The following is a 133,766-nucleotide window of genomic DNA, read 5'->3' as shown; positions in this document are numbered from 1 at the left end:
TTAAAACTGTTTTAGTATTAAAATTAATATATTATTAATGACCTCCAGAGCGTCTGGAGTGTGTCAAGAGCATCTGTTCTCCATGTCTCATGGCTTCAAACGCCACCAGGCGTTCATTGTCAGTATTGTCTTCTGAGGCGCAAGTACATTTATTAAATAAAGAAAAGATTGACGCAGTTTCTTCTACCGCAGCAAATTCTGTTTTTACTGTTGATATTTGGCACCCGTTTAATCAGGAAGTGACAATTTTGTTCTCTTTGACTCGTTGAATGGAAACGCTGCTTTATTCGCAAATCTTTTATGCGTAATTTCAGTTTTGCACATAAATTTAATTAATACATCTGGATAGAAACATATATTGCCTACATTTCAGTCACACAAAGAACAAAGTCATGTATGAGAATGGCTTGTCCTTTTTTAATAAATAATTAGCTTAAATTCACTGACCTTCGACAGGGGCATGTGCTGTAACTATATAGGATTATAATTCTTAATAAAAACTATTGTTCTGCTTACTTTCTAAATGTCATATCAACCTCTATCACTTGATCAATAAGAGAGGCAGACACACAAGTGCATTTTGAAATCTATTAAAACTAATCAACGTGTACAAAAGTGGGAACGTATGTAAAAAAATTTAGAAACGTCACATAAAATTACTTTGATATTTAAATACTTTAGATGTAAAATTACGCATTAACATAGCTGTTTTCCCACACTTACTCTGTTTTACTGATGCAGTGGTGTTGCTATTTAAAATATATGCTCATATTTCCTATACCTTTGCATGAAGTTCAAGTACATCAAGTTCTGCTGGAGAAAGAAATGGTGATCTCTCTTTTTAAGTTGTTGCCATAGTCACTCGTAATATCTGCGCTCTGTTGATAATGCCTTTTTATAGTTGCGGAGTGTGCACTTAACTCTGAGTTGGTCAACTCAAAGTTGATTGACCTAACTCAGATCTCTCGGTAAATCAACTCAAGTTTAAACTCCGAGTTGGTTGAACCTCCTTACTGAAACAGACCCCAGTTCAGTTCAGTTCAGTTTAGGGGCCTGTTTCAGTAAGGAGGTTCAACCAACTCGGAGTTTAAACTTGAACATGGCAATCACGATTACACTGGACAAACCAAATGTGTCTAAGTGCTACTTCAGTCCAAAGGAGGCTTGATAGAAAATGATATCAAATAAATACATGTACACAACATTATAATTTTTTACATAAAAATGCTAAGGCAAAAGCAAAGAAGCTTTTTTTAAGTTGATAAAAAAATGCATGTGTACAACTCTGCTTGATTCGACACATTTAAAACATGTGACCAAAAATTACTAATTAGAATTTGCTTCTTGATGAGGCAAGTAAAAAAAAATTCTGCTTGTCCATTAAGAAAATCCTTAGCGTTTAGCCCTATATAAGTCTGAAATGTCATTCTTGATCGTCTTATAAAGTCTTAAATTTGACTATATAAGTGACAAAATAACACAATATTCAGGCAGCTTAAAATATTTCCTTAAAAATGCCACCTAGAAAACCTTTCTCTGTTTACAAGTGGGAAAAATGACTTAGTAAAACAACAAGTAGTAGATTCCTCAGGTGTCAAAAATCACTTCTCTTTTTCGTCATCGTGTGTGTGCGTGTGTGTGTGTGCGTGGGCTTGTGCGTGTGCGTGTGTGTGTGTGTGTGTGTGTGTGTGTGTGTGTGTGTGTGTGTACCTTTGACGTGCCGCATGAACACCTGTGCAGTTTTTACCTGAGCCACAAAGACATGCAGGTGAAAGATCACTCACTTCAACACCTGCTCAGAACAACACATGTGTTGTAACTGTTACTCACACACACACACACAAACAGATATATGACTACAGTCTCTTTCTCTCTTCTCTTGCTCGCTCTGTCTAGGGTTTTAAATGTACCCAAAAAGACATATATACAATATCAATGGCAATTTTATGTTTACAGCTATGATAAAATAAAGACTTGTTTTGATACACTATCAAACATAAAAACTTGTGATTGATAGCATGATGTTTGGTGGGATAGAAAGGCTATGTGTTCTGCTATTTAAAAGTAAAACTGTTTTCACGATTTCTTTTTAAATAAGGTGCAATTTCTGGTTGAAACTGAATGTCATATTCTTTTAATATTCGTAATATACAGTAGGCAGTGTTGCATTACAAGTAAAGCAAGTTACGTGATATTACTTTTCTAAGTAATGAGTAGGCCCACACAGAATCTGCGCACGGAGAATTCCACAGATTTTTAGCCCATCGTTGAATCTGTTTATTTACTTGTGTAAATGTGTGTACATTTATATTTATTCAGTTTTTAAATTTATTTCAGTAATATTTTTGACTAATATGAAAATGTTCATATGAATTATTTACAATACAGTGTGTACAGTAACATTTTCTGTTTTTAGTAGACATATTATATGAGAGACTTGCTTTGTTTACCAAATAAGTAGATCTAATTAGATTTGCATTGTAAATGTTAAATACAAGTTAAAAAGGTATTATTTTTTATTTTATTTATTAAGGTTTTCAAGAGTTTACACTTAGCTGATGATTCATCAAAAGCTTGTTTGGCATGCTGTCCCGGGAGAGAGCCCCGAGCTCAAGGGATCCTCGAGCCCGGGGCTTCCTCCCGTTTGCAGAGCGAGAGGGGAGCCTGAGCTCGGTGGATCTCAGAACTCCCCGTCTGCAGTAGCTAAGGGAACACGTGAGGAAAAAAGGGGGCTAGACAAATGCTTGATTGTTATGCATGATGTATATATTTGGATGGTGGGCGGAAACCGGAGAACCCGGGGGAAACCCACACGGACACGGGGAGAATATACAAACTCCTTAATTAACTCCTAATTTAATTACTTTAAAAAAAAAAAGTAGTAATATTTGAGTTACTTTTTTGAAAATGTAACACAAGCTACTTTTTAGGTGAAATAATTAGCTTTTAAAAAATTATTTCACAATGAAACACGCATTCAATGACTTTGTTTTTATGGACATCAGTAATCAAATTATTTCCCTTAATCTGAATCAGACAATAATATGATTAAGGTGTTTACATGAGTTGCTTTTTGAATGTTCCTTTCAGTGCATCACCGCGCTATCCACATTTCCTGCTGGAATAGTGTTGTTTTAATGGAATTTGATGCCGTACGTCATATGGGAAAAAAAATTTCGCGATGCAGGTGTCTGTGGTCTTTTACTGACTCCATAGGTGCAGAGAATAGTGTCAAACAGCCGTGTGTGTATGGACAATCCCAGTCGCATGTGTGTTTACATGTCTGTACTGCACTTAATTAATGCGACTAAAATCAGCATAATTCACATGTCTTAATTCAATTTCTGTTTAGTTCGATTAGAGATCCTTTATATATAATATATAATCCTTAGTCGGATTAAGGTAATAAAAAAATCTTTGTTTACATGGTAGACTCTTAATCGGAGTATTGTCTTAATTGTGTTAAAATCTGATTATTGGTCTCCATGTAAACATACTCATTGAGAGAATGTGTTCATTATTTTGAATGCATCGAAGAAAATAAAAAAAGGGGATTGTCTCAATGGACAGTGATTTTACTTAAGACAAATAGTACAAAAGTAGCAAACACACTGCTTTAAACTTTCAATAATCTGTATATACGACATGTAGAGCTCTGGGGTCAGGAAGTTCCAACACAATCACACGGCAATTCGTAACTTTTTGATTTAGTGGCTAATTCATATGAATTCGCACGATCTAATTCGTACAATTTAGTATGATTTGCTCATCCCCCAATGACAGTTGGGTTTAGGGGTGGGCTTAGGTGCCACGCCTCCTCTGAATTAGCCACTAAACTGACAAAACGTAATATACTTACCTTTTCTCGTGAGATCAGGCTGGAAGTTCTCAGATAACATCCTAAAAAAAAATTTTGTTTTGTTTTAAAGGTAAATGAAGGTTATAGAGTATGTTGTAAATTGCAGAACACCTCTATATTTTAAAATATTTTTAAGTTCTGAAAGAGATCAAGCCTCAGCCAGGTAATAAAAAGTAACACAAAAATAACTCAAAAGTAACGTAACACATTGCTTATCACAAAAAGTAACTAAGTAGCACAACTACTTACTGTTTTGGGCAGTAAAGTAATTTTTCCCAACACTGAATATAAGATTTATGAAAAATCCCTAAATCTTGCTCTTGTTCTTATTAATTTTTGTAATTAATTTCTCTCTCTCTGGGATGATTTTGAAGGGCACCTATGATGAAAATCATCTTTTGAAAGCTGTTTAGACAGAACTGTGTGTAGGTATAGTGCAGCCTGATCTCACGAGAAAACATAAGTATTTTACGTTTTGTCAGTTTAGTGGCTAATTCGTATGAATTTGTACGGGTTCAGTCGTTCGAAAATGTGCGATTTTAAAAAGGAGGCGTGGCACCCAACCCCGCCCCTAAACCCAACTGTCATTGGGTGATGAGCAAATCATACTAAATTGTACAAATTAGATCGTACGAATTCATACGAATTAGCCACTAAATCAAAAAGTTACGAATTGCCGTGAGATTGCATTATATAGTGTGTCTACATGCATATCGGGTGCTATTCACCTTATTCTCTGAGTATGAGCGGGCGCAGCCATTTGAATCTTTTTGACTCGAGGCTTCCGGTCTCATTGACTTCCATTCATTTTTTAGACGTTAAAAACAGCTTGTTATACTGCTTGATGTTGCAAACTGATAATTTCTCATTATAGTATTCAATTTTGTCTGTATAGTCATGCAAACACTTGTTTGTAGAGCAAGTAGTTTGACTGTTTTCTGCTGTTTGTTATTCCTAGTCATTTCTCTCATAGGTGACTGAATTGGAAGTTCTAAAACAATGGCAAAAACGAGAGCACTTCTGCATTGAAGAATAAGGTCAATAGACCATTTTAATGTGGTCATGTCATTGAGCCATGAACATTTCCTGCTTGTTAATAAACAATTTCAAAGCTCCAACAAGAGGCAATTCAATCATAACTTAATGTTAAAACAGTTGTAAAACAAGGCTCTTTTTGGATTCTCGGAAGCTATAGAAATTAAACATGTAAAACAGGAAATACGTTGGGAACATTGTTTTTGTTTACATCCAACAAAATGGTCTATAAAGACAATAATTCTCTTTTTTAGAAATTTCCTGATGTTAAAATAGGAGTTGATTGACAGCTGATTGACAGCTGCGTATTAACATGCGTATAATCATATCAACAAGACAGGACGTGCGCAAAGTAACTGGGATTAAAAGATCTGTTCAACTCTCTGTGATCATCAGTCATCATCAAATGTGATGAAGAATGAGTTTTACAAGTTTAAAACTTTTTTGACACAGTGCATGTATGTGCATGTGACTCATCATTGCAGAAAGGCTTTAACTGCACAACAAATACGTCAAATAGCCATCAGGAAAGTTCTTAGTGTAGTATTTCTCACAAACGTTATGTGAGATCTGCTTCCTTGATATCTGTCACTGTGCTGTTTATCTGATGCAGCCGAGGTGGAGATTGAGGCACACTCTGACAGGCACATGGGAACGGTTGGTGGAGAGAACCAGCATTAAAGGTACAGGCAACAAAACCAGCTACATATTGTTCAGATCAGAAAATTCCAATATTCTGAAAGGTATAATAAATAATCTGATGGGTGTTTGAGCTGAAACTTTACAGACACAAAAGACTTATCTTAAATATTGAAAAAGGGGTAAAATAGTTACCTTTTAAAATCTCATCAGTGTAAAAATTCTGGTGAAAATGTAAACATAATAACTGTTTACATCTTTAGTGGAGTCGCGAGTGGTGTTTGAATCTTGGTATTTTAAACATGTTAATAATGTTCTTTATTTTGAATGGAAATGGGGTACTGGACGGGCTTTGGTGGATGTGTGTGATTCAGGGAATTTGGTGTTTAACTGGTAAGCATTGAAAAAAAATATTATTAGAGATTTTGGATGTGTTTTTAAATATGTAATGTTTATTATTTTTAGGATATGTGTTTAAGAGTGTTTATATTAATAATTAAAATGTTGTGAAAAGTCAAGTCTCTCTCTGTCTCCCTCGCTCTCTCTTTCTCTCTTACTCTTTCTTTCTCTCTCTGTCTTGCTCTCTCTCTCGCTCTCTGAGGTGAAAATAAATGAAAAGTAGATCTGTCGATCTGGCCACATCAACTTCACCACATCCTTAGCTGTAGCGGTGTTTCTGCTTGGGGGAAAACCCCTGTGTGTGTGTGTGTGTTGTGTATGTGCGTGTGCGTGTGCATGTGCATGTGCGTATGTGTGTGTGTGCTCACAGGCAGACTGACTCTCAGTTAGGAGAACCCCTGGCTCATCATCACAGAGATTTGAAGATCACACAGCACACAGAGCTGATATGCCTGCGCACACAAATAGAAGTATCATCCCACCCTCCAAAAGGGTAAAAGACACACAGTTCAGACACTCCTACCCTACATTATGATGTCAGTTATGTAAGCTGTAAAGTTCTGCTGTGGACGTTTACACAGGACAGTGTTTCTGAGGGTATTTCTCTATCTGTCACCGTCTTCTCTGACTGATATTCATCATGATTTAGTTTTGTTTTTTATTTAGTGTGTTCATGATTTACGTTTGTATTTGGTTATCATGATAATGGAGGTTAAATGAATGCAGATTGTGTAATTAATTTTGATATTTAACATTCACACAAGTTTTAGAATCACATGCTTTACTTAAAAAAGGGTGTTTTTTATTAATATTATAATTGTACTAATGATAGTGTTGTCGGCTAGATTATATACAGTTTTATGATTCGAATCAGTATCATTAAAAAGTTAGTTTATTTATTTATTTATTTATTTATTTATTTATTTATTTATTTATTTATTTATTTATTTATTTATGGTTGAAACTTAAAGCCATATTTTATATATTCATAATATAAGCAGTGTTGGGGTTTACGCATTACAACTAACATGAGGTACCTAATAATATTACTTTTCTCAGTAACAAGCAAAGTAATGCATTACTTTAAAAATTAAGTAATAATATTTGAGTGACTTTATTGAAAATGTAACGCAATCTACTTTTTAGTTGAATTAATTAGCTTTAAATAAAAATTAAATTGCTGAATTAAAATTAAAGTATTCACAATGAATCACACAGTGAATGAGAGAATGTGTTCATTATTTTGAACGCATCGAAGAAAAGGTAAAGGGGATCGCACACTCACACAAATATTAGCCCCCCTGAATTATTAGCCCCCTGTTTATTTTTTCAACACATTTCTAAACATAATAGTTTTAATAACTCATTTCTAATAACTGATTTATTTTCTCGTTGCCATGATGACAGTAAATAATATTTTACTACATATTTTTCAGGACACTTCTATACAGCTCAAAGTGACATTTAAAGGCTTAACTGGGTTAATATAGCTTAAAGGAGCTAATAATTTTGACCTTAAAATGTTTTTTTTTAATAAAACTGCTTTTATTCTATCTGAAATAAAACAAATAAGACTTTCTCCAGAGGAAAAAAAAATAATTATCAGACATACTGTGAAAATTTCCTTGCTTAAACATCGTTTGGGAAATATAAATTAAAAAAATCAAACGGGGGCTAATAATTCTGACTTCAACTGTATTTATAGATTTAGACAGTTTTATCATTTGAATCAGTATCATTAAAAAGTTTATTTATTTAATTATTTATTTATTTATTTATTTGTTTATTTGTTTATTTATAATAAGTTAAAGTTTTTAGGGGAATATATAACTTGTGTTCACAGATGCCATCACACTCACCATATGATCCTTCAAAAAATTATCTGTAAGATCTTTCAGAGATCTAAATCACCTAAAATACAGAATTGTTGCTTTTTGAAACATTATTATTATTATTATTATTATTATTATTATTATTATTATTATTATTATTATTATTATTATTATTATTATCAAAGATGAAACCAGTTGTGCTGTTAAAAATCTCAGAGTGAACAATGACACATTGTTCAGGGTAATTGAATAAAAATATACCTTTAAAATAATGCTAATATTTGTTTCCTATTAGATGAAACTGACTTAAAACACTTTTGTATAACTGGATAAAAATGATTTGGAAATATAGTTAACTTAAAATAATTTAACAATGTAAACATTAGTTCCTGCCTTAAATTTTTAGGTAATATCAGCTTAAATTAACATCAAATCGAAACAATTAAATCACTCTAAACTTATTTTATTAAGTTTGAGTAACATAAAAACATACGTTAAAAATGTTTTTATCATTACTCAATATAATTTTTATGGTAAATAACTTGTAAAATATGGTACATTGACTTACTGGTCATATTTAATGTTAGTAGCATTTATTTGAAATAATTTTTTAAAAACATTATAAATGTCTTCATGGTCAGTTTTGATCAATTCAATGCATCCTTATTGAACAAAATAAAATAATTTCTCTGACATTCACTCAAAAACATTGTGTTTGCTGTTTGTTTAAATTTACTAATTTAAAATGAGCTGATAACACTTAATCATTTTATGTTCAATCCACTTAAATTTGTAAAACATAAAATAAAAAACTAGTAATTTAACTTAATTCCTTCATGTTGCCCCAACACAAATCGCTCGTGTGAAATATTTTTAACAGTGTTGTACCCAAGGAAAATGGCAACTTTATGAACTGACATAATTCACAAAACAAATCATTTTTTTAAATTAACCATTATAATATTCAAACATAAAACATCTCACCTGTGCAACCACAAAATGAAAAATGTTTGCTTATTTTCTCAGTTTGGATTGTGAAATCACCAGTTTGAATCCTCTTTCAAATGTCAACATGTGTGAACGCACCTTCCGTCTGCGCATGTGCAGATCTTACTCCACCTGCTGACCAAAGTCCGGTACTGCATGGCTCCAACCTTAAGTCAAACTTACTTGATAAACTTCAGTAAAGTTTACTAAAGTTCTTTAGTTTATCTACTGGATCCACATTAAAGTTCACTTCACAGTAAAATCCTGTAAAGTCTACAAATTTGCCAAAATTATTAAAGTTTACAAGCATTTTTCAAATAGAATGAGTGATTGCTTTTTACGGTGTATTTCTATCAATTTTATTTGCTGTTTTAATCTTAAATATTATTTTGAACAATTTAAAAACTATTAAAGTTTTAAAGAGTAAAAAAAAAGTATCTGACAGTGCTCTCCATGTGCCCTATTCCTCTAAAGCATGACCAAGAGCCCTCATATGGGTGTTATCCTGCAATTGCATGTGTGCCCCAAAGCCACCTCTCTCCTTACACTTAAAAAGTATCATTTCCTTTCTTAAACACTTACACAGTCAAATCACTCTCACAGACAGCCAGATTGACAGGCGGCCAGCTCATCGACTGTCATCAAAGCCTTATGAATCATATAAGAAAGGAAGCGAACAGCATCAAACAGAAAGAAATAAGAGATGGGGGAAAAACACAAAGCACTTGCTAGTCTGTCTAATTGTGGTGTTTCAGACCACACGTGACTCTGTCTGTCTTAAAAATGACCTAAGAAAACTTCCACCTGCATTGGCTCAGCAAATACATCCCGCAATCCTGCAGCTTCGAGAGCTTTTATGAATCCTTTCAGAAGACACTTAGCAAAAGAAAAGGCCACTTTGTGGAGAGCCCAGGGTGTCACTTGAGAAGGCTGCCGAAGGCTGAGAAAAGAAAGGGGAAATCACTTTTTTTGGTGTCATTGTGTTTTTTATGTTAGCATTGTGCAGCCTTTTTAACAGCAGGGTGTCAGGGAAAGCAGAGAGCTGAGAGAAATCCAACGATCTTGAAGCATGAAATGAACATTTTTAGCAAATTATTTGATCGTGACCAGTGTTGGGTTAGTTACTTTAAAAAAGTAATGGTAACACTTTACAATGAGGTTAATTAGTTAATGCATTCACTAACATGAACTAATCATGAACAACACTTGTACAGCATTTATTAATCATAATTGAACATTTACTAATGCATTATTAATATCCAAGTCCATGCTTGTTAACATTAGTTAATGCACCGTGAGTTAACATGAACTATAACAACTGTATTTTCACTAACTAATGATTTTAACTAATTATAAATGACTTTGGTCACACTTTACAATAAGGTTCATTAGTTAATGTTAATTAATGCATTTACTAACATGAACAAATACTGTAGTAAATGTATTGTTCATTGTTTGTTCATGTTAGTAAATGCATTAATTAACATTAACTAATGAACCTTATTGTAAAGTGTGACCAAAGTCATTTATAATTAGTTAATTACATCATTAAAACTCTATTTAAATTATAAATACTCTCAAAAAATATATATATATTGCTGCTTATGCAAACGAATATATTTGAAATGAGCTGAATCAACATAATTCTTGAGTTTTTGGTGGGACAACTTAATTGTTTTATGTTAAATCCACTTAATTAAGTCAACTTAACAACGTGAAAGTATTGTGTCTGAAAAGTAATTTAATTACGCAATAAGTAGTTTAAGTACTTGACTCATTACTAAAGTTCTTTTAAATATTAAAGCATCTACCAATTAAATAGTATTATTTTTTTTTTAATTTGATGGCCTTTTAGATTTATTAAAAATAAAACACTTAAGAAAAGTTAAGTATATGTATCAAAACCCACAAATTGTTTCAAAGTGATTATGACACCATATTTTATACATAATATATATTGATATCTATATATAGCATGTGTATTCATCTGAGTAATCTAACCTTCTTTAGTATGATATACACTACCTGACAAAAGTCTTGTTGTTGATCCCAGTTGTAAGAGCAACAAATAATAACTTGACTTCTAGTTGTTCATTTGGAAAAGTGGCAGAAGGTAGGTTTTTCTGATGAATCATCTGTTGAACTGCATCCCAATCATCACAAAAACCCATTGGAACCAGCATGGACCCAAGATTCTTAAAGAAATCAGTCAAGTTTGGTGAAGGAAAAAATCATGATGAGTTACATTCAGTATAAGGGTGTGCAAGAGATCATGATGGCAGAGTGGATGGCAACATCAACACCCTGAGGTATCAAGACATTTGTGCTGAACATTACATTATAAACCACAGGAGAGGGCAAATTCTTTAGCAGGACAGCGCTCCTTGTCATACTTCAGCCTCCATATCAAAGTTCCTGAAAGCAAAAAAGGTCAAGGTGCTACAGGATTGGCCAGCCCAGTCACCAGACATGAACATTATTTAGCATGTCTGGGGTAAGATGAAGGAGGAGGCATTGAAGATGAATCCAAATAATGTTGATGAACTCTGAGAATCCTGCAAGAACACTTTCTTTAACAATTCCAGATGACTTTATTAAGAAGTTATTTGAGTCATTACAGAGATGTATGGACGCAGTCCTCCAAGCTCATGGGTGTCAGACACTATTTCTGTTAAGTGACAAGACTTTTGTCTAAGCAAAGTCAGACCTTACTGGCCTAATTAAATAATTAAAAATATATATATATTTTTTTTTGGCAAAATAACCGTAATCTAGAGGCCTTTGCCTTTCTTATAAGCCACTTCTGATACCAAATGATCAACTAGAAGTCAAGTTATTATTTGTTGTTCATAAAACTTGGATAAGCGACAAGACTTTTGTCAGGTAGTGTAATGTATATATTTGCAAATACTCTGCTCTTCTGTATTGATTTATACAGAACTGTTGAATTTATTTGATAAATTATAAATTTTATACATTTATTAATACATTTATTTATTAGGTTTATTTTAAATAATTACCTAAAAATGAAAACTAATCCTTTATTTTTACTTTATCATCACAAAAGTGATTTAATAACAGTAACTAGTTACACTCAACACTGGTCGTGACTTACATCTCTACCGTTTCAGGCTTTTAAGCGATTAAAAACTCATTTGATTTCATTTCGCTGCAGTCAGATCAATGAGAATCAGACCTTTTTTTTTCCTCCAAATAGAAATTCAATAACCATTCACCTCTGACAGGTGACCTTATGTTCCTATTGAAAGGACAGACACAACAAAATGCAATCATTTCAACTGTTTAATTCCCCAGTGAATTCTGTAACATTCTCAGGCTCTTAAGGATCTGGTTTAATGACATAAGAGATAAACAAAAAACGGAGGGGGGGGGGAGTTGGGGGGAACCACATACAAGTGGAAAATGTAACTCATAAGAAAATACTTTCTTCAGTAGTTCTATCTCTAGAAGTCACGTCTCTATAGTGGTAGAAAATAAAGCTCTCATGATCTCCTGGTACATCTTGCATATATTCTTGTAAAAATATACTTTCAAAATAAATAAATATATAAAATAAATATCTTTAAAAAACATAAATTAAAGGACCTAAAGAGAAATTGAGTTTGGAGGAGTTTATGTCTCCCGCCTGTCCATGCCAGTGTTTTGGAAAAGTATCTCAAAAGCATTTCGCAGAATTCCTTCAGAAGCCTTCTAGAATTTTCAGTAGTGGTAAGAGATGTCTGTCATTCTCCCTCTTGTTTTATTTTAATCCAACCTCCCTTGATGAATGGGTCCAGAATATTGTTCTGTTTTTCAGGAACTATCCAGAGTCCAGATATGTCTGCTTCCTTCCACTCCAATCAAGGGCTTTCCATCTCCTGCAATTGCTCCAGCATTGAACCTCAAATAAGGATCACTTTTCCCCCTCGCCTGCTCTTCTTTCTCCAAAGAGAGGTCTGTCCAAGGGGGATGAAGAGCATGCAGGTGCTTTTTGGGGTGGTTTTGAGTTTGATGTTCATTGGTTTCAGCTGTGACCGAGAACATCCTTGTAAAGCTCAGGAACTCGCTCTGGATCCACAGGCCGTGGCAAGAAATGTGTGAATCGTTGGTGTCTCCGAGAGCGTGCCCCATCTCTGGACGTCCCGTCTTTGTTGAGGGCTACATAATAATGAGATCCACGCTCACCATGCCGATATAGGTTAGAAGAGTAAGTGTTGTACCAATTCTCCTCAAACTGCTCCCTGAACACACACTCCGCTGACAGCTTTTCCTAAGAGAGGGAGAGAAGGGGAGGCAAGGGTTAATCGCACTGCATAACAGAAGGATAAACTGTGTCCAAAGGCTATTTGAAATTGCACCATAAATCACATTCTCAATTTTAGCACGGGCAGGCTATGAATGAAATGAATTGTTGCATTACTCAAAATAAAATGTGGCTGGTGCAGTGCTGGAACCAAATGCGTTTGTGCTATACTTACAGATCCGTACAGTTCGCCCTTGCTGTTCATTCCCAGATACAATCCGCTATCCACACCACGGATGCTCACCATCCCCACAGCGAGGCTAATGAATTCCAATATACCTGTGAGAAAAGCACAGCTGTTAGTTTCCAGTTGAGACAGCAGGAAAAGCACCTGCAACAGTGGCATCAAACTGGCCTATACTTAATTCATGACGTCTTTCACACTTAATCACTGTGTTTTGCTATATTATAATGCTATTCGAACACAGTATGACAGTTTATGAACATAATAATAATAGTCAGTGGCGATAATAATATCACACTTTACATTACAGTGCAGTTAGAGACTGACCAAGTCAGCGATTTCATTATTAAAGCATTCATAATGCATGTTGTTTGCTTTGAATATTGATAAATAGCAGATTAATATTAAATAACTGTACGTGCACAGTCTAAAGAATACACAGTGTTCTTTCATTAGTGTGATATACAACAAGCATGCACTGTTGGGTTGTAATGATAAAACAACGCCAGATAATACTTACCAAATCTGCTGTGGTCCTTCCTCGTGCCTTGCACCGAACCGTCCGGTAATATCTCGAGGTGGTAGCCGGTCCTGCAGTAGAGCTGCCGCCGACGGAGGATCCCTTTGAGATGCGTCAGGTCCGGTGAAGTGCTGCGTGACAGGCGCTCGGCGGAGACGAGGTGCTCGTTCATCAGCGCACCGGAGTCCCCGGGGGGCGTGAGGACGAAATGAGACCCGTGCGCAAAGCTCTCCAAGCCGTGAGAGAAGCTGCCCACCAGCTCGCCGACTGCACCCATCACCGACACTCGAAGAAAAGTTGCCGCGAGGAGAACCCCTGTGGTTTCTCTTTCCCTGGTGTTTTGCGCAGTCACTGCTTGCGGCTTTGACAGTCAATGCGTGTTTACATCCGATTCTCTCTCTCTCTCTCGCTCGCTTCAGGTTCAGCACATGCTCTCTCGACCTTCCAGGCTACTCCCCTTTGCTCCGGTCCCCCGTGTATCCAATACTCTCTGTTACGCACTCCAGCACACTCAAGCTTATGCGGCTTCTCTCCTCTTGTGCTCTCTGGATGTGACTGGCTCTGCTCTGAGACACCAGCCTAAATATGGCCCTTATGTAAATGGCCCTCTTGACATATGCTAATGGAGCCTTTTATAGATGACTGTTTGAAACATAACTCCTTGATCGTTGGATCCCCTTCTTCTGTCTTCTTTGATGATCGGTTTCATCTGCATCCACGCGCATAACCCATTGATGGATTATGATAAAAGTGCAGATAAAAACATTGTAGAGAGCGGTCTGCTAATCTTTGCAACGAGCAAAAGAAAAGTGCTGTTGGATGGAGAAGAGGATGCGCACTGTGTACCGATCCGTTCCGATCCCCGGGGTTTACGCGCACTGACGCGCTCTGGCGAATCTCTAGTGTGAAGCAGGTGGAAGCCAAGGAGAAAAAAGGAAAAGAAAGGGGGCGGTGCTCGAGCGACAGAGAGAGAGAAAGAGAGGGAGAGCGAGAATAAGAGAGAGACTTCAAGGTGTGTGTGTGTGTGTGTGTGTGTGTGTGTGTGTGTGTGTGTGTGTGTGTGTGTGCGTGTGTGTGTGCGTGTGCGTGTGCGTGCGTGTGTGTGCGTGTGCGTGTGTGTGTTTATTATCAGTGCCAAAAAGTGTTCTTGATTTGCGACTTGCTTTATACCATCATACTTGGGTTTAAACTTTCGCTCGACTGCCTTAGCCAGGTGTAAATTTATATGACCTATAAAGTGTGCATGTAACTGGCTTTAAAAGAATAAAGAAGGGAAAGTCAAAACAACCTGCACATCTGCGCACTGCACTGTCAAATCTGACTGATGTCAAGGTGCCTTTGAACAGTTCCAGCATAACATGAGTTGAGATGAAGTATCAAAGATATCAGAGATCAAAGATTCATTACTGCACAAAAGCAGGGTCATTAACACAAAGCAAACGAACTGTTTGATGGCAAATCGTTGATACCATGAGTGATTGATATAGAAATTTTCCAGCCCAACAGATGAGAACATGCCTCAAAGTAAATATTACATGAAAGATACTTCGGTATGGAGATGATGTTGCCTTATTAATTTAAAATAGCATGCGTGCGCAATCGAATCCAATTAAATATACAATATTCTCGACAGAACCATCATTTTTATTGCATGATATTTATTTTGGTACAATACATATTATTATTATTATTATTATTATTATTATTATGATTATTATTATTATTATTATTATTATTATCATGATTAATATTATATGTGCAGTATATTCTGGAAACATTTAGGTGCCATACCCTTTTTCTGGTAAGTCTCTCAGGAGGACAGATCACTTCCACAGTAGGTGATTTATCAACGGCTCTCTCATGGGACACGTTCTCCCACGTTGTTCCCCTTAGCTCATTAGTATTTATGATCTCCAAAAATACCTTAAACCAAAATCAATGTGGTCAGCTAGAGCAGGATCGAATCCATAGGCGCAGCGGATCGATCACTTACAATAGAGATGTCAGTTATGTGCCCGATTCCGCGGTGACATTGACAGTTTGCTGCATGAGTGAACCTAAAACAAGTCCTTTTGACGTTTTTGTATAAAACAACTTCATATTGATCAAACTTTGAAGTTGCACTGCAGATGAGCAAAGCAGATGTGCCTTCAGTGACAGTGCAAGTGGCAAAAATGATTTGCGTAATTATACAATAGGGATTGAACTGTATGTGTGAATAGATCTTAAAAAGGTCTTAGAAGGTTGAAAAGAATAGATTTTTAGCTGTTTACTTGGATCAGACAGTGTAGGTTATTTAATGGATTCAATCTCTTACAAAGACTAGCCAGTGTTTTATTATGGTAAACGTATAGTAACCATCAATTTGTGGCAGATAACCCACAGGTTTACTTCAAATATCCTGAATAATTTGTGATCACCATGGTTTAATAATTTTAACCACTTAGTTTGTTTGTTTGCTTGCTTGCTTGTTTTTTTTGTGAAGAAAAAATAAAACGTGGTAGATATTCTAAGGGTCGAATATATTTACAGATTTTGACAATCTACCGCCCTTTAAATCTGTGAACCTATAGCAAATAAAGTTAAACTTGCTTATACTTGATTTGTCGATGCTGGTTAGTCTCATTTAGACTTGGTTTGCGAACCCTCACCAATTTGTAACAATTATAACTTAATTTTATATTATATATAATTATATGTATGAAAACACCATATCCTTTTGATTCGACTTCTTTTTGGTGGGTTCATCTTTGACCCGCCCAATCATATCCCATAATTACGAGCACACATGTGCGCTGGCAAGCGTTTTCATTTATCCGAAGTGCGTAAACGTGCGCATTTTTCACATGTACGTTTACGAGCAGCGCACAGATGCCTGCAGGACCTGCTGCTGCTGCTCCGTTCAGGGTGATCCCGGAGAGGGAGCAGCAACATCTCGCGATGAATGCATGAGAATTCGAGAATCTTGTGCAAATTCTGTCATACCAACAATAATGGCCGCTGTGCGCAGAGTCATATTTAAGAGTTTGTCGCTCTCTTTAGCTGCACGGAACGCGCTTTTTCGCTCTCCGGTGAAGGATAACCGATGCACACGCACAGGACTAGCAGTTGCAGTGGGCGTCGCGGCCGGAGGAGCGGTGTTGTATTATTATTATTCAGAAAAGTGCGGATTCGGAGGGAGGAAAGCCCCAATAAACCGAACAGTCTGTCGGGCTCTGCTGCCTTCACTGCCCGCTGTAGCCGCAAAGGAGAAGGTATGACTGTACTCAGTGTTCCTAGTGCCACGTAATTCTGCTTCCTATTTGAGGTTGTATTTTCCTGGCAGTGGTTTATTTGTGTCCACTGCAAGAAGGACAATTTTGAGAACTGCTTTCATGCTGTAGAGTTCTGTGAGTAGTTAAACTGTCCCATTGCACCTAGACTATGACAATGCGCATTTGTGTGATGCTGCAGGAAGAAGGCGCTTTCCTCGGTCATGGTGCTGAAATGACTGAGCTGTTTCAGATCACATGATCAAAGCGTTACGGTTGGTTAAAAAAAGTTGTGCACTTATCTGTACTGTATCAAAGAGACCTGTCAAACAGAAACCTGTACGCTGTCATATAGTAGCATAGAATTCTTTGGCACGTGCGTATAAACATATTTTTGGGATTTTTTTGTCTGTTTGGCAGACGGTCAGGTTTGGTTTCCATGGGCGGCCAGATGTTTTGGTCTGACTGTTCCACTTAGTAACTACATGTTTTCTCGATTGGGGTGGAAAGTCAAACTCTTTCATCCCGTGTCTGCGTTAATGCGTGCGTGTGTAGTTAAAAAAAAAGTTTAGTATTGCGGAGACATAAGAGTGTTTTCATACTTTCAAATATGTAATGTACTTTAACGGTGTTTTTGATTTTATTAAAATGTTCAGCTTTGATATATAAAATGTAAAATTTTATACCAGAAATTGCATTGATAAAGTATAACATTACACTACAGATGCATATTTTGAATTATTAAAAGTTTTTAACAATGACAACCATAATGAAATAAATAAATATATATATATATATATATATATATATATATATATATATATATATATACATATATATATATATATATATATATATATATATATATATATATATATCATTCATTCATTTTCTTTTCGGCTTAATCCCTTTATTAATCCGGTGTCGCCACAGTGGAATGAACCGCCAACTTATCCAGCACGTTTTTACGCAGTGGATGCCCTTCCAGCTGCAACCCATTTCTGGGAAACATCCACACACACTCATACACTACGGACAATTTAGCCTACCCAATTCACCTGTACTGCATGTCTTTGGACTGTGGGGAAAACTAGAGCACCCGGAGGAAACCCACACGAACGCAGGGAGAACATGCAAACTCCACACAGAAACGCCAACTGAACTGAAGCTCGAAACAACGACCTTCTTGCTGTGAGGCGACAGCACTACTTACTGTGCCACTGCGTCGCCATATATATATATATATATATATATATATATATATATATATATATATATATATATAATTTATTTATTTACTATGATGACATTGTTTTTATTATTTAAAGATGCTACTGGTGTAAAATTCGTATAATTATCATTTTATTTTGTAATGATATCATATTTGTAGCATGTGTGTGTGTGTGTGTGTGTGTGCGTGTGTGCGTGTGTGCGTGCGTGTGTGTGTGTGTGTGTGTGTGTGTGTGTGTGTGCCTGCGTGCGTGTGTGTGTGTGTGTGTGAATTACATTAAATAAATTTAATACATTTAACTTAATTGCTATAATAAAAAGCATTAAATTAGATATACATGTAGTTATAAGCATTTTGTCGTAACATAAAATAACAATAAGATATTTCATATTTCTTAAATCTAATAAAACCATATAAAAATGAGCATTATAGCATTTGATGTATACATGCTCAATGTTTTAAAGACAAAATACTGTATTGATCCAGATAATAATACCTCTTTTTGTCTCCTGCGCAGCTTTAATCATGCATTAAGATCAATTACTGACTTTTCTTTCTAACATATAATTAGCATACTAGCAATTAAGGCCATAATACAATCTAAACATTTGTTTTAGTGTTTGTATACATTTAAGTACATTTGATAAATTTAAGTATATTTTTATTAAATTATCAATCCAATCAAAGACACACAAAAAAACCTTCAGCAAGTAAAATAACTTTAGCAATAAAAATAAGCAATAACCTTTTATGTTCTTTTTATGTATCTGTTTACCTGAACAAAGTCAACCTCAAAATAAAATAATAATTAGGCATTTAAAGGTATAGTTCACCCAAAAATGAAAATATACTCACTATTTACTCACCCTCAACTGGTTCCAAACCTTTATGAGTTTTTCTTTTCTTGAACGCCAAAGTAGATATTCTGAAGAAAGCTAAAAACCTGTAACCATTGACTTCCATAGTAGGAAAATCCAATATTATGGAAGTCAATGGTTACAGGTTTCCAAAATACATTTAGTCATTTAGCAGACTAAATGTATTTTGGAAACCTGTAACCATTGACTTCCATAATATTGGATTTTCCTACTATGGAAGTCAATGGTTACAGGTTTTTAGACATTATTTATTAAATTATTAAATATTTATTTATTTTTATTATTTTATTTTTTATATTTTTATTATTATTATTATTTAATATTTATTATTATTTACAAAATTATTATATATTTTCAAAATGTCTTCTTTTGTGTTTAACAAAAGTGTTTAACTCATAAAGGTTTGAAACCAGTTAAGGGTGAGTAAATGATGACAGAATAAAAATTTTTGGTGAACTATCCCTATGCTACCCTCATTGTAGTTTAAGATTTAAGAATTTATAGAGATCCAAGGAAACCACTGGTAACATGTTAACCAATTGCGTTGTCATGGTCATTGGTTCTTGCAGGCTCCAGTGTTTGATTTTGATGAAACTGACGTGTACATGTCGTCCCATGAGCATCGTTTCCGTCTCTTCAGCTCAGTGGAGTATGAGGGACAGCTGTACATGACTCCTCAAAACTTTATCGAGTCTGTCACCATGAGTGAGCCTCGCAGTAAGTAATTACATACTATTTTACTAACTTATTATTTTCTTATGTGTACATGAACTCAGTCAAGAGGTCTCAGCTGATCCAGCTAATTATGGTGTTCAAGACTAATACTATTAAGCACGTGTGAGTTGGAAGTGGTTAAACCTAAAATCTGCAGAGCTGTGGCCCTCCAGGAATTGAGTTTGAGACCATTGGTCTAGAGCAGAGATGCCCAAACTCGGTCCAGGAGGGCCTGTGTAGTGCAAAGTTTAGTTCCAACTCCAATTAGACACACCTGAACAAGCTAACCAAGCTCTTTGTCTTATGTATACTAGAAACTTCCAGGCAGGTGTGTTGAAGGAAGTTGGAGCTAAACTATGCAGGACAACGGCCATTCACGACCGAGTTTGGGCACCCTTGGTCTAGAGAGATTAGGGTTAAGGTTTCAATGTAAACTGTCCTGATTATTCAAACAGCAGCATGCAAAATTAACTCAAGCATTTAATTTTATGAACGTACTTGATGGCATTCAGATCTCCTAATAGCCTAATATGGTCTTCTCAGACATTTAACTAGTACATCTGTGATTATGTGTGTCTTTGTGTTTGCATAGTGGACACTTTAATCCAAACAAACAACCTACACATAATAATAAGAGAGATATCTTCTTCTAGTTTTGCTCAATTATTCAGATAAAAATGATATAAAAAACAAGCATATTGTTGGAAAACATGGATTAACATATAACTGCATTTGAAAAAGTGTTGAAATGTGTGGAGATCTAAGGGTTAAATAGGACACTAGTGCGAGTTAAATGGTTTGTTGTTGGGTCGCGGTCTAAATTAATTGCTGATATGCTAATTAATAAATGGTAGAAACAAAACACGTTAATGGGTCAGATCAAAGCCTGTCAAGAGACCCACAGATATGCTTAATTCCCTTTTAGCTGGATTCAGTATCTGCTGGGTTTTGTCTTTGAAGTGCATGCCTTGGTGGAATAAACACAATAAATGTCATAATGTTCCAGTGGACACAACAGCCATTAGTCTTATAAAAGGAACATGACATGCATTAATGTTACGCCTGCTAGCTTTATTGTTTGTGTTTGCTCCTGTGTCATGACAAAGACTGAGCAGCAATAGATGTTACTTTACTGTGCAATGTAGGTCGAAGACAACAATGGTAATGTATTTACACTCACCGGCCACTTTATTAGGTACACCTGTCCAACTGCTCGTAACGCAAGTTTCTAATCAGCCAATCACAGTGCAGCAACTCAGTGCATTTAGGCATGCAGACATGGTGATCTGCTGCTGTTCAAACCGAGCATCAGAATGGGGAAGAAAGGTGATTTAAGTGACTTTGATTGTGGCATGGTTGTTGGTGCCAGACGGGCTTGTCTAAGTATTTTAGAAACTGCTGATCAACTGGGATTTTCACGCACAACCATCTCTATGGTTTACAAAGAATGGTGTGAAAAAGAGAAAATATCCAGTGAGTGGCAGTTTTGGGGGCGCAAATGCCTTGTTGATGCCAGAGGTCAGAGGAGAATGGCCAGACTAGTTCGAGTTGATAGTAAGGCAACAGTAACTCAAATAACCACTTGTTACAACCGAGGTATGCAGAAGAGCATCTCTGAATGCACAATATGTTGAACCTTGAGGTGGATGGGCTACAGCAGCAGAAAACCACACCAGGGGTCACTTCTGTCAGCTGAGAACAGGAAACTGAGGCTACAATTCACACAGGCTCACCAAAATTGAATAATAAAATATTGAAAAAACGTTGCCTGGTCTGATGAGTCTCTATTGCTGCTGCGACATTCAGATGGTAGGGTCATAATTTGGCATCAACAACATGAATCCATCATTGCTTGTATCAATGGTTCAGGCTGCTGGTGGTGGTGGTGTAATGGTGTGGGGGTATTTTCTTAGCACACTTTTGGCCCATTAGGACCAATTGAGCATCATGTCAACGCCACAGCCTACCTGAGTATTGTTGCTGACCATGTCCATCTCTTTATGACCACAGTGTTGCCATCTTCTGATGGCTACTTCCAGCAGGATAACGCACCATGTCATAAAGCGCAAATCATCTCAGACTGGTTTCTTGAACATGACAATAAGTTCAATGTACTCAAATGGCCTTAACAGTCGCCAGAACTCAATCCAATAGAGCACATTTGGGATGTGGTGGAACAGGAGATTCACATCATGGATGTAACAAATCTTCAGCAAGTGTGTTATGCTATCATGTCAATATGGACCAAAATCTCTGAGGATTTTCCAGTACCTTGTTGAATCTATACCACGAAGGATTAAGGCAATTCTGAATGCAAAAGGTGGTCCAACCCGGTACTAGTAAGGTGTACCTAATAAAGTGGTCGATGAGGCCAGCAGCAAACATAGTGACTATTACACATTTCTGCCATGATTTACAGTATCAGTAGTTGATTTAGAAAATGTAAACATTTAGAATCATTTGATGACTAATTCTAATTAAAAGTTACTTTTAACACTTCACATTTTAATCACATTTTATTATCACAGAAGACATTTGAAACATTACAGCTGACATAATTTACTTGCATTGAGTGTTTTCTATGTATAAAAATATCTCTCTGTTTTATTTAATTTGAAACAGACACCAAAAATGGGACATCTGGTTATTGACCCATGTTTTATTTCTTAAAATTAGCTGTTTTGTTTGAATGTTTAATGAGAACATATGTTCTTAACACATATGTACAGCATGGTAGTTATGTCAGGTAATGCTGCATGGCACATAAGGCAAAGCCTGCGGGACAAACTGACCTTGAGCCTCTCAGCAGAGCTCCATAGTGCTGGTTGCCATGAGAGAAAACAGGGCTGTTTATACCAGCTCTCAGAGGGCTGTCATGATTATGAGACAAGCTTGATGGTTAATTATCTAAGAAATAATTCTGGCAATTGATTATTGCAGTTTATTATGACAATTAATTGTCTATTAAAGAGATTTGTTGCTTAATTGTCAGATCTTTTGTTTTTTGTCATGTTTATGGTTTCTTAATTCACTAAGAAATGATCATAAATAACTGAATCTTATGTCAATTGTAATTTTGTAGCTTTAAACATTAATTTCATACTGTGAATGACAGTTCTGACCAAAGGAAAGGCCTCAGACTAACATTTGAGAGCACAGGTGCCATTAAGGTCTACAGATGGTTCACCCACACCTGATTTGGCAGCGCTGAATATTAATAATTGATGTAATATTAAAAACATTAAAGTTTCTCTCTTATGCATGTTTGACAGTTTGAGTTGAGAAAGACAGGGATTTGGGATCTAGATTTAACTTTATTTTTAATATAAAAACTCTGCCATTTGTAAACAAAAAAAAAGTCTCCATTTTTTTTTTTTTACAAATTATCCAACTTATTACTTATTATTGACTACTTGCAGGAAAACTAGACACAAAAAATTTATCTGGTGTGTGTTTCCGAAAACCATCGTTAGCCAATTAAGGTTGCAAGTTGCATCGTTACAAACATAGTTTGTTGATTTGGTGTTTCCCAAACCCATCGTTCCAACGAACATCCGCAAACTGCGTCTCAAACTTGTACACTTGCAACTAAACCTCTAGAGCTGTAGTTAAAAGCATAGTTCCTGGTTGTGGTCTATTCCCAGCTATCCCCCTATGCCCTATTCATTTTGAACGTTCCACATTTTAACTTGAAATGTTGAAAAAAATTTTCAAATGAAAGTCATATCTCTTATGTGTAATTTGATTTCAAAGTATTTTTTCAGTTCAGTTTTAGCGATCATCATATTGACAATTGTGCTCCCTTTGTAATGCACTTTGAAAACATTGATACCATTTTGAACGCAGCTGTTGCTCATGACAAAAGCTATAGCTCACCTAAAAAAATTTATAAATAAATAAACAATATCCTACTTAATAATAATAATAATAATAATAATAATAATAATTATTATTATTATTATTATTATTATTATTATTATTATTATTATTATTATTATTATTATTATCATTATTATTATTATTATTATTAATTAATAATAATAATAATTATTATTATTATTATTATTATTATTATTATTATTATTATTATTATTATTATTATTATTATTATTATTATAAATACTACTAATAATAATAATAATATTTTTTTATGAAGTAAGATTTTTTTTCATTTCTTAATATCCTACTGTAAATTACAACCATTAACATTTTATATATGAAATTAGAATACATGTTAGCTTTTTGTAAGTGGTTTTATCTTTTAGAATAGAATATGGAATATTCATAATATTTGTATGTTTTTCAGTTAATCTGGAGAGTGAATGTTTTTACCAAATCTAGCCTAATATTGGATTAAAAAAATAAATAAATAAATGCGCGCGTGTAAAACAATATAATTTGCACAAAAATAGTTTTGTTTTTTTTTTCGCTAAAGAAGTTGTTACTCTGCCTTGTTTAAAGCATCATTATGGGCGTTTTACGTTATAACTGATATGGTTCAAACGATGGATCTGCTACAGAGAAACTGGTTTTGGGAAAACACTGGTCACTTCATCGTTCATTTCCCAAACGATGCATCATACTATGATAGTTCAGCCAGTTATGTCGTTGTTTGGGAAACGCACCCCTGAGCTGTAATAATTTATTAACTTTTAATAAAACTTAAAGCTGACAAAAGCAAAAACGACTAAATGTTTGTGTGGTTTACAGGTTTATCATGTCCCTCTAGGTCCCTGTTTCCTGTGAGGGTTGGGTTTAGAGGTGGGGGTGGGGTAGGGCCATATAATAAGCTGTTTTAACAGTAGAAAACACATTAGACCTACAGTTGAAGTCAAAATTATTAGCCCCCCTCTGAATTTATTTATTTTCATTTTTTAAAAATATTTTCGCAGTATGTCTGATAATATTTTTTCTTCTAGAGAAAGTCTTATTTGTTTTATTTTGGCTAGAATAAAAGCAGTTTTTAATTTTTTATCGACTGTCTACAGAACACACCATCGTTATACAATAACTTGCCTAATTACCCTATCCTGCTTAGTTAACCTAATTAACTTAGTTAAGCCTTTAAATGTCACTATAAGCTATATAGAAGTGTCTTGAAAAATATCAAATATTATTTACTGTCATCATGGCAAAGATAAAATAAATCAATTATTAGAAATGAGTTATTAAAACTATTATGTTTAGGAATGTGTTGAAAAAATCTTGTCTCTGTATGCAGAAATAGGGAGAAAAATAAACAGGGGGGCTAATAATTCAGGAGGGCTAATAATTCTGACTTTAACTGTATGTGTGTGTGTGTGTGTATGAAAGTTGCTAAAAGTGTTTGCTAAATGAATACAAATGTCAAAACATGCAGTGATCGGTCAGCACTGAGTTTTCTTTTGAACCAAGATGATAATTGGCTCATCCAGTGCATCATTTCATTCTGCTTTTGGTACTTGACTGCTTTTTGAAATTGAAATTGAAATAGTTCCGCCTGGGTCATTCGGGTGAACAGAATCTTGTCACATTTTGTTCATAATTTCCCAGAATTCAACAATTAATCAAAGTTGTTCATATGCTGCTTTGTGTTGTTGTTTGTCTTGTGTTCTTTTTTTTTTTTTTTTGCATATTTGGTGGTTTCATTGTTATTGAATGGATAAATGCAGCATGCAGTCTGTTTACATAAAGGTTTTAAAGTTGTGTATCCTCATCATACACAATCATACACTGTCATATCAGTCACCACTGAATACACCTGTTCACATATCAGCTGTATGCAAATATAATCAAGCCAAACACATTGCAGCAACTAAATGCATTCAGGCATGCAGGCATGCAGACATGTTCTCGTGAGTTGATCTCGTGAAGTTCAAGGAAACCATGCCATGATTGTTTGTGTCAGACAGACTGTAAAGAGTATTTTAGAAACTGCCAATCTACTGTGATTTTTACAGAAAAATAGAAACTTGCCAGATTTAAGCTGATAGAAAGGCAGCAAATTCATTTTGTTTTTCAGAAGAAAACAATCTGAAAACACAAACCTCTAACCTTGAAGCAGATGAGCTACAGCAACAGAAAAAACCATACTGCTAACATTCCTGTCAGATACATTGAGGCTACAATTTACAGACTCACCAAAATTGAACAATGGTTGACAAAAGATGAGTCTCAATTTCTGCTGCAACATTCATAGAGCAATCAGACACCACTTATAAATCACAAGTGTGTAAATATTCTTGGAACCACATTAAGACAGGGTTAAGCACAGTGTGAAAAAGCCTTTTTAAAGCCATCTTATTGTTTTGTCTAATTGTTAAATGCTGCGGGTCGAGACCCTCATCCTGATCTTATCTCACCGGCCACCCTGTTTCTGTTTCTTTTTGTTTCTCTCTGTCTCTGGGTGTCCCTGATTTTCTTAGTCAAGAAGCCGTGGAGGTCCCTCACCAAACAGGTCTGTTGTAAATTTTGCTAACGCATGCTGGGTAGATATGGTAGCTCAGTTCAATTATTTATTATATAGCAAAATATTTAGGTTTGCATTTAATTATATCATGTATACATGTACAGTCCTGAGAGTGAATCATTTCTGTCATGTTTTATAGGAGTTGGAGAAGATCTTGTCTGATACTCCACCAGTGTGGAAAGGAACATCTAAGCTGTTCAGGAACCTTCGGGAACGAGGTGAGTTTAATAATACAGCTCGATATTAGAACTGAAATGCTTTTTTGGGGTCAAGCGAAACCAGCGTATGAGTGTATGTGTGCGTTTTAAAAAAAAGTGAAGGTAAAACAACAGTGACCATGCTATAATATATACTAATGTCCAAATGCTTCATTCATTCATTCACTATAAAACCCAAAAGTTAAAGTAACTCAAACCATTTGAGATAACCGATTGCGGTTCATTCCGCTGTGTTGACCCCAGATTAATAAAGGGACTAAGCTAAAAATAAAATAAATGAATGAATATTTATTGTCGCTTTGATATTATAAAGTTGTATCTGCGTTCTAAATGATTTTAAGATACTGAGCTTCAAAGGTTTTGCATTCCATATAGCAAACAATATGTGTGTACCAGTTCTCTTTCATACATTAACATGACAGAGACCCTAAATGTACTCTAAATGTAAATGATCAAAATTATCTTAAATATGCAAGTTGAGGTAAAACAAACAGGGCAAATGCAGATAAAACCTTCTAGTTCTAAAGTCATTTTCAGCATTAAATTATAAGGTTCTATCTAACAGATCATTAATTGAAGCATTACTTTTCAAGAAATACTGTCAGTCTGCTTATTAATTTTATAATAATAAAAAATTGGTGTTGTAACAATATGTTGATGTTTGAGAAAGTAAAAATTTTTGCTTTCTATAATATTTATTTCAAGAGTTCACACTTAGCTGATAATCAATAAAGCGTATTTGGCATGCTGTCCCGGTAAAGAGCCCTGAGCTCGTAATATCCTCGAGCCCGGAGCTCCCTCCCGTTAGAAGGGCGAGAGCGGAGTTCGAGCTCAGGTAGGTCTCGAGGACTCCCCTGCTTGTTGCCGCATGAGAAGTGTAAACTAGTGTTGTTTTCGGTGATAATTTGGTTTAGACGATTGGCTATTGTTTATGTTTTTGGACAGTGGGAGGAAACCAGGGGACCCGGAGGAAACCCACGCGAACATGGGGAGAACATGTAAACTCCGCAAAGAAACACCAACCAGCCCGATAGGAGGTTGGACCAGCGGTGTTCTTGCTGTGAGGCAACAGTGCTAGCCACTGGGCCACCGTGTCGCCCTATCGGAAAAAGGGGGAGGAAGTAGGGGTGGAAGGGGGGGAAGCTTCAAGACGAAGATAACTGGAGTGAAAAACTCTGGTTATTTATAATGCTTCCGTAATCATTTAATGGGTCAGATTACGGAGCTAATGAGGAGCCAGCCGTGTTGATCATAAGCACGTGATCCTCTCGAAATTAGTTTATAAATAAACCACACTTAATGTTTTAGGATGAATATTTTTTTCTTGTTCAAATTAAGCCTACAAGGCTGTGCTTAATATTTTATGTAATATTGTATATAATATTGTATTAAATTGTATATAATATTGTAAATAACATTGTATTTTAAGTATATTGGCTCACACAAAGAACCTTATAGAGTCAAACTAGTGTTTAACTTTATAGATAAAACAAAATGTGAACAACTTACATAAAAAACATCCCATAATGTAAATAAGTTGTCATTTAATAAGAATATGTGAATAACTCCATTTTGATGTCAGATAGAACCTTATAATTCTAAGGTGACGATATATATGAAAAAGAAATAATTTCATGATGAAAAAGAAATAATTTCATGATATAAAAATGCTTATTGTTTATCAATATCAATGTTGATATACTAATAGCTGATATCAAGTAATATTAGTACTATTCTTAGAGTGCTGCTTAACATGCTAGCTCAACAGTGCTGCTTAACAAATGCTTCTTATATATTTCTGGTAACAGTAATATATTTTTGTATATTTAATAAGATTTTTGTTTTTCTGACTTTACAATAATCGCAAAATAATAAAAATCATTTATTAGAAAAAAAAATAAATGTATTGTAGTACCATGCAAGTTCTAATTGTCAATTTCATTCGATCTGGATTGCTGAATAAAATTGGTGGCTTGTTCAAAAATATCTTCACGATCACAAACCATTTTGCATAATTATATTACATGAAATGAGCAAATGGATTCTTAATGGGCAAAATAATTCAGTACACATTCAGTATTATTGTATCACCATTAGCTATCAAAGTACAGTATTTATTTATTTGCAAGGACATGAGAAGATTGTTTCTCAGTTTTGTGGCTGCTATCAGGGATCATATGAGTTTTCCTTCAGTGATTCTACATTCTCCTTGCTGTTCCTGTCTCTTGTTCTCTCTTTTCCTGCTCTTTCTCTCAGTGGGTACCAGTCAAGCACCAGTTAAGCCTGGGCCTGAGGCTTTCACTTCCTGTGAGCACTTCTAAAAATAGCTCAGTTCACTCTCTACGTCTCCCTCTCTCTTACTGTTTCCATTCCCCCTCTCTCCTTCTCTCACTGGGACCAGTGCATCGTTCATTCCCCAGGCAAGATACATGCTTGCTGACCAAAAACCAAGATTAAAGGGGACGTGTCATTAAAATCAGACTTTTTCCATGTTTAATTGCAATAATCGGGTCCCTAATGCATTTAGCAGCCTGGAAAATGTGAAAAAGGACACAAGCCACTAACTTTATTTGGAACAATGAAAAATGCTGTACGTGTAACTCATGAAAACACATTTGTTATGCATTGTATAGTCAGCTGACTGACTTTTTAGAATTCATTTTAGTTTAAATGAAGGTGCTATTATTTGTAAAGGCCATCACATCAAAAAAGTGGAGTATTACAGTCTTTACTCCTAATGAATTTATCTATGAACCCTTTTCACAAGACTGTTGTGACACATTTAACGGTCATCATAATATTAGTTCCTTCATAGTTTTTAATATTTAGATTTTTTTTTAAATGTATGTGACACTACCGGTCAAAAGTATGGTGTCCATTTTTTTTTTAATTATTCGCCACAGCGGAATGAACCGCCAACTTATCCAGCATCTGTTTTATGCAGCGGATGCCCTTCCTGCTGCAACCCATCACTGGGAAACACATACACACCCATTCACACACACATACACTACAGACAGTTTAGTTACCCAATTCACCTGTACCACATGTCTTTGGACTGTGGGGGAAACCGGAGCACCAGAAGGAAACCCACGCAAACGCAGGGAGAACATGCAAACTCCACACAGAAACGCCACCTGACCCAGCCGAGGCTCGAACCACCACTGCGTCGCCCCTTTTTATAATTCCACCTTTGAATGTTAGAATGTTTTAAATGAATAGGGCATAGGGGGATAAGTGGGAATAGAACACAGCCAGGAACTATGTTTCTAACTACAGCTCCAGATGTGTCGTTTCAAGTGCTCAAGGTTGCGATGCAGTTTTTGAATGTTCGTTTGAGCGATGGGTTTGGGAAATGGCAAATCAACGAACTATGTTTGTAACGATGGAACTTGCGACGTTAGTTGGCTAACGATGGTTTTGGGAAAAGCACCCCAGGTTGAGGTAATTAGGCAAGTTATTGTATAATGATGGTTTGTTCTGTAGACTATTCTGTAGAAAAAAAAATTAGCTAAAGGGGATAATAATTATGACCTTAAAATGTTTTTTAAAAAAATTTATTCTAAATAAAACAAATAAGACTTTCTCCAAAAGAAAAACTATTATCAGACATACTGTGAAAATTTCCTTGCTCTGTTAAACATCATTTGGGAAACATAAAAAATAAATAAATAAATAAAAAAAAATAATATATATATATATATATATATATATATATATATATATATATATATATATATTATTTTTTTAAATTATTTATTATAATTATATATATATATATATATATATATATATATATATATATATATATATATATATATATATATATATATATATATATATATACACAAAGGGCTGATTATTCTAACTTCAACTGTATGAGACATTTTCAAATTTAAAAGTAAAATATATTTATTTTTCTAATATTAATTGATTTATAGACTTTATTTATAGATAACTTTAAAAATACAAAAATGAGCCAAAGTGCTGTACAGAAAATATACAACAAAACAAGCATAATAGTATAAAACACATAAAATACAAAATAAAATATAGGTAAACTACCTAAAAAGGCATACAAATGAAAAATAACCAGTTATTACGATCAGGTGTCAAATGCCAATAAAAAAATTGTTTTAAGAGCTGATTTAAATGAGAACACGGAAGAGGCCCGTCTAATGGGCAGCGGCAAATCATTCCAAAATCTAGCACCCACCACAGCAAAAGCACAATCCCCTCTAAGCTTACATTTTGTTTTTGGCACAATCAGGAGAAGCTGATCAACTGACCTGAGAGAACGAGTGGGCGGCAAGACCATTTAGAGATTTAAAAACAAATAAAAGAATGTTAAACTGTATTCTAAAATTCAATAGCAACCAATAAAGTGAAGTTAAATGTGGTCATATTGCGAGTACCAGTTAACAGGCGTGCTGCAGCATTTTGCACCATTGCAAACGGGCAATAGCTGACCTGCTACTCCCCACATACAGTGCATTACAGTAATCTAACTGAGTGGTCACAAAAGCATGGATTACTATTTTAAACTGTTGTATTGGTATGATTTGCTTTAGTTTGCTAGTTGTTTTCATTGAAAAAAGCTAGTTTTAACTACTGCTCTAATCTGATTGTCAGATTTAAAATCTGACAAATGTCACCCCTAATTTTGTGACTGTAGGCTTAATATGCTGAGCTAATGAACCCAAATTGTTCCAACAGTACTTTCAAAAACCATTACTTCTGTTTTGTTTTCATTAAAACTTAAAAAAATGAAAAGCCATCCAAGCCTTCATTTCACTTAGACAATCAAGGAGCGAGTTGACAGAGTCACTTTTCCTAAAAGCCACACTGACTGTCATTTGCATAACAATGGAATAACAAAACATACGCCCTGATTATTGAGCCAAGGGGGAGCAGATAAGAAGAGGACCTAAAATTGAGCCCTGCGGAACCCCAATATAGTATTAGTTATAATCTTATAGTGAGAATATTAAGTCAATATTCATTCATTCATTTTCCTTCAGCTTAGTCTCTTTATTCATCAGGGGTCGCCACAGTGGAATGAACCACCAACTTATCCAGCATATGTTTTACATAGCGGATACGCTTCCAGCTGCAACCCACTACTGGGAAGCATCCATACACGCTCACATTCACACACACTCATACTCTAAGTCCAATTTAGTTTATTCAATTCATCTATAACGCATGTCTTTGGACTGTAGGGGAAACCAGAGCACCTGAAAGAAACCCATGTTAACATGGGTAGAACATGCACACTCCACACAGAAATGCCAACTGACCCATCCAGGACTCGAACCAGTGACGTTCTTGCTCTAAGGCGACTGTGCTAACCACTAAGCCACCGTGTCGACCCATTAAGTCAATATTATTCAGATTATTTTGCTTGTTTTAAGTAAAAACTCATCATTTTGACTTATTATTTTTGAAAACATAATAATAGTTTAGAAAATGTATCTTAATTTATGTTGGGGTTTTTTGGATATTTGGACTAGAAACAGCATACAAACTAAAATAGACAAACAAAAAAGACAGAAAAAACATTTTTGCAGTGTACCTACTAAATTTTTATAGTCAGTTTATAGTCAACATAGCATATATAGCAGAATATTTTTATTATAATGCTGGGTTCAAGATTACTGAATGGATGATTTTTCCTTACTGAATGGAAAGTCTTCCATGGATGTGAATTTTCCACATTTTTACATCTTATGAAAAAGATCATCATATGTCCCCTCTAAATCCAGAGGTGCAGAGTGCAGGATGGTATTAATACATAAATATACTCCTGAAATAACAGCAAGAGCGAGCAGTTTTTCAGCAGCACAGCCACAATTAAAGTATTTGCTCGTAGCGAACGTAACAGCACTTGCTCACACCAGCAGCTAATTCCCAGTGGTGATAATTATAGACACACACACAAACACACACACCACCCTACACTCCAGCAGGACTCTAAAAATAAACCCTCTGAGTTCTGTTCTTCCTCGTAGTGATTGCGGTTTTTGAAATCATCACCTTAAACTGGCAGAGGTCCATTAGTCTTGTTGGTTTCACTGATGTGGAGCTGTGCAGCCAGAAGAGGCCTGTGTGCGTGCGTGCGTGCGTGCGTGCGTGCGTGTGTGTGTGTGTGTGAGGAGCTTTGCTTTGACACGCTGTCTGATCTCAAGCATGCAGATGTTAATTGAGGAAGCTATGCTAACAAGATCCGTGAATGTGCTCTGGTCTCAAAGGAGCTGTTTCTAAGTGGAAGCAAACACATTGGACGTCACAGCCAAGGACTTGAAGGAGGCATGGGAAGTTCAAAAGTCACCGCATGCACTGCAAAAGCTCCTTATCTTGTCAGGAGTTACGATCTTATTTATAGCCAAAAAAAATCTTCCAACAAATACTATGCAAGATCTGATTGTGTACAATTATTATTATTGTTTTAAGATTAAAAAAGCCTAATTTTAGGTATTTTATCTGCAAACTTAATACTTTAAGACCAGCCTTATATTTTAAAGACTTTATTTGAGCTGTAGTAACTTGTTTTAAAGGGCACTTATGATGAAAATACTATTTTGTAAGCTGTTTGGACAAGTTTGCACAAACTTTATAGCAAAATTGTGTGTGACTCATCATTGCAGAAAGGCTTGAATTAAATCCACAACATATATCAAATGGCCGTTGGAAAAGTTCTTATTGTAGTAAGGGAGATCTACTTCATTCTTGTCTGGCTGTCACTGTGCTGTTTATCTACATGAAGGCTACACACACAAGAGCAATACAAACAGATCTCTGACGGTGGAAAGAACCAGCTCATTTGCATTAAAGGCACATGCAGGCAACAAAAACAGCTACAATGTCCTTAAAGCTCAAAATTCCCAGATTTAAAAAGCTGTAATAAATAATCTGATGGGTATTTTGAGCTGAAACTTTACAGACTTATTCTGAAGACCCAAAAGACTTCGATTAAATCTTAAAAAGGGGAGAAAATTGGTTTTTCTATAAAAATAAAAAAGCTCACACTTATACTTTTTTCTTTGGTGGTAAAATACATTCTGTTATGTTTTGTTGCAATAAGCTTCAGTCTTTTGAGAAGCATAATTAAATATTTTTGTGATTTAGAAAGTTTAAGAGAAATGTTAAGAAATTGTAAGGGTTTTTTTTTAATGGAAGTTGAATCAACAAGCATAAACGTTGTTACAACTGGAAAAATACAAGTTATAACTACTGCTAACCAAACTAAACTTAATTTTTGCTTTATTCAGTATCAACACAATAGCAACCACTCTGTGTACTCAAACAACCAAACAGAAGACCCAAGCAACTGCATAAAAACAGCATAGCAATCATAAGTACACATGCAACTGTTTAAAACAAAGTAAATCTGTCTGTCTGTCTCTCTATGTAGATCTATATTTGTCTGTCTATCTGTTTCTCAACATCTATAGCTTTATGTCTGTTTCTCTATCTATATAGCTGTCTGTTCTATCTATCTATCTATCTATCTATCTATCTATCTATCTATCTATCTATCTATCTATCTATCTATCTATCTATCTATCTATCTATCTATCTATCTATCTATTTATCTATTTATCTATCTATCCATCTATCCATCCATCCATCCATCCATCCATCCATCCATCCACCTGTCTGTCTATCTGTCTGTAGCTTTTACAAAAACACATTGCAAACCATGTTATTTATGCATGTAGAAACATCTACAGTTTATTATTAAGAATTAATAAATTAATGAGTGTCGTAATTGTCTTTATTTTGCATTTTAAATGTCAAAAACACTGCACGATTTAATTTAAATGGACTTTTATTACTAAACAACTAAATAAATACACACATTAAATACATACCTATTAAAACTGCAGTCTTGCACTGCTATTGTAGCAAATAAACAGGTTTATTCACTTAGACATTGTGACAATATTTCACCAATGTTTTGCTCTTCATGTCAAAATTTATTCGCCTGATTAATCTGTATATTAAAAAAATGACTTCAGAACCAGTACAGATAATGGTTCAATTTAGTTGGTTTGATAACATTTTATTTTTTTACCAGTTTCATAACATTTGGTTGCTATACCAACAACTGCATACGGATTGTATTTATACATACCATTTAGAGTTCATTTGTAGTGTTTAAATTCTACAAATATTTTCCATAACTGTTGATATGCAACCAGATTGGAAACTATAGACCTTTCTTCTCATGCCAAGGTTTATACATTGTACTCTGAGAACGATCGGTATGCAAACCCTTATAAGCATGAACTCCCGATTTGGCATTAAAGTCAGTTTATTCTTAGTATTGGGACTGTATTGAACAGGAATGAATGGAATGCACCAATTTATTTAAGGGGCCCTGCTCAAAACTAAAATTTACTACATATGCAAGCACAATATAAACATTAACAAGATGTCCCCTGCTTAAAAGCTGTGTTTTATCAGTTTAAAGCAACGTTTAGACATCAATTAATGTCTTTAAATTTGTTTTAGATCCCCATGTGATAACCTTTCACCTTATCTCTTCAACTCAAGCCACAGAATTCACAAGAGATTTAAAGGAATAGTTCACCTATCATTTGTCATTACAAACCTTGTATTTTTTTCTCAAGATGTTGCATAGATATAGTTCTCCCCAAAATCAAAATTGTCATCATTTACAACTTTCATTCTTTTTCAAAACAAATCTGTTTTAAATCTGTTTAAAACGTTTGTTCACCCAAAGCTTTTACACAGCAAAGAATTAATAAAGAGATATGATAAATCATAAATTCATATAAATTAAGCCATTAAAAAAACTTCTACTGATACATTTTAACTGTGTTATTTTATCCTATATATGTATATCCTATATATACACACAAACACACACACACACACACACACATATATATATATATATATATATATTTATATATATATATATATATATATATATATATATATATATATATATATATATATATATATATATATATATATTTACAGAGTTAGAATTAAGTCAAAATTATTAGCCTCCCTTTGATTTTTTTTTCTTCTTTTTTTAAATATTTCCCAAATGATGTTGAACAGAGCTAGGAAATTTTCACAGTATGTCTGATCATATTTTTTCTTCTGGAGAATACAATAACTTGCGTAATTACCCTAACCTGCCTAGTTAACCTAATTAACATAGTTAAGCCTATAAATGTCACTTTAAGCTGTATAGAAGTGTCTTGAAAAATATCTAGTAAATATTATTTACTGTCATTATGGCAAAGATAAAATAAATCAGCTATTAGAAATGAGTTATTAAAAATATTATGTTTAGAAATGTGTTGAAAGAATCTTCTCTCCATTAAAAAGAAATTGGGGAAAATAGATGATAGATGAGATCACTATATGATAGTGTTCATGTGTTCTCCGAATCAGCTTTCAAAAAAAATGTATGGCTGAGTTTTTATTACACAATGTTTATTCTGATGATTTTAAATCTAACAATCCTTGTAATTTAGAAAAAAAAAAACTAAAACTAATACTGAAACTAATAAAAACTAAACTAAAAACCATTTTAAAATATAGAAACTAATAAAAACTAGTAAATCTGCCTCTAAAAACGAATTAAAACTAACTGAATCTGAAAACAAAAAGTCAAAACGAAGTAGAAACTAAAACTAATGAAAAATCCAAAACTATTATAATGGTCCCAAGTATTCAGACCTTTTGCTCAGTTTTAGTAGAATCACCCTTCTGATCTAATACAGACATGAGTCTTTTTGGGAAAGATGCAACAAGTTTTTCACACCTGGATTTAGGGATACTCTGCTATTCCTCCTTGCAGATCTTCTCCGGTTCGGTCAGGTTGTAGGTAAACATTGGTGGACAGTCATTCATAGGTCACTGCAGAGATGCTTAATTGGGTTTAAGTCAGGGCTCTGGCTCGGCCATTCAAGAACAGTCACAGAGTCGTTGTGAAGCAATGCTTTGTTATTTTAGTGCTTAGTCATTGTCTTGTTGGAAGGTAAACTTTCGGCCCAATCTAAGGTCCTGAGCACTCTGGAGAAGGTTTTCGTCCAGGATATCCCTGTACGTCCAGGATATCGGAGGTCTACAGACAACTCCTTTATCTTCATGCTTGGTTTGTGCTTTGACATGCACTGTCAACCCTGGGACCTTATATAGACAGGTGTATGCCTTTTCAAATTATGAATCGAATGAATTTACCACAAGTGAACTCCAATTAAGCTGCTGAAACATCTCAAGAATGATCAGTGGATACAGAATGTACTTTGTACTTTGAATGTACTACAGAGTGTAGCTCAATTTAGAGCTTTGTGACAAAGGCTGTGAATACTTATGTGCATGTGATTTTTCAGGTTTTTTTATTTTTTATAAATTTGCAACCATTTCAAAAATATATTTTTTTCACACTGTCATTATGGTGTATTGTGTGTAGAATTTTGAGGAAATAAATGAATTTAATCAACTTTGGAATAAGGCTGTAACATAAAAAAAGTGGAAAAAGTGATGCGTTATGAATACTTTCCGGATGCATTTTTTATGATCACATATTAAAGGGTAATTTTCTGAGTACATACTTTAAAATGTAAAAAGAAACATTCCTTTTGAGGTAAATATAAACTTATACAGATATGGTACTATATCGCGATATATACTAGGATATGACTTGTATCGCGATGTGAGATTTTAGTCGTATCGCCCTATAGCATATTCCTTGAATTCATTGAATTTTTCAAACTTTTCCACTTTCACCGTCTCTTCTGAGTTTTGCTCAGTGGACTCTGAAAGCCTCGGCATTGCTTGAGTGAGTGTGTGAGACTGCGGGTGTTGGGTTGAATTTTCAGTGTCAGGTTCTCCTCCCGAAGGCACACAGGCAGTGTCCCGTAACACTCAGTCCACTCACCCTGAACTATCTGTATGCCTGCTACTGTCTCCATGTCCCCCTTCACACAGAAGCTGTGGAGAGGAACACTTTCAATGGAGGAAAACGTATCTCCTCTCTCTGCGGCCCTCCCTCAGTGCCTTTACATAACACAACTTCCATCTTTCCATCAGCCCGCCTGGCTTTGTCTCCTTTTGGCTTCTCACTCCTTATTCCACTTTGCCACTTTTCTCACGCGTCTAACAAAAGCAGGGACAGTTCGCTGTCTAAATGGGGCACATCTCCCAGTCCTGACGGATGCCTCCAGAACAGCCTTATCCAAACAGAAGCCTTTGAACACTGCTTCTTTTCTCCACAGCGGTCACTCATAGTGTCAAAGTCTTCAGCTTCGGTGTGTGGGCCAAGCGAGGGGCAAATGTTGCCTAAAAGTAGATAGACACTTTAGCCGAGAGGCACCTTTTTAGATGTTATCATCATGAAAGGGGGGATTACTTTTTTCTGGAGCAGGAGACGAAGGGAAAAGGACTCCATCTATCTCTTGAGGCCCCTGGCTTTGAAAATCAGTAAACATTTTAATCCAAGCTTCAGACGAGCCGCCTCCTGAGTTTTGGGTTTAGACAAAGAGCCAAAAAAAAACATAAGAGATTATAAAGAAGGGAAGACGAGGCCATTTGTAGGTTGTTAGTGTGTTACTGTACATTAGCAGAATGGATGTGACCCTTTGATTTCCTTTTTCAGGCATCATCGCTTACACCGAGTATCTCTTTCTGCTCTGCATTCTGACAAGTGAGTATGACCTCTATCTCTCCATCTTTTACTCTCTCTCTCTCTCTGTCTCAAGTTATTCTTATCCTGTGCTTTATTTTTCAGCGCCCCTCTCTTTTGAAATCATGCATCCTATTGTAAACATGAATCAAAGATCGTTCTGATGCGTAGATGATTTTTTTTCATCTCTGTTGTGTGGGTCAGACTCCGAGAAGGCCCACCCAGAATTTCAGGCCTCCGCAGAAACGTTTCACCAATGCTTTATGAACCGCACATTTGAAAAAGTTTTAGACTTTTTTTGTCAAAGAAAGGTTTTGCTGGACAGAGGTTGCTATTTTCAATGCACTGTAGATGGAGTTCACAGTTACGTTTCATTTAAATATTAATTTTAATGTTTACCACAAAGTTAACTGGATGAAATCAAACTATATGGGTCAAATAAAAAGAGGGTTTGAACCATCAAAATATTAAAACTGTTTTATTGCTTTAGTATTAATTTTGAGCAATCATGCATTGTCGTGATTTGCAAAAAAACGTGTAATTCTGTGTACGTTTTTATATCAAACATCTTACTAGACATGTTTAGAACAAGAATTATTTGATGACATTTTAAAAGACTATATTTAAGGATCACAGTGTAGCCCCAAAATACTAATTAATTGTCATTTTAAACTACACTACCTGACAAAAGCCTTCAGAGTTTTAGGAACAGCAAATAATAACTTGACTTCTAGTGGATTATTTGGTATCAGAAGTGGCTTATATGAAAGGCAAAGGCCTCAGGATTACACTTATTTTACCAAAATAAAATATCATCATGCCTTGATTTTGAAATATTTAATTAGGCCAGTAAGGTCTGACTTTGCTTAGACAAAAGTCTTGTCACTTAACAGCAATAATGTACAGTACAGGATATAAAGTCATAATTAATATTGTGTTTGACTCCCATGAGCTTGGACGACTGCATCCATACATCTCTGCAATGACTCAAATAACTTATTCATAAAGTCATCTGAAATGGCAAAGAAAGAGTTCTTACAGGTCTCCCAGAGTTCATCAAGATTCTTTGGATTCATCTTCTATGCCTCCTCCTTTATCTTACCTCAGACATGCTCAATAATGTTTATGTCTGGTGACTGGGCTGGCCAATCTTGGAGAACCTTGACCTTCTTTGCATTCAAACTTTGATGCAGAGGCTGAAGTATTGGGAGCATTTGCCCTCTCTTGTTGTTTGTAATGTAATGGGCAGCACAAACCTCTTGATAACTCAGGCTGTTGATGTTGCCATCCACTCTGCAGATCTCTCGCATGCCCTCATACTGAATATAATCCCAAACCATGATTTTTCTTTTACCAAACTTGACTGATTTCTTTTAGAATCTTGGGGTCATGCGGGTTGCAATAGGTCTTTGCAGTATTTGTGATGATTGGGATGCAGTTCATCAGAAAAATCTAGAAGTTATTATTTGTTGTTCTTACAACTGGGATCGATGACGCAACTTTTGTCAGGTATTGTACTTAGTTTTCCCATTAGTAAGCACTATACACATTTTTTATTATGTAAAATTGATTTAACCATTTATTATTTTGCATGTATTTTAATAAGTGCAGATAATTTTCACATAAATATATCTGTTATGCTGAATTAAGAAAATAATTGTACACATCTTTTTTATTTGAAACTTTACCTTAAACTGAAATTTGACATTAAGCTTGTCTTTTTTTAATGCATGAAATAGTAAACAGATTTTTAAATATATACATTTGCACTATATGATTACAGTCCAGCAAGAAATTATTCATACGTCTGGAAAATTCAGATTTAAATTTACTTTTATTCAATCAGCAAGTTTTTTTTTTGTTTGTTTTTTCACCAGAACTGACACAGGCTTCTCCCAAAAGATAATAAGATGATGTATTTCTCAGCTTTTATTTGGTTTCTTGAACATGACAATGAGTTCATTGTACTCAAGTGGCCTCCACAGTCACTAGATCTCAATCCAACATAACACCTTTGGGATGTGGTGGACCGGGAGATTCGCATCATGGATGTGCAGCCAACAAATCTGCAGCAACTGCTATCATGTCAATATGGACCAAAAACTTTAAGTCAGAATTTGCTAGGGGTATAAATAATTTTGTTCTTAACTGTATATACAGTATTCTTAAAAAAAATATCCTTGCCTGATTTTGAGTCGTGATGTGCTGAAAAATTACTTAGCCACAGCTCTAAATAAAAGAACAAAATTAAAACCATGTATTTGCATCACCTCACAGCAAATCCTATAAATTTTGTATTATTCAGAACAAAAAAAAACATAAAAATGTTTGAAATATCATGTTCAAGCCCTCACGTGTTTCTCAGATTTTGCACTAATAAATAAACACTTTGCACACCTATAGTTTGCTTGACCTCAGTTGTGTTTGATTAGGCACAAACATTTTCATATGATTAAAAAATACATTTCAAAACTTCCTAATCTAATGCCTTATAGCTGCAAAGCACACAGTAAAAACAGAAATGCTCTCTCTTCTGCTGTTACTTGGGCAACACAACAATGTGGAGACATGAGGCTCTTAAAAACACCTGAAGAGAGTGATGAAAGGAAAAGCGCTGAAAGCAAAAGTGGATTGCAAGTTCTTGGGGCGAGAACAGCTTCTTACATATCTGGGCTTCGCATCTGATCTCTGATTTAGCCACCTAGTGGTTGAATGTTGCAAAATGCTAGTCATTAATGAGCAAACGCATTTAAATGTTCTGCTGCTTTATTACATGCATGATCATTTAACATACTTTTCACATCTGTTCTTCAGAGCCTCATGCTGGTTTTAAGATTGCCTTTAACATGTTTGACGCTGATGGTAACCAGATGGTGGATAAACGAGAATTCATGGTGGTGAGTGGAAAAAGTGTAGATTTTAAGTCATTTAATTATTTAGCTGATTGATGTTATTTATTTCCTTCAATCGTCCTTTGTCTTTTTGTAGTTGCAAGAAATCTTCAGAAAGAAAAATGAGAAGAAAGGAAGGAAAGGAGATGCTGAGAAGTCTGCTCAACTTGTAAGTCAATATCAGATTCTGTTTTTATATATTGTAATCTGTTTATCCATTCTAGTTCTCCCAAACACTACATTTAAATGCACTGTTAACAATTTTCTGTAGAATATACAGTAACTTACTGGCAGCAGATAGCCGTTAAATATGTTAAATCAATTAGAGCAAAAATAGCATATTTACATTTACAGCACCATTTATTTGGCTATAAAATATACAGTACTTTTCACAATGCAACTTTAAAATACAGTAACATACCGCATAACTGTCCTACGGTAAAATATAGTTTACATAAATGCTGTGTAATTTCATTACAGTATATGTAGTTTAAACAAGTTCACATGTTTAATTTGGAGTGATAATGAAATGAGAATATCAACAGAAATTCAACATGTTACATTAAAGTCTATTTGTTAACATTAGGAAATGCGTTAACACTGTTAAAAAAAAATCCTCTAGAATCTACTGGCAGCAGTTCACCCTAGGGCGTAGAATTGGCATGGATGGAGGGGACCTGTCCCCACTAGGCATGGGCCAGTATAAGTTTCTGACTGTATGATAACCTTGGATAAAAATACCATTTTATTGTGATTACTGCTCTAAAATAAGTTCTTTTTGAATGTCTGGGAAAAAAAATTATAAAAAATGTCCCCTATTGAACACAATTTATTTCATTTTCAGGGAACATTTATAATATTTTGTAAAAGTAAACAACGTCTGTTTTGTTATGCCTCTGTATAAAGAGAATAGATTTTGGGCAATTAAAATGATCAAAACTCTTTGTGTTTTGCACCATGGCAACCGGAGTCAGATCAAACATGACATGTGGCAGAATATTTACACTGTTATTTTAAATGCTGCAAATGCACAATGCGTCACTGATAGATGACATATTAATCAAACCTTGATGTGGAAAATGCTTATTACCTTTCCTGGATTCTGTATGTTGGAGATTTTGATTTTAAAAAGTAAAATCTATTTTCCTTAATAGTTTTCTGAAAAGCGAACCTTAATATGTAGCTATACTTGTCATGTAACTGTGTTTCAAGTTAGGGTTTGTTTCCACAAGTTAGGGTTATTTCTATATCCTTATTGAATTTATATTATTAATATAACAATAATATAATATAATATAATATAATATAATATAATATAATATAATATAATATAATATAATATAATATAATATAACAAACAGTTGAAGTCAGAATTATTAACCCCTTTAAGCTATACAATTTTTTGATAGTCTACAGAACAAACCATTGATATACAATAACTTGCCTGTTAAGAATTTATATAATATAATATAATATAATATAATATAATATAATATAATATAATATAATATAATATAATATAATATAATATAATATAATATAATATAATATAATTATTTGTAAAATGAACATTTCTAATTTGTGAAATCCTCATGAGAGATATTTTTATTTATTTATCTTATCAGGGAATATGTACATTGTGTAAAAAAAAAAACCTAATACATCATTATAAAATTATTTCATAAGATGTAAATGGAAGAGTGAAATCCATTCACATTCTTTGAAAGCACTTACAGTATAGTGATGCAGTAACATGTAATTAGTGGTATTTGCGTCAGTATTTGCTTTGCTCTTGCTTGGGGTGAAGTTAGTAATATGAGTAAACCCCTGACCATAAGTATTAAACTTGAGCACATAAAGTGTCCTGTGTACTGACACCTCAAATCACACAGGTTGTGTTGTATCTAGGGACACACTGATATTAGAATAAAAAAAAGACTATAATTATTGCAAAGCTATGGTCAGTAACTGACTATTTATTTTTTTTGTTTGTAAGAAAACACTAAAAAGGGCTATATTTATGTTCCAGTACAGTATGAAAAGTAAAATTTGCTAAAACTTTGCCATAACACATGATTTTTGCAGGTCTTAAAGTGATAGGGATTTTTTTTTTTACGTTTCAAGGTTAAAAGCTGTTGGAAGAAATATCAAGATCATTATGGGGAAAAATAAATCAATAAAAACAGGAATCACAAAATATGTAAAATATGTAACAAAATATATTACAGTGTGTTCTTATGTTACAATGAACAAAACATTAAAATGTTACATTCAGCTTACAATTTTAAGTATATTTAAACAATTTGTCAGTTTTTGACCATAACATAACACTCACCTGCCACGTTATTAGGTACACATTACTAGTACCGGCAGCAATTCGCCAGTAGCTTACTGTAAATTAATTACAGCAAAAATACTGTATCTACATTTACAGCACCATTTTTCTGGCTCTATATGCATTTACAGTATTGTACACTCACTGGCCACTTTATTAGGTACACCTTACAGCACCGGGTTGGACCTCTTTTGACTTCAGAACTGCCTTAATACTTCGTGGCATATGTTCAACAAGGTGCTTCAAATATTTCTCAGATTTTGGCATATTGACATGACAGCATCATGCAGTTGCTGCAGATTTGTTAGCTGCACATCCATGATGTGAATCTCCCGTTCCACCATATCCCAAAAGTGCCCTGTTGGAATGAGATCTGGTGACTGTGGAGGTCATTTGAGTACAATGAAATCATTGTCATGTTTAAGAAACCAGTCTGAGATGATTTGCACTTTACGACATGGGGTGTTATCCTGCTGAAAGTAGCCATCAGAAGATAGGTACACTGTGGTCATAAAGGGATGGACATGGTCAGCAACAATACTCAGGTAGGCTGTGGCAATGACACAATGCTCAATTGGTATAAATGGGCCCAAAGTGTGCCAAGAAAATATCCCCCACACCATTACACCACCACCAGCAGACTGAGCCATTGATACAAGGCAGGATGGCTCCATGCTTTCATGTTGTTGGTGCCAAATTCTGACCCTACCATCCGAATGTGGCAGCAGATGTGCTCAAAGTCACTAAGGGTGCTTTCACACTTGGTTCAATTGCCTGAAACATAACCAAGCTTGATTGTCCCCTCTTGCCACCTTCCCAGTTGGTTTTTGTTCACATTGTCCTAATGAACCCCGGTCATAGAGCTGCAGTTTTGTGTACGGCTGTTGCTAGGGGACGGACACGAAAGCAAAGCAGCAAAATGGAAAGATGTCCGCACATCACTGCTTTTACTGATTTTTTTGGTTGGACATACAGAAAGCGACTCACGTCCATCTGCCACAAAAATATTATAAACATTTAGAACATGTCTGAAGAAGCTGTTTTTGAGGAGACAAGCAGACTTTATCACTGTGCTTGCCATGGCTCAGTCCTGCTTGTCACCAAGGTACAGTATGTGATACACAGACACACACACACACACACACACGGATAAATGTTATGAAAATCATAGTTTGTTGTTGGCAGTTCACTTCCGTTAATTGGTACGATTGAATTCTAACCAGAAGTGAACCGGACCAGAGTTCGCGTGAACCATACCTCTTTCAGATGGACACGGGTACGGTTCATGGGTGCGCACCCGAGTTCAGAAGACACGTTCACACTAGCTAAACGTACAATACTCTGACTTCAAACGAACCCTGGCGCGAACCAAAAGTGCTAATGTGAAAGCACCCTTAAATCACCTTTCTTCTTCATTCTGATGCTCGGTTTGAACTGCAGCAGTTCATCTTGACCCTGTCTACATGCCTGAATGCATGTGTTTGGCTCATTAGAAATTTGCGTTAACAAGCAGTTGGACAGGTGTACCTAATAAAGTGGCCGGTAAGTGTATATTTAGCATACACTAAAACTAATAATTAAGTGGTTTTGAAAATACCACATACAATATTTTAGCTCAACAAAATCTCTGAATAGTGAGTACTTGAGGTGGGCTTAACAAAATTAGGCATTAGAAATCCCACAGTTTATATTATGTAAAACGTTCTTATGCTATACTTTAAGATTTAAACATCTCTATGTGTATATATAACTAACGAATTGTAATGTTCCCATCTCCTTAAGGTTTTTGGCGTATGTTTAAATAAAATATTTGAGAATAACAAAATTAAAATAAATAACTGTTAATATTTTTACATTTCACAGCTTTTGCTATTCCTTACTTTCAGATTAAAATGATCAAAAACTCTCAGATGACAGAATAATTATATAATATTCCCATATGGATCAAAACTTGGAGTGGGATCTTTTAAATTGATCCGAAACCCACCCCTCAGCAACCCTCCAGCACTCAAATCACCTCAGCATCCACATAAAAAGCACTGTTCACATTATAGATACACATGGGACATTCATAACCCCATATGTATCCTAAAAACACTTGAGAATAATTATGCATCCACCGTAAACTTCCTCTGTATACTGTATTTGTTTTGCCTATCCTGAATGCATAATCCATCTGATCTCATTCACATGTCCAGTTATTCCAGGGCGTCTCCGAGAGGGAGCTGTTTTTAACTGTCCCCTCTTGGAAAGCTGTGAAAGTGTGCCTCTGGCTTAAAGCACTTTGTAACTCGCATGTTTAACCTGTGGTTCTCCATGTTCTTCCTTCCTCTCCTCTTCCGCATGCTGTGACCTCTCCTCTGGTCTCTGTGTAGAGTATGCAGCTCTATGGATATCAGGTTGCCCCGGTAAACAGCGTATGTATCACCCCTCGGCCCTCTGACCTGTGAACTGTAACCTCTGTGTGAGTCTTGAAATGGGTGGCAGGAATGATGGGAGAATGAGAGAGACCTGCGGATGACTGACTGAATAAAAATGCGGAGTGGACCTCAGAGGTCAGAGAGCATGTGGGTGTTTGACACGACCGCTCGGATTCGATTCTCATTGATTTCGCTCTCTGCGTCAGTTGCAAACTTCATCAGCGGCCTATAAAGAACAGGCCTGGGCAAAGCCGCTGGTGGGAAATGTGTTTTCTATTGAGCCGGCTCTCCAGTCTTTCACATTCACTTACGGTTAAATCACTCTGTATCACTCGCTGAGAGATGTAGGATGGAAAGATCACAAGTGAGATGTGGAGATCTGCTAGAGAGACATTCGATTGAATCTAAAAAGCATAGATTTTAGATAGATTTTAGTGTAAAGGCAACTGTTTTTATTTGAATTGTACAATACTGGTTCTAATGGTTGATGTCAGTACACTGTAAAAAATGATATGATCAATTAGTCCTGACAGCATATGTTTTTAGGTCATTGTAACTTATTAAACTACACTGTAAAAAATAAATCCGTAAAATTTATGGTAAAAAAACGGCAGCTGTAGTTGCCAGTATTTTACTGTTAAAAATACAGTATAAAACGTAAAAGTAGAGGTAAAAGTTACAGTAAACTACTGTATTTCATTAACTTATAGATGTAATATGTCTGTATTTTGAATTACCAACATCTACACGTCTTTTGTTACACAGTTAGACACGTTAGCACAGCCATATGCAGGTGGTGATGAGAAAGTTACATAATGAACCAATGCTCATCACAAACAACTTTTCCCACAAGCAGAAAAGCGTATCAGTGTACAGAAGGTGCTCAGTGTCATTCACACTGCTACTAAACACCTGTATGGTAACACACATAAAATTAAAGTCATGAAATAAAACATAAACCTCTAATGTACATAACTGATGGGGAAACAACTAAAAAGATCCATAGTAATGTCAACAAAAGACATAAAAAGTGATGTGCCATACAGGGAGTTCTGGGAAAGTCAGTTTATGGTTATTCACTGTATATATTAAGGAAACATACTGTTAATCAGGTTACGTATTTTTACTGTACCATTTTTACAGTTTTTTTTTATCGTTTAAATCACGACCATTTTTTACAGTGTAAGTTAATCATGTTCTAACTTAATTTTATAAGTTACGCAAGCTGTTTTAAGTCAGTTTAGCATAATTTAAGTTCAATGGACTCATACGGTTAATTTGATTCTGCTTAAAAATGTAAGGCAACCAGGATTGTTTTACAGTGTAGGATTCGTTTTAAAGGAATTAACATTTTTATTCTACGACAATGCATCGAATTATTCATGTGACAGTAAAGACTATATTACTGCAATACACTCAATTCACCTTTATTTGTATAGCGCTTTTACAATGTATATTGTGTCAAAGCAGCTTCACGTAAAAGGTCATAGTAAATTAGTTCAGTTTTTAGTGTTTAATTTCAGTTCAGTTTAGCTACAAACACTGAAGAGCAAATCCAACGATGCGCAGCTCTACAGATCCCGAACCATGCAAGCCAGTGACATTGTAACACTTTAGAATAAAAGTACATTAGTTAATGTTAGTTCATGTGTTTACTAACAAGCATCTATTAAAGCATTTATTAATCATAGTTAATCATTAACTGTAATGCATTTTTAAAATCCAAAGTTGTGCTTGTTAACATTAGTTAATGCCCGGTGAGTTAACATGAACTAACACTATTTAACTTTTATAACATTAACTAATGTTAACCAACATGAATAAATACTGTAATAAATGTCTTCCTAGTAGTTTGTTTATGTTAGTAAATACATTAACATGAACTAATGTACCATCATTTTAAAGTGTTGCCCAAAAGATTTCTAATTTAAATAAATTCTTTTTTTTTTACTTTCTAGCTATCTGTTGTTTAAAACGTATTGCAGTTTCTGCACAAATATTAAGCGGCAGCACCGCTTTAAACATTTTCTTTTTATTATTATTATTATTTCGGAAGGATCATGTGACACTGAAAACTGTAATTATTTGTTGAGTCTTCAGAAATTGTTTTAAGTATTTCCTCACAAATCTTACAATTTTTGTGTGTGTTCTTAGATATTAACATATTTTCTGATCGCAAGGTTCTCAAAGTATATGCCATTTTTTATTTCTCCAGTAAAAGCAAAATAGAAATCTGACAATAATAGTTCTGAATACCAATTGCAAATTGGACATTTGTGATTGCAGTTTTAAAAAATGTATATGTAAATATATATATATATATATATTAGTATATTGTTATCTAAATAATTTAAGTACACTAGCAATTATAGCACACACACAAAATTGATTTTTAAACTGATTTACTATTTTTGATATCCCTGATTGTACCCAATATATAAGCCTCAACACCTGGTATTAAAGGGATAGTTAAGAATTAAATGAATATTCTTTCTTCTTTCTTCTGTTGAACATTAAAGAAGATATGGCTGAAAACCTGTAATCATTGGCTCCAGAATATTTGTTTTCCCTCCTAGGGAAGTCAGTGGTTACAGAATTTCATATTTTTTAAAGTATCTATTTTTGTGTTAAAGAGAACAAAGAAACTCATTTAGGTTTCTAACCACTTGAGGGAGAGTAAATAGTGAGTAGATTTGTATTAATGAGTGAACTATTCCTTTAAAATGTGTCCGTCAGTCTAGTCACAGGTGGACAACACTAAATACAAAACATTTTCAGTTTGTTCACTGTGATCAGAAAGATGCTTTTGAATGCATGTTAGTAACAGGTAGGAAACTCCAATGAGCCTTATAGCCGGCCACTTGTGATAAGGTCACTAAAATCTGAAAAGTTTTTCCACCAAAGTCCTCCTGAGCTGGTGTTTTACTTTCTTTTTTTTTACTTTCTGTGATGTTTGGATAAAAAAATATTATGATTGTCCATGAATCGCATACAAAGTGAAAAAGTGAAAGACTGGGGTCAGGATTGTTCATTAAAGTGGTTTATACTATTCTGGAAAACATTTCTATAGTAGACAATTGTAGATTTCTTTTTTTCTTTGTCAGTCTCTCAGCCCCTCTGTCAATTAGTAAGATGTGGTCGTGAAATGCAGTTAATTTAAATTATTTGACTGTATAAATCATGATTACAGCATATTTATCTCAAGACAAAAAGTGCTATTTTATCCCAAAATAACCTTTGTTATGCCAGTATTTGTCGTTGCTATTAGCTTAAAAGTATCTAAAAAGAACATGTAGAAGTAGAAAGCATCCGTAAACAAACCTGCAACTATAACTTTGATTCTCTGCCTGCTCGTTTTTAATCTCCCAGATTTTTCATGAATTATTGCTAACTCATATATCATATAACAACATACTATTAGCATTTGGCTAACATCAACAAGTCCCCCTCAGTCTTCATATTAATCTTTCATACAGACTATTTAAGTTTATATATTTGCAATACGTCTTTCGTAGGACTGAGAGACCACCCGACACATGCTCTTATTAACCATGTCTGTTGAAGCTAACATGATAACAGCTTCCCATCTCATGCTAACCCCTCTGCAGGTGCTAAAAAAAGAGAGTCAAGAGTTTGTGCCCAGGAGCTACTGGGACATGCTGAGACGTGGCGCGAGCCAAGCCCTGTTTTCTGACCTGGCAGAGGTACAGCCATAGTCCTCTGTCCTCCTGTCTCATGCTGTGTTTTATTCCTCCCTAGTCATGCTTAACACAATGCTCTCATGTGGAAAACAATTTAAAAAGTACACCGTAACTTTCATTTCTCTGTCCTGTTTTAACATCCCGAACCTGTATTTCACAAACCCCATATCATTTCTCATTTTCATTTAATGAATAACTTTTTATTTATTAATTTTTTTTCATGTTTATGAGCTGATGGACTTTTAGTCAATTTGTTTTGATGCTTCACTTACAAAACAATCATATCAATATCAATGTATTTTTATTGTTTTACAGTAAATAAGCATAAAATATCTTTAAATAACAAGAAACATTTGCTGTTATAAATTGGACAAATATTGGCAATAGTTTGATCTTGTTTTCATCAGAAGAGAGAAATTAGAAATGAAATTCTCATAAAGTGATATTAAAATAGTTTCCACGTTAATACTTTTTAAAATATAAATAGAAGAAAAACACACTGGTGTTAAATCTCAGTGTTTATTTTACATTTATATTATAGTTTTAAAATGACTTTTTTATATGATATACCACACATTTCAATACAATTTCAGATTTTATAATTCACTTTACATTATTTTTATTTAATTTTGTTACGATAACCCAAAAAATCAGTCTACACTTTAAAAAGCGATTAGTTGACTTTTTTTTAAGTGAGTAAAATTAGCAGAATTATTTCAATTATGTCAGCTTAACAGTTCCAAGTAACAGGTTTACTTACTTTATTTTTAAATAAAGTCAACTTGTTGCATTTAAGGCAAGGGGTTTACTCACTTTAAGTAACTTATCACTTTTTAATGCCTTATAAGACTCCACATTTTCACATGTATGTAGTAGTATAGTAAATAAATTATTATTCTTTTTGTATTGTTATATTATATCAGTTTTAATACAATTTGTAAAATTTTTATTACAATTTTGTTATGATAACCCTAATCTCAGTCTACGTTTCAAAGAATGTTTCAAAAGACCACTCTTTCACATGCATATATTAGTATTTAAATATGGTAATATTGTTTTATTATCATGATGTTAATATTGGATAGCTACATGTAAAGTACAGATAATGTGTCTTTAAAATTTCAAAGAACAATATAATCTTTAGCAAAATATTTCAGACCCTATTGGAAAATAACTATGTATATATATATGTGCAATATTCACACATTTTTCTTCGTGTTTACTTGGAATATTTGTATGGACGTTGATATATTTTGGAGTTTAATTTTTATTGGTATATATATATTAAAAAAAAAAAAAAAAAAAAAAAAAAAAATATATATATATATATATATATATATATATATATATATATATATATATATATATATATATATATATTTATTTATTTATTTATTTATTTATTTATTATTTTATTATTTTATGTTTTATTTTATTTTATTTTATTTTTTTATTATTATTTTTTATCATTTAATGTGCCTAAAACTAATGCAAATTTCAGAATTAGGGATCAGCTATTTATTTATTTATTTATTTATTTATTTATTTATTCATTTATTCATTCATTCGATTATTTTATTTTTTGCTGATTTTTTGATTAGACATTATGAAATTTTGAGTTATCACTGTGTCTGTGCAGCTGTTAATATTTGTGACTACTTTGCATGCTCAAACTTCATGTTGATTTGACTAATAACAGCACACTATTATAAGTCCTCACAGCGGCAAGACACATTAAAGGCCTTTTAGGTCCACCGATTCAGAAACCGTCTGCTCATCCTGCCGGCGCGTTTGTGTTCTAATAGCTAATAGAGGGCGTCTGTAGGAAGCAGTGGTTTAATGAATGTGGAGAGCTGTGTGCAGATGCCCTGTATTTACTCAGTCTGTTATTCACAATGAAAGGGTAATTTCAGCTCGGCTTCCTCAGATGACACAGCAGTTAGACAGGTCTGTTTGTCTGAGTTGACATCCAGACATTGTGTACTTGCGGGCGAAAGGGTGCATGTTCGCATGTGTGGAAGTGCGATTGGGGTTACTCATCTTCCAAGTCAACAGCAGTAATCACTGTTTTTACCGCTGTTTTTAGATCAAAGAGTAAAGCCCTCAGGCGGTGTCTAAGTCACACTGTGGGCCTGGCTGAGGTGTTACATGTAATGATGACCTCATATTAATGGTTTCCTGTAACCACAGTGTTGTGATGTCACACTTCCAGCAGATTGATGATGAAATTGGCAAATGGAGGGGTGAGGGGTACGCTGAAAAAAATGATCCATTGGATTTACTATTTTTTTAAGGTAAGTGGTTGCAAACAGTTTATATGGACTGTATTTAAGCAAACTAATTAAATTTAGTGATGTTTAAATTCAGCCCATGTCAATTGTTTGCAACCACTTAACTTAAAAAATGTTGTAAATCCAACAGATAATTTTTTCCAGTGTATATATGCCTAAGAAATAGGATAATTTATCTATCTTTTGAGGGAATTTTCTGCTTAGTTGCTAAATATCAGTAGCTACGTTTCCATCCACCTTTTTTTATGCACATTTTGCATATGAGCATAAAAAACGATTGATGGAAACACCAAGATGCGCATCAATTTTGAAAATTCCCATAAAAAACCTATGCGCACAACTGAGTGATGATGAAAATGTGTGCGAATGGATAAAACAGCGGCTGTTTTACATTGTAAAACATCTAAAATGTTGATTTGGTCATTCTAGAATGCCGTTTATGTAATACTGTTATTAATATTATTAACCATTTAAGCCCACCACATACTAAAGTTGCCGAAGTTCATAGTTGCCATTTTATTTTCATAAGTAATTTTCTACAAAGTCTCCATGTTTAATTTTTCAATGACATGCAAATAAACAACCAAATAAAAGATTTCAAGAAAGAAAAAAAGGAATTGATTTACTCTTTATCAGGCCTTCAACTTCTTACCCCTGATTTTAGGATTGAAAATGGATGCAAACCAAATAAAGACAATTTTCATGATACATTTTTTTTTTCACAAATGTATATCAACATATTCATGAAGGTCTCTAAATTTATCCAAATAAAACAAATCTTTTAAGAGATAGCTTTTTGCATACTTTGTCAAACGTTCAAGCGGCAAGTAAAGTTGCCGGTGGGCAAATATCTGTACATAAATCATGGGGAATTAGGGAATAATGTGTTTATAAGTTAATAAATCAAGGTTATTGGTTTTGTTTAATGATCTTTGCTTAATAATACCCTATCTAAACAAAACTTAACCATTGAACTGATATATTTACTTTAAAGTATCCTTTTTTGATACACAATTTGAAACACAGCAAAATCCTAATTAACTTAGTAAAAAATTAGTAAAATTAACATCTCCCACTGGTCCCACTCTTACAAAGAGTTAAAATAACACTGGAGCAGAATTAAAGTGCTGAGTGAACAGAGAATAATGAACTCCTGCTGTTAAAAAGCAGGATCACTGAGGATAAACATAAAGCTAAAACCAAATTCCGTCACAACCTTAGGCCCTGCTGTCACACAAACATGGGTATTGTCTAAATTGCAGTTTTTTTTCTGCACAAAAACGCAATATCGGGACACTGAAACCCAAATTTTGAAAATCTCTTGTCATGGTGAAAATTTTCAAAAGCAGCAGGGTCTGTGTTTTTTTAGGAAATTGAGGGAAAAAAACGTGGTAACACTTTATAACAACTACACACTATAAACCATTTATTAAGCATTAGCAAATAGTGAATTCATTATTTGTTAAGGATTAACTCTACATTAGTAAACGTTAGTAAGCAGTTTATAACTGCAGCTACAAATGCTGTAATCTTGACTTATAACCACATTTTATAATGTGCTTAATAATTACTTTCATAATTTGTTAATAATTTTTTTCATTACTAAATGAAGTATTGCATTATTTACAAAACAGTTATTTAAGCACAGTTGGTGTTTTTAAGATCATTCAGAATGAGTTAGTAAATGATTAATAAACTATTCAAATAAGCATTTATAAATCTTTTTATTCAGGCGTATACTAATAGTTAATGTTAATGTATGTTAATAAATGCTTTATTAACTCAATTTCATCCAGTTTTGTGACATTATCTAAAGTGAGGACTATTTATGCTTTATAAATCCCTTATAAATGACAATTAAAGGTTCAGTTATATTCCAAACAGGAAAAACTAACATAAACGACATTATTCATTCCTGTTCATTTGAAGATACACGAATGAAACTGTATCAAATAAAAAATAAATCTTTGCAACCTTATCTAAAATTAAATTACTGCACAGTTTAAACATCGCATCATATTATATTGTTAAATTAATATATTGTTGTTGTTTTATATCATTTTATGTCGTATTTTGACACTTCTACTATTCAGAAACGATTAAACTTTACAGTAATTTTATTTTTTAGATAAGACTGCAAAGATGTGTTGTTCATTTGATATTGAGCCTTTAATTGTAATTTATAAGGGATTTATAAAGCATGAATAGTCCTCACTTTAGATTAGGTCACAAAACTGCATGAAGTTGAGTTAATAAAGCATTTATTAACATGCAAATTAACTATTAGTATATGACTGAATAATAAGATATATAAACGTGGATTTCAATAGTTTATTAATCATTTACTATAACTCATTCTAAATGATCTTAAAAACCTCCGACTACTCTTAAATACAAATGGTTTGTAAATAATGCAATACTTAATTTAGTAATGAAAAATAAATCATTAACAAATAATGAAAGAACAATTATTAAGCACATTATAAATATGTTTGTAAGTCAAGAATACGGCATTTGTAGCTGCAGTTATAAACTGCTTACCAATGTTTATTAATGTAGAGTTAATGCTTAACAAATAATGAATTCACTAGATGCTAATGCTTAATAAATGATTCATAGCGTGTAGTTATTATAAAGTGTTACTAAAAACGTTTTTGTTTACAAAAATACCTGTGTATGTGTGGACATGGCATTATGAACTCAATTGAAAACTCAAATCTCTCAAAATCTCAGCTCATCAGGATCTTTAAACACCCACAAACAGAATCAGCAGCTTTATTTATTACTTGACTGTCTGACTATTTCTGTCAGATGGCTACAAAAGTCTGTAGTGAGATTTACTGAAAATACTTGTTTTGTTAGATGTAACCATTGTATTTATTTTTGTCTAATTAGACCAGTGTTTACGTTATTATTTTTTTTCCTTGACTGCTGTAACTCTCAACCCTTGGGATTTTGCTATGTAGGGAATAAGACATTAAACCTGTTAAATTATGTTTATATATAAAAATATTTGTATTAATTAATAATTATAAGAAATTATTGCAATATTTGTAATATTACAACATATTTGCCCACCGGCAACTAGTTGCTGCATATTCAAATACATTTTTCTGGGGAAAAAAAAACTGGAGAAAATAAATGCAAAACATGTTCATATAGGACACTATTAACAAGGCTACATGCATGAAACCATTTTTAAAAATTTGGTGACAAATGGGTTAATGACCTCCAGAATCAAGAGTGTCCGTGCTCCGTGTTTCACGCCTTCAAACGCCACCGCAATTTCACTGTGTGTCAGAATTCCCTTCTGAGGCACAAGTCATTTATTAAATGAAGAAAAGAATTATGTAGCTTCTCTTTCCGCAGCAAATTCCACAGTATTACTGTTGATATTTGGCGCCAGTTAATCTGAAAGTGACGATTTTGTTCAATTTGACTTGTTGGATGGAAACGCTGCTTTACTCGCACATCTTTAATGCGATATTCCAGTTTTGCGCATTAAGTTAATTCGCAATTTTGGATGGAAACATAGCTAATGAGGCAACAGAGATAAGAAATTAGATATTTGAATTTGAATAATGCAGATCTCAGAAAAATAATCAGAAGTTGTCACAGATTCTACCAGAGCTAACGTCTGTGGATATATGAATATTTAAAGGGGCCATAGCTTACTTATTTGTTTATTGTATACTGTTTTCTGATCTTATAAAGGTTTTTACATTTAAAAAAAAACTGAATTTAGAAATAATAAGCTGTTTCAGTTCTGTTTTGAACCCCCTCATTGGAACACACCATTTGAAAATGCATGCTATATTGTAGATTTATAAGTACAGCAACCTGTTCTTCACTCAGAAAATACTGTATGATTTTTAAATGTTTACTCTTTAAGATTAAGTACTAAATTTAAAAGGATCGCTGCGTCCCCACCAATGTAAACTTCTGCACGTATGTTTGATAGCCTAGAGAAGAGATGACCAAACTAGGGCCCTTGGTAACCTTTGATTTGGCCCGCCACCACATCTGAGAAAAGAGGAAGAATGATGGGGATGGTTTAGAGAGTCATTTCAAATGTAATGTAACCTTTTACTTATTTGTTTTATTGTTAAGCTGCAAAAAGCTAACTGAAATTAAATATTTCAATTTAAGTTGTGTAAATTAATCAGCTTTAGTTTCAAATGTACATACAGAGACTTGACGGGTAGAGGGCTTTGGTGAGCAAATCAAGACAGATTCTGCTTGACTTCAGCTTTGAACTCCACTGTGTTATTATTGTGATTACGTTTTTATCGCAAAAAGTTAGAATTAAAAAATGTTATACTGCATTAGTTAATATGATTTAAAGTAATGTTTTTTTTTTATTTATTTTTCAACATTATGAAATAAATTAGGAAATGACCCATGGAAACTTTAATATAAAATAGTTGAGTATATTTATCTTTGGCCCGCAGCTATCAATGATATTTGGTTTTTTGGCCCTTTATACGAAAAAGTTTGGTCATCCCTGACCTAGAGTCTTCATAGATGAACAGTGTTGCAGTTTAAGATTTAAAAAAAATTTAAAGTACAAATCAAATGATCTGCATTATGTAATAAAACAACAGTCACACTTTTGTGGAGTGACATTACTGTTATATCCAATATAGCTGCACAGTTTCACCATTTAGTTTTAATCTTTCTGAAAAATCAGAGTAGAATTGCAACTTGTTTGCTAAAATTAATCCACAGTTAAATAACGTTAACAAAGAACCGTGTTTTTTTTTTTATTCTTACTGACATGGTTTGGAGCTTCATTAAAGATAAAGTTCATCCATTTTTTTTTTTTTTTTTTTTTTTGATTTTGTGATCAAAAGTAAGGCAATGTAACATGTATGTTTTTCTACAACCTGGCAACTGCTTCTTCTTGTCACAATTGTGACATTTTTTCTACAATTCCTACTATTTTTTAAGCATTGTCACTATTATATGTATATTTTTCTTCTTTTTCCTCCCTGGAAACAGGTGTCTATATACTTGGGAGTAACATATTCATCATGAGTTTACCAGGCACCTCAACAAATTCTATAACCAAAGTTGTACAGTACTATCTTATTTTTAAATGCTCATTTTAACACTGTGCTATGAAATATATTAGTGAAACAGAATCATTTTTTCTCTCTTTATAACTTTCCTCTGTATCTTCATGGATAGGATTTTAAGCTAGAGGTACAGCAGTGGCATGGACTTGCATTCTGGCTCGCATTCTGCACAAAAGCCTGTGACCAAGGGAAAAAGAGCTGTTTCGAGTTTATGGCTGGTTTTACCCAAAGTTTAAGCATGATAGGTTTCTCTTGGAGATGAGGGTGAAGCATGGATAATGAAAAAGCAACCTAACCTGTCCTTGCAACTTTTAATTAAATTCTTCCATTTTTTAGGATCTTATGCCACTGGTAAAATATGTTTTTTCCCAACTGGGAACTGAACAAGGTGAAAGCTTGAGCTTGACTGAATGAAAAGGAATTTTGACATTTGCAATTAAGCTAGACTTAATCTTGAACATTAGTGTTATGGAGTTTAAACACACAGAAGAATTTGTCCAGAGAAGGAAAGGTGGAATCTGCTCACATGTGCATTTCTTTCTCAAATCTCCTACAGATTCGCTATGCAAAGTTTGCCATAGAAAATGCATGGAATGTGGATGCTTTGTCTATGTCCTTTTTTCTCTTTAGTTTGACCCTGTTTACAACTGGTATTAAAGTGCCCCATTACACTACTTTGAAGGATTCCAAATTTGTTTAGATCAATGGGTTTACATTAGTCCAAGGTCAAAAAATACTTTTATAATTTTCTTGCATTGCAGAATCATCTTTTGGGTGTCTGAAATAGTTTGTTCAAGAATTCTGCCTCTTTTAACCCACATACCCTGAGTCTACTCTGTGTAACAGAGCCATTCAGGAGGAGCTGTGTGACTAAACTTTACCTCACTGGCTTCAAGAGGTGCACTAGCTTCTGACCCAGGCTGTAGTTTCAAGCAATTGTGTTAGCATGCCAGCATCTCATGTTGGAAACATAGGTTTGAATCCCGCTTTGAACTGGTGCCATGACCCGGATGGAAGTGAGGCTTAAGATAGTACGCAAAAAAGACCAAATTATACTTCACACATCCATGTTGTTGTGGAAGTCTGTGCACCACTATGATGGATTTTCCATAAGCAGATGTGTGGGGATATGTGTGTGATGTGTAGCGTAATTTCTCTGTGCGTGTGGATGGTCTTACATCGCAAATGTTAAATAAGGGCCAGCTATTACTAACTGTTTGAGTAAACCTCATGCAATTGACCACAAGAGGTGCTCTATCAACAGGCCTTTACCTGCCTCTTATGCAGTAAACACTGATACTTATCTCACCTAAAGAGGGCCTTGAGAACTTGAAGGGTTACTTCAGTGTCTTCAGTAATGTTAAGAGTAGTGGGTTTATCTAGTAGGAATGGCTATAAACCCAAGAGGCTCACATACGGCGACAGCCTTTATGGTTCTTGTTAGCGCATCCACCTACCCTGTTAATTTGAATCCCTCTCAGAGAAGGGTAAGTAGATCTGTAAGGGCCACACTGTCGTCATGACTCAGATGTAAACAAGTAGGAACTCATTCCCTTGGCCTCAAGAGGTGTGCTAGCAGCAGTGGTCTTTACTGTCCTTGTTAGCACCTGCCTCCCATGCTTTAAACATTGATCTGAAGCCCACCTAAAAGGGCCTTGAGAATTTGAAGGGTTACTTCAATGTGTCAACTAAAATTTGAGTGATGTTTCAGGGACTAGGTCCAGCTAGTAGGAATTGTGTGAGTAAACATATTCCCTTTCCCTCAAAAGGCTCACAAGTGGTTTACGGTCTTTACCGTCCTTGTTAGCGCACAGGCCTCCCATGTTAATTTGGACTCCTCTCAGAGAAGGGTAAGTAGATCTGGATGGGTCACACTGGTGGTATGAACCAGATGGAACTAGCTATAAGGAACTCATTCTTCTTGGCCTCAGGAGCTGTGCTAGCAACAGTGGTCTTTACTGTCCTTGTTAGCACCTGCCTTCAATGCCTTAATCATTGATTCACATCCCACCTAAAAAGGGCCTTTAGAATTTGAAGGGTTACTTCAATGTCTCATCTAAAATTGGAGAGATGTTTCAAGGACTAGGTCCAGCTAGTTGGAAATGTGTGAGTAAACATATTCCCTTGACCCTAAGAGGCTCACTAGTAGCGACAGTCTTTACCATCCTTGTTAGCTCACAGGCCTCCAATGTTAATTTGAATCCCTCTCAGAGAAGGGTAAGTAGATCTGGATGGGTCACACTGGTGTTATGAACCAGATGGAACTAGCTATAAGGAACTCATTCCCCTTGGCCTCAAGAGGTGTGCTAGTGGTCTTTACTGTCCTTGTTAGCATGCCTTCTTCCTATGACAGACGCACTGGTTCGAAGTCAAACTCAAGGGCTTACATTGATGTAATGAACCTAATAGACGCGAGGTGTAAGAGAGTGAGGGCATTTGAAAGTTTGTTGTGACTGTATCACTTACAGCACAAGTCCAAATCAGCCATTACCATATACAGAAATATATGAGTTTCAACTCCCCAGGTTCTTCAACATTTATATGAACAGAGATGCAAACTGTGTATAAAAACTACCACAGTGTATGAGGTTGGGTCAAAATAGACATTCAATCCATCCAAAAGCTTATGGCATTTATATATAATATGTGAAAAACAGTATCTGAGCTGAGTAGTATGTTAGAGTTCATAGAAATCAAGAAGTACACCAATAGCCTACTACTTCTGGTCAGATTCTGAAGTGTGCATCCAATGGACACTTTACTATCCGATGAATCCATGCCAGGAAATCATGAAATGGGAGTGAGGCGCCACAACTGACACATGTAGGCCATGTGATAATGACAAATAGTGTATGCTGTACATCCAAATTCCATTCATACTATGTATTTTTCTAGCGGTCATGCAGTAAATTCAAATTCAGTTGTAGTAGCTAGTTGAGTAGTTTGGAAACAGCAATTGTTGTTAGCAGCTAGTTAAGACCATAAGCAGGCAATTTGTTGCAAATCTCCAAAAATTAAGACTGGAATTACTTATTACCCACTTCAGACCATTGAGAATTGTTTTTTTCTCTAGGAAACAGTAGCATCATTTATCTTTAAAAATTTGGAGAACTTTTCATTCACAAACATCTGCATTAAACACTACATGAAAGGTAATACCTAAAAAAGCATAATAGGGCACTTTAATGTCTGATCACTACAAATAAGTGGGTTGCGAAAAGTTTATATTAGACTACATTTGGTGGTAATTAAAGGGACCAGTTGTAAACAGGAACTTTATCTGTACACAACTGGCATGCTTGTGTGCATTTCTGTGTATCATTTCTCTTGTGTTTCTGTTTCAGTCTAACACAATTTTTATGCCATTCTATCTACTGATGGTATAAAGATCTGCACGTCTACTCTGAACATGTTCTCTGTGGGCTTCATTGGAGTCGAGATAAATGGATGCACACTTTCAGGCGCTGGATGGCTGGTACTCCGAATGGCTCGGCAAGACTGCTTTTTCATTCCAAAGATATCTGGATTTTTGTCATAGTTTGTTCTCTCTTGTTTTGCTCTCTTTACCACCACTCCTCACCGATGGCAGCGTGCCGATGAGAACATGATGATTGACACCACTCTGCTTGTGCACTTCTTTGGCAAGAAGGGGAAGGCGGAGCTAACGTTTGACGACTTCTACAGGTATGACTGATTGAGCACTGAAAACATGGCACTTATTCATCTCTGCTTGACATGGATGGATACACAAGATGTAATGTCTTTCGAGAAGTTAGTTAACTGCTTGTTCTAACAGGATGTGACAAGATAAAATGTCAAATGTGCAGAGGGTTTGGATGTTTTTTGTTTAATTCTTTAATCCTAACCAGGGCTACATGTATTTGTTTAAAAATAAAGTAAAATGGTAATATTGAGTAATAGTGTTAATATTTAGAATAGCTATTTTTATTGAAATATTTTTTTATTTAATTTATTCCTGTGATGACAAACCTATTTTTAGCCTCGTTACTTTTATGTTTCAGAAGTCATTCTAATGAGCTAATTTGTACAGTAAATATTTATAATATTGAAACATTTGCTTAATATATGTACAGTTTGGGAAATAAGTATTGAACATGTCACTATTTTTCTCAGAAAGCATATTTCTATTTCTAAAGATGTTGACTTGAAATTTTCATCAGATGAAAACAACAACCAAAGAAAGACATATATAAAAAGAAACCAATATTAATTAGTTTACAAATTAAGTAATATGTTATCAAATGAAACAACACAGAAAAAAAAGTATTGAACACCTGAAGAAAGGAAAGTGTAAAAAGGCAGAGAAAGGCCAGGCAGCAGCTAAAATCTCTCAGTTTTTCAGCAATCCTCCGCCCTTAGACATTGTAAATTAATATTGATAATGATGAAGATGAAACCAGAGTGGACATTTCAGCAAGACAACGATCCAAAACACAGCCAAGAAAACTCTCAAATGTTTTCAGAGAAAGAAAACCAAGCTGTAGAATGGCCTAGCCAATCACCTGACTTGAATCCAATAGAAAATACAAAATAAAGATCAGTTTAGATAGACAAAACCCACAGAACCATTAAGATTTTACACTCTGTTGAAGTCTGTGAAAAAAATAACACCTGAGCAATTCAACTGACTTGATTCTCTATATAAGAAGCATCTTTAAGCTGCCATCTGTATATAGTTTTAAATGCAACATATTTATACCAGATTATCTGATTTAAAAAAAAGTATGTTTTAAAGAAATTTTGTAATGCCACTGTCACCTTGGTTCAGTTTAATTCATTCTTGCTAATGTAAAGTGCTAATTTCTATCTAACAATCCCACAGACCACAAAAGATTGAAACATAGTGTACATTTATATTGTGAAACAATGTGTGTTTTGCTGACCACTTCTGCTGACCACATATACGTATGCTTTGTGTGTCGCAATATTAATTTCAAAAACACTGTTCTCTACAAGAATAATACATCCTAGCAACCAAATAAAGAAAACCCTGGCCCAAAGTGACAAGTTTTGTATGAATTATCCACTTTTTTTGGCAGTTTACCATGCAAATATGTATACTCTGACTCTTATTGCTGTCATTGATCTTTCAGATTCATGGATAATCTGCAAACTGAGATGTTGGAGATTGAGTTCCTGACCTATTCCAAAGGCATGACTACCATCAGCGAGGAGGACTTTGCACGAATCTTACTGCGCTATACTAATGTAGAGGACATCCGCAGCTATCTGGAGAACGTGCGTCAGTGCATACCTGACGAAAAGGTAACGAGTACTGTCACATAGCTGCTAATACATCTATAGTCAGTGATAGATGAAAGATGATTGTTACTGAATTCTAGGCATTGCTTATACCTGGTATTAAGATGCGTTTTGGTCGATCAGATAAAATAGAAATATTTCTGTTTACAGTTGCTATTTCAGTTCATCCTTTCTGTACACTTTTTTGATCTGTTTCTGATCTAATATTCAAACATTGTAAAGTTTGCGCAATAAACATACCGTACAATATAACCAAAGCCAACATTTTGGTGAGCAACTTTACAGTTAAAAATCCTATTACTAAAAGAGCAGGGAAATCAATTGAATATACTTTATTATCCATGTAGGCCTCAGTAAAAATATATTTAACATACATATGTGTTATTGTCTTCATTTCAGTTTGGTCAAAGCATAATTTAGAGCAAAGTAATTAGATTGCATGTCTTTACAAATAAAAGTATTATTTTTATGCAAGGGATCAGCCAAAAGCAGATCATGCAATACTTGTTTTGGTGACTGAAATTGTGCTGTATGTTGCGTTGCATAAAATAAAATGATTAACAGAATATTATTAATACAATATATGTCAAATAAAACGGGTGGCGTAGTGGCTCAGTGGTCAAGATCAGCAAGAAGGTTGCTGTTTTAAGTCCCAGCTAGGCCAGGAGGCATTTCTGTGGGAAGTTTGCATGTTCTCCCCATGTTTGTGTGGGTTTCCATAATGTACTATAAGTGAATTAAATGAACTAAATTGGCCGTAGTGTATGAGTGTGTGTGATAATGAGAGAGTTTATGGGTGTTTCTTAGTACTGGGTTGTGGTTGGAAGGGCAACCATACTAAAACATATGCCAGAATAGTTGGCGGTTCATTCTGCTGTGGCAACCCCTAGTGAATGAGGGACTAAGCTGAAGGAAAATGAATGAATATCAAATAAAACACCCACAAACCTGTTCTTTGAGAATGCTAGCTATAGCCTATTTAAAAATCAAATTCTTAGTCAAACACTCGTTTATTTGTGTGAAACAGAAAAATTAACTGTGATATTATTGATTTTATATGTAGAGATTTTGTTAGGTAGTCTAGTAATTGTTTATTTTGGTATTTATAATACCATTGAATCATTTTTAGAGCATGTGAACATGAAAGTGGCCATTTGAACACTCTTGACCACATGAGTGTCAGCACTGCAAAGCAATGTGTTTACAGCTACCTCTAAAAGGGTTGTAAAGTGGACAATCTCAAAATCTTTTAGGCATCATGTGCACCTGTATTTGTGTTGTTAACTCCATTTGTAATCAGATAAACAAAAACGCATACCACAACATAACCCTAACCCTAACCAGGTACATCTTAATACCAGGTCCTAAAAGGAAGGCGTAGGACAACCACTACAACCAGCTACCTCTTTATCTGATCCAAATCTCAATACCCATTATATGCTAAGTTAATAAAAATGGCAAGTTAACTTTTGTTCTGTGCATGTCTAAAAGTCTGTTATCCAACCCCAAAATAGCAAAGTGACATCACTTAAATGTTGATGCCCTCTATAGTGAGTGTGTGACACTTGCATGTAAACTGCAGTTTAATTGCATAGTCTCCCTATTCTCACCTCTCCACAACTAATACCACTAAGCCCTTTTATCCTCCAGCCACAGCCATCTTTCCTGAAGTTACCATGTTTACTTAAGAAGCAAGTGTCAAATTCACACTTTCTAGTGAAGGGAAACTTTACAAGGCCCAGTTGTTTGAATAATATTCCCATAAATGTTACATTGTTATGTATCTCTTTGTTGTGTGGTGCCATTTTTTGGTTTGTTTAGCTGGTCTACTGTGGCTTGACTCTTATTCTTGACTGTCATTGATGTAAATCTGATCCATTTGCTCAGAAACTATCAATCTAGTATATTTACACTTATTGCTGGAGTTATTATGCATTTCTTACAGTAATATTCAACATATTTGTATGCTGTCTAAAGTAAACTGTCTTACTAGTTTTAAACGAAATGGCCAGTAAATATATTTGGTCACACTTTTCAATAAGGTTTCATTAGTTATTGTATTAACTAACATGAACTAATTATGAACAATACTTGTACAGCATTTATTAATTATAGTTCAATGTTTATTAATGCATTATTAGCATTCAAATGCATGCTTGTTAACATTAGTTATCGCACCATGAGTTAACTAGAATTCATGATAAACAACTGTATTTTCATGAACTAGTGTTAACTAACATGAACAAATACTGTAATAAATTTATTCTTCATTGTAAATGCATTAACTAACATTAACTAGTACAACCTTATTGTAAAGTGTTAGCATAAATTTATAAGGGAATGTTTTGGTTAAAAATGTATGAATTCAAACAGTTCTAGACATATGAAGCAGGTTGACCAATGAGTCATTCAGAAATGGTTCAAAACTGAATTAGCTTTTCAATCACCTTTGAATGTGTTTGTATCAGTTTAAATGTATTTATTATTCCTGTTTGGAGTAACAGAATTCTATATTGGAAGATTTTTTAAGTCACCTGTCTGAAGTATAAGGATAAAGATATCTGAAAAAGCATAAAATGTATACATCGTGTTTTATTGTTTATATGTTTGAAATGCATTCTGATTGCTGTTCAAATGCATTGATATTATACTAAAAGAAATAATAATGGAGGTAAGTAAACTTTAATATGCTGAAGTTTCAGGGGAAGATCCAGCTTTATTGCATTGCATTGTACAGAAACGTCCTTTATTCTCTCTGTTATCCCTGTTTATCTCACACTGAAAGAAGCCAGAGGTTTGTCCCTGCCACGGTGATCCGTCATCCCGCAGACCTTGATCAGATCATGTTTGGCCTTTCTTTTTGTGTTTCAGTTGTTTTTCTTCTATTTGATCTTGTGGCACGTTCAAGAAAGTAAATTCCCATTTACTTTCAACCAGCTAAAATGGTCTATATATGAGAGCTTACTTTAAAAAATATACAGTAGCCACAAACAAAATTATTTGGTCATTTCATCCACAAAATATTATTGCTATTAAAATGTCTGTCTGTCTGTCTGTCTGTCTTTCATTATTTTTTCAAAGAGTATAGAGTTTTTTGTTCTTTCTTTTGTGCTTTTTTCTCTGTATGGCTGATTGCCTGTCTGTCTTTTTGTCTGTCTGTTTATCTGTCTGTCTGTCCGTCGGTCTGTCTTTCTATATGTCTTATTGTCTGTTCGTCTGATGGTCGGTCTGTCTCTCTATCTATCTTTCTGTCTGTTTGTCTTTCGATCTTTCTTTCTAATTGTCTGTCCATCTGATGGTCGATCTGTCTGTCTGTCTATCTGTCTGTCTACATGTCTAACTGTCTGTCTGTCTGATGGTCGGTCGATCGGTCGGTCGGTCTGTCTGTCTGTCTGTCTGTCTGTCTGTCTGTCGGTCGGTCGGTCGGTCTGTCTTTCTATCTGTCTGTCTATCTTTCTGTCTGTCTGTCTTTCAATCTTTCTTTCTAATTGTCTGTCCATCTGATGGTCGATCTGTCTGTCTGTCTGTCTGTCTGTCTGTCTGTCTGTCTGTCTGTCTGTCTGTCTTTCTGCCTGGCTGTCTGTCTGTCTGTCTGTCTTTCTATATGTCTATTTGTCTGTCTGTCTGATGGTCGATTGGTCTGTCTGTCTGTATGTCTGTCTGTCTTTCTGTTTGTCTAATTGTCTGTCTGTCTGATGGTCGGTCTGTCTGTCGGTTGTCTGTCTCTGTCTGTCTTTCTGCCTGTCTGCTGTCTGTCTGTCTGTCTGTCTGTCTTTCTGCCTGTATGTCTGATTGTCTGTCTGTCTTTGTCTGTCTGTCTTTCTATATGTCTAATTGGCTGTCCAATGATGGTCGGTCTGTTTGTCTGTCTGTCTTTCCATCTGTCTGTCTTTCTGCCTCTGTCCTACTTTAATTCTTTCTTTCTTTCTTTCATTCATTGATTGATTCTTTCTTTCTTTCTTTCTTTCTTTCTTTTGTGCTTTCTTTCTTGTCTTTGTGTCTTTCTGGATGTTTTTTCTGCCTGTCTTTCTTTCTGTCTCTCCGTCTCTGTGTCTGTCCATCTGTCTGTTTTAGGTCTACCTACCTACTTCTTTACCTACCTCTTTTACTAACCTATTCAACTTTTATTAACCTATTCAACCTAAATCAGTCTATGATATAATAAACTGCTGTTGGTTTTAAGTGAAATGTCCAAATACTTTTTCCCCCACTGTATTTGTGTGGGTGTGGTTTGCGTATGTGCTTGGGGCAGCATTTGTGTTTGAATTCAGATTGTCATGCTGTCCTTCTGTAGAGGGTCACCCGATGTAGTTTCTCCATGCCTGACTGCTCTCTTTTAGCTCTTTCCCAGTCTCATCTGAAGGATCTGTTTGTGTTGAGGGTATCAGGTTTGTGGGCCCCCTTTGAGCAGTTTGTACATTTGTCTAGAATGATTTCACCCTCCTCTCCAATTTCCACAGAATAGACCCTAAACTTACTTTTATGGCATTTTATGGTTTTCTACCATGAGCGCCAAGTCCTGAACCCAATCAGACCGCAATCCAACTTTAAACATCAAGTTAATCCTGGCCTTAAACCTAACCTAATGTGTAACTAGAACTATGTTAAATACTCACCAGAGAGGTTTATGTGGATTACCAAAGCTGTGATAACACTTCTCTGTTTGTTGAAAGCATTTTCTACCTCATTACTTTTTATCTTGTACTACAACCAAAATAAATCAGGACTCTGTTAATACTGACACCCTCAGGTGAAAGATTTAATCATAAGTTTTGGTTAGACAGACAGGACTTTAAGATTTTGTTCATTCAGTTCTAATTAAAATAAGATAATTCAGTCATTCGCACACCCACAATCGTATGACTAGACTTTCTGCTGTTGAAGATGATTTTAAAAGCACATGTGAAACATACAGTACATGAAATGAGTGGCTTTTTAATATGTAAACATTGTGATCTTTTTTATTATTTAATTTTTTTCCAAAGCCACAGTTTCATGTGTTTCATATTTTTTGTGTGTTTCACATGTGTTCCATTTGTGTTTAACATGGGATTTTAACATGATTGCATATGTGAAACTCATTGTACACTTATGTGTTTTAATCTTCTGTAAGGGAGACGTGTACATGATGATGCAGCTTTCTTTTTTTTTTTTTTTTTTGTGAATTAACCCATTGAGGTCTAGATGTAAATTACTTTTTAAAAGTTTGGGGTCAAGAAGATTTAAAATCTGCAGCAAATTGTATTGATTTCTGAACGATCATTCATGTGATACTGACAACTGCAGTGATGGCTATTAGTCTCAGCTTTGAAATCACAGGACTAAATAGGATTTTAAAATAGATTAAAATAAAAAATGCCTTTTTTAAGCTGAAAATTTATAATAAAGCTTATAAATTTAAATTCATTTAAGTAATATTATTGACTAATATGAAAATGTTCACATGATTTACTTACAATACAGTTTGTAAAGTAATATTTTCTGTATTTTAGTTGATATATTACATTAGAGACTTGCTTTGTTTACAAAATAAGTAGATCTAATTGGATTGGCACTATAAATATTAAATAATAAATTAAAAAGCTATTATTTTTTATTTCCTATATCAAGTTTTTAGTTATGATACTCCCAAAATTCTGCATAAATCCAGATTTTTTACAAACTTTTGCGCAGATATAGCAAAGAATGTCTGCAGGTTCTGTCTGGCCCTATGCATTATCTATGTTATGTAAGTATGTTTTCATATAGAGTGTAACACAGAGTGTATATATACATATCGTTTACTTGTTTGTAGAGCAAAGCATACACTTTAAAATGTCATTTATTTTAGAAGCCTAAAAGGGGTAGTTCACCCCCAAAAAAAGAATATTCTGTCAAAAATATCACCATTGACTAGTTTCAAACTTGTTGTTGTTTTTGTTGTTGTTGTTGTTTTTGTTTTGTTGGACACAAAAAGTAATATATTTTGAAGTTTTTGTTTATTTTTGGGTGAACTATCCCTTTTATCCAGTGATACACTGTGAGAGTAATACTTACAAACAGAGTAAATGTACTTGAAGCAAAGCATTTCAAAGTAAACATCAAATGACTAAGTAAAAATGTATCAACAATCTTACTTTTACATACAGTTGAAGTCAGAATTATCAGCTGAAAAACTGTTTTTATTCTAGCCAAAAGGATACAAATAAGACTTTCTCCAGAAGAAAAAAGATTATAGGAAATCCTGTGAAAATCTCCTTACTTTGTTAAACATCATTTGAGAAATTTTTGAAAAAGAAAAACAATTACAGGAGGGCTAATAATATTGGCTTCAACTGTGACTTAAAACATAAAATTTACTTAATTCCATAAATTAATTTTATTTTAAAAGTCTGCCAGCAAAAACCTGCCAAAATTGACTTCAGTTTCATTTTTATCAAATAATCAATAAGATAACAGTTGAAGTCAGCATTATCAGCCCCCATTTTATTTTATTTTTTTTATATTTCTCAAATGATGTTTAACAGAGCAATGAAATTTTTACAGTATGTCTGATAATATTTTTTCTTCTGGAGAAAGTCTTATTTGTTTAATTTCTGCTAGAATAAAATCAGGTTTTGATTTTTTTTTTAAAAAAAACTAATTTAAGGTGAAAATTATTATCTTCTTTAAGCTATTTTTTAATAGTCTACAGATCAAACCATCGTTATAATAACTTGCCTAATTACCCTATCCTGCCTAGTTAACCTAATTAACCTAGTTAAACCTTTACATGTGACTTTAAGCTGTATAGAAGTGTCTTGAAAAATATCTAGTCAAATATTGTTTACTGTTATCATGGCAAAGATAAATTAGTTATTAGAAATGAGTTATTAAAACAAGTATGTTTTAAAAATCGTACCAACCCCAAACTTTTGAGTCGTGCATTAAAGGAGGTTCTTTCAGTTACAATTTGTCAGTCAAATTGTGAGTTATCTCAGTGATGGCAGTGTATGATGTCATGCTGTTTGTTTTCGCTCGTCTGCATTCAGAGCGGCTGACAATTTGATGACATTGTGCTATAAAATGACTCATTCCTTTCATCGTTGCACGTATCATTACACATGACACAATGAGCTGAACGCATCAGCAAACAAGCATGAGTCGCACAGCTTCTGATTTCTTTCACATAAACCAGATTGTTGATTTCTTTTTATCCACCGTATGCAGTTGTCTTTTCAGTGTGCATTCGCTTGTATGAAATGCGTATATATGTCACTGATGTCACAGATCCTCTTGAATGTAATGACAGCTCTTGATGCCTCAGATTAAAGCTTTGTGTCTTTTTTTTATTTTTTTTATTTCATGATCAGGGCATCACCTTCGAAGAGTTCAGGTCTTTCTTTCAGTTTCTTAATAATCTGGAAGACTTCGCCATTGCCATGCAGATGTACAACTTTGCCTGCCGTTCCATTGGACAAGGTGAAACACTTCATTCGAATACGTTTATAAAACACATAGTGTGATTCATAAGTCATGAGCGCAAAACAGTGGACCTGAAAAAAAATTAATTATCAAATTAAAACCAAGTAATTCATAGCAGTTTCATTGTTATGATAGATAAATAAATAATGTAAATGTGTTTAAAACATATATATATATATATATATATATATATATATATATATATATATATATATATATATATATATATACAGAGATAGATAGATAGATGGATGGATGGATGGATGGATGGATGGATGGATGGATGGATGGATGGATGGATGGATGGATGGATGGATGGATGGATGGATGGATGGATGGATGGATGGATAGATAGATAGATAGATAGATAGATAGATAGATAGATAGATAGATAGATAGATAGATAGATAGATAGATAGATAGATAGATAGATAGATAGATAGATAGATAGATAGATGTAAATACAGTTGATGTCAGAATTATTAGCCCCCCCCTGAATTATTAGCACCCTGTTTATTTTTTTCCCAATTCCTGTTTAACGGAGAGAAGATTTTTCAACACATTTCTACACATAAAATTTTTTAATAACTCATTTATAATAACTGATTTATTTTATCTTTGCCATGCTGACAGTAAATAATATTTTGCTAGATATTTTTCAAGACACTTCTATACAACTTAAAGTGACATTTAAAGGCTTAACTAGGTTAATTAGGTTAACTAGGCAGGTTAGGGTAATTAGACAAGTTATTGTATAATGATGGCTTGTTCTGCACACTATCGGAAAAAAATAGCTGAAAGGGGCTAATAATTTTGACCTTAAAATGGCTTCTTTTTTATTAAAAACTGCTTTTCTTCTAGCCGAAATAAAACAAGTAAGACTTTCTCCAGAAGAAAAAAATATTATAAGACATACTGTGAAAATTTCCTTGCTCTGTTAAACATAATTTGGGAAATATTTAAAAAAGAAAAGAAAATTGAAAGGGGGACTAATAATTCTGACTTATTATATATATGTATGTATTTATATAAACTAAAATATTCTGTTGTTTTGATAATGTAGTATATTTTATTTAGTAAATAGTACAAGCATTTATTTTTTTCATTTATAAATATCATTTATAAATCATCATAAAAAATCATTTTAAATGTACTTATATTTCGCAAAAACACCTTTTCTGTGTATTTAAAATGTACGATGATTATAAAGAAAACCCAAAATGAGCTTGTCATGTTAAATTAAATATATCTCTCATTTAATAAGCCATCTGACTATGCTTTTGTAAAACAAATATATATTTTAGATTTTGATGTGTTGTTGTTTTTTTATTTATTATGGTGGCTTGAAAAGCCAGCATACTGTTATCTATCTTAAACTTATTAGGCTGGCTTGTGTAGCAAGCCAGACTACTGTTATCCTATTTAAACTTATTATTATTTTTTTTTTTTATTATTCTTCTTCTGAGACTAAATTTCTAACTCTATCTCCTCCTAGAGCTTTCAAGCTATGACCACCAAACTCGCACCAGACCTCCGAACTATTCGGACTCGGATTGCTATATCTCCTCAGACTGATCCGACTTTCGGTTTTCCGAAAAACGTCCCGGGACCACCGAAAAAATCCCATAGGCTTAACATGGGGGCAAACTTTGTGACCTCATAACTCTGCGTCAGAATGTCACACAGACTTCTAACTGGGCTCATTTAACTCAGACTACCTAACTGCCAATAACTGATGAGCTTTAAACTTTCTAGCCACGCCCTAGCAACCACTTTTGGACCCTAGAAACTGTCCCATAGACTTCCATTGCAAATGATGCTCATTGACTTTACATTGGATCAAACTTTGTGAGCTCATAACTCTGCATCAGACTGTCATAAAGACTAATGGCTGAGCTCATTTAACTCAGTCTAGCCAGCAGCCAATCACTGATGGCCTTTTAACTTTCTAGCCACACCCTAACAACCAGATACTGCACCCTAGCAACTGTCCCATAGACTGCCATTATAGAGGCCCAGATTGATATCGTCCTGCTGCAGTGTTATAGAGACATGGGGGTTGTTTTTAACTGTTCATACTGGCAAGAAGCTTTGATACATCATCAGTCTAAGCTGTCAATCAACTCCATAGCAACAAAACAGACTAACCTAGCAACGATATAACAGCAGCTATATCTCAGTATCAAAACATCGTAGAGAAGCGGGGGTTGGCTTATTTGACTCATGCTAGCACACCATAAATCCTGTATGGTTCACATGCTAGCAATGACTAGCAACATGCTAATTCATGCTGGAATCATGCTAGTAACATGCTAATTCATGCTGGAATCATGCTAGTAACATGCTAATTCATGCTAGAATCATGCTAGTAACATGCTAATTCATGCTAGAATCATGCTAGTAACATGCTAATTCATGCTAGAATCATGCTAGTAACATGCTAATTCATGCTAGATTCATGCTAGTAACATGCTAATTCATGCTAGAATCATGTTAAGAACATGCTAATTCATGCTAGAATCTTGCTAGTAGCATGGTAATTCATGCTAGAATCATGCTAGTAACATGCTAATTTATGCTAGAATCATGCTAGTAACATGCTAATTCATGCTGGAATCATGCTAGTAACATGCTAATTCATGCTAGAAACATGCTAGTAACATGCTAACTCATGCTAGAAACATGCTAGTAACATGCTAATTCATGCTAGAATCATGCTAATTCATGCTAGAAACATGCTAGTAACATGCTAATTCATGCTAGAATCATGCTAGTTACATGCTAATTTATGTTAGAATCATGCTAGTTACTTGCTAATTCATGCTAGTAACATGCTAATTCAGACTCGGCTTTTCAAGCCACCATAAAGTTTGTCCTCAAACTTTAATATCTAGTTCTTCTTCTTCTTCTTCTTCTTCTTCTTATTCTTCTGAGACTAATTTCTAAGTGTATCTCCTCCTAGGCCTTTCAAGCTACATACTTCAAACTTTCGTCAAACCTTCAAACTGGTCTGACTCGGGTTGCTATATCTTTTCTAACTGATCCGACCTTGGGTTTTCCGAAAAACGACCCAGAAAAATCCCAAAAGTCCCATTGACTTAACATTGGGTCAAACTTTGTGAGCTCATAACTCTGCATCAGACTGTCCTACAGACTTCTAACTGGACTCATTTAACTCAGTCTAGCCAGCAGCCAATAACTGATGACTTTTTAACTTACAAGCCACTCCCTAGCAACCACTTACAGCACCCTAGCAACTGTCCCATAGACTTCCATTGTAAAAGACTCCCATTTACTTAACATTGGATCAACCTTTGTGAGCTCATAACTCTGCATCAGACTGTCCTACAGACTAGAGTCTGGCCTCATTCAACTCAGTCTAGCCAGCAGCCAATCACTGATTACCTTTAAACTTACTAGCCACTCCCTAGCAACCAATTTCAGCACCCTAGCAACTGTCCCAGAGACTGTGACTAGCTATTCTAACACACGCTAACAGTTTTAACATCCTACTGACATGCTAATCTTGCTAGAAAGGTGCTAGCAACACGATAGTGACATGCTAGTCATGCTAGTAACATGCTAATTCATGCTAACAACATGCTAATTCATGCTAGAAACAAGCTGACTCATGCTAGAATCATGCTAGTAACATGCTAGTTACATGCTAATTAATGCTAGAATCATGCTAGTTACATGCTAATTCATGCTAGTAACATGCTAATTCATGCTAGAATCATGCTAGAATCATGCTAACAACATGCTAGAAACATGCTAGTAACATGCTAGAATCATGCTAGTAACATGCTAATTCATGCTAGAATCATGCTAATAACATGCTAATTCATGCTAGAATCATGCTAGTAACATGCTAATTCATGCTAGAATCATGCTAGTAACATGCTAATTCATGCTAGAAACATGCTAGTAACATGCTAATTCATGCTAGAAACATGCTAGTAACATGCTAATCCATGTTAGAATCATGCTAGTAACATGCTAATTAATGCTAGAATCATGCTAGTTACATGCTAATTCATGCTAGTAACATGCTAATTCATGCTAGAATCATGCTAGAATCATGCTAACAACATGCTAGAAACATGCTAGTAACATGCTAGAATCATGCTAGTAACATGCTAATTCATGCTAGAATCATGCTAATAACATGCTAATTCATGCTAGAATCATGCTAGTAACATGCTAATTATTGCTAGAATCATGCTAGTAACATGCTAATTCATGCTAGAAACATGCTAGTAACATGCTAATTCATGCTAGAAACATGCTAGTAACATGCTAATCCATGTTAGAATCATGCTAGTAACATGCTAATTCATGCTAGAATCATGCTAGTAAAATGCTAATTCATGCTAGAATCATGCTAGTAACATGCTAATTCCTGCTAGAATCATGCTAGTAACATGCTAATTCATGCTAGAATCATGCTAGTAACATGCTAATTCATGCTAGAATCATGCTAGTAACATGCTAATTCCTGCTAGAATCATGCTAGTAACATGCTAATTCATGCTAGAATCATGCTAGTAACATGCTAATTCATGCTAGAATCATGCTAGTAACATGCTAATTCATGCTAGAATCATGCTAATAACATGCTAATTCATGCTAGAATCATGCTAATAACATGCTAATTCATGCTAGAAACATGCTAGTAACATGCTAATTAATGCTAGAAACATGCTAGTAACATGCTAATTCATGCTAGAATCATGCTAGTAACATGCTAATTCATGCTAGAAACATGCTAGTAACATGCTAATTCATGCTAGAATCATGCTAGTAACATGCTAATTCATGCTAGAATCATGCTAATAACATGCTAATTCATGCTAGAAACATGCTAGTAACATGCTAATTCATGCTAGAATCATGCTAGTTACATGCTAATCCATGCTAGAATAATGCTAGTAACATGCTAATTCATGCTAGAATCATGCTAGTAACATGCTAATTCATGCTAGAAACATGCTAGTAACATGCTAATTCATGCTAGAATCATGCTAGTAACATGCTAATTCATGCTAGAATCATGCTAGTAACATGCTAATTCATGCTAGAATCATGCTAGTAACATGCTAATTTATGCTAGAAACATGCTAGTAACATGCTAATTCATGCTAGAATCATGCTAGTAACGTGCTAATTCATGCTAGAATCATGCTAATAACATGCTAATTCATGCTAGAAACATGCTATTTCATGCTAGAATCATGCTAATAACATGCTAAATCATGCTAGAAACATGCTAGTAACATGCTAATTCATGCTAGTAACATGCTAATTCATGCTAGAATCATGCTAGTAACATGCTAATTCATGCTAGAATCATGCTAGTAACATGCTAATTCATGCTAGAAACATGCTAGTAACATGCTAATTCATGCTAGAATCATGCTAATTCATGCTAGAAACATGCTAGTAACATTCTAATTCATGCTAGAATCATGCTAGTTACATGCTAATTTATGTTAGAATCATGCTAGTTACTTGCTAATTCATGCTAGTAACATGCTAATTCAGACTCGGCTTTTCAAGCCACCATAAAGTTTGTCCTCAAACTTTAATATCTAGTTTATTTTGTTGTTGTTTTTTTTCAGATGAGTTTGCTCGCGCTGTGTATGTGGCAACAGGCCTCAAGCTGACCCGACACCTGGTTAACACCATCTTCAAGATATTTGATGTAGATCACGATGATCAGCTCAGTTACAAGGAGTTTATTGGTATCATGAAGGACCGGCTGCACCGTGGAGGCAGAGTAAGAATATATGGATCATATGTCGTATTTTATCAATTCATTAACGTCAAGATTTTGAGCTTTCCAGTGAATTTATATCAAGTAAGCATAAGGATAACATCACTGCAACTGTGGCGCCATCTGGTGTTACATAACCATATATTTTTTTACATTTATTTATTTATTTAATTTTTATTTTTTTATTTAATTTTATTTTTTTTTCCTTTGGCTTAGTCTCTTTATTTATCAGGAGTCGCCACAGTGGAATGAACTGCATATGTTTTACGCAGTGGATACCCTTCCAGCCACAAGCCAGTACTGGGAAACTTATATTTTTCATTTTTTTTACATATGTATAAAAACAAATTTGTTTTTAGATTATTTTTCTCCCAAATAAATGTTGAAAAAATATTTCAAATTAAAAAAAAAATCACAATATTTAAAAATACTCAAGTGACTAATTCTCTTCATTTCTTCTTACCTACAGGGCTATAAATCTGTTGAGCGTTTTACTTCTTTTAGATCATGTTTGAAGAAGGAACTGGCTAGCAGATAAGTATCCAAGCAATACATAGATAAGATATTTGGCATTTCATTAACTTAACTTTAATTGTCCTGAAAGATTTTCAGATATTTGTGTGTATAAATTTTATCAAGAACATTTAAATTCCTATCTGCATATTTACCTTTTTCTTAATGAGCAACTCCGAGCAGCCATTAGAAACTTTTTGGCTCAAGACTGTCGGTCTAATTGAATTCCACTGATTTTAAACGGTCTCATGAAGTACTTTGAAATGTGCATTTTTATTCAAAATTTGACATACTCTCAACTAAAACAAAGGGAAAGGGCGAAAGGGAGAATAGAGTAGCTCCTCACCTTAAAAAAAAAAAAAAAAAACAGCCAATTTTGTCACTGTTTCAGAGCACACTAGCCTTTAGACATCCTTAAAACTAACATACTGATTGTTAAACTCTAAAAAACTTTATTTTAATTTCACTGGACCCTTAAAAACAGCTCATTATGCTGCTTGATGTTGCAAATTGATCTTTTCTTATTATCTTGTTCTAATTTTTATGTATAGTCATGAACACACTTGTTTATAGAGCAAGACATTTTTTCCATAGTCAACTAAATTGGAAGTTCTAAAATAATCGCAAAAATCAGTGCACTTCCACATTAAAGAATAAGTTATGTTTTTTAATAGTTTAGTGTTTAGATGAATGAACACATTACCATTTTTGCGTTATTTTGTCTCTAATACTAAACAAATTTTTGTATCAATATGATTTTAAGGTTAGCGATACCAATCAATGCATTTCTTATCTCCTAATGTCAATAGTTAATACATCCAATGCATTTTTTTCAACACACCCCTTGATTTCTAAAATATCAACCTCTACCAAATGGTTGATATGTCAGTTTATGGGAAAAGTACCAGAATTAATACATCAGAAAAAAATCAGAAAATATTAAATGTAAGACCCATTTTTATTTTCTGAAGTAAATATTTCAGATTCTCATTTTAACATGTTTTCTTGTTTTTTTTTTAAATACAACCAAAATCAAGTATAGTAGTGCAACAGGATTATGTTTGTTTGATTTATTTGTAAACCAATGCTGTGTGTGTGTAAAAAATATTTAAAACAGTTATTCTTTTAATGATTTTAACAGTCATTATTTAAAACAGTTAAAATATGGTCAACCATTTAGTAGAGCAGGCAGCGGTATGTTGTTTATAAGGCTTTAAAATACTTAAAATAACATCGCTTATTCCAAAATTTTTGCTATTTGTAGGCCTACTAGAAAATATTTGGGTTAATATCTGATGATTGAGCGAGTGAGTATTTGAAAGTAATGTTAATGATCTTCTTTTGATTTGCACCAGGTGAACTTGAGTTTTCCTTTCTCTGAAAAAAGAAAACCCTGATTATATTCTGCTGTTGAAACGTTGGGGGAGAAAGCAAAGTGCTCAAGATTTCACCGTGAGATCTACCTCTTCCTCTTCTGAGCTCCGAACCTCTTTGAAGTCGGATTGGGATCGACGCTCTGCACTGCATGTTCTTGTATCTGCGCAGCTCTGCATGATCAAACTTTATTCTGTAATCTGATATTTATCTAGTTTGCATGCAGCCTGGAGGAAAGCACATCTCTCTGCCTTGTATCTGAAGTTCAGTCCATGCAAGTTCAAATTTTGTAAGTCATACAGTTGCACGTATATGTCCAGACAGAGTAAAGATTATTTTTATGAAGATTGAAGCAGCCTGAATTTCTCATCTTAGAGTTTTATTGATTCAATTCAATTCATCTTTATTTCTATAGCACTCTTTACAATGGATATTGTGTCAATGCAGCTTGAGAAAAGAATGATTTGATTTTAATGTACTGTATTATATATATCAATTATATATTATGTTTGTTTTTGTTTGTTTGTTTTTCATTATTATCTATCAGGATTGATTATATATACCAAATCATACTGTGTGTAAAGAGTGATATTTTTCAGTGTATAGGTTTAAAAGAGAGTGTAGCATTAAGCCCTGTAATGAACATTGCCTTAATCAAAAAAAGCTTATTTTTCTCATACAGTATTTAATTTTGAACACGTATGATTGTACTAAGATTGTATAAAACTGTCTTGTCATATGAGGCAAATAACTGCAGTCTCAGCTTGCTTTTTATGACTGCAATTTGAGCACTTGACAAAATACAGACTTGAAATCCCTCCTCAAAAAGTTATGCAAGTCAATAAAGTAGTTTCAATATACATTCATGTCTGATACAAAGTTCTCACTGTGATCAACGTTGTGATTGTTATTATTCCACATGAAATGTATGCATATAATTCCAATATGCGCTTTTATTGAAATATTGAAACAACATTTAATTATAAACTAACAAAATGAAAATAATCATATCTGGAATAGCTTTGGAGTAAATCTGATCAGACAGGGTTTTTTCTATTCAGATACAATACAAATTTGACAGTTATTAAATTAAAAATAAAACCTTTGTAAAAGGTGTGTGTGAAAATATTGTTCAAAAACAAAATATATAAATGGGGGGAAAAACAATAAAAGCAAATACATTGAATTAATATAGAAATATCATCATAAACGTATGAATTGATAATTTGGGTCTGGTAATTTATTTTGTGCCTTCTGCTGGTGGTTCAGCAATACATTTGAATGAAATAGGTCCTAAAACACACAAAGGAAAGCCTTAAAGTGTACTGATTTTTACAGAATTTGTACAATTTAATAGTTTTTTTTTCTATGGAAAATCGTTCATTTTATCAGGGAATGTTTTGATTAGGCCTATTTGTGACGTTTTAAAACATCTCCCTGCTGAAAAAAAAAACAGCTTAAACAAACCTAAGCTGAACGACCAGCCTGGTTTTAAAGGGGTTCTGGCCATTTCCAGGCTGGTTTCAGACATTTCCAGCCTGGTGTTCGCTGGTCAGGCTGGGAAATGATCAGCAGAAACCAGCTAAAACCAACTTGACCTGCCTTGTTTAAGATGGACATAGCTGGTTTTGACTGGTCTCCCAGCCTGGTTTTCATAAATCTAACGCAATTAGGTCCCAAGTTCACTGTCTCCAAAAGTACTGTTATTAGTATTTGGCTATCAAATGTATGTTTATAGACATTTGTTCATAAAATTCATTCAAAAATAACATTTAGATTACGAATGAAAGTATTAGCTCTTAACGGAACCTTTCTACAGAACTGGCGATTTACTCCGGACGTTTATTGGTGATGAACCTATTCGCGATACACAAAATACTTTTTTACTCAATAAAACTACTACAGTATGCATATATTTGCCAGTATTTGATGTGATAGTACATAGAATTTCTGTTAGAAAGTCTATAATGCTTATGTAGGACATTTTTGTTCAACTTTATTGAGAAACAGTAATGCTCACTCGTGATTGGCTGCTTAGTCACGCGTAGTTGGTCGAGTTTGACGTGCATTGTGGGTAACTGCCTTTGTGACAAGAAAACAAGTTTATTTCCATCGTTACTAACGCACAAATAACGTGTTTAAACTCACGTAAGTCATATGTACAATGGGGACGATACGAATTGGTTGCAAACTCTACTCGAATGTGAATGTGACTGTTGTTTTTCTCATCGGTGACAGCGATGGGCTCATGTTGTATGTATTTACATATGTATCTTTTATAACAGACGAACTGTGTTACCTATATGTACGTTGACATTGGGCGACAGCTGCATGTGTTGAACGTGTTCGCATATTTCATATAGGCCTACATAATTTTGAAAGCATAAATTTAGCAGGTGTTACTTTTCTAATCGATGTTTCGTGATAGTTGGTGAGCGCATGTGCCAGAGCAACCGTCACTGAGACAGTAAGCGTCGGAAAGGACTCCAGCTGCTTCTGCTGTTTGAAAGTTAAGACTATACTTTCAGGGATCATTTCTATAGTTCTTAACTAGGAAATGTGTTTCTAAAGTGACGAGTCTCCCAAACCACGATGATGAGTCGTGATACTCCTTTCTGAGCGTGAATCAGATATAGAGAAATGATTAAGTTCATATGCTCTGTGTCATTGATGAACGTTCCATGTTGTGATCCACAACAGCGGAGGAAAGGAGTATGAGCAGAGTGGTTCTATATGCACAGTAAAAGATAGATGGTAATCAGTAAATATAATAATTACTTGCAGGGCTTAAACTCAAAGTAATTATGATACTATTGCTACATATTATAAACACAAGATAATCAGTTTACTGCCACGAAAACTAATTTCAAAAGTGATATCCGGATGATAAACCTACTTCAATAAATAGTAAACAAAGTTTTAAGTAAAAGAACATGACGTGATTATAAACGGTCAAAGGGACATTGAAATGCATTTACATGCAATCCAAATGGAAAACAAAAACCACAATAAACATAACATCATTATTACGGGAGAAAGCAGCCTTTTAAATTCGAAGAGTTCAAAACACCTGCTGGTCAAAACCGTGTAATTGCAACAACGACTTCTGCCAAAACATTAATTAAAAAGGGCTTTTTTAAACACATTTCAAACGTGAAATCTACAGAGGACGAAACCTGCAAAAACAATAAATATGCAAATAAATAAATACATAAATCCACAGCTTACTGCATAAATAAAACAATAAATAAGTAAATACGCAAATAAACAAATGAATAAATAAACAAACCCACACATTCCTGCATAAATAAAACAGCAAATACGCAAATAAATGAATGAATAAAAAATCCACAAATTTCTGCATAAATAAATAAATACGCAAATAAATAATTATATATCTACAAATTTCTACATAAATAAAACAATAAATAAGTAAATAAGCAAATAAATCAATGAATAAATAAATCTACAAACTCCTGCATAAATAAAACATTAAATAAATACGCAAATAAAGAACAAAAAATTATATATATACAAATTCCTGCATAAATAAATATATAAATAAACATTAGTGCGGGAAGACTAATGATTAAATGAATTACAGGAATGTTGGGGGATTAAAAAATTGCTAAACTGAAAGTAATTTTTACTTTTTAAAACAACTTTTTCATACAAATTTATAGTCTCCCTAAATGTGATAACTGAATAACTTTACAAACATTTACAACATTGCACTACAAATTTACATATGCATATGTTGTCTTTCGATGTGGAGGACGAAACCTGCAAAATCAATGAATAAATAAATAAATACACTAATAAATAAATAAATACAAAAATCCACAAATTCCAGCATAAACAAATTAATAAATAATGAATAGCGTGGGTAGATAAATAATTAAATGTACGTTGGGGGAATAAGTAAATACTAAAATTGAATGTTGATTTATTACTTATATATTTATTTATGCAAGATTTTGTGAATTTTGATATTTATTTAATTATTTGCGTTTTTATTTATTCATAGTTTTCTTTTTGCAGGAATTTATTTATTTGACTTATGAGACTCCAGCTGCTTTTGCTGGTTGAAGAAGAACTGTGTTTAGAAAGTGTTCTCTCCCAATCCACAATGAGTCTTGATGCTCTTTCCTGAATTGATGAACTTGTTACTGTTTAGGGCTAGCATGGGCATTAATGGAGAAAATGTTGAATAGTTGTTGTCTTTGCTTATATTTTTAACAAAATTGAGAATTAGTTCGTGTGTGATTTCACTTCTGATACTACTGTTTTGATTGGACTAACTTCTAACGCTTTTGTTTATATTATTGGTCTAACATAAATTTTACGTTTGAAATTTTGATATTTCCCATTTGATTTCAATGGATGATCATTTGTAATCTAATATCGACCATAACCACAACGAAACGTTATAATGAGCAAACATTTCTCAAGCTTCATTTCGTGAACTGCTGGAGTCTTTCCTGTCACTCACTGTCTCACTGACGGTGACAAACGTGATGACAAAAGTGACAACTGAAATAGATGTCTTCAAATTCTTCCAAAAGTCAAGCACTTAAATGTGTCTTTTACAAATACTGAACACTAACGTTATATATTTAATCCAAGAATTGCTTTTTTTTTTTTTTTAAAGCGTCAGATATGTCATGTTAACTTGTTGTGAGCATTGCATTTAACTGCCATCTTTGTGTGGAAATGATAAAACATATATAACAATGTTATAAAAAATAAGCAATTTTACGTTTTTATAGTGTAACAAACTATGTGGTGTACATTTTAGACCTGTCTCTTTAAACTACACCCTGCTCTGAACGATGACGCGGGCAGCGCTAAACAGCTGACGTCACGCTCACACGGGTTGTTTTCTAGCGAGCTCGTGTACTTCAGACAACAGCTTAATCTATCATACTGTCATTAAAACCTTGCGCATTTTATCGTCTTTCTCAGCACTTACATTTAAGTTCATTGTCTTCTAATTTAAGCGGGCGTTAGGTCGCTAATACTTCTCAAACACTACACAGGCTCGTGGCTAATGCTAATGGTGGCGTCGGGTATTTCTTGAATTTCTGTTTCATTTCGTCAGGCCTTTTCAAACTGACACCGCCGAGGGATTCAAGCGTTACTTAGCGTTTTGGCAGCCGAGAATGAACTGGATTTTCCCCCTGTCCAAGGGCTCTGGATCGATCCCTCCTCTGAACAGTTTACAGAAACAAAGACAGAGACAGATCGAGTCTCTCAAAGCTGCTCACTCCAAGTAAGTCTCTGTCCCAAACCTAGAGAGCTGAATACCTAGACAGCGTTTAGATGTTTGGGATAACAATAAGAAGCACAATGGGATTGAAGACAAGCAAGTTGAACTATATATGTGATGATTTGAGCAATGATAACACGTGCTCGTTGATACAAACAGTGAAATGAATCTTCCGGAATAGTCGATTTGTGTTGTTGTTGTTATTGGTATGTGTGCGTGCTCGCGCGCGCGTGTTCAGGATGTGCTGTACATGTTTCAGATTAAAGTATTAGCTCTTCATTGTTTACTCCAGATCCCTTCTTACTCCACAGGACACATCTTAAATTAGTGGCATAGTACACCGTGTGGCATTTCTTAACAGATTGATGGAGCTATTTTGGCTTCCATGGTTGTGATTAAGTAACATTTACTAGTCATTCAGAACACAAGATTTGACCTGTTTACGCAATGGCGTGATCTGTACTAATGTTCTTTCGGTTTCCTAGAATGTACCTAATACGGAATAGTCCGTTTTGTTAAACACACCGGAGGTGATTTTTGTGCAGTACAGTTTGTAGTCAGTGTTGGGTGTAACGCGTTGCAAGGAACGCGAGTAACGTAACATTACTTTATGAGTACTTAGTAACGAGTAAATTAACGCATTACAAAAATTAAATAATGATATTTGAGTTACTTTTTAAAAATGTAACTTGAGTTACTTTTTAGATAAATTAATACGATTAAAAATTGTTTCCTGAAGTAATATTAGTGTAATCATGTTGAATCACACTCAATAGGAAAAAGAGCTTTCCGCTGGAACAGACAAAAACATTTGAGGTTAAGTTGGTTTTATATTCACACATTCAAACTTTCTTCTTAATAATATAATTTCAGAAAAGTATTCTTTGCAAATTCATTCATTCATTTTCTTTTCGGCTTAGTCCCTTTATTAATCTGGGGTCGCCACAGCGGAATGAACTGCCAACTTATCCAGCATATGTTTTACACTGCAGGTGCCCTTACAGCCTCAACCCATCACTGGGAAACATCCATACACACACATTCACACACACTCATACCCTACAGTCAATTTTAGTACACCAAATTCAAATGTACCACATGTCTTTGGACTTGTGGGGGAATCCGCAACACCCAGAGGAAACCCACGCGAACATGGGGAGAACATGCAAACTCCACACAGAAATGCCAACTGACCCAGCTGAAGCTCGAACCAGCGACCTTCTTGCTGTGAGGAGAACGTGCTATCCACTGCGCCACCCGTCGCCTTCTTTGCAAATTCTTAATAGTAAAATCATATTATCAAAGCACAACACTTTTCACAGTCAATGAAATAGTGCTAATTTTGTTTTGAAGTCATACTTAAATGTAATGTCAGACTGAATATTCAAGGTACTATGGTAAACACTTTAGGGAGCAAATCACAAGTTGTCACTAAACGAATGTGCGAATATAAAACCAACTTAACCTCAATGAAAATCAAGATGGCAGAGCCTTACATTTCTGTGATGGAAGTATTCTCATTATTTTGAACACATGGAAGAAAAGTGGATAGTCTCAATGGACAGTGATTTTACTGACCTAATAAGACAAAAGTAACAAACACATTGCTTTTAACTTTAATTAATCTGTATAGACGGCATGTATAGCGTCAGAAAGTTCTCAGAAGATAACATTATTCTAATATTTCTTTTTAAAATAGTTTTTTTTAAAGATTAATGAAGGTGTAGGTTATTGAGGTTATCTTTAATGCGGAAGTGCACTTGTTTTTGCGATTGTTTTAGAACTTCCAATTCAGTTACCTATGGGAGAAATGACTAGGAATAATAAACGGCAGAAAACGGTCAAACTACTTGCTCTACAAATGTGTGTTCATGACTATACAGACAAAGCAGAATAATATAATAAGAAAACATCGGTTTGCAACATAGAGCAGCATAAGGAGCTGTTTTAATCGTCTAAAAATGAATGAAGATCGTAAGTCTTGAGCCAAAAAGTTTCAAATGGCTGCGCCCGCTCGTATGCCAAGAATAAGGTCAATACAATGCGTCATTAAATGTAGAGCTCCTCTATTTAAAAAAAAAAAAAAGAAAAATACCCTGCATGTTCTGAAAGAGAACAAGGCTCAGGCAGGTACCAAAAAGTAATTCAAAAGTAACGTAACTAGTTACTGTTTTGGAGAAAAACCCAAAATTGTAATGCATTACATTTAAAAGTAACTTTCCTCAACACTGTTTGTAGTTGTAATGATAACTGCTTAACATGTTCTCTAGAATCGGTCTGTCAAACGTGTAGCTCCGCCTCCAAATATTGGTTGATATTGGTTGAGATTTATTAAAGGGAAATTGCAATCTGCTCTTAATTTATCCTTTAGGCATGAGCATTTAGGCATGGTTAGTTCCCAGAATGTTCTTTGATGGTTAGTCAACAAAGTTTTCTTAGCGTAAACAGCATTTCCTCAAAGTTAGAAGAATGTTCCATTGTCTTTTAAAGGGATAATTACCCCAAAAAAGAACATTTTGTAATCATTAACTCACCCTAAACTTTATAAGTTTTTATTCTGTTGAACACAAAATAAGATATTTTGAAGAAAGCTGGAAACCTGTAACCATTGACTTCTATAGAATTTGTTTTACTACCATGGACGTCAATGTTTACAGTGTTTTTTAGCTTTCTTCAAAATATCTTCTTTAGGGTTCAACAGAATAAAGAAACTCAAAGTTTCGGAGCCTCTTGAGTGTGAGTACATTTTCATTTTTTGTGTGAACTATCCCTTTGTTAAAGAAAAAAAAATATTGTTACAGAAAAAAAAACCCTGCAACTTTCTTTTTGGTAACCTCTCTCATATTTTATGATGTCTCTGTAGTATTGCGGAAATCCAGAAGGATGTAGAGTACAGACTTCATTTTACTGTCAACAATTCAACTATTACTGTCAATATGTAAGTATACATGTTTTAAATTAATTTATTTAAATGCACATGCATGGTTTAATATATTGTTAATATATTGTGTAATGTTTGTTGTTGTCTACAGCTTGCTCCCTCAACAGTTCCCTCAGGAGAAACCAGTGGTTAGTGTGTTTCCTCCAGTAGGTCATCATTTAGTAGACGGTAACAATGGAACAATGGTTACCAGCCCGCTCATAGCTAATGTAAGTGTTTCCTAATTTTTTCTACTTTTTTCTCATATTTATTTCTTTTAAAATCACCATAAATACAGATAGAATTTTGCTGTCTATTGTTAAAATCTATTTGTGCATATGATTTTTGTCTTCATTGTTTTTAATTCACATACCTTCATAACCTATAATTAGAATAACCTCCTGCTACATGACATTTCCTCTCTGATCACATGTTTACCAGTGTAAGCGCATGACAGCCTGTCAGTAACATGACATCACAGCAACAGCAAACATGAGAAATTCCAGATCAGTAAATCAAGATCAAGTCTTTTCTTTTTTGAAAAGCTATTGGAGTTGTATATACATTTCAACAAGGAAAATAAACTGAAGATTGAAACTGAAACTAGATTAGTTTCATTCAAGCTTTAATATTTTCCTGCTCTTATTGTGCACCATTTATCATAAATTCATTAATTTTACTTTGGCTTAGTCCCTTATTTATCAAAGGGTTGACACAATGGAATGAGCCACAAATTCCAGCATAGGAGAGAGCGAGGCACAAAATAACACTTTTTTTGGTTTTGGCCAAATGATGAACAAAGTAATGGGGTTTGTTAAAAAAATAAACCATTTTTTTTACCAACAACACACAATCCTCTCCTACAAATGAGCACTGAAAGTATGATCGCCAGATCTATGGTTTTTGTGTATTATTGCCAAAAGTGCCAGGAGTAAAAATGTTTCTATTTACCCTTTGCGGGTCAAGTTGTAACAGACAGAGGGTTAGTTTAACGCAGGCTTAAAAAGGCAGATTTCACACAATTAATTTGAATTCAGTTTACTTCAAATAGTAGCTATATGTTCTCAGTACTTAGCTCAGTTTTATTTATTTTACACAGCACAGCATGTTTATTTATCTATTGGATAAACACATTTGGATTCATTTGCATTATTATACAATGCATTTATTTGCGGTATTAGCAATAAAATAATATTTTCTATTAAAAAAATATTTTTTATTAAAAACATTTTTAAATAAAAAGTTCTTAACATTACACTCAAAATTCAACAATTATTTTGTTAGTTTAATTGGCCTCCAACAGTGTTTAGCTTGTTTGTAAAACCCTGTTACAACTAACCCCACTGTGTTGTGTTTTCCTCAAAACTGGCTAGGAGTCACTGTGTTTTTTACATCTTTCAAAATGGTTTCATCTTTTAGCCTAGAAGACGGTAATCAAAACAATATACGATTTCACTAACATACTTTCACAGAGTTTTTTAAATAAAAAAAATATTGACTATAATAAAAAACACTTTTATGCTGCAAAAAATGTTTTTTTCCTATGTTTCTCATCCAAATGTTACCAAACTTTTTCAATAATTGGCAGGAGCACGTCTGCCGACATTGGTGAAAACCTCGGAAGCATGCCATGGTTAACGCTGAGTAAATACCTTAAAACTCTGTGTTACATTTTACCCCGCGTCACTTTGTGACAGAATTTTATTCACAGAATAATAATAAGTCTAAATTGCTTTTGTAGTGTAAACACTCATGTGGTCGAATTCATTCAAACAACCACTAAAGACCAGCTACTCTCTACATGGATATTTAGAGGAAGCACTTAAACGTTACTGTCAGAAATTATAAGTTTAGTTTGAAAGTGGAAAAAATCTGCAAAAAACACAATATTCTCTTGTTCTTGGCACTTTCGCATTCACGTGTAAGTTGCATGATCTTATTTTGCAATAATAGTTTGCAATATAAGAAAAACTCATACACACATAGAGATTTTCCCCTTAAAGAAATTAGTAAAGTGATCAAACGTGGACAAAGAATATTGATTTGATTAAACACGAACAAACATATATTTCTCTCATCTACATCTAATCCCATTCACAAAAACACATCTTAAAAGACCATTTTGAGGGACGTAAACAAATGGTCCCAATGTATTTCCTGTTTTACATTTTTAATTTCTATAGCTTCCAAGAATCCAAAAATAGCCACATATTGATAAATAATGTTATTATAGTGGTTTTAACATTAAGTTATGATTGAATTATCTCTTTACAGTTATGAAATAGTTTGATAACAAGCAGGAAATGTTCATGGGCCAATGACATGACCACACTGAAATGGTCAATATAAGGTGTAAACAGTTATGTTAGCATAATATTGTACTATTTTCTTTTCTCCTTCTCACTAGTTTGGAATGCATTCAGATTTAGGCAAAGTAATTCAGAGTTTGCTAGATGAGTTCTGGAAAAGTCCTCCAGCCTTGATGTCAGATCCCACCTTTCCTTAGTGAGTATTTATCACCTTCTTACTGCAAGTTAATTCACATCTAATAAGGAAGGTCTCTAATTTGTGCTTTTGTCTGTTTTGTCACTCAGTATGTACAAACCTTCAGCAATGCCCCCTTACCCAACACAGAGCTTCCATTTTGTTCCTGCCTTCCAACCTCAGGATGGTCAGCGGTCTATTGGCCCCACCCCTGTACCACATGCAGGGGTGGAGCCTCAACAAGCCCCACCCAGACCAGCAGCGCCAGCTTACGGACTCATCACAGACCTTCCACTTCCTGTACCAACTGCTGACTCACAGGTACCCGCTGGGTCCAAAATGAGCTAATTGGTTTATTCCAATTCCAGTTACTGTATTTTTACACTGCTGTATCTAGAGACACTTGCTGTTGTGTGTGATTCTGAGTACTTGTGCTTTGAACAGTGGACAAAAAAGTATTTGAATTCATTTCAGATGCCAATTAAAAACAAAAACTATGAGAATACAGATTTGATTTGCAGTCATTTGGTTTAAATTGTATTTTAAATGAATTTCTGATGTTAAAAGGAGGATTCATAATATTGTGTATATAGCAAAACTGAAACTAGAGGTCATACATTTGTGTGTGTCATAAATTATTATATTTGCCACCAGCTGGTTTAGTCACAGAGGTGCCACAATACTTGCTTTGGCAAAAATCCTAATGCCTTTTTTATAACCCATAAGAAGGAGCTATACAATTAGTGTAAAATTGTGTGGTTTAACTGTAGCTCAATTATCTGAGACTATATATGCCATGCATTATTAAAGCCTATTTTCACCAATAAAAAATGCTTTGGCTGAATTCTAATTGTGGCTTAAAAATTAATTATGCCATAATCTTTATCAATCTTAATTATTGCATAATTATTTAAAAATATGAGATAGAGGTAGATATTTTGAGACATAAAGTCATATTTGTGACATAAATCAAGTCAGTTTACCTCAAAATGATGTCAGAAATTAGCATCTCATAATCATGACAATGTTGAGGACTCCTATTAAGAGGTTACTGTACACACAGACTTTATGTGTGAAATCCAGCATAGTTCTCTGCAGCATAATTTTGCAAAACTTATAGGATTCAGTGAATTTCAGGTTTTTATTTCAATATTAATATGTGTAACGTGATTGGACGCTGACAACGGAGGTGCAGATCCAAATGCAGGTTTATTGAGAACGGTCAGGCAAGCAACGGTCAACACAGGCGATGTATACAGGCAAATCCAGATTTGTAGTGAAAATAACAGGCAAGTGGTCAGAAAGCAGACAAGGATAAACAATAAAACAAACAAAACAAAGCGAGGGTCAAAACCGGCAAGGCAAGGAAAACGCGTTGTAATGTCACAGAAACAGATAACAAGACTCAGCCCTGATGTGTGTGTGTGTGCGCTGTGTAAATAGTCCATACTATACCAATTCAGTCTTTGACAATCCTCCGGCTCTGTGTATGCAATCAGTCATGATCAAGAACCGGTTGTGAGTGTGTGTGGTGCATGACTGGATCTTGTTGCCCATAATGGCTGATTTGTAGTCCGATAGCGATCTGCAACCGCTAGATCGCTGATAATCATAACAATATATAATGAAAGCTCGTTTCCACCTCATACAAAAAAACTTATATAATTAATATAAAATATAAACATAAACTAAAATGTTTAAATTATGATACATAAAATCATTGTAAGATTATAAGTAAAAAAAAAAACAATAGTTATTTAATTTCAACTTTGCTCATTTCCACCTTTTCTGGCATAATTTTCACTTATCTATCTATGACCTTGTTTTAACATATTAAGTCGTAGTTACAACAAGTCAAAATTTATTACAAAATTATGAGAAAGTCAAGATTAGGACGGCGATCACACTGAACGCACTTTTTGCATTGAGAGGCGCCTTTTTTGAATGATTTACTAATGGCCACGAGCATTTTGTACACTGCTTATGTGCCCTTTGCGCCTCGCGTTTTTGCAGTCGTGCGCAGTTTAAAAAAAAGTTAACTCTGAGCGGAAAAGCACATTACGTCAGTCGTGTCTCTTTCATTCTCCAATCAAATGAAAGCAGAGACGGAGTTTCTGTTGTGAAGACTGCACTGTGTGTGTTGTCAAGACGGCTACAGAGACTTTTAAAGATGGAAGAGAGACTAACTCTCTGTGTTTTGAGTTATCCGAAGCGGTATGCCTTCACAAATCTTGAATATCACAATGTTATTAAATATTAAAATTCTTACAATATCAACAGCAACACTCACGGACAAGATGCAGTTGATTCATGCCTAGCGACGTAAAAAGTGCACCGCTGGGCACCTCACCTTTTTAGAACGCAAAAGCATGTTCGATGTGATCGGCCCCTAAGAATAATTCATCTGTTACAACGTTTAATCAGATTCTAGTTATCTGATTATTTTGATATACATCACAATTTAGCTTGCCATATAATTGAACAAATTCTTAACAAACTCATAATTATTAATGACCAAATTATGATTGAACAAAAACATTGGGCATGTTTGTTTCTTATGTTAAAACAAGCTCTGCTATAACACAGCATATTGAATTTAGTTTTGAAAATGCACTACTTCTAATCAGTCAACATTGCAATTTAGACTTTTTTAGGCATTCAATAATGGAGTGCATTACTTTCGCTTTGTTTAAAAAAATGATGTCTATCCAGTCAAATGCACACAGTCGGCATGCAATAACAGGCATGCAAACATTTTCTGTTCATTAAATCTAAAGCACTGTGAAACACATAAGGCACAATAACCTGTAAAGGCTCACTCTTGTTGTTCTTCCTTTGTAGTCAGGCCTGAATGGACACATATACAAGATGCCTGATATCCCAGATACATTTTCAGAACTATCTGAGATGAGGTACGGTACTTCAAAACATTTCTTGTCTTGCTTTTGTTTATTTTCTTCTATGTTAAAGGTAGAGTGCTAAAACATCTCAGTTGCTTTTACCTATTTTCTTAAAGTGCCCCTATTATGCTTTTTCCAACATTACCTTTCATGTAGCACATATTATAGCTACTTGTAAATGTAAAAGCTTTGCAAAGTTTCCGTCATCAAAGTACACAATAAATGGAGCTATTTTCTCCCAAGAATAAAAAGAACCAATTCTGAACTGCCAGAAATGAGCTTCTCAGTAGTTCTAGCTTTACTTCCAGCATAAAATGTATGTAGATTTTTTACAAATTTGCATAATGTCAGTCTATGGTCTTTATTGGCTGCCTAGTGATAATGATTAATTTGACCCTCAAGCAGTTGTTGTTACTAAGGCCTGGAAGATTTTGCTTCACAACAGAGCAATTTGAGTAAAGCAAACTCTCTGAAGGCAGTTCAGAGAGACTGGATCCTTGAACAAACTGTTTTAAATAGACGATACTGTATATACTTAAGATTAAAGTGACCTTTGATAGATGTAAACAGAGTCTCAGAAAGTTCCAAAACAAAACTAGGACCATTTAAAACAGACACCTGAAATGGTATTTGTTTGCATGTATTGAGATGAAGTTGACATTAAAGGGTGAAAAAAATTCTATAATTAATTTCTCACCTACATGGCATTCCAGTCCCCTGAGACCTTCATCTTTGGAACACATGTTAAGAAATTTTAGATTAAATCCAAGAGCTCTCTCAGCCTCCAAAGACAGCAGTGGTCCCAAGATGTTTTAAGTGAAGAAAAAGTGAAGCGATACCATACTATACCAAGGTTGGCGACAGGGGGGTGTTACAGACTGTACTAAAAGCTGATGCCTTGGGGATTGTGGAATTAGGGGGGTTTTCCGGGAGAAATAACAAGGGTGGATGAAGTCTGTCATAAAATGTGTAAACGTATATAAACAGACTAATTATGATTTTTTTTTCTAAAAGGATTATCTTTAAATATGCAAATAAGGCATGAGCTCATTTGCATAATTATATCTAAAAATATATTCACTTTTAATGAAGTCAGTCATAAAATGTATAAAAGTATATAAACAGAGTAATTATGAACATTTTTTTTCTAAAAGGGTTATTTTAAATATGCAAACGAGGCATTGTTTTAATAAATATGAGCTCATTTGCCTATTTATATACCAAAAATATTAACTTTCAATGAAGTCAGTCATAGAATGTGTAAAAGTATATAACCAGACTAATTATGAATTTGTTTTTCTAAAAGGGATATATTTAGATAGTCAAATGAGGCACTGTTTATTAAATATGAGCTCATTTGCATATTTATATCTATTGCATATTTATTATAAAATATGTATGTAATCAAACAAATTATTTTAACTATATTGATACTAACATCTAAGCCTTTATTTTAATTTCACAGGAACTTTTTAAAGATATTAAAGGAGTGGTTCACTCAAAATCAAACACAAAAGAAGATATTTTGAAGAATGTTGGAAACCAACAGCCATTTTTACTTTCATAGTATTTTCTTTTTCCATCTGCATGAGTCAATGTTTTTTGAAATTCTTCAAATATCTTTTGTGCCCAACAGGAAAAAAGAAATTTGTGTGACTTCAGTGGTTCAGCTGTAATCACAAAGCTCTAAGAACACTTTCACTCAAGAACACTTTCAAGTATCAAAAAATTAACACCAAAACCTGCAAAAATTACTATGTCTTCCACATCAGATGAGGGTGGGCTTTTACTACAGGCAAAGCAATGCTTGCATGTTGCAATGCTGACTCTCATAGCAATATTAATTCATAGTAAAACAACGATGAACAAAGTCATTTTTCCATGTTTTTTGGCGCATAAAATTGGTCTTGGAGCTTCGTATGATTATAGTTGAACCGCTAGAAGTTACAAGGTTTGTTTTGGCAATGTGTTTGTTTCCTGTTTTGCACTTCTGGAATGCCTCTGGCCATCATTGTCTGTGGAGGGTCAGAGAGCTCTCGGATTTGATCTGAAATATCTTAATTTGTCCTCTAAAGATGAATAGAATTTTCATTTGAGTATACCATTTAATTACATTTTGTCATCTTTCTGATGGGTTTGTGTGTTTGTAGTGTTTCTCAGCTGAAGGACATGAGCGATCAGGATGATGTGCTGTTGGACTTCTTCATGTGTCTCCCTCAACTCAAACAAGTAACCTCTGACAAAGAGGAGCTGGTCAACAGCATCGTAGAGATGGCCAGTGAGTTTGTCCAACACACTACAGTTTGAGCTAATCATTATTTTCTCAATCAATATTAGGCCATTATTTTCACAACTTACTTTTCACTACTTTTTTAGAGCAATTGTGTCGGCTTTAATCCAATTGAAAAAGGAACTCAAGTTGTTCAGTAAAATGTTAATGTTACAGGTCCCGGCCGCGGAACTTGTAGGCAGATTAAAAGTGCCTGAATTATCAGGAGAAACAAAATCACATTGAGACTTAAGTGTCTTTTCCCAGGCGCAGCTTAGTAGCATCTGTTTATTAACAGTAATAATAAAGCAAACATATCCTCACAAATCATTTAATGCAAAAATATCTTCACAAATCATGTTTCATTTAATCAAACATACAGATTTTGTTCCCTTTGTATTGTTTTTCTCTTTACACTCCGTACTCTCTTCTCATTAACACGTATAGATATTATACCTTCTGTATATTTATCAGTAGGACACAAAATACACTTTAAATTCTTTGTCAACCATCTACTTCATTTTTCTTTCTCTTTAAATACCTCTATACATAACAATTTACCATAAAACTCACAGAACAATCATGCGTCTGTTATTTGTATGATTTAAATTGTAACAGTTACACTTGACACCAATTACCAATGTTACTCTCATAAACTTTATACATTAACATATATATACAAATAATAAGTAATTTTCTGTTCAATTACTCTGTTCACATACTGAGTAAATACATATTATTTACTGGGGAGTCAGTTATAACAAACATAACTCAGACCAACTGTCATTTTACCGGTACTTTTCTACTCAATTAACGACTGTAAATAAGCTATTCACTTCAAAACACATAGGAAATGTGTACTCGCATGGTTTTTACATTAATTATAATAAACATATTCAGTTTTTATGAGACATACCTGAATTATCAAGAGAAATGAAATTACATTGAGACTTCAGTGTCTTTCCCCAGGCGCAGCTTAGTAGACTGATTTCACGCGGCTGCCATTTTTAAAAGCAAAATCGAGGCTGCGGTGGGAAGAAACCCGGAAGTATCGTTGGGAGTTACATTAGAACGTTGTGTACTTGGCTGTATATCTTATCAGCGAATAGAAAGAGACACAAATTTATCATTTCACCGCCTTCTGAGTGACCCGAAGGTCCGTACTGAATGAATGGTGAAAATATAAAGGGATATCAGAGCTCATTTTCAGCTAAGTTAAGGGAAACGGCACTAGTTAGCTAACATTTTCTTTCTCAAACACACGTTTTAGATGCCATTTATCAAACTCAAGTTAATGAACTGATTCTTTCACTATATTAGACTTGTCACGTTACTGAATTAAAAGAAAATTTGTCAATTTCCCGCTAACATTTAAAGCACTGTTGATGGCTTTCTTAAAACAGCGCTGATTGGCCATTGTGTTCACGTGCTCAACAGATATGCTTGTGATTGGCCGAGAAGGTCATCAGTTCACCCTCCGCTGTTTACTGAGCACAAACACAGACGAGCGATCTGCTTGATGATTCTACTGATCCTTATGGCTGTTTCGCGCTTGCGCTCCAGTCTCCGTGTATCTGTGTTTGCACTGGGTGAAGAGCGGTAAGCTGAGTGCAAACACAAGATACATGGAGACTGGATCGCGAAGCAGCCGTGAAGATCAGTCGAGTCATCCGCGCTCAGCGGCGCTTCAATTTTAACTTAGCGGGAATTAGACTGTTTTAAAACTTCAGTACCGGGACAACACGAGGGTGTGCTACAGAGGACTGCAGTGTTTATCGCTCACCAAGTTACATAGGCTGAAGCAGGGAAGCGTCCCCTCTGTTTACCTGCTACCATGAACTGAAACCTAGGAGGACACTTGAGCATATTACTTACAGAGCTTGTGATGTTGTTTGATGCTAAATTGCTTTTAATTGTTTAAATTAAACATAATGACTGATATTAAAGTGATGTTTACACCATATCTGTATTTTGAAATCTCGGCAACAGCTGGAGGTTTGTAGTCCACAGCATGTCACTGCAATGTTTACAGTGCTGGTCCTGTACTTCCGCGTTTCTTCCCACCTCAGCCTCGCTTTGGTTCTTTAAAAGGGCGGCCGCGTGAAATAAGCGTGTAGGATCTTAAGTAAACACAACGAGTGTCGCCATGGTAACCCACAGCGCATGCTTTTTCAACTGCTGATGTTATTTTGTTTCAAACACAGTCAGTAGTAGTGATAATAAATGACTTTTAACAGTGTATACATAAATAAATAGATACATTAATAACGAAACAAATGGTGTATCACAATAATGTAAAAAAAATCTATGAAAAGAGTGAGATTGACAGCTAAAAATGTGTGCCAAAACAGCTACAGATAAAGCCACTTGTCAGTTTTTTTAATGGTTGTTGTAGTAGAACATAAACAGATGCACTCTGACCAATGAGAGGACAAGTTGTACTTGCATAAACAAATTTTGGTGTATTTTGAAATTTGAAAGCAAACCAAAAAGAAAATGCACCAATGTAGCTGTTTTGGAACAAAGCACACTATCTATAATTCTGAAAATTTCTTGTAGAAATTTACCACTGATCCAAGTGTTTTTAGAATTATTAAATAGCACACAGACTTCAAAATATATAAATGTATTTCACTATAGTATTTCAACAGTTTTGCCTGCTGCTCCTGACAGCGCTTGTGTTTAAAGTCTTTCATCTCGTTTTAAGCTTGAACAACTAATTGAATGCTTAAGTCTATTTAACTGATTATGTTTTAATTACATTACAACATCGATGCTGTAAAAGGAACCTTGTGACATAAACCAATGTTTCTCAACCACATTCCTGGAGGACCACCGACACTGCATGTTTTGGATGTCTCCTTTGTCTGTCACACCCATCACCGGTCTCAATGCTCTTTCATTCTCTGCTCATGTGCTGATCACCCCGAATCAGGTGTGTTTGGTTAAGGAAACATGAAAAATACGCAGAGCTGCTGGTCCTCCAGGAATGTGGTTGAGAAACACTGACAGAAACCTTTCACCAGAAGTTTATCAATGGCTGAAAAACACTAGCAGTGCATATAGCCCATTCAATATATTATAGATAATTTAAGTCATCACACTAGGCTTTAATACTCATTAAACTCACATTTGTCATACAGATCAGTGTAGAGGAGATCAATGTTTTTAGACCAGCTTTTCAAATAACAGAAGGAATATATTTTTACTTGCAGAGAAGAACTTGCAGCTTGAGCCACAGTTGGAGGGCAAGAGACAAGAGATGCTGTGTAAAGTATGTACTTTCACTTATACGGGCTTAAATATTTGGGTCTAAAATAGCATTTTTTCGTTTAAATAATTCCCTTATTGTACATAATGACTGATGAATGGACTCAAATAAGATTAGACTCACTTTAAATTACATTCTCGTCAACAACCATCTTTTTGAGAATGCTAATAAACATCTGGTGTTTTCTTTCTTGTTTTTTCTTCTGCAGTATGAACAGTTAACCCAGATGAAGTCGGTATTTGAAACCAAAATGCAAAGACAACATGAGCTCAGCGAGGTAAACATATTCAGAGTTGGAAAATAAATACCCTACAACATGCATTTATTATTTGCATATTTGATTTTGTGTCTGTAGGACAAGGAAATGATAAATATATTATCTGTTGGTGGTTTTTCTGCCTCTATTGTTTTGCCTTTTTTTTTTTGAAGGTTAAATTTGGTTTTTCTAGATAAGATTAGGTAACTTATATGAAACAAAGTTTCTTATGTTTGTCAGAGGTGCATTTATTTGATTAAAAAAAAGTCAAAACTAATATTTTTAACTAATATTTTATGTTTATTTGACATGGACATCACAATTCCACGGGACAAACAAAATGCATTTGTTTAAGTGTTTTAGCAGACTTGTTAGTTCTCAACACCTGTCCAAGGGAGACTTGATTTAAAAATAAAAACAAAATAAAATAAAACAAATGCTTAAACACAACATTATAATTCTTTACATACAATAGCTATAAGGCAAAAGCAAAGGCAGCATGACCATACAAACTAATAATAGACTATTTATGTACTAGTTTTCTGTTTTAACAATTAAAAAATGTATTCCTGTGATATCAAATCATCGGCTATTATTATTTCTGTTTTCACTGATGCTTCATAAACGGTGTTTTTTGTTATCTTACTGGTGCTTAGTTATTAATAATGTTTAATAAGTGTTAATGTTGTTGTTATTATTATTATTATTATTATTATGATTATTATTATTATTATTAAGGATTGTTTGATAAATAGAACTGAAAAATAAATTTAATGTCAGCATAATAAGCAAACAATTTAGCCTTTTTGGTTAATTTTTATTGTCTTTTTTTCCAGAGCTGCAGTTTGAGTGCGTTGCAGGCCAGGTTAAAGGTAGCGGCTCATCAGGCTGAAGAAGAATCTGAGGAGACAGCAGAGAACTTTCTGGAAGGAAAAACAGAGATTGACGACTTCCTAGCCAGCTTTATGGAAAAGAGAACGGTAATAAGCAATGTTCAAAAATTGTACAGCACTATAATATATATATATATATATATATATATATATATATATATATATATATATATACACAATTTTTTCCCCATCGCTGATGGAATTTCCATTCATCAATTTAGTTGGATCTTCTAAAACAACTTTTTTTAGATCCTTAAACAAGCAACATGGAAGCAGAAACAAGCAATTGGCTTAATACATAATGGGACACTAAACCCTTTTCCTCTAAATCTGCACTTTTGTGAAAAAATGACACATTGACTGTCAGGAAGAAGTTTGCTCAGTACAGTGAGGATACAAAGAATGCCTTCTGAAACAGACACTCGCACATAGAAGCCATTGTAAGACTACACAGCAACTGCACATGAAGTGTGTAATTTGGGATTGGGCCATAGAAGCATTGCTTACGCACATGCAACCTGATGTGATCATCAGACATTAAATAGCATAACTGCTTAATATTACGGAATATAATGCTGAAAGAGGTATATTTATGTACAAGCTATGGAGTTTGATGGATTTAGTTCCCTCAGTCTGGCTTTTTAATCAATGTTCTGAATCCAATCTGGACATAATAGATTTTTTTTTATTTTTACAAAACTCGCTTGTTAATGAGATCACTTGAAAATTCTTAGTCTTTTTTGGGATTTACTGCATTTATTAGGTATGAGTTTAAGTAAAATGTTAATTTAATAGTATTATTATTATTATTATTATTATTATTATTATTATTATTATTATTATTATTATTATAACACTTTTATAACACAAAATAAAAATATAGTCATTTAGAGCTTTTTTCCATAATGGGTCAGAATAACAAATACCTTAATTTGCTGTGAAAATCAGGGTTATTCCACCAAATTCAGTTTTTTTTAACTCATCTGAAATTGAAACAGTTGATATTGAGTTGCCTAAATGAAAATAAACATGTCTCTTAATGCTTTCAGTAGTTTAAATATTTACACTCTCAAATGGGAGTTTCGGTTCCGACACAGAAAGACCAGTCAAAAAAGACTTGGCCACCTGATCGATCAGAGCAGACTTGACTTAAGGAAGAGAGGGGTTTACAGATATTCATAGCCAGATTATTCTATTATATTTTATTCTATCGTTTTGGAATCTCAGGTGCATTTAAACCTGTATTGAGAACTCTGACATAATATTGTGACCCTTTATAATGCCATACGAGCAGCTATTTGAAATTAGAAGCTCTTTTCTTTTGAAATATTATTTATATTGAATGTTAAGACTTATTTATCAACCTTGGGGCGTTAAATGCTGATGTATATGCACAATATATTGATATTTTTCTTAAAAATGAAGTATCAGTATTATGTCAGCATATTACTTTAAGGTAATTATATAACAGCCACAGAAATAATTATCAACATCGAAATCATTTTCGGCTTGTCAGTCAGAATTTTATTATTGATGCAATAACTAAAGCTTAATCAAAATGCTACACTGTTTTGAAACTGTAAGCTTTGTCAGCACCAATATAGTGACATGACTCAACCTTTTTATTACCGTGGACTGGTTAACGCTTGACAATATTACCACGGATCGGAGGTGGGGGGGAGGCAGCCATCAACCGTTTTCTTAGAGGATAACAAGCTGACAAAACATTGCTGTCACGCTGATAGAAATTTTATTTATGGAGAAAATTACAAACCACTGCAGTGTTTGGGTGTTCTGTGTTTTGTCTGAGATAATTAGTCTACCAAAATGAATATATAACATACAAGCTGAAGCTCATCTGTCTGTTCTTGTCACGTGACTCGCGATGCGCTCCTGGAAGTCATTTACTTGTGTCATCTGGATGGTGTGATCGCGTCACGCCTATTGCACGCGCAAGCTGCACGTTAGAGGGCAGCGGGACCCGATCAGATTTCTTGCATCGCGGGAAGAAATTTCCAAATAAATTTTGCTTGTTATAGGCTCTCTGGACTTTGTAGCGTCCAGCTGGGTGTTTTTTGGGAGGCATATTTAATCACCATACATTTTACATTCTTCCTTGGCCCGATATGTACCTGCTATGTGTATAGAAATAATGCTGATATGATATATGAAACGCAATCAGTAGTTGGCAAATATATTGAGTTGATATGTTTGTAAATCTGACTTTGAAAGAGTCAGTGCCTCACCGCACGTCTTGTGACACTCATGTCTCATCACAAAGGGGTAACCAAAACTGACATTTAGCCTACAATCCTTGCACAACATACACTTTTATCTGTTATCTCTCTCTTTTGGTAGTACCCAATTTTGGAAACCCAATTTTGGAAACCAGATCAAAGTTCTGCGGGAACAGTTGGGTCGGGTAGAAAACGAGGCGAGTCAGGCAGCGGGTGAACAAAGACTGAATATACGGCGGGAGCAACTGGGTGTGGAATAAAACCTGGCGCGAGTGGGATTAAAAATTCAGTCCCGCGCAGATCTCTACCACACACCTCCATTGGAAATAACAAACTTGCGCGAACTCTAATAAAGACACGATATGCGAACGGTCCCTAAAATGTCGCCATCATTTGCGATCTCAAGCAGTTGATCTTCTTGCACAGACATAGTGGATTCACCTCATTTGTTGAGAAATGGGTTGCGAATCTATTCCTTGACAGTTCACTCACCCTTGACTAGGCCTTTTCCCTTAGCAAAGAAACTTTCCAAAGACGCCTGTTACTCATCTTATTCATTTTGCTGCTTGTGGGTTAAATTTGGCTGCTCATTTGACTGAGATGTAAGCGAAAGTATACGGCCATTTTTCAAAATAAAAGATTTTCCAAAGTCAAAAAACGTTCCAATTCAAATAATAAATAAAATGGAAATAATTGACCCCCGTACCAATTGATCCACGGACTGGTGCCAGTGCCTGGTGGGTGAGGACCACTGGCCTAGTGGTTAAGTGCACCGACATTATGGTGCACACGGCACTCGAGTTCGATTACTGGCTCGAGGTCCTATGCCGACCCTTCCCCTTTTCTCTGCTCCCAATACTTTCCTGTCTGTCCTCCACTATCCTATCCCAATAAAAAAAATTATTAAAAAAAAGATACCGTAAGTGTCACGGTTGTAGGTGTGTGCGCACTTCTGAGTGTCTGTTGGTCACATGGTTTTGTTTTGGTGTTCCACGTGTGTCTGTTACGTCAGTGTTAGGTCACGTGCTATGTGGAGTTCGGCTGTCCTGATTAGCCTGCCAGCTGCGACTCGTTATTTCGGCTATATTTGGACAGCACGTCTCTTGTCTCGTGTCAGTTCGTTGTTATTTTGATTTGCTCTCTGTCTGTGTTCAGGGCTGCTGTGGAGTATCGTCTGACACCTGAGCTTCTCAGTTCCTGTCCGTTTTTCCCCGATCCCTGTTCTAGCGGGATACCTGATGTTTGTTGGTTTATTTTCCGTTTTGTTTTGAACTTGTTCCATGCTATATTGACTGTGTCAATAAAGTATCTTTACTTGCACATTGGATCCTTCTAGCACTCATTCACGCGTAACAGAACAAACTGACCACACACATGGATCCAGCAAGTATAGCTCAATTTACAGAGTTTTTAAACCATGTGACCAACAGACACTCAGAAGTGCGCACACACCTACAACCGTGATTAGGTTGTCCGTTAATTCATCTCACGAGGCTAGTATGATGTTCATGAGACATTATGTTCCGTTACAACTTCCTGCTATAAAAGGAAGCAAACTATGCTTGCCATGGTATTTCATTGAGTCTAATTATATGGTGCAATCTGAAATACTAACTTCCTAAAATATGTCATGACAATGTTCTAATCTTTTTTCATCATTATTTCTGTTCAGCTATGTCATAGCAGAAGAGCCAAAGAGGAGAAACTCCAGCAATGTATGAACACACATGGACAGTTTCCCGCCACACATTAAATTTAACATCCCACAAAGGTATTTCCATTTGCTTCACTTATTTCATTTGTTTTCATCTCTTGCATTAATATTAAACATAATATTATATGATTTATCGCAGGTTTGGGATCAGTCTACCAGCAGACCGGTGGGTTTGAGACAAGCAGCGCATCTTGTGGTTTACAGTCTGGAATGGGCAAATGTAAAATGCACACGACACAGATTTTGGCACCATTCTATAATGAAATAATAATTATTTGTTTTGCACAGAATTCCTAAAAAGTGTTACGCTCACGCTGGTTAATTAGAACAGACGTGAGCACGGCCCAGACTTGACTGTGAACCAAAGGCTGAAATCAGAAGAGCGAGATCTGTTCTTAATAGTGTTCAGAAGCAGAAACCGAGTTCTAAGCTTATTAGTTGTGACAAATGGGATTGGGCCTTGTAAGCACTTGAAGATGATTTTCAACAATGTTAATGCTGCCGTAAACATACGACAAAAACATACTGTATTTAATAATGTTGATAAAAAAGCCTTTATTATAATTAGACATTGTATTATATGATTATTTAATTTGATAGGTTAATAAAACATTTAGAATAATCCCTGTTGTGGTTTTGCATCTTGGGTGACATTCATGCTTGTTTACATATAAAACGGGAATAAGGTAGTTGAATCTGATATTCTCTGTGAACGCATGTTGTGATGCCTAAATTTGTTTGTAGTGATTTAAAAAAGATCATTTTAATGTTTTGTTAACTTTTTTTTAACACTTTTGCCCATTAATTTGGAGTATTTATAAGTTATCAGCCATAACATTCAAATAATTATCAGTATTATGATATAAAAATGGGGGCAGTGCAGTGTGTAGGGCTACTGTCTCACAGCAAGAAGGTGGACTTTGCATGTTCTCCCCGTGTTCGCGGTGGTTTCCTCTACGTGCTCCGGTTTCCCCCACAAGTTCAAGCACATGCGCTATAGGTGAATCGGGTAAGCTAAATTGTCCGTAGTGCATGTGTGTGAAAGAGTGTATGGGTGTTTCCCAGTGATGGGTTGCAGCTGGAAGTGCATCCACTGCATAAAACATATGCTGGATAAGTTGACGGTACATTCCGCTGTGGTGGCCCCTGAATAATTAAGGGACTAAGCCGAAAAGAAAATGAATGAATGAAGGAATGATATAAAAATGATATTATCAAAGCAATAATAAAAAGCTCAGTTTCTGAATAATGGTGAAGTACGCAAAGACAACTATAGACAAGGCATGTGTAAATCATTGAGAACATAGCTGCATCCGAAATCACATACTACTTGAGTAGGGATTGTGTGACAGCTTCTAAGGGATGAAGGGTGTCAAATGTGTGCCTTCATCATAGATTTTGTTCACTTGTTGAAACCCACAAAACGCTGAGTTTATTTATGCATGCATGAATGTATTCACATATTTATGCAATTACAATTTTATTTATTTATAATTAGTTCATTTAGAACTATGTTTTTATTGAAATTTTTATATTTTTAATTTACAGTAGTTGCTCATAGAAAAATACTAAACATACATGTATAGTAGGGTTGGGTCGATAGACTATGCCATCGTCCATCGCCAATGGCCAATAGACCTCACCATGCTGAGCCGGCATCACGATCTTCTGCCCCGTCTCCCTCGCAGCAGCAATCCTCTAGCGAAAAATACACACTTAAGGACCCGTTTACACTAATGCGTCTTTGTTTTGAATTGGCAAACGTGGATGCACGTCCACACTGGCGATTCACCTAGCATTTCTGAAAAGATCTGTGTCCACACTATACTGCTGAAAACGCACACACACACAGGTATGCCCTGCAGCATATGCCCATGTCTGAGCTCCAGGCAGTCAGCAGGTGCTTTGAGCACAAAACCCCAGAGAGCAGTGCACCTCGGACAGTTTATCAAGGATGTACCGCTGGGTCGCGTCTCACTATAGTTGGTAATATTGATATTTAATTAATCTTGTCTCTATCTAATGGCTCTTCCATCTTTTGAATCTATCAGGTATTGTGTCACAGCTACAGTACACACTGCTTTAATCTTTCGCTTTCACACTTGTACGTCAAGACCAAATTTTAGCGAAACCCTCAGATACTGTTGGTTGATTCCTGTTGGTTGTGCACCTTTTTTTACCAACCAAGTTTGTCAACGCCATTATAACAACATAGATCTCTCTGCCTATTTATGTCCTGCGAAAAAAGTGATTGACAGGTGGTAATTTGTGTGTTACTTATCTTTATTTATTTATGATTTGGTTATGGGTAATAAAAAGACCATGCAGGTCAAACGGTAGCCTACAAAATATGAATTTGTTATAAATTAATTAATTATTCATATAAAATAAATTCACCGCTGCCTACAACGACGATGCCATCGTCCATTGCGATGTTTTACATTAGACATCGTACAATGCCAAATTGGTCGACATCGCCCAACCCTAATGTATAGGTAAATTTATGGGTGCCTTTATTTCAAAGGGCCCTTCAAATTGGCCAGTTTTGAGCACTTCGGTTTGGAACAACGTTTCAATATGGCGGCCATGATTGTTTTCGCTCTGAAGTGCCCTTCAGAGTGTGATACAGTCAAGCCATAAAATTATTCATGGCCCTGTAGTAATAATTTAGGGCTTAACTGAATATCCTGTTCGGAATGCACCAATTGTCCATTTGATGCGCACTTCTCCCTTGAAATAGTAGGTCATTCGGGTATTTCTTGCCTATTGATTTCAAATTCTATGAATTCGACTATACTACTTGACTCACATCCTGTTTTTCACATACTATATAGTAGGAAAGTATGAGACTTCGGACGCACCTTTTTAAAAATACTTTGTGTTTAGTTACAAATAATTGCAGGACTGCGTATAAGAAACCTGTTCAGGGGGAAAAAGTCATATTGAAGTTCAGTTTATTTCTGCTTCACATTTCAAAATGTTCTTCATTAAAAATATACTTTAACTTAAACACACCCAGATTTATACAATTAGCATTGCAGATCTTGAAGTGAAAAGTATGCAAAAATCGGCTTGTGTTGTAATTGTTGTTTATTGAGAGCCTTTGCCCAACAAATGAATATAGTTCTAGGATCCAGACAAATCTACCGGTGTAGTTGAAATGTTCATCACAGGGATTGATTGTCTATTGTTTGTCTACAGGTACAGAAATGGGAAGTAAATGTGGTGTGGCTGCCATACATTTCTCACTTCCATACAGTTCTCGTTTTCACATGTACAATAAATTCTCACGATTTATACTGAAGATGAAACACACAGGTTGGAAATCTGATGGTCTTGGTAGGCACAGTCCAAATTCCATGAAGATATGGGCTATGTTTGGAATGGAATACTAGCATACTCTATATACTGTCTAAGAAAACACTTCCCAAAAAAAAATGTCAGGGCCTAAAATGTGATGACAAATGTGACACAAATTGCCCTGGTAATTTTTTATTGTATTAATTGTACTGCTCAAAAACATAATGTGGTTTATTTACACATGAGCAGCTCATTGTAACAGTGTTTTCAGTGTCTTGGAGCAGTTGGTTCACTTGTAACCTCACATCCAACTGGAAATGCAAGTTATTACATTGCAGTTTACCAACAAAATAAAAGTTCTGGGGTTACCAAACAAAAAATGGAAAAGAAAGAAATATTGGCAGTCAAGAACGACTTTTTGTATTGCTTTGTAGATGCAATATTTTAAGAAGCAAGCGTGAAATTTGGCAAAAGTAAAACATATTCTGACCCAGCAGGTACACAATGTCATAAGACGTTAATATTAGGTTAGATTTAGGTCATGAAATCAGGTGACCAAAATTCAATGTCTTGCTAGCATCTAAGAACAATGTTATTTTGACGTCCAATAACGATGTTAAATGACGTTGATATTTGGTTGATTTTTAGGTTGCTTCGTCATATTGATGTCAAATACTAACATTTATATGTCAGTTATGGCAACCAAAATCCAATGTCTGATAGACGTCATAGTGGTAACGCCCACACATGTCAAGATGTAACATCATTAGATGTTGATATTAGGTTGGACCTTGATGTCGACCTGATGTTGTGTTCTGATGTCAACCCGATTTTCATTTCCAAAAAAAATGTAACGTCCCCACAACATTGGGGTACAACATCAATCTGACATTATTTGACGTCCTGTGCCTGCTGGGGCATTTCCGATATATGTTTTGTGCATTAGCATGAGTAGTATGATAATATGCTGTTCCGAACATAGCTATAGAAAACGTCAAGACCAAATAAATAAATAAAATCATCAGTGAAATACACAGTGAAACCAAAACTTAAAATACTGTGATAATGCGATACTGGAATAAGGTGTTTTTCCTCAGACTGTTTTATGACATGTGTACTTGTGCACATACTGTATTTAAATATAAATTCACATGTTCATTAAAAATAAAATAACATTTAAAGACAACACAGTTCCCAGTTCGGTACCCGTTACTGTGCTTTTATCCCAGTTCTGTTTAATTCAGGCAGGTATTTTAACCACGTCTTCAGAATCGGGGTCTTTATTGTCATCTCCAGCACTGGAGGAATGGCTGCTGAGATCAGCCACCCCTGACTCCAAATCACTGCAGGTTGAAAGGTCATCGGGGTCACCGTTCTTGGTCTGGGCTGCTAAATCTAGCGGCAGTGTGAAGGAAGGAGTGTGTTTCTCGCCTCTCGGGGTGCTGAAGTAGTCTTGAGGGCTGCCGAGTTCACCTTCATTCGGAATGGGACGGCGGACGCGTTCAGACAACCTGCTGATCTTCTTCCTCTCCCCTGAAGTTTTCTTCTCCTTCAACTGAGCAAGTCTCTGTTTAGGTGAGTACGTTTGTAAGAGACAAAGTTGGTCAGTTTTACATGGAAGGGACAAATTCTAATAGATTGTGTTTGAAATGAAACACTAGGATGCTACATAGTATTTTGAATGTGTAATATGGGAATAAATTGTGTACCCATACTCAATTGGGGTTCTATTATGCTCTAATTATAAGATGTAGTAAAAGTCTCTGAAGTTTCAGCTTGTAATTTGTTACAGATCATGTTGTAAATGGCCGTTTTTTGGGCTGAAGAAAACCTTTTTTGTGTGTTTATTTAAATGCAAATGAGCTTCCACACCCTTTCAAGAAGAGATCACTCAGGCAACAACAAGCAAAACATTTGCAGGCTTTTAAAAATCCTTGTACAGTTTGACCCCCTTTATATATATATATATATCTGCACACACAGACAGACTGGTATTAAAGGGGACCTAGCATGCCTCCTTTTACAAGATGTAAAAAAAAAAGACGGTGTCCCTAGAGTGTGTATGTGAAGATTCAGCTCAAAATACCTTATAAATAATGTTTATAACTCTTTGAAACTACCCCTTATTAGGTTTTGATTACAATAGTCCCATTTTGGTGGCTGTCGCTTTAAATTCAAACGAGATTGTGCTCCCAGCCCTCTTTTTAAAGTGTCAGCATAGTGGCAGATTCAAAAACAAGACATCCTAGGCTAAGGGAGAGATCGTCACTAATGGACGGAGTTTTACCCCTCTGATGACACATACAAAAAGGAGAATGTCAATCAAAGTGTTTCTGCAGACGTTTTTTATGAAGTGTGATTATAATAAAATAAAATGAATAAATTTGTACTATTAGAAGCTGGTTATATTCACAGATGTTGCCACAAAACTGATTAAACAACTTGTAAAAGTGACTTTTGCATAATAGGTCCACTTTAAGTAAAACACCAGTTACCTGGCAATTAAATAAATCTCTTTGACCACTTTCATCCACTTTTTACATAATTTCAACAACAACAAAAAAAACTTTTAAGATTTACACCCTTTTGGTGAACAGTTTTTACAGTTACAAATATGGAGTAAATGTTAAAGCAGCAAAATCACTTTATATATATATATATATATATATATATATATATATATATATATATATATATATATATATATATATATATATATATATATATATATATATATATATATATATAAGTTAACTGATGTTCACAGATTTGATTAAATTCATACATTAATTAGCTTTCGTTTCTACTCTGATAACCGCAAAACTAAACCAGGACTAGTAAGAGAATATTTGCTTTTTGTTTCTTTGGCCTTCAAACTATGATCAGATAGGGCAAAGTTTAATTCTTGCATGGCGAGTGTGCTTCAACAACATGACCATTGAAGTTAAAGACACATTACATTACCTCAAATGTCTGATTGAAATGTTTACACTTACTACCTTAACAAGTTAAAGCCGAATAAGATCCAGAAAATTACGTTGATCTACTTTGCTACTACGGTTTCTTGTGTTCTGTATTTTTTTCTTAGCAGAAAATAATGATGACTGGAAACATGGATTATTAAACTAACTGTTTACTAAAATTACTTGTTGTAAACTAAAAACAGGAGCGAACACACACAGTTAGTTACCCTAGTTAAAGGCACGCTCTCAGAAGTTCTTAAATCTGAACAGCATATTAATGTCCAAGTAATTATTTTTACATTATGACTATCAAAACAATAAATGAAACTAACTAATCTGTGTTGTTATACTTCAATTTACAGTTGAAGTCAGAATTATTAGCCCCCCTAATTATTTTTTCACCCAATTTTTGTTTAACTGAGAGAAGATTTTTTTTCAACACATTTCTAAACATAATAGTTTTAATAACTGATTTATTTTATCTTTGCCATGATAACAGTAAATAATATTTTATTAGATTTTTTTTCAAGACACTTTCTATACAGCTTAGTGACATTTAAAGGCTTAACTAGGTTAATTAGGTTAACTAGGCAGGTTTGGGTAATTAGGCAAGTTATTGTATAACGATGGTTTGTTCTGTAGACAGTTGGAAAATATATAGTTTAAAGGGCTTAATAATATTGACCTTAAATGGTTTTTAAAAAATTAAAAACTGCTTTTAGTCTAGCCAAAATAAAACAAATAAGACTTTCTCCAGAAGAAAAAATTTAATCAGACATACTGTGAAAATTTCCTTGCTCTGTTAAACATCATTTGGGAAATATTTAAAAAAGACAACTAAATTCAAAGGGGGGCTAATAAATCTGACTTCAACTGTAAGTCACAACATAGGAATTGGTAAGGCTTTGTTTTAAAAACAAAGCAATTTTTCTTTAGCCTTCTTTGCGTATATCTTTGGCCAGTGTTTTGACTATTCTCTCACCGACATGATGTAGATTTGTAGGGGCGTGTTTGAACGAGGCATTGTAGGAAGGTGTGGATCTTCACAAATCATATCTATGCATGATCAATTCATAGAACTTCAAAGACAAATATAAACATGAAATTGCATCATATAGCCCCTTTAAGACGTTTAGAAACAGTGTTTACTGGTATATAGAGTGGGTCCCTTATGCAATTGGTTTGCACACAACTAAAAATGTAAAAAAGCATAATAGGACCCCTTTAAAATAGTACATATGTGATATATTTATGCATGCAAGTGTATGCCTTGGCCAGCGTCCGTCTCCCGCGGTACCTCCTGGTGGGCTGTAAGCTCCTCCTCAAGCTGCTGTGACTCCTCCCTCACTGCGTTCAGACAGTCTGCTGGAGACTGCTGGGAAGACAAACTTCTCTCTGCGCGGCCATACATCCCCTTCCAAAACCTATAACATCATTCCCAGCTCATTATCCTCTATTGTGCATTATTACCCAACAAACCCATTTCAAGCACATAATGCATTTAGGATGGCAAATAAAGGGTTAATAACAAATGAATAATTTAAAAAAAAAGCATAAACATAAAAATCAAACATAAAGGCTCCCAAAATGTTTATACCATGCTTTTTATTGATTTTTCTGAAGCATATTAACTGATTTTTAAAACGTTTTAGTGCTATCACGTCTTTAATTGCTTGCTAAGAAAACATTTATATTCATAGACATTTACTTAAGCTTTAATGAATGAAAATAATCTGTAGAACCAAAAGAACATGCAAAAAGATTCAAATTATGCAAATATGAGACACTAAATTGTAAGTGTGATGTATGGAGGTATGTGTTATCTTTTAATTAAGCTATTTAGTTAAAACTTGACCTTTAATTATAACTGAAGTAAATCATGAAGAGATTAAAAGACAGATATGTTAAATATGTCATGTAGAAGTTAAAGTCTTTCCAGGCCAATGCTTGGTGTAATAAAATACTTTACACACTAACTGGCCACTTTTTTAGGTACACCTTACTAGTACCGAGTTGGACCCCGTTTTGCCTTCAGAACTGCCTTAATTCTTCGTGGCATAGATTCAACAAGGTACAGGAAAATCCACAGAGATTTTGGTTCATATTGGCATAATAGCATCACGCAGTTGCAGCAGATTTGTCGGCTGCACATCCATGATGTGAATCTTCCGTTCCACCACATCCCAAAGGTGGTTATTTGGGTTGAGATCTGGTGATGGTGGAGGCCATTTAAGTACAGTGAACTCATTGTCATGTTCAAGAAAGCAGTCTGAGATAATTCACGCTTTATGACATTGGCACGTTATCCTGCTGGAAGTAGCTATCAAAAGATGGTTACACTGTGGTCATAAAGGGATGGACATGGTCAGCAAAACTACTCAGGTAGGCTGTGGCGTTGACACGATGCTCAAATGGTACTAACGAGCCCAAAGTGTGCTAAGAAAATATCCCCCACACCATTACACCACCACCACCGGCCTGAACTGTTGATGCAAGGCTAGATGGATCCATGCTTTCATGTTGTTGACGCCAAATTCTAACCCTACCATCCGAATGTCGTAGCAGAAATCACTAGATATTTTCCCTTTTTTGGACCATTCTCTGTAAGCCCTAGAGATGGTCGTGCGTGAAAATCCCAGTAGATCAGCAGTTTCTGAAATACTCAGACCAGCCCGTCTGGCACCAACAACAATGCCACGATCAAAGTCACGTAAATCACCTTTCTTCCCCATTCTGATGCTCGGTTTGAACTGCAGCAGTTCTTCTTGACCATGTCTACATGCCTAAATGCATTAAGTTGCTGCCATGTGATTTGCTGATTAGAAATTTGCATGAACTAGCAGTTGGACAGGTGTACCTAATAAAGTGGCCAGTGAGTATATATTTTCTTGGGCGTTTCAACAAGTTAAACTTTGATCCATTTCTATCCATTGCCTTCAGGTAACCACTCAAAACAACTTTTTAATCTTTCCCCCCTCCTGAAAATTGCTGGAACACGCTTGAAACTTTTGGATCAGAAACATGGAGACTGAAAATCTAGTTGACCCAAGGTAATACATAAGCATAATGCAGAGTTATAAGCATCGGTGAGACTGGATTAGCCTAAATTAAATCATTAAAGGCAACAAGACAAACAGTAACACATATTATAAAAACATAACAGTATTTTCTTTGTGCAAGTTCATTTGAATGTAAAAATAATAATACTGACAACACCTTTCCGCAGCTACAATGGCTGGAAAAAGAAATATGATGCCAAAGTGTCACTGCATTTTTTCCCATCCAATTTTTAATGTAATTGTCTCATTCTTATTTTTATAGAGCTCTTTACAGGGTTCTCGCACGTCCTGGAAGTACTTGAGTTTCAGACATATGGATTCAAGCCCTGGAAAGTACTTAAATACAAGCATAGGTCCTTAAAAGTGCTTGTATTAAATTTGAAGTAATTTGTTTATGGTTTTATTTCAACAATTGTCAAAAACAGAATTAAAAACAGAAATTCTTTAATTAAAATCTTAAAATAATCTTATATCTTCAACAAATGTTATTGAGTTCTTTTAACATGACTGTTTAAAACAAAACAAAAAAAGCCAATTTTTACATAAATATTACGTGTAAGTGAATTGTTAAGTACAGTAAAGACTTTCATGATGCTACATATGCTGGGATATTAATTACAAAGGTGCCTGATTTAAATTTAATAGTACTTTTAAAAAGTCCTTGAATTTGCTGTTCATGAAAGTGTGGGAACCCTGTGTTCAATATCTGAGCCAATTCGCATAGAAGCATGACCAATAAAAAAAGAGCCTATGCAAGAATGTTTGAAGATCCTATAAAAGCACATGCAGGGCCATGGAGATGACTTGACTTACTTGAAGCAGTAGGCAGTGGTGAGAGGTCTGAGAACCCCCTGTGTCTGGCTGTGGTCTGTCCTGTACAGAGGGTTGGTGTATTCAGCCCTGTTCTCCCACAGGTGTGGCCACAGAGAATGTGTTCGCTCCTGTAACCTGTGCAGTGCACAATGAATCAGTAAATAAACACATAAAAGTATCAAAACTGAGGTAATTCAACAGCTGCTTCACCTTTTGTTTAAAAAAATGAGCTGCATCAAAGGCTTATCGCAATCATAAAAAGCTAATCGGATGTCAACCTCTGTTCCTCTGTAGAAGGTTCGAGTTTAATATTAATGTAACTGCCATTTCCAAAGTTATATGGATACTGCTTAAACTTTTTGTGAATTTTTCTGGTCAAAAGCTTCTTACTAAAATGGAAAAATACACCTAAATAAGAGTTATGAAATGTGATTTTACTAGACAACAGAATATTTTATTCCTTACATCACATAAAGTAATAAACGCAAATTATTTCTTTAAAAAGTCTGGGATGTCAAAATGTTGTCAGTGTATCAATGCAAAAGTATTTACAGCATCTTTTTACTTCTAATTGAAGATTTATTTGGGAAAATCATGCTCAGTTCTATATGTTCTAGCTGTAGTTAATTTAGCAGCCACTGGTGTCCCTAATAACCAGGGGTTCTGAATTCTACATCACCCCTTAAAGAGCGCTTATTATACATTAAAAAGGGTTATATTTTGGTTTTAAGAGTCTCCAACAACAGGCTGATATGCATGCAAGGTCAAAAAAACACTTTTATTGTCTTAAAATATGCATTTAATTTTAACTAATTAGCCCAGCGACTCCCATATGAATCGTTCAGTGATCGTTCGCCCATATTGGTATAGGATCCGATCGCAGCGGCCGCCCAAAAACGCTTTATAGTAGTTACTAACACCACAGTAAACAGTACCCGGTTCTCAACAGTGTTATTCGGACACCTTAGCCCTGAACCTGACCCCCCCGGTCTCCCGGATTTTCAGGGACAGATGTTGGCAGGTATGTGTGTGAGCCCAATGCAGTTAAACACCAGCATATTGCTCTATTCTTAACCATAAGTAAAACAGTGACACACATTCAGTATTTATCCACACAGTGGCAAAAGCTGAACTATTCTGAACCTTGACCACTGCATGTGTGTAGGAACAGCTGATGGTGGTCATAGCAACGACAAACGGCAGTGGAACGCGAGCTCACAAATGCATTTAAATCCGTAAACAAAGCGGCACGCGGTTTTAGATGTGATATAAGAATATAAAGAGTTAACCAGATACAGTACAAGCGGTTACAAGTAACAAAGCACAATTAAATACATAATTTGCAAGCTAGAGTAAACAAGGAGGGTACTATTTTAATCGCATTTCCTTACACTTGTGAAATGGAGGAAGAAACTGATCCATGTACTGACATAGTCCCTTACATTCCTACATTCTTTTCTGATCCTTTAACAAACTGCTGACGAATGCCCCATTGTAAGCATGTAGATTCCAGAAGCACTCGAACAGCACAAGGCTGGGCTATAATGCTGAGGTATTTTTGCAAAAATAAACCTCAACCACTGACTCCTCACAGCCTCATCTTTGGGTAGAGAAAATAACCCTAACTTTCCCTCACACTATCAATAATATCCAGCTGAGCACAGCGTGACTTGATCCAACCGGCGTCTGCTACAGTGCTTGTCTTCCTCTTTCTTTGCTACTGCGTTTGTGGGCAGGGACGCAGGTTCCAATTTTCCTGGATTGCGCGTGCAACAATTGGACGGGGCTTAAGTTTCATATTGACATCACGCCGAATCCGCTAAAGACTCGTTATCAATACAATTCATTTGAAGCACTCTGGGTCCACTCTTTTATAGATGAATCAATACTTTTAAACACTGCACTTTCAGATTTAAGCCTTAGCTGGAAATTTCACTTCACTGAGAGCTGTGTTACACACTACATCGAAGGTCATTCTCAAAAACCCATAATAGGGGCTCTTTAAAAGACTGTGTCCTCGCTGCAGCCTGTAGAAAGATGACATACTGGATCAGCTCCAATACATAGTGGATTTGTACGCGGATGCGCAAGCTTTTGTTGCTAGAAACGAGAATCATTTATATTAATTTATTAATTAATTACCCATTGTCTTACTTATGTCTACACCTACCCCAACACTAAACCCTATTCTCACAATTATTAACGTCTTCACTCACCCTAACCCTAAACGCAACCGTCACAGTAGCATTGGTGTTCTAATGCCCACTACGTATTGAATCTGATCCAGTGCATCATCTTGCTTCAGATTGCAGACCTCTTGCCTATAAGGTCTTTAAACTAAGCAGACAAGCACCCTATTTTGCATGTTATGACATTATTGGCACTAACTGAACCCCTATTGTTGACTTTGTTCTGTCTATCTGCAGTTGGTATTACAAAAAAGTGATTCAGCACACACATTTAATGTTTTATGTTGTTTTTTTACATTGTTCGGTAAGTTTAAAATTCCATTTGTTTAATCAGCCCATTTTTTCTTGCATTTTGTATCCCCATAGTCCCTAAATATATGTAAATACAGGGAATGGGATTCAAATTTGTACTTATTTTGTGTCCCCCCACTTTTCAAACCAAAGTTAAACCCTTGAGTGTACTTATTAGTTGACTATTGGATGTAACCTTTGTAATGTGTTCAAGTTTTCACCAGTTCTTCAATGTCAGCTCGGTGTGTATCAGCGCTTTATTAGAGGTTCTCATAATGGGACTTTGTTTCCTTGTGGACTCTGTGCACCCACTGTGCATGTCACAACTTAAAAAGTGAAGCCAAAATATTTCGATCTGGCTACAGTATAGCCCATACACTCCACCCTCTCCAAGCGAACAATTGGGAGATGAGCCAAACTGGGGGAAAAAATTCAAGTACAGAGTTTCCACCATTTTAGGTAGTTCCTCACACACTGATAAATGTCCAAGTGTTTTTGTTGCTGACTAAGTTTGATTTTACTTCATGCAGTGCTTTAAAAAAAACGATATGAGTTTAGTAATGGAGTTTAAGTAGAACTTTGATACTGTAGCCCCAGTTCATGATCACTTCTGTTGGCACTATCATCCAAAAGGTGACAGCGATCATACCTGGGACATTTTGAAGCTTCACTTTTTTACAGTGTAAGCAAATGAGGACCCGTTGTCTGTTTTATTCATCAATGTTGCATAGCTGTAGTAGCATCTGAATGAATTTTGCCATTTTAAGGGCAGTATGGGGCGACACGGTGGCTCAGCGGTTAGCACTGTCGCCTCACAGCAAGAAGGTCGCTGGTTAATGCCCGACTGGGTCAGTTGGCATTTTTGTTTAAGTTGAAAGTTCTCCTAGTGCTTGCGTGGGTTTCCTCCAGGTGCTCCGGTTTCCGGCACAGTCCAAAGACACACAGTACAGGTGAATTGAATAAACTAAATTGGCCATAGTGTATGTGTGTGAATTAGTGTGTATGAGTGTTTCCCAGTACTGGGTTGCAGCTGGAAGGGTATCTGCTGTGTAAAACATACGCTGGATAAGTTGGCGGTTCATTCTGATGTGGTGACCCCTGATGAAGAGACCAAGCTGAAGGAAAATGAATGAGGGCAGTATGCCAATAAACAGAATGTTGGTCATCTATAAAACCAATAGTAGCTCTATAACCATCCCAATTGGATGATTAAAAGTAGCTATGTTTAAACAAAAGTAGATGGTTCAAACTTCTGTCAAGCCATATCCTAGCAGTTAGCCTGCATGATCGGACATGCTGAGCTGCAGGTGCTCACGCAGCTGCTTCAAGCAAAATGCTGTTGTTTTTCTTACTTCAAGTCTCTCCGTTCTTTCTGGCAGTTGCCGATGAAGTTCCCGTACTGGCAGGAGTAGATGTGCATGTGCAGCTGTATTAGGAATCGCTCGTTGAACTCAAACGCACAGGGGAACTGCTGCATCAACTGCCACACACACTCCAGAAATTGGTCCATGACTGGAGAAACCTCTTTAGGGTCACCGTCAAGATGAGCATATCTGAAGGTAGAAGATTTTAATAAAAGTATTAATTTAATATGAATACGTTCAAGTTCATTTATTTATGAAGCACTTTTAAAAAACAACCTCATTTGATTTTAAAGCGGCAGTAACCAAAATGGCACAGATCGTAACAAAGGCTAAAAGGGGCAGCTTCAAAGACAAGTTATTTGTGGTGTATTTTGAACTGAAACTTCACATAAACACTCTAGAGACATCAGAGACTTTTTACATCTTGCAAAAAGGGGCATAATACGTCCACTTTAAATATACTGTACCACTTTGGTGTGTCATAATAAGACTTATTGTCAGTTCATCATTAACCATCATAACCTCTTTCAATATTTTCAAAAACTTTTAAAAATCTGGTTTATAGAGCATCACACGTGCCATCATTCTTATTAGCATGAACCTACCCAGCATGTTACCATATGTGCCTGCCATCTTAATGATTTATTGTTTAAATGTCTTTTAACTATTTTATCTCTATTACATAATGTTGGTGTTTTTAGTTTAATTTGTACACTTACAGTTTTTATTAAGATCTACATAACTATGTCTATTTTGATGCTTTATAACTATGCTTGATTGACTATATCATTTTTGTATTGTTTAGGTTGTTCAGGGACAACAGATAAAAAATAGCCTTCTGGCTAATTCTGGTGCATTTGCAGAAATGCTAATTAATGTACACTGTCCCTATCAAATAAACAAATAAACAAATTGACATTAAACTAAGACGTAACAAGCTTAAACTGTGAAGCGTGACTTCCCATTGCAACAGTAAGCTTTAAGTATATTGGACAGCTTAAACATTCTTGAAAGTTTCTCTTTTTTGTGATACATGTACTAAACTGAACATTTTTGGTTAAACTGACCCTATATCATCTCATACACAGAGTGTTGCGGCTCACGTAAAGTTTACAGACGCACAGTCTAAGAGTGCATACTGCATGACTGATGTTTTAGTCACGGTGTCTGCTATGACACAAGGAATGAGGCCTTTCTGGTTTTGTACGTTATTCATGCACTACAAACACAGAAGAGGAGATTCACAGAATGTTCTACAATTCAGTTAGCCAATTCAAGGAATAAAAAACAACTTTGAATAGTACGTGAGGCCATAAATGTGCAAATAAAAATGAGAAACGCAAACCTGTGAGAAAACTTGTGTCCAAACGACACCCAGTCCTTCTCAATCAGAACCTACAAGAAAGAAGACGCTCAAATACTGATTAAAATTTTTTTTTTCAAATGACATTGAAATCAAGTAAATAAGGGGTCTAAAACATTTTAAAATCGTCCACTTTTGCCCACTGGGAAACATCCATACACACTCATACACTACGGACAATTTAGCTCACCTAAATCACCTATACCACATGTCTTTGGACTTGTGGGGTAAACCGGAGCACCCGGAGGAAACCCACGCAAACAAGGGGAGAACATGCAAACACCACACAGAAATGCCAACTGACCCAGCCGAGGATCGAACCAGCGACCTGCTTGCTGTGAGGCGATCGTGCTACACACTGCGCCACTGTAACGTCCAGTAATAATCACAATATACATTTTCCTCAATAAAATGGTAATGGAACATGCATATTGTCAAAAGTGGAACTAAATGGGGCTACTTGTTTGTGCCATATAGACATATACACTCACCGGCCACTTTATAAGGTACACCTTAATAGTGCCTTACTAGTACCATTCTGATGCTCAGTTTGAACTGCAGCAGGTCAACTTGACCATGTCTACATGCCTAAATGCATGGAGTTGCAGCACTGTGATTAGCTGATTAGAAATGTTTGTTAACAAGCAGCTGAACAGGTGTACCTAATAAAGTGGCTGGTGAGTGTACACCTGCATGAATCACATATCAGTTATTACCATCAATCCCTTAATAGTCCTGTAGTAGGGATCTAGTAGTACACTAGCCACTGAACAGGCCTGAGCTGTTCTGTCCCATCCATCTGAACAATGAACGAGAACACTCACTCCATCCTCGGCCACTGCCTGCAATCACACACACACACACACACACATATATAAACAAAAGAATACATGATCATGTTAGTCATCTGCTATTCATACAGCAGTGGCCATAATTATTAAAACGCCTGACAAATCTGAAAATATTGACTGTTGATAAATTTATATAAAATTGTATAAATTTATACAAAACATGCTTTAATTTCATTATTTTCACGAAACATGCCAATGGTTGCTCTGAGAACAACAAATATCAGATAAAGTCAATAGTGCCGCTTTTACTTTAAATTCATTCATTCATTTATTTTCCTTCAGCTTAGTCCCTTATTTATCAGGGGTCGCCTGAATCACATGCTTTTATGCAGTGGATGCCTTTCCCAGTACTGGGAAACACCCATAGACCCTCACATTCACACACACTCATACCCTATGGGAAACACCCATAGACCCTCACATTCACACACACTCATACCCTATGATCAATTTTGTTTACCCAATTCACCTATACCATATGTCTTTGTACTGTGGGGGAAACCGGAGCACCCAAAGGAAACCCACGCCAGCACAGGGAGAACATGCCAACTCCACACAGAAATGCCAACTGACCCAGCCAGGACTTGCCGCCCTTTCTTTAAATGAATAACTTTAATATAATATTTAATATAATAATTTTTGCAGCAAATCCCACATGAAGAAACACCATATTAATTTATGGTTATCGTACCATACTTTAGTAAAGATCTTAAATAAATCTAGTTCTATAGTTTCTGTTGTAAAACATCAACTGTGTTAGTAAATAAATTAGTAAATAAATACTGTACTATGTTTTCTACTGTACTATGTTTTCAACTATATTACACTACAATACACCACAGTTTACTGTAGTAAAAACTTAAGTATACTACAGTACCTATTACAGTTTATCAGTTCAATATAGTTGATACCATAGTATTCTGTGGCATTCAATTATTTATTATTTCACATGACGTTTTAGCGCTCCAAAATTAAGGATTTGCCAAATTTATCTCTGACCACACCAAAAAAAATGTTTTTAATTAGTATTTCTTTGCAACAAATTTTAAACAATGTGTCAAAACAAGCAAAATATAGCTGTACACGTGCACTTTTTATTCAACAAAAAAAATTATTGTCATGTACTGTATCTAAAATTATGCACAGTCAGTGTCTTGGCGAAAGGTCTCATATCCCCAGTTAACTACACATAAATGGGGAGTTAATTTCCTATTAAAACAATGTTAATGTTAAAAAAAAGATAATTAAACCATATTAACAAAAATAACTGTATGGAAAGGAAGCAGGTGAAAAATGTGATGATAAAAGGATGATCACGCGCACACGGGTAACGTTAGGCCCTTAATAATCTGTTCAAAGAATGGTTAAGGCGAAAACAGCAACCGCTGCTGCTTACAAAAAGAAAATCTGGAGCTCTTAAAAAGCAACAGGACTGTGGGTGCATGGTCATCACTTTTTGTCCAGTCTATTTCAAAGAGAACCGATCGCAATAGTTGCGTTTTCAGGCACGGTTGCTTCCTGCAAAGGAACGGGAGCATCCACATTTTTTAAACAGTTGCGCTTGAGTGATATTCCTCTCGTTCAGTATTCACCTGCTTTCTTTTTCGAACACAATTATCTTTGTCAGTCGTGCTGCTTCTCGATTCTAAGAACACATTTGCATGCCATACTTATTGTCGAACCCCGCTTTTCAAAAAATAAATACAATTTTAAAATAATTTCCAACCAGCCAAAGTGGCTTGTAGGACTGCCTGTCTAACCCACCACAGGTGAAATTTACTGGCATTTGGCGAACTGGAGGGTATTAATGTCAAACCCTGGTTGTAAATACTAAAATATCTACAATATAACACCCTTTACTATAGCAAGGTTCAAATCCACTATAGTATTTACTTTAAATTTTATATAGTATTTTTGTCATCAGTTTTTTTTTTATATGAGTATTTTTACAGCAGCAAATCTCCCTAGCATAGTTTCAGTATATTTCCAGACAAATTTTATTGCATGCCTTCAGGAACTAAACACCAAAAGTTTTCCTTCTTTAAATTCTGTGAAATACAGGCCTAGCTTAAAATAAACTGGCCATAGTGTATGTGTGTTCATGTGAAAGTGTGTATGGGTGTTTCCCAGTACTGGGTTGCAGCTGGAAGTGCATTTGCTGTGTAAAACATATGCTGGATAAGTTGGCGGTTCATTCCGCTGTGGCGACCCCTGATGAATAAAGGGACTAAGCCAAAGGAAAATGAATGAATGAATAGGCCTAGCATTTTTTTTTAAAGGAAAATAGCTCAATTCTATGGTTTATAGAGCATAATGATGACTGTAGATACTTAATTACTACTTAAAACTATAATGTTTTATAGGTATTGTCATGGACAATTCCAACTAAAACAATAGAAACATTTTAAATATGCAAAGTGCTTTATGAATTTTGGCCACTACAGTACACTGCAGGGCTCCACACCATTCATTCATGTTTTCCCAACACCAATCCATTAAAAAAAAAATCTCAAGAATTGTGTTGTTTCAGCTCATTTTAAATTAGTAGTTTGAACAAGCAGCGAAAATATTTTTATGAGTGTGGGTTTTCTACATTTTGGATGTTTACTATAAATTTTTAAGTCATCTCAGGAAGGCGTTTTACAACATTCTTAAAACGTAAAAGTCCTGCCTTTGCGATGAAGACTCCAGCATCTAGCACAGCTTTGATGTGTTTCAACCACCCTGAGTTTTCCAGACCCCAGAGGAAATCGGCCATAGAGGGAGCCGCCATGTCACCGACTGAAACAGAGACAGGTAAGCGGCATTTTTCATTATGAACAGTAACGGATCACCGATCTGTTGATACAGAAGTAAAGAAGATTCAATTATCTACCATCTATAAGCTTCTGTTGGCTGTTTCTCATGACATGGATGTTTTCTATGCCAATGAACTGTAATTTTATGTTGGTGTAGTGGTCTTCATTTTCATAGCCCTTCCCTGCGGCGCGATTAGCCATGGCATTCAGCTGGAAATAGTTACAAAGAGAGTTTTTTTACAAGATATTCCAAGATACAAATTATATTGCAGTATAGTGCATTTTCATTAAATGTGATAAACAGTTAAAGTGCAAAAAATCAACACATTATTTATATATTTTTAGGATTTATAGAAACGGATATGACTGGATACAAATATCAATAGGCTACTACCCTTCTAACGCTTGGAATATGTATGGCTTTAAAGTTAGAATTCTCTTATTTTACAAGGTCACATTAAATTAACCAAATGTAGTTTACATTAATAAATGATATATTTTTTTTTAAATGCTGTTCTTTTGACCTTTCAGCTCATTAAAGAATCATAAGGGTGAAAAACTCAGCGTAGTTTCCTGTTTCACTGACTGAATTCTGCGTTCTCACGAGATCTTCTCTTATCATGAATAAAAAATGCAAGGAAGAGGTTCATTTCACAGCTTGTTATTTTAAAAACTGAACTGGACTTTGTTTTCTCTGAGTAGCCAGATTTTTATGTTTCAAAGGGGTTTATATGGACTCTAATAATCATTATTATAATATAAATGCACTTTATTAAACATGTACACATGGCATCACCTATATGCTAAAAGATTGCAGGTTAACTATGTCTGTATATAATAACTTGTATTTGATTGTAACTTTAACTTAATTTGATTTTAATGCAATAATGTTCACCTTTTGTAAAGCTGGAACAATAATTTGGAACAATAATTATTGTAATGTTTGTATACATACAAATAAACTTGAATTTAACTAAACATCAAGAGCAATAAACAACATTTTTGTTTTCCAAATACTGAAATAATTTGCCATGAAGTTATTTTCAAATGTAGGTTTGTACAGAATTGTATTGGTAACAGGTTATTGGATTCTAGTTGATGGAAGTAAATGGTTCAATTAACTATTTTAATTTAAAAAGACAATAGAATTAATGAGTAACTATAAAGAATTTCCATTTAGAACAAAAAAAAAGTTACTTCTGACCCTACTTTATACTTTTTCTCTGGAATTTTTACATTCATAAACTGTATTAACGTTTCTCTCTTTTTCCACTGAAATGCAGCTACATGGTGAGCAGAAAACTCTTCTTTCAGAAACATTAAATATCCTAAATTTTCCAAACTTTTGACAGCCAGCGTACATCAAACTTTCAAAGCAATTCAAGTTGTGTTTCTGATCTCTCACCTTTGGCCTTGTGTCCACCACATACATGAACTCACTGACAGGGTTTGACTTCATGATGGCCTGCAGCATCTGCTCATCGTCTGAGGATCGTGCACTGAAACCGGAAAGAGGCTGACTGCTGCGACAGATCGATGCCTAGAAAAACATCAACAATGGGGTGACAATACAGAATGCAGGAGAGATGAAGATAATGCGACATAATAGTAAAGATCAGAGTTTAAAGTAGAGCTCTTACACTGGTGTCTCTGTGGAAGTAGGAGAGAACAGGAAGACGTCCTCGACTCCGGAACTTGGCACTGCCCACAATCACAGCAGGAGAGGCTGACTTTGGCACAAACAGCTCTGACGGGTAGGTGTCACACAACTGCCAATCAAAATAGGCTGATTAGAACTATTGTTTTACCTTCCTGTAAAATACATTCCTGTTCTTTATCAAAAGTACAACAAACTACATTTAATGTTGTTACTCACAATGCGATGTATGCTGCACATCTCAAAAACGGATCTTTACACTTATTTGGAATTAAAATCATGCTTATTGACTCTAAAGGGACTGAATTACAGTTGAAGTCAGAATTATTAGCCCTCCTGAATTATTAGACCCATGTATATTTTATTCCCCAATTTCTGCTTACCGAAAATATTTTTTTCAACACATTTCTAAACATAATAGTTTTAATAACTCATTTCTAATAACTGATTTCTTTTATCTTTACCATGATGACAGTACATACTATTTTGCTAGATATTTTTCAAGATACTAGTATTCAGTTTCATGTGCAATTGAAAGGCTTAACAGGGTTAAATAGGTAAATCATTGTATAACGATGGTTTGTTCTGTAGACAATCGAAAAAAAAACTACAACTTAAAGGGGTCAATAATATTGACCTTAAATTGTTTTAAAGAGCCCATATTATGGGTTTTTGAAAATGCCCTTCCATGTAGTGTGTAACATAGCTCTAAGTGGAGTGAAATATCCAGCTAAGGCTTAAATCTGTAAGTGTACAGTGTTTAAAACTATTGATTCATCTATAAAGGAGTCGACTCATAGTGCTTCAAACGAGTCGTCTTGATAACGAGTCATTAGGTGTTTCGTGATGACGCGACTATGAAACACAAGTAGTTGCGCGCGCAAACCTGGGACATTTGAAACCTGCGGCCCCGCCCACTAACACAGAAAAAAAGCCCCCCCCACACACACACACACACACACACACAGAGACACACAGAGACACCGGTCGAATGAAGTCACGCTGTGCAGATGGATACTATCGACAGCCTACCCAAAGATGAAAGCTCAGCATTATAGCCCAGAGTGCTTCTGGAAACTACATGCTTAAAAAGAAAACTTCATCAGTTTGTTAAAGGAAGGATCAGTAAAGACTGTCAGAACATGGATCAGTGCATCATGGATCAGTTTCTTCCTCCATTTCACAAGTGTAAGTACGTGCGATTAAAATTGTTGCCTCGTTTACTCTAGCTTGCAAATTATGTATTTAGTTGTGTTTTGTTACTTGTAACCTTGTGTACTGTATCAGGTTAACTCTTTATTTTCTCATATCGCGTGTAAAGCCACGTTGAAAACGCGACGCGTGCCACTTTGTTTACAGATCGCCAGCTATTCCTACACACATGCAACGGTCAAGTTTCAAAATATTTCAGCTCAGGTTCAAGGGAGGTGTCTAAATTGCACCCAGCAAGCTGAACTGGCGCTCTAGTCTAGGCAAACAGTGAGGGTAATGTGTGTGTGTTGCGCAGGGCCGGTCCAGCAAGCTGAACTGCCGCTCTAGGTTAAGGACAACAAAAGTGACCTGTTAGCAAAGTGAGGACGGGGGTGGTGAGTAAGGTGTCGTGAACGAATCATATGGGAGTCGCTGGGATAATTAGGTAAAAATAAATGCAGATTATAAAACCATGAAAGTGTTTTTTGACCTTGCATGCATATTAGACTGTTGTTGGAGACCCTTACAACCTAAATATGACCCTATTTCATGTATAATATGGGCTCTTTAATAAAATGTAATAATGCTTTTATTTTAACCGAAATAAATCTTTCTCCAGAAGAAAAAATAATAAAGGAAATACTGTGAAAAATTCCTTGCTCTGTTAAATATGGAAAATATTTGAAAATAGAAAAAAAAATGCACATGAGGGCTAATAATTTTGAATTAAACTGAACTTTAAGCAAAAATCAAGGAACAAACTGGTGAAACAGCGTTTTAAATGAAATTTTTGTATCTCATCAAGACAAAAGGGCCCTGGAAGAAGTCATGAGTCAAGAAATCAAAAATCAAGAAATCATGAGTTCCCAGTTAAAAAGTGTGTATTACTGGTTTGTAGACAATAAACTTTATTTGCACATAGGTAAGACAGAGGCTATTTTATTTGCTTCAAGAGTGAAATTAAAGAAAGATGATAGTTTTGTAGTTTGGATTAATGAATTGAAAATAGAGTCGATAAATGTTGTAAATTATTTGGGATGTTTAATAGATAATAAATTATCAGGTGATGCTATGGCAAGAAAGGTTTTACGAAGATATGTGGAAAAATTTGGTTCTTAGCAAGGCAAGCTGATCTGTTGGATGTTCATTCTTTAAAATTGATGGCAGGAGCTTTAATTCAACCCCATTTTGATTATTTTTTTGGTTACCCTTTGGTACCTTTTTGGTATAGTAGCTGCTCACAGATTATGAAGGAAAAATGGCAAAAGGTACAAAATAAATTAGTAGGAATAATTAGTGGTTAGCTAATTAGTGGTAACTAGTGGTTAGCGCGCTGACATATGGTGCAGCAGCACTTCAGGGCGTCCTGAGTTCGAATCCCGGCTCAAGGACATTTCCTGTCCCTACCCCCTCTCTCTCTCCCACTTCGCTTCCTGTCTGAAATACTGTCCTATCCACTTAATAAAGGCAAAATGGCCAAAAATAAATCTTAAAAAAAATAAAAATAAAAATAAAAATTGGGCATGTTAACTGTTAGTAAGAGAGTATGTTTTTTAAAACTGGGAATGGTACGTAAAATGTTTAATAATGTGGTTCCTAGTTATTTGGTGAACTATTTTCAAATGGTGAGGCAACAGCATTCATACAGTACTAGGGGTTGGGATTTTAATATTTGTCTATTTAAATTTAGAAGTCTAGTGGGGAAAAATATGTTTTTATATACAAGTGCAATCCTGTGGAACAAATTACCAAAATCGATTAAGGAAATTAAAAATTTAAGGAGGTTCAAAAAAGTAATCAAAAGATGGTTGTTTGATCAGGATAATTAGTTTGCATGGTGGACGAGGATGTTTTTATTTTATTTGTTACTTGATTGTGTATAGGGTTGTAGCTGGAAGGCCATTCGCTGCGTGGGACGTATGTTGGATAAGTTGATGGTTCGTTCCGCTGTGGCGATCCCTGATTGATAGAGGGACCAAGCCGAAAAGAAAAATGAATGAATGAAGGAATGTATTTGTGAATTATTTTGTTCCCGTTTTAAAAATGTATGAGGTACTGTCTGTTTTATGCATCATCGGTATTTTGAAGCCATACTTTGTTTTATTTAACAGCGAGGACCACAATGGAAACAAGCCCAGGGCTTTGTGTTTTTATCCTCGACAGTTTTTATTTCAAAATGTATGGGATACTTGTACAGCTTGTCTAAAATCTGTCAAATAAAATTCAATTCAATTTAAATCAGGCCAAAATCAAAAAACATTTCAATAGTTTGAAATAGCTTCCCAAATAAACACCCTCAGACTATTCACCTTATTCTGCAATGTTGGAAGTAAGCTCTTTTCTGCGATTATTTTAGAACTTCCAATTACTTTGCCTATGGGGGAAATGACTAGGAATTACAAACAGCAGTCAAAATTACCCTACAAATAAGCGTTTACAACTAAAACACAAAATTAAACAAAAATAAAACACCAGTCTGTAACATCAAGCAGCATAACGAGATGTTTTTACTACTGAAAATCAAATGTAAGTGATATTTATTTTTAATGTTGTGCCTGCTTGTGTGTGAAAATTAAGGTGGATATGGTTGGTCTGTGGTTTTGTAGTAGGTAGGTGTGGTTTTAAGGCTTCTTCTTTGTTATTGAAAGAACTAACAATGGACAGTTAAAACAAACAATAAAAAGCTACTTTACAGTAGAAACTTGATTGATATCAACTGACAGAATAGTGCTATATAAACAATTGTGACATGACATAGCCATAGTGCAAACACATCTACATTATGATTATCAGAGATTTTAAAAACTGCGTTTTCTGTCGTCTTAGTTGTATTTTTATTGTGCAGCATATATATATATATATATATATATATATATATATATATATATATATATATATATATATATATATATATATATATATATATATATATATATATATATATATATATATATATATATATATATATATATATATATATATATATATATATTCATCTAAACTCTGCTCTTAACAATGTGAGCAGATTGTTGCTGACAATATGGTGCCGATTGGATATTTCAAACTTCTTTTTACCCCTAACCTAAGAATGTTAAAGAACTTGTAAGTATATGAGGGCCTTAAAGGTCCTGTGAAATGAGCATTTTTTTTTCATTTAATGTTAACAAGAAGACAGGGCAGCAGGGTGTGAATTACAGTTGGGTTTGGGGTGGGGATCGACCCCCCTAATTAAGGCTTGATCTTTCCTAAAGGACGTCCAAACAAGATGTATGGGGGGTCAGCCCTTTGAAACTGAAAAAGGTTCTCTCTGATCTGTATTTCAAATAATACTGTTATTAATTCAAATAATAGATATCCATTTGACCACCCCTGTAATGGCTCATACCATTGTGAATGCATAATTGCGCCAATCGGTCTATGCAAGAAAAGAAGTCATTCAACAGTCTGAAACCGGCAGATTCTGAGCTCGGTTCAGTGTTCACAAGGCTGTTTTCTCATAAAATAGGTGTTTGTTTGTATAGTTTGACCTAAAGTAAGCCAAAATAGCTGATCAGGTCAGAATACACTAAACAGCCTATCCAACAAAACACTGAAAACTTAAATACATTTATTTTAAATACATAAATATGACACCACCACCCCCTCCTCACTTTAGTCCGCAACACCGCCAACTTTCACTTCACAAACTGATCACTTTTGTTTTCACTTTCGAGTTGAGGCCGGCGTGATCATTGTTTGCCTAGAGCGCCAGTTCAGCTTGCTCTGGCCCTGATTACACAAACTAACATTACTAACCCCCCCACCCCCGATCATTGATGTATAATTCGCACACTGCAGGGCGGGCGGGACATATAATAGCCCCTCCCCTTTAAAAAAACAGCCAATAGCATTACATTTTTTTCACAGATCTGCCAGCGAGAGTGGTTGAGATCAAGCACATCAAATGAAAAGTTTATTGAATGGTGTGGGACATGTCAGATACTATAGAGCATTTGATTGGTCAGAAGATTTGATGAGAAACTGAAGTATAAGGTGATGTTAAAAAAATTTAATAAATAAATCACTGACCTATTTAGGTGGAAGTGACAAACTGCAAGTTTTGGATGTTCATATCCTCTAAATGCGAATTATGCCACTGTTTTGGAGCACACAAGCTTATAGACATCTCTAAGACTAACATCTAAAGCAGTGTTTCTCAACCACTATCCTGGAGTACCACCAACACTGCATGTTTTGGATGTCTCCTTTGTCACACCCATTACAGGTCTTTAAGTCTCTGCTAATGAGGTGATGATCTGAATCACGTGTTAGGTTAAAGAGACATGGAAAATGTGCAGAGCTGGTGGTCCTCCAGGAACGTGGTTGAGAGACACTGATCTAAAGAACTTTATTTTAATTTCATAGGAACTTTAAGGAAGAACAGGATGTATGGATGTCTGAACTCATACTGACTCTGTACTCATGATTGGCTGCTGTGACGTGCCAGAGGTTGCTGGGTATTCCCATTCGATTGAATTCTGCCTTCAGGTCCATGAAGCCCCATGCCTTTTCCCTTAACTCTTTATCCAGGTTTGGGTTAAAAGAGAAGCTAAACAGCTCTCCAAAGCGCTCTACAAAAAAAGAAATGTTAATAATGATTAATATATATGCAGGCCCCGTAGTCAAATCTCACAACGTTGAACGGAACTGTGCTCAGACGTTGCCCACATCTCACAGACATTGTGCTTTTGCAATGCACAGTGATGCAACAGATAAGACTTAGCATTGTCTAAGCAAAAAAAACACAACGTTAGCTTTTCTCAGAAGAAAAAAGCAAATCCATGAATCATTATCCATGCTTCACCAATATCATATGCGGATAAATTTGTTACATAATTTGCAATTGTAAGTTACAAGGTAAGCTTTTCTAAAAACTGCATGGGAAAATACTGTAAAAATCATTTAGTGAAAGCATATTTATTGGTTAACTATTAATAACCTTAGTATACATACAATGGAAATTACATTTAACATCTTTTTAAAAAAAAGAACACTTATTTAAATTATAAACGAAGAAAGAATTTATCTTAAGTGCCAAAGGTTTTGTAAACTATATCAATGAAACACAGTCATTCCCTATAAGTATTATAGAGAATCATTATGTTTCATTGATACAGTTTACAAAACCTTTGGTACTTAAGATAATTTCCTTTTCTTAATGAAATATATAATCTAATATACCAATATATGCTATTCCGTAATACCTAATCACATTTTTTTAACCATTTCATAAACATTTTTTATGGTTATTATTATATTTTATTGTCTCACAAAGTATTACACACTTGGCTATCCACCTAACATGCTTTCTGATTCTAAATCATATTTAATACTGATGCAAACCCTGATTATAGAAAAATAATATTTATACTGAAAGATGATATTAAGTTAAAATAAAAGCCAATGCAATCGAATACCAATTCGTCACTTTGATTTAGCAGCTAATTAGTATGAATTTGCATGACCACATTCGTAATATTTAGTATTGTTTAAGTATAATACTAGTATAATTTGCTAATGCCCCAATGACGATTGGTTTTAGGGGTGGGATCTGGGGACACGCCTCCTTTATAAAATCATACATATTCATATAAATGAAATCATATGAATTTGCATGAATTAGCCACTTTTCTGACAATATGTATCATAGTTACAGCAAACACTATTTCTCTGACTTTGAAAGCACCAAGTTTAGTATTATTTTTTTTGTATTTCACCTGGCCGTGAAAGACGAGTGAGGGAAGCCATCACATCTAAACAGTCCTTCTCCTGTGGGATCAGCAGTCTGTAAACAATGAAGTTTTTGCAGCGGATAATGACAGGACTTCCTGATGGGTTTGTTGGGAGTCTCTCCACGTTACTCACCAAACTGTGCAGAACCTAGTGGAGCAATAATCAGGAATCTTATTTAGATTTCGGGACCTTCTTGTTTAGATATACAGCTAGACATGCACAATGACTTTTTAGACTATAGCCAAGTAAAATATCACAAGATATCAAATTAATAACTTAAATTATTGATAATACAAATAAGTCTACAACTACTGTAAGTATAGCAAGTCTTACCCTAATACATACACTACATTGAGAAGTACTTTAGACTTCATGACTCATTATTATATTGTTGAAAACTATATTAACTATACTATCACACAGCATTAAATTAAAAGTTGCATTTGTAGTATCTAAATACATACAGTATATTTCTGTAAAGCACTTTATTATATAGCGAATCTTCTGAGTGATTCTTTTTAGATAGTTGGAAAATGTAAACAGCAAATATAATGTTGAATATTTTTCATACAAGTAAATGCATACAGTACACTCACATATAGCAATATTATATTATTATTCTTTTTTTAACTTAAAATGTAACTGGGTCAAAGACAAGAAGTAAATTGACAACATATTAAATGTGTTTTAAATCTTAATCCCACTAGATTTTACACATTCACACAATAAAATACACGTTAAATCAATATGATCACTTACTCTTTCCTAAATTTTAATAAGAGCCAGTCAGAACAAGTACATGGTTTATTACACAAGTACATCTGTCTCACGACTGCTATTATTTCACTCATTTTATGACTTTTGATTCTCACTTAACAAAATTGATACATGAAAGCAGATGCTTTACTTTCATTTAACAATGCTTTTTAATATCTAAAGTATCTTTATATATCTTTTTATCTCCCAAGAATATTATTCCCTTGTAAACTATAATATAACCAAGCTCTAATTTACTAAATGTGATTATAAAGCATGAAGATAATAAGATATTCTAAAATCATGATGTTCCATAAAGCTGTAAAATAAACTATAAAAAGCATCAAATATGCAAATAAATACATATGAATTAATAAATAGACTACTACTGTTTAAATGTGGTCGGGTACAATTGATGGGTCTCGGCAAAGAACAATTCACTGTGTTTATTTTAGACTTGTAACTGAACTGTTTTATAGTAGACAAAAGTCACAAGACAGCAAATGCATTTTAATTGTCGTAATTTATACAAGACCAGCAGTTTATGACACGTTGGTTGAGTTGTTCAATCTGTGGTTTAAACACTTGGCTTCACTTTCGAGAGGAAGCTTAATTGTCTGCATGAAAGGGTTTCGATTCCTACCCAGGTCTCTTTGCGGGCCTCTGAGTTCTCTACAAATATAGTGTGAGTAGAGGAGAGGTATAATGTTCCCACTGTAGCCTTCCTGGGAGTCCGTCGATCAATCATACGCACGTTTTCCACCTGCAATAAAAACAAAACAATACATTAATTCATATAAATGCCTATTCCTAACTTGTGACATGCAGTTTTACAGTGCATTTAATTACTCTGAAGGTCATGCATATTGTTATGTTCCCAAAATAATATTTTTCTCATTCCACCCAGCTTGGGTAACCCTAAAATAAGCATTTAATAATGAGGGGTACCTTAGGACCAGAGCATCTGTAATTGTCCTACTCCTAACCTAAATTAATTTGTCCTTGAAAACACAGAATTGTAAAATTTCACACAAAGCCAAGATATCCTACACGATCTGCTGACTCCGATGGTGTATCAGTAGTGCTGAGGCTGAATCATTATTCAGATCTTGTTACAATGCACTGGGTGAAGGAGGATGGGGGTCTGCATTGTGGCCTATCATTAGGGTCTGTCCTTTTAAGCTCTTTAATTCACACAAAATTCATTTAGGTATCAAATATTACGTTATTATATAACATATGTTAGTAAAATGAATGAGAATTTCTGCATTGTTTCGAAGGTTGAAAACATACTGGGATATAAAGAACATCAGCGGTACCTTTGGTGTTCTGATGTGCTCCATCCTAAAGACGCCCGTCCAAATGATGCGCAGAAAATTAATCCGGACCGTCCAGGGAATCGCCTTTATTTCCGGTCAAAAGAAGAGAGCGAGGGGTCGCATGCTGGTTATGACAACACCATTAGACAATGGGATGGTTGGCAGGTAGTGTAATTCAAGCCATGGTGGTTCTGGTCTCGGTGCGGAGATCCGCTGTGCGCTCAGACAGACTGGTACACGGTGGACAACACACAGAGCGCACACGCGCAACACGAACTCTACTATGGCGAAGGATTGCTTCATGAATATTACCGACAGTGTTTGACGCTGATTTTATAACGCTCCCTGATTGGTTGAAAGGCGGCCAATGAAGGTGGGCTTTAGTCAGAGAGCTAATGAACGATTATCACTTTGAGGAAGGCTTGGTCTATGAATTTTAAAGAGTACGTTACTAGACGCTTTGTTGAAAGGTAAGCGTAATACGTCACAAAGAACTGGTTAATATTGATAACCCAATCCCTCGCTTTAGTAGGATATGCATTTCGAATTACGGTGGATTATTTTACTACAGCGCACGCGCACGCTTCTCTCCTTTATCTGTCTGTTTATGTGAAATATTCTTCCTTGAAAACAATATCAGGTCTGACGATTTAAATCGTGAATGAAAATTTTTACCATTTTAATGACATTTTCCTGATTCCAGGATTTCGCTGATTCAGAGTTGTTCGAAGGGAATTAGCATGTTCAAAGAATTTTGTGTTTGTGCCACGGTTCACATATTACAGTGTCCCTGTCGTTACATTTACTATTTTCCTTTTCTTTTTCTAGGTTAGCTCAAGGGTTTGCACCGTTTTTCCACAAGGTGGCGATAAATTACCACCGTGAAGTACACTCACCGGCCACTTTATTAGGCACACCTTACTTGGATACCCTTTTGCCTTCAGAACTGCCTTAATCCTTCGTGGCATTATTACAAAAAAGTACTCTAAATGTTCTTAAGATATTTTAGCATGATAGCATCATGCAGATTTGTCGGCTGCACATCCATGATGCGAATCTCCTGTTCCACCACATCCCAAAGGTGCTCTATTGGATTGAGTCTGGTGACTGTGGAGGCCATTTAGGCACAGTGAACTCATTGTCATGCTCAGTTGGTACTAATGGGCCCAAAGTTTGCACATTAATATCCCCCATCCCTTTACACCACCACCAGCAGCCATATTCTAACCCTACCATCCAAATGTTGCAGCAGAAATCGAGACTCATCAGACCAGGCAACGTATTTCCAATCTTCTATTATATATCTTCTATCAGCTCAAACCAGTCTGGCCATTCTCCTCTGATCCTGGTATCAACAAGGCATTTGCGCCAACAGAACTGCCACTCACTTCTCTGTAAAATCTAGAGATAGTTGTGCATGAAAATCCCAGTAGATCAGCAGTTTCTGTTATTTTAAGTTTTATATTATTTTGTAGTTGAGCAATTCCATGCAAATGTCAACCTTGTCATGAAAAATAATTACATTTTCGCCAAATTATCGAAACCATTTCTGTTTTTTTTTGTTTTTTTTTTTTTTGTTTTTTTGTGGAAGCAAGTATTTTACAGTGCTTTACTCAAAAAAAACACTTAAAAACGTCTCTGTTAATGTTTTCAAACTATTATATTTGATTTACCAAAATCACACAAGTGCCAATTTCACATCTGTCACATCTGTAACGGAGCTTTTTCCTCATAAATGCAAAAAATGTAAAAAAAAAAAATAAATAAATAAATAATAATAATAATAATTTGTTTTTGTTCTATAGTGAGCCAACTCTTATCCTTTTGATGAGCATTGTTTCTTTTGGGCTGTGCAGTTTAATTCACAGCATTTCTTCATAGTTTCTACATCGTCGAAAAGACGTCTTGTGCTGGGTGGGATGTTGTATACTGTAAACTCGCTACATTTTTTGCTGTTGCAGGTGACATTTATTATTGGGATAATGTTTGCATTGTAATGTTTATATTGGGAACTGGTAATAAATCAGATTCACTCAACACTGAAAAACTGGGGCACCATAGCCTATACAAGTTTATATAACTGACCTTTAGTCTGACATACTTTGTTGTTTGCTGATTGTGATCGATCGTGTATTTAATAGGCTCTTCAACGATTTTCTAAACGAAATGAGATAAATGTTGAATGAAATAATTAAAATGACTTTTGAACTCTTTTTTTCCACACACTATCAGATGTGACCACTCTAACTTGTCATTTTTAGGACTGTTTCATGAATATTCAACATTGATCAAATTAATAGACAGTTAATACACAATTATCACACATACGCGCGTAAATATTAAGCAATACATTTAAAGACCTTTGTTTAAAATTGCAGACAGTGTAAGTCTGGTTGGGTTGCTTCTGCAGTGGGCGGGACTAATACGTGAGCTCTAACCTCATTGGCTAATCGCACAGCGGCAAACGAATCTGTAAAATGTCAGGATTGTAAGGTAAGATCGGGTAAGATGAGAGAAAAATAAATAAACGTTGATAATCATTGATGTCTTTAAATAGATTATTTAGCGTCTCGTTTATACTTTAGGCAATTTT

General features: G+C 34.9%; 4 protein-coding genes and 1 non-coding gene across 7 annotated transcripts; 3 read left to right on the top strand and 2 right to left on the bottom strand.

The window, feature by feature from the left end:
* Positions 1-12,155: 12,155 nt before the first annotated feature.
* fgf20a (fibroblast growth factor 20a) lies at positions 12,156-14,741 on the bottom strand. Its single transcript, XM_056446898.1, has 3 exons — positions 13,759-14,741; positions 13,230-13,333; positions 12,156-13,021 (listed from the first exon to the last, which is right to left on the bottom strand). Exons 1-3 carry the CDS (start codon positions 14,033-14,035, stop codon positions 12,776-12,778), a joined length of 627 nt encoding a protein of 208 aa, XP_056302873.1. The 5' UTR covers positions 14,036-14,741; the 3' UTR covers positions 12,156-12,775.
* Positions 14,742-16,604: 1,863 nt separating this feature from the next.
* micu3a (mitochondrial calcium uptake family, member 3a) lies at positions 16,605-78,134 on the top strand. 2 transcript variants are annotated; one of them, XM_056461026.1, is made up of 16 exons: positions 16,605-17,012; positions 19,688-19,835; positions 26,237-26,268; positions 26,420-26,498; positions 38,143-38,190; positions 40,984-41,066; positions 41,158-41,229; positions 45,771-45,812; positions 49,424-49,519; positions 56,998-57,012; positions 60,475-60,569; positions 62,000-62,171; positions 69,500-69,608; positions 75,233-75,390; positions 75,857-75,921; positions 77,253-78,134. In XM_056461026.1, the coding sequence occupies exons 1-16, from the start codon at positions 16,605-16,607 to the stop codon at positions 77,257-77,259; spliced, it is 1,629 nt and encodes a 542-aa protein (XP_056317001.1). In that variant the 3' UTR covers positions 77,260-78,134. The 2 variants fall into 2 exon arrangements, with proteins under 2 accessions (XP_056317001.1, XP_056317009.1); XM_056461034.1 differs by lacking the exons at positions 56,998-57,012; positions 77,253-78,134 and having other exon boundaries at positions 16,662-17,012; positions 75,857-76,642.
* Positions 78,135-79,786: 1,652 nt separating this feature from the next.
* On the top strand, positions 79,787-80,002 carry LOC130234172 (small nucleolar RNA U3). Its single transcript, XR_008838269.1, has one exon. It is a non-coding gene; the product is annotated as a small nucleolar RNA U3 (small nucleolar RNA).
* Positions 80,003-82,115: 2,113 nt separating this feature from the next.
* On the top strand, positions 82,116-102,109 carry vps37a (VPS37A subunit of ESCRT-I). The gene is made up of 12 exons (XM_056461013.1): positions 82,116-82,546; positions 85,407-85,481; positions 85,576-85,693; positions 87,871-87,968; positions 88,058-88,268; positions 90,789-90,859; positions 92,998-93,125; positions 96,332-96,390; positions 96,596-96,664; positions 97,480-97,623; positions 101,446-101,544; positions 101,627-102,109. Exons 1-11 carry the CDS (start codon positions 82,437-82,439, stop codon positions 101,524-101,526), a joined length of 1,164 nt encoding a protein of 387 aa, XP_056316988.1. The 5' UTR covers positions 82,116-82,436; the 3' UTR covers positions 101,527-101,544; positions 101,627-102,109.
* Positions 102,110-104,465: 2,356 nt separating this feature from the next.
* mtmr7b (myotubularin related protein 7b) lies at positions 104,466-131,422 on the bottom strand. 2 transcript variants are annotated; one of them, XM_056460993.1, is made up of 14 exons: positions 131,174-131,422; positions 130,498-130,617; positions 129,083-129,245; positions 127,779-127,936; positions 122,119-122,247; positions 121,884-122,018; positions 120,556-120,688; positions 120,352-120,461; positions 117,546-117,671; positions 116,812-116,861; positions 115,455-115,655; positions 111,623-111,757; positions 109,048-109,174; positions 104,466-106,354 (listed from the first exon to the last, which is right to left on the bottom strand). In XM_056460993.1, exons 1-14 carry the CDS (start codon positions 131,195-131,197, stop codon positions 106,028-106,030), a joined length of 1,938 nt encoding a protein of 645 aa, XP_056316968.1. In that variant the 5' UTR covers positions 131,198-131,422; the 3' UTR covers positions 104,466-106,027. The 2 variants fall into 2 exon arrangements, with proteins under 2 accessions (XP_056316968.1, XP_056316976.1); XM_056461001.1 differs by having other exon boundaries at positions 106,200-106,354; positions 109,020-109,174.
* Between the last annotated feature and the right edge of the window lie 2,344 nt (positions 131,423-133,766).

Source organism: Danio aesculapii, chromosome 1 (genome assembly GCF_903798145.1).
Source record: "Danio aesculapii chromosome 1, fDanAes4.1, whole genome shotgun sequence".
Taxonomy (NCBI): Eukaryota; Metazoa; Chordata; class Actinopteri; order Cypriniformes; family Danionidae; genus Danio; species Danio aesculapii.
This window is presented reverse-complemented; position numbering and strand designations above follow the sequence as displayed.

What these genes read in the sequence shown, in the direction of transcription:
- micu3a (XM_056461026.1), top strand. Translation starts at nt 16,605, where the DNA reads ATGTACGTTTACGAGCAGCGCACAGATGCCTGCAGGACCTGCTGCTGC. An exon ending in CAGGAACCTTCGGGAACGAG is followed by an intron (nt 26,499 to 38,142) that starts GTGAGTTTAATA and finishes TTCCTTTTTCAG; the next exon opens with GCATCATCGCTTACACCGAG. An exon ending in TCTGCTCTGCATTCTGACAA is followed by an intron (nt 38,191 to 40,983) that starts GTGAGTATGACC and finishes TCTGTTCTTCAG; the next exon opens with AGCCTCATGCTGGTTTTAAG.
- mtmr7b (XM_056460993.1), bottom strand. Translation starts at nt 131,197, where the DNA reads ATGGAGCACATCAGAACACCAAAG. An exon ending in CCAACAGAAGCTTATAGATG is followed by an intron (nt 120,462 to 120,555) that starts GTAGATAATTGA and finishes TCTCTGTTTCAG; the next exon opens with TCGGTGACATGGCGGCTCCC. An exon ending in CTGGAGTCTTCATCGCAAAG is followed by an intron (nt 117,672 to 120,351) that starts GCAGGACTTTTA and finishes GTGTGATTGCAG; the next exon opens with GCAGTGGCCGAGGATGGAGT.
- vps37a (XM_056461013.1), top strand. Translation starts at nt 82,437, where the DNA reads ATGAACTGGATTTTCCCCCTGTCCAAGGGCTCTGGATCGATCCCTCCT. An exon ending in TACCAACTGCTGACTCACAG is followed by an intron (nt 88,269 to 90,788) that starts GTACCCGCTGGG and finishes CTTCCTTTGTAG; the next exon opens with TCAGGCCTGAATGGACACAT. An exon ending in GACAAGAGATGCTGTGTAAA is followed by an intron (nt 96,391 to 96,595) that starts GTATGTACTTTC and finishes TTTCTTCTGCAG; the next exon opens with TATGAACAGTTAACCCAGAT.
- fgf20a (XM_056446898.1), bottom strand. Translation starts at nt 14,035, where the DNA reads ATGGGTGCAGTCGGCGAGCTGGTGGGCAGCTTCTCTCACGGCTTGGAG. An exon ending in GAAGGACCACAGCAGATTTG is followed by an intron (nt 13,334 to 13,758) that starts GTAAGTATTATC and finishes CTTTTCTCACAG; the next exon opens with GTATATTGGAATTCATTAGC. An exon ending in AGGGCGAACTGTACGGATCT is followed by an intron (nt 13,022 to 13,229) that starts GTAAGTATAGCA and finishes TCCCTCTCTTAG; the next exon opens with GAAAAGCTGTCAGCGGAGTG.